The 133,150-nt window shown below is 31.1% G+C and overlaps 1 protein-coding gene and 1 pseudogene across 1 annotated transcript; both read left to right on the top strand.

Annotated features, from left to right (window-relative positions):
* The first annotated feature begins 12,734 nt into the window (after positions 1-12,734).
* On the top strand, positions 12,735-54,177 carry LOC134684344 (vinculin-like; annotated as a pseudogene).
* A 4,376-nt stretch (positions 54,178-58,553) lies between these two features.
* LOC134684343 (vinculin-like) lies at positions 58,554-81,021 on the top strand. Its single transcript, XM_063543631.1, has 9 exons — positions 58,554-58,746; positions 60,926-61,051; positions 64,126-64,173; positions 68,476-68,594; positions 69,077-69,192; positions 72,575-72,698; positions 73,201-73,291; positions 73,924-73,962; positions 78,312-81,021. Exons 1-9 carry the CDS (start codon positions 58,554-58,556, stop codon positions 78,485-78,487), a joined length of 1,032 nt encoding a protein of 343 aa, XP_063399701.1. The 3' UTR covers positions 78,488-81,021.
* Positions 81,022-133,150: the final 52,129 nt, after the last annotated feature.

The raw sequence follows: 133,150 nt of genomic DNA, 5'->3' as shown, positions 1-133,150 counted from the left end.
ACAAACGAAAGCCCACTATTACATACAGTTCAGTTTAAAACTGTAATTTCTGTATTAACAATTCCTCTTTTCCTTATGTTAAGTTTCCTTGTTTGAAATGGCCAGTGTTATATAATAGTTAAGTTTTCTCTTATATTTGAGTTCGAATTCACATACTATAAGACGTGTCACCGTACTTTTCTATCCCAAATTCATGCATTTGGTTTTGATGTTATATTTGTTATTCTCATCGGATTTTGTCTAATGCTTATTTCGTTTCTGTGTGTGTTGCATTTTAATGTTGTGTCGTTAATCTCCTCTTATATTTAATGCGTTTCCATCAGTTTTAGTTTGTTACCTCGATTTTGTTTTTTGTCCATAGATTTACGAGTTTTGAACAGCGGTATACTACTGTTGCCTTTATTTGTCTTTTATTAATTCCAAGAGGATCAATAAACAAGGGTTTCACCTAAGATGGAGTAAGTTATTACTTTAAGGTCTTCAACTGTTTTGGTTTCGAGTACTTTAGATGGAGGAATCCAGTAAATCGCTTTTAATAAGTTAGATACACGAAATTTATAAATGTTTAAATATTTTCCAACACTATTAACTTTACAACCTTTTAAGAAGACAAACAGTTTCCCAGTAAGTTTAAAAACTTTGACACAACTATATTTAGAAACCAAATAATAAACAAAGACCGTTATAATTAAATTTTTAATCCTCTCCCATTGAACGTAACATTTACCTTTTTGATATTTGTCAATGGATCCACAAAATAAAATATTCATATTGTGACTGCTGTTATTTAGAAATGTTATCTACATATAATTTAGAAATGGTTTATTCGTGTAAAGAAGCTCGTGTCTGCATGTGCTTCTCTTATTGATTGTTCCTTATCAAGAAGAGATACACGTGGCAGAACTCATCTTCGTTATTCTGTTTGGATAGAAGGGCGGTATTTTATATTGTGAAGCAAATATTAACTTTAATTGTGCTATACCATAACAGTACTATTCTTTTATTCTACTATTTAGACTTTTATATAAGACTTTTAAATTAGTTGTCATCTAGATTGGAACTTTAAGCTTCGATTTAGTTTCCTTCCTTGGATTTAAGAAACTTGGATTTAAGTAAAGTTAACTTGGATATTTGTATTCCTTTTTCACACGTGATAACTTTTTATTGTAACATTATAATCAAGTTCCATTATCAACATTATGGCTACCAGAAAGTCGAAGAGACAACCGAAAAGAAAAATGCATTACGAACGTACGCCTGTAGACTCTAGCGAGGACCCATCCACGTGGAGTAAGACAAAACTCATCCAAGAATTAAAGGGGATGGATATAGAAATTATTTAATAGTAATATCAAATCCAAACGAAAGGAGGCAACCGTAATTGAAAATGTATCAGAAGTAAATGTTATTAGTTTTTCGAGATATCGGAACTCAACAATTCCCCCGGAGCAACACCCAATCATCAATCCAGATCCGGAGGCTATTCCGATGAGCAACATATGTAATGCTTTCGTCTCTATGTCCCAATGCTTTACGGGTTACCGTTACCCAACTTATTTTTTTACCCAACGGCAAAGATATTTGTAATAACTTTAATAGATTCAGAGGGTGTCAAAAACGCACCTGTTCTTTCTTACATGTTTGCACCAAATGCCGTTCGCCAGGACATTTACAGGCTCTATGTGGAAAACGTCCATCACCAACTTTTTCATCCAATCAGACACCTCAGATTGACAAAGAAACTCCTTAGACATCTCGTAAAATGCGACTAACTAAATTTGATATGCACGGTACAACCTCGGTCAATGTCAAACAGTTTGAAAATCAACTAATGAATTATCTCGACAAAGATTTCGTTGATTATTTATGTAATGGGTTACAATATGGCTTTGATACTATGAATAAATATGATAACATTAAAACAAAAGGATGTAGAAATGATTTAAGCGCTAGGTCACAGAAAAATACAGTTTCAGATCTTATTAACAAAGAACTATGTAACGGTTTCGTTTATGGTCCGTTTGAAAAACTACCTTTTGATGATTATCGAGCAAGTCCGTTAGGAGTTGCAGAGGGTAAATATTCTTTCAAAAAGCGACTGATTTTAGACTTGTCCGCACCGCACAACGATACACACGTTAGCATCAACAATCTTATAGACAAAGATTTGTGCTCTTTGTCGTATGTTAAGATAGATGACGCAATTCGTCTCATTACTAAATACAGGGAAAGGGACAAAACTCTGTAAGTTCGACATTAAAAATGCATTTAAAATATGTCCAGTGCTCCCGAATCAATGGCCATTTTTTTGTTTTAAATGGGAATCTCTATTATTTTTATGTGCGATTGTCATTCTGATGCTGAAGTAGCCCAAAATGTTTTGATAATATCTCTACAGCGATTTGTTTTAAAGCAGAACATAATAACAAAGTTAAACATATTCTACATTTACTGGATGACTTCATTACTGTTGACCCTTCAGAGTTCGACCATGCTATTTATCCGATTAAATGTTCTACCTGCAAAACAAAGTTGAAAGAATTTGCAATTATAATTTCCATAATTCAAAAGACTACATGTCCGAAAAGAGAATTACTTAAACATTTAGGCCATTTAAACTTTGCATCACGTGTTGACAGGTAAATCTTTTGTTTCCTATCTTATAAAATTATCCACGAAGGAAAAAGAATTTCATTTCTATGTCAATTTGCGCAAGGAATTTCGAGTTGACCTAGAATTTTGGCACCGATTTCTACACAATTGGAACGGAATAAACATGTTAGAATTATACACTTCTAATTTCGATTTGGAACTATAAACTGCATGATGCCATTTCTACAATTGTGTACGGAGGTTATTATCAAGAAAAATGGTTTTGCTCGACATGGCCAAAAGAATTACCTTCTTTAATAAACGATAATGTGACAATGAGGCGACTGTAGCAATTGTTAAAAAAGGGAAGATCAAAATGTATCAAAATTATGAAGCTTATGCGACAGTTAACGTGGTGAGCATGTGTAAACAACTTCCAGGTAACTGCAAAACATATTGAGGGTCGTAAAAATTACATTAGTGACGCTTTATCTCGTTTGCTTCGCTCCACATGCAGAAAAGCTGCCACACAACTGCCCGAGTGTTTACGAAGTGGTGTTGAATGAAACAGTCAAACAATTATGGACACATGCTGTTGCTAACTCAACAAGACCTTTGTATAATATAGGGTTTTCTCACTTTGTCAGATTTTTGTTGCTAAATGGTATTACATGTAATTCACACGATCTACCTCTTATATCAGAGGACGTTCTCCTCTTTTTTTTTTATAGAACATTGCTTTAAAGTTTTGAAACTCAAACACACTACTATAAAAATTTACTCATGTGGTATAAGACATGCTTATTCGAAGTCAGGATATCATGATCCTTTAGAAACGCCTCATGGCGAATTTTTACCAAGACTCACTCTGATTTTAAAATCTGTTAAACGCATACAAAATGGAAAACAACACGTTTTATAATTTATTGCGTCCGAAGCGCTTTTCTGGATTTACCTTCATCAGGAACGCTCAAAGCCAAACATTTGAAATCCGAAGATGTATAAGAACCGAAAATCGTTGAAGAGCTATATGTTAAAAATACCAAAAAAAAAAAAAGCCAAATTAGTCTAAAGCCAACAAGGCTCACAAACTAGAATAAGGTTGCCGAATACTTTTCCAATTTTACAGGCAATCTGCTTCAGAATGAGAAGAGGCGTGTTTGATAAATATATTGATTGTTTGATAGAAACAACATGGAAAGTTGCGTTTTTTGCCTTTTTGAGATGTGGAGAATTTACCGTCATGAATGTTGATAAGTTTGACCCTCTAACTAGCTTGTGCATATCTGATATTATTTTAAAGATTGATTATGCTATTCTGAGACTTAAAGAATCTAAAACTGATCCATTCCGAAAGGGAATAGATATGAAGCTTTTTAAAATAAATAACTCTATCTGCCCTTTTTGGCTATAAAGAGATATATATTTAGGCATTCTGAATTTGGAATTCCATCTGATCCGCTTTTCATAACAGGTAAAAGGGAAGCTTTAACAAGACAATTTTTTTCTAGTGAAATTGAAGAATATTTTAGACCTTTGCAGTTATGAACCAAACTTGTATAATGGTCATTCGTTCAGATCTAGTTCCGCAACTATTGCATGGAAAGCACGCGAAGAAGATCATATGATCAAAGTACTTGGTCGATGAAAATCAGATATTTATCGTAGATATATCAAAATTCCCCCAACTTCTATCAAATATGCTCAACAAAGTTAAACTGAGTCGTAAATTTATTTTTATATTTGTATATACTCATTGTGTTATATAGGATTGTTTCCTTATGTATATTAATACACTTTATTTTTAGCTTACGCGGTTAATTTTTACTTGTCTTTGAAACATGTTAATTATCGTTGATATATTGAAGGCTTTACCACATCTCATCATCCTTTCGGGCACTCAGTTGATTCTCATCTGAGTTTTTGGATATTAATGAAAATTTATTGTCTGGATCTATAAACCAAATTTCATTTATTTGCCCAAGAATTCAGTTGTCTCATCACCACCGTCAGTTTAACTCGTTCGGCAGCCATGCTGCGCTGTCTAAAGCAGTAGGGAGCCACGCTGTGCTCCCTCGGAACAATGATGTGTTCATTCGAACTAACGGGTGTGTCACTGCCTTTAAAAATTGCTTCTCATGAATGCAAATAAACTTTTAAGACAGGGACGGGTTACAATCTATACATAGCTGAGATGATTCCCAAGGGCCAAAAATAATTGTATAATCATAAACTTATGTAAATATATTGAATAAAATTTGGTAGTCTGTATTCTCAATTTTATGTTTAGAAGTACTTGATTTTCCAATGGGTGATGTTGACCGCAAATCGCCAATGAGACATATTTATTACTCTCACGGTCTTTATAAATGATCTAGATATTTATTTGTTTTACAGTTTGACTCACACACATATTATGTTCTCTACAGATGTCTTTACTTTTGCGGTCAGTCAAAACTTTGATGTATCACTATTTAATTAGTATTTGATAGGCACGTGCATAGTATGAAAGAGATATTCCGGACATTAAGCTGTTCTTCATCTAATTATAGAGTTTCGAATGTACATGGGATCTTGGGTCATTTAAATCTTACTATCAATTTATATAAAGACTTAAAAAATCTGAGAGAATCTCGTTTAGTCTTTGTTTTCTCCTTGGTTTTCATTGTTAATGTCTAGTGAGACACAGAATAATTGTCCGTTTGTTAGTCACCAATTTTGTTATGTCTATCGTAGAATTAGTGCGTCGATTTCAGAAGAACTCTTTCATATTTCTTTCAGGAGCATACACGTGTTAATAAAGTCAATAAAAAGAGACACGAGATGTACAAATAAGCATGGAATGATTAAAAGATAGAACATTCTAAAATGCACGAGGTCAACAATGTGTTTTTTGTTTCAGTTGAAAAAATAATTTTACACTTTGAAGTTACACATGTAGATAGTCATAAAACTGATTTTCATAGGATACATTCTTATTTTTCAGTTCAAAGGAGTAAATATGTTGACATGGTTAATGTATACCACATTCAAACAACGTGTGATTCTAATTGTCTGGCATGCTACACAAATCTTACTAACTGTAAAAATCAAAATGAAGTGTCAGTTTAGTTATTAAGAAATTTATAACATGGAATCACAAGGTAATAGGATTAAAATTGATTTGAACAAGGTGTTATGATCATACTCGTTAAAGTCTTAAGAAACCTCAAATTAAAAAAAAAATATGCATATGTTTTTTTTATAACTAAATGGATAGTTTTCATTATACAACTTATGTACATATACTTTTTTTCTGAGGAAAATTCTTTAATTTGTCCACATTTAGAAGAAGTTTACTTATTTTTAATTGCTTGCTTCCAGCAAGCAATTCGCCGACATATTTTCCGTATGCATAGTGACCCGAGCGTAACCCTCCTCGTAAAAATCCGGTGACCACAATACGCATGGATCTTTCATTGAAATAAACAAATATCTGATTATACATGTTAAACACGTGCTCAATACCCATGCTTTTTGTGATTTGTTTACTATAAGGTTACAATCGGTAAAATTCGGCTTCAAAACACGGCTTTTAATGAGCAGCCATATTAGTTAAATCATAACAAACAGAGAGAAAAAAAATTGACTATTATATGATATATTTGCGAAAATAATGATAAAATCGTGCACAGAGGACTAAGTTTCTGATGCACACATGCATTGGTTCAGGAATTGGACAAACATTACTTTTCACCACTCACTCGTGACTTTATTAAAGTCCGTATTGGACACGAGACACACAATAATGTGTGAAAATATCTAAATTATATTCGGTCAACAATGTGACTTATATTAACAGTAAGATAATTGAATTTACCCTTTGAAGAAAAACGTACTTATAAAACTACTTTCATGTAATAAAGTATGCACTTAAAGTCACAAACGAGCAAATATGCTCAGTTATATTACATCACAAAAGAGTGATTCTTATTCTCTCTCTCTTGTAATTAAAATTTTGCTAACTGTTAGTTTTATAATAAAAAAGACTAAATATGCAAAATATCGAGAACTTCTTGGAAATAAGAAAAATAATTTAAATCTGTCAAATTGTTTTGAACTACATGACAAAGTTTGAATTAAGTGGTGCAAATAAATTGCAAAATTTGCATTTCTTAATAATACCTTTATCAAATAACTTGTGTGAGAAAAACGATGTTACTGATGTTGATTTAATAATTCCTTTTGTAAGAAAAGATTTTTGGGTTTAGTAATTGTTGTAAATATTTCTTCTTTCAAGTTTCAAAATCATTATGAGATATTCATTTTGGGATTTATTCACCTTTGTAATGTAAATAGAATTCCAGTATATTGGCCACCGTGTAGCAATCTTATTAATGCAAAAGCAGACATTTTTTTCAGGAATCATGGAACGGTTTTCTCACTTTGTCAGATTTTTGTTGCTAAATGGTATTACATTAATTCACACGATCTACCTCTTATATCAGAGGACGTTCTCCTCTTTTTTTTTATAGAACATTGCTTTAAAGTTTTGAAACTCAAACACACTACTATAAAAATTTACTCATGTGGTATAAAAAATGCTTATTCGAAGTCAGGATATCATGATCCTTTAGAAACGCCTCATGGCGAATTTTTACCAAGACTCACTCTGATTTTAAAATCTGTTAAACGCATACAAGGCTCACAAACTAGAATAAGGTTGCCGAATACTTTTCCAATTTTACAGGCAATCTGCTTCAGAATGAGAAGAGGCGTGTTTGATAACTATATTGATTGTGTGATAGAAACAACATGGAAAGTTGCGTTTTTTGCCTTTTTGAGATGTGGAGAATTTACCGTCATGAATGTTGATAAGTTTGACCCTCTAACTAGCTTGTGCATATCTGATATTATTTTAAAGATTGATTATGCTATTCTGAGACTTAAAGAATCTAAAACTGATCCATTCCGAAAGGGAATAGATATGAAGCTTTTTAAAATAAATAACTCTATCTGCCCTTTTTGGCTATAAAGAGATATATATTTAGGCATTCTGAATTTGGAATTCCATCTGATCCGCTTTTCATAACAGGTAAAAGGGAAGCTTTAACAAGACAATTTTTTTCTAGTGAAATAGAAGAATATTTTAGACCTTTGCAGTTATGAACCAAACTTGTATAATGGTCATTCGTTCAGATCTAGTTCCGCAACTATTGCATGGAAAGCACGCGAAGAAGATCATATGATCAAAGTACTTGGTCGATGAAAATCAGATATTTATCGTAGATATATCAAAATTCCCCCAACTTCTATCAAATATGCTCAACAAAGTTAAACTGAGTCGTAAATTTATTTTTATATTTGTATATACTCATTGTGTTATATAGGATTGTTTCCTTATGTATATTAATACACTTTATTTTTAGCTTACGCGGTTAATTTTTACTTGTCTTTGAAACATGTTAATTATCGTTGATATATTGAAGGCTTAACCACATCTCATCATCCTTTCGGGCACTCAGTTGATTCTCATCTGAGTTTTTGGATATTAATGAAAATTTATTGTCTGGATCTATAAACCAAATTTCATTTATTTGCCCAAGAATTCAGTTGTCTCATCAACACCGTCAGTTTAACTCGTTCGGCAGCCATGCTGCGCTGTCTAAAGCAGTAGGGAGCCACGCTGTGCTCCCTCGGAACAATGATGTGTTCATTCGAACTAACGGGTGTGTCACTGCCTTTAAAAATTGCTTCTCATGAATGCAAATAAACTTTTAAGACAGGGACGGGTTACAATCTATACATAGCTGAGATGATTCCCAAGGGCCAAAAATAATTGTATAATCATAAACTTATGTAAATATATTGAATAAAATTTGGTAGTCTGTATTCTCAATTTTATGTTTAGAAGTACTTGATTTTCCAATGGGTGATGTTGATCGCAAATCGCCAATGAGACATATTTATTACTCTCACGGTCTTTATAAATGATCTAAATATTTATTTGTTTTACAGTTTGACTAACACACATATTATGTTCTCTACAGATGTCTTTACTTTTGCGGTCAGTCAAAACTTTGATGTATCACTATTTAATTAGTATTTGATAGGCACTTGCATAGTATGAAAGAGATATTCCGGACATTAAGCTGTTCTTCATCTAATTATAGAGTTTCGAATGTACATGGAATCTTGGGTCATTTAAATCTTACTATCAATTTATATAAAGACTTAAAAAATCTGAGAGAATCTCGTTTAGTCTTTGTTTTCTCCTTGGTTTTCATTGTTAATGTCTAGTGAGACACAGAATAATTGTCCGTTTGTTAGTCACCAATTTTGTTATGTCTATCGTAGAATTAGTGCGTCGATTTCAGAAGAACTCTTTCATATTTCTTTCAGGAGCATACACGTGTTAATAAAGTCAATAAAAAGAGACACGAGATGTACAAATAAGCATGGAATGATTAAAAGATAGAACATTCTAAAATGCACGAGGTCAACAATGTGTTTTTTGTTTCAGTTGAAAAAATAATTTTACACTTTGAAGTTACACATGTAGATAGTCATAAAACTGATTTTCATAGGATACATTCTTATTTTTCAGTTCAAAGGAGTAAATATGTTGACATGGTTAATGTATACCACATTCAAACAACGTGTGATTCTAATTGTCTGGCATGCTACACAAATCTTACTAACTGTAAAAATCAAAATGAAGTGTCAGTTTAGTTATTAAGAAATTTATAACATGGAATCACAAGGTAATAGGATTAAAATTGATTTGAACAAGGTGTTATGATCATACTCGTTAAAGTCTTAAGAAACCTCAAATTAAAAAAAAATATATGCATATGTTTTTTTTATAACTAAATGGATAGTTTTCATTATACAACTTATGTACATATACTTTTTTTCTGAGGAAAATTCTTTAATTTGTCCACATTTAGAAGAAGTTTACTTATTTTTAATTGCTTGCTTCCAGCAAGCAATTCGCCGACATATTTTCCGTATGCATAGTGACCCGAGCGTAACCCTCCTCGTAAAAATCCGGTGACCACAATACGCATGGATCTTTCATTGAAATAAACAAATATCTGATTATACATGTTAAACACGTGCTCAATACCCATGCTTTTTGTGATTTGTTTACTATAAGGTTACAATCGGTAAAATTCGGCTTCAAAACACGGCTTTTAATGAGCAGCCATATTAGTTAAATCATAACAAACAGAGAGAAAAAAAATTGACTATTATATGATATATTTGCGAAAATAATGATAAAATCGTGCACAGAGGACTAAGTTTATGATGCACACATGCATTGGTTCAGGAATTGGACAAACATTACTTTTCACCACTCACTCGTTTCATATGACTTTAATAAAGTCCGTATTGGACACGAGACACACAATAATGTGTGAAAATATCTAAATTATATTCGGTCAACAATGTGACTTATATTAACAGTAAGATAATTGAATTTACCCTTTCAAGAAAAACGTACTTATAAAACTACTTTCATGTAATAAAGTATGCACTTAAAGTCACAAACGAGCAAATATGCTCAGTTATATTACATCACAAAAGAGTGATTCTTATTCTCTCTCTTGTAATTAAAATTTTGCTAACTGTTAGTTTTATAAGAAAAATAAATAAATATGCAAAATATAAAGAACTTCTTGGCAATATGAAAATTAATTTAAATCTGTCAAATTGTTTTGAACAACATGACAAGGTTTGAATTAAGTGGTGCAAATAAATTTCAAAATTTGCATTTCTTATTAATACCTTTATCAAATAACTTGTGTGAGAAAAACGATGTTACTGATTTTGATTTAATAATTCCTTTTGTAAGAAAAGATTTTTGGGTTTAGTAATTGTTGTAAATATTTCTTCTTTCAAGTTTCAAAATCATTATGAGATATTCATTTTGGGATTTATTCACCTTTTTAATGTAAATAGAATTCCAGTATATTGGCCACCGTGTAGCAATCTTATTAATGCAAAAGCAGACATTTTTTTCAGGAATCATGGGACAAAGAGTATAAAAATGTTGAATGATTGAAAGAATTTAAAGAAAATTATGACAATTATCTTGAGGCCAACAAGTTTTTGTTTGTTTGATACCTGGCACAAATGTTTAGTCTTATATATATCCGATGACATCTTTTTAAGTGAAAAAAAGCTCATTCAAAGTGTTATATTTTACACTGAAATCTTTATTTTCGACTTTTTGTCCTTTTGATATATTTCGCCTCTCTGTATGAATACTCTAGAATTGTAAAAATCAAATTTACTGTTTAGTGTTCTATATATTGATATACAATAGCAAAGTACTAAAACCGTTGAAGCAACACTAACATTTATATTTGTCAATATTTTTTTACTAAGGTATCGCTTTTTTTCCACTTAGCTGTTTTCAGAATACTTGTCGTTATTATTTCAATGATCTCTTACTATGCAAAAAAAAAGAAAAGAAACTAGAATTACCATTGCAAACAATAGCGGATGTCACCCTTCCCCAATCGCCACTAAGTGGCAGGCATTTCAGGAGAAATTGACAGTGAATGCACACATATGCATGATTATACATCTTTCTGTAATTTTTTTAGTTCATTTAGAGCATTTAAAAACAAATCACATTTCTGCCGTTTCCATTTTCAAAGTCATAAGTCTCATTTATACTTGCCAGTTAACACTAATATTAAGTTTCATAAAGTTCAAAGCATTTGGATTTTTTTTTACATTTTTGCAGTTTCCATGGCAACAATGATCTTTTAAAAAAAAAATCCAACATCAAAAGCCTCATTCATACTTACCATTCTACAATCATATAAAGTTTCATCAATTTTGGAGCATTTTGAAATTTTTGAATTTTTTTACATTTGTGATGGTGTCTATGACAACAGAGACCTGTCCCAAAATTAAAATGGTATATACCACATTAGTACACGGGAGGCACCATACCATCGAAGTTTCGATCAATTTGACATACCATTTTTAAGAAAGTAAATGCCACTTTAAGGTTGTTGAATCATTTTGACCTGTTTTGCATTGTTTCCATTGTAACGGCAGACATTTTCGAAATTTCGACGCCAAATTCCACATCTACCAATGTTGCTCATCGTTACTATAAAGTTTCAACAAATTTGGGCATTTTAATATTTTTGAAATTTTTGGTGTAGTTTCTGGATTTTCATTATAGTTAACTTTCATTAAGATTGGTACCATTGGCTCCGAGGAAAACTGCCGGACAAAATAGGTGGAAGAAAAATAATAATACAGAAAGAGAAACAGAGAAAAAGCAATATGTCACCCGACATTGTCGATCGGGTGACATAAAAAAGATATAAGAAAATAGATACTCTCATGCGTTTTCCATTATTAAATCTTGATCTTTACAAAATGAACTTTAATCAAATATAAATGTCATTTTATCCTGATATTTTGTTACAGTGGTTTTTTATTTCAGATTTTGCTTATTGGCTTTCATGAAATTTATATATTGTCAAATGTTAAATAAGATCCAAAATCAGCTATGAATTATATAGTTTAATCTTAGAATTCAATAAAATGCAATTTTACCATTGTAGTCATTCATGCATAGTAACTTAGTACGCGAAAAAGTAAGTTCTATGAAAATAAGAAGTTTATGAAACTAGATTGTATAAGTGAGTTAATATACTTATCAAAGATACCTGACTTAAGATTTAGTACACCAGACGAGCGCACCAATACCTGCTAAGGGGTCAATAACACACCCACCAGTGTTGAACACGAGTCACACAATAAAGTGTGAAAAATTCTAAATTGTACTAGGTTAACAATGTCTGTTTTTGTAATAGTATGCAAATTAAATTTACACTTAGAAGTGAGACAAACTATTTTCCCGTGATAAAATCTGCTCTCCAAGTTCTAATAAACCAAAACGCACAGTTATTAAACATTTAGAAGTGTGATTTCATCGCTTAAAATTCTTGCTAACGCACTGTTTGGTTTAATGTTAAAGACGCTTATAAAATATGCATCAGCAAAATATCAAAACGTGGAGGTACTTTTGAATTTAAATCAATTTTCGAGTATGAAATCATAGTCATTGATTCTTCACCTTGTTTATAGAAATATTTATGTTCATGTAATGATAAATTGATTAATTTAGAATGAAACTTATTATACATGAATATCAGAAACAGTTAGATTTTCCACCTGCACAAAAGGACGTCAAACCTGTCACGGTCAACCAAATAGTATAGGCTCCCGGCATTTTGTTTATGAACATGTCAGGGACTGAATTTTCGGCTCTCCCTTGACACCATTTGCGAGTATGGTCTTGATGAAACGATGATAGTCCGTATCTCCCCATCCAATGTTAATTTTCATAGGAAATTAGAAATGCTGATTTTGAGTTTTACTCAAGTTAGATTTTATGGGATTTTTGCTTTGTATATAAAGGGCATAATGATATAGATTAACTAAAACATTTTCTGTTGCAATTAGTTTGAGGTTAAATCTTAGTTTGACTTGACTACATAGTATTTGAATTTTGAGGGTCTGATTACCAATGAGCTGACTATCACACAAGTTTATTTGATTGATGAATGTCATAATAAATATACCAACACAGTGTACTGTATTCAGTCTGTGAGTAGAACAATCAAGTCCTTCTACATGTAGTAGCTTCTCTATCCATATGTCTGTCCTTTACAAATACCTATGTTGTATGATAACTAAATGTATTTTGACTGATTGATAATTAATTGACTAAGGCTGAAGTGACCCTTTATGATGCCTCATTTTGCTTCTTTTTAAGTACTTCAGACACCAAAAGCTTGCAACAAGAGAAGTTAGAGAAGATGTCACTTATTCTTCTGGCATTGGCTTGGAAGACAACCTTTCAGATGACATTGAAGAAATTCCAAGTCCATCACTGCAACCTGCATATCAAAGTATTGAATGGTCCACTACAGTGAAAAACATTTTCTTTGACATTGAAGCAACAGGCTTAGGTATAATTGCAGTAAAAAGATTTATCTCCACTATAGAAATTTTGAGTTGACATAGGTTTTTAGAATTGGTTTGATATGGTCATGTGTTGAAATTTCAACCCTATTTTTCATAAAAAAAAATTGAAACTTTATACATGTGTCTAAATTACCAGACAAATTCATTATAAAATTGATCAACTACAAAAATGATGAACCACACTAAAACATAAATTATATTCAGGTACTCTAAAAGGGTGAGATGTTTGTGCTATATATTATACTTGTATGCCTCCAAGATATTGTGTATTTAAAAAAATATGTGGTATGTTTGCCACTGAAACAACTCTTCACAAAGGACCAAATAGCATAGAAATTAACAACAATAGGTCACTGAATTCCCTTCAACAATGAGCAAAGCCCATACTTCATAGTAAGCTATAAAGAGTCCGAAAATATGTATGGCTTCTTTGCTCAAAGAACAATGTATGGTCAAATATTAGGTCTCAAATTTACAAACTAAGTTTATTCTCAAAATGGACTGTTCAGTACCCAGGTTATGTTATAGTCGTTGATTTGACAATTTTAGCTTCAGTTTACTACTTTCTTGAAAACAAAAACGGGGATCAATGAGCATTCAAATAGTATAGATAATATGAGTGACCGGCTTCAAAAGCTTGGGCTTGTAAAGTTTAAAAATTTTCTAGTAAATGCATTTTTCAATTCTTATTGGCATGATTCTGTTGGCTAGTAGTACTTGTTCAACATATGCCTATCATGAAAGTAATTTACCATTGTTATGCCTTTTATATTTCAGCAAGAAACTCTCACATAACACAGATTTCTGCAACATCTTACAAAGGTTCTATCAACACATATGTACTTCCAAAGAAACCAATAACACCTAAGGCACAGGAAATAACAGGGATCAAAGTTGAAGGGAGCAAGATGTTTTGCCATGACAAGGAAGTGAAATCTGTTGGCATCAAAGAGGCTTTAAATATGTTTATATTATTTTTAGCACAATTGTCTTAGACATACATTTATATAGAGTTGGGAGTATGATGTTTTTTTACACTCCAACGTGTTGAAGTCGAAATCACCATTCGAAAATGTTACGGACATAATCACGAATTGTATGACCATTATAGAATATATGTTTCATTCACATATGACGATGAACATTTTCAAATACTTGACTTACAGCATTCCTTGTGAATGTTTATTTGGAAAAGCGCTTCGAAAACATAGAATAAAACCACTTTCATTTTCATTTTTTGTGACCTATTTTGTTTTGTTTACATCGGTAATTCAATGTGTGATAAGATTTTAGACAATACTATTGAAATAATCAAATTTTATTTTAACCATAGTATTTTAGGAAATATATTTGTTTAGCCCTTTTAACATTTTTTATTCGAGCGTAACTGATTAGTCTATTGTTGACGAAACGCGCGTCCTACGAAGATATAAAATTTCGGTCCTGGTATCTATGATGAGTTTATTTGATTTGTATCTGTAAATTAATTTATGATAGATAATCGCTTTAATAAAGTACACTTGCTGTTTAGAGTAAGAAAAACTTCATATTTATCACGTCGATGCCTTGTATAGCCGACTAAAAAGTAAATGTTTTTTTTCTCATTGATAGACCGTATAATTAGATTTAATTGTTTAAGATCCTTTTTTTTTCTTTTATGTTGAATCTCTCCATTTTGACTTTGGTGGATACTTGTCTACTGTGCAATCATATCACATCTATTTATTTGTTTATTAAATGTTCAACTCGGAAATTAATTGAACCCTAGAACATGAAACAGGACGACTTCATGCTATGCTATATCGGAAAAATGTTCGATATTCCAGGTTTAAAAAAAAAAACATTTTCGTATTACATAAATGTTAATATCAATAGGATAGCGAAAAATTTCAGAAATGGGAGAAACTATACAAATAAAGTTAAAAGTTTCAAGAAAACATTAAAATTATTTTATCATTGTTTATTCAAGGTCAGAATGCTTTTATGATTTAAATTAATATTAATATATAACAAATGTTTCTTACGTTTTTGAATGTTTAAAGTATCTTGTAAGTGTGTTTTGTACACTGTGTTTGTTTGTCTTATTTTATGCTAGTCATGGTGTTGTCAGTTCATTTTCGTTTTATGCATGTTTACTAGTTATTGTTTTCTCTCTCTCTCTCTATCTCTCTCTATCTATCTCTCTCTCTCTCTCTCTCTCTCTTTTAATTTGATAAAATTGAAACAGTAATAACAACTTTCGGTCAAACATCCTGTCGATACAATATATCTGTAATATTTTGGATGGATTAAGGTTATGATTTTTCAGACGGATTATGCCGTCTTTACACTTACTCCTTTGGATCTGAACTGTTTGGTATAGTCTGGGAAAATATTGTTTATGTCTTTTGTGAATTGTTTTAGATAAATTAAAGAACACCAAGGTTATTCAAAAAGGGAAAGTCCATAACAATTGACCAGATTAAACGTCATGAACCAATGGAATGAGTATTCTTTCAGTTTATGTTCTACTTCAACGTGGTGTAATTAAAAGAGCCATTCGTTTACATTGTTTTAAATGTTGTCATATCGGGCCCTCTATATATAATAGGCTGATCTTGTCGGAGCTCATTTTCCATATGATTTTTTATTTTGCAATGACAGTAGGGGAGTGTAACATGTATTGCCCAACAACCAAGTACATGCTTGCTAACATAATGATCTACCAGTTTTTTTTTAATTTTTAACCAAGTTTTCGTATTTTTACATCATAACTAATCGCATTATTCAGAAATGTACTAAAGTTTACGAATCTTTTTATTTTATCTTTTAAAAAAGGTTGAAGTTTGATGAAAAACATTAATCATATTTAACGCTTGTCTTCCCAAGATAATAATGTTGTTCTGTTTTTAATTGAACACAAGCAAAAGTAGTAAATACATGCAATGGACAAACATTACCAATATGACTATTTGTATTTCTGACCATAAACAGTACGTTGGATACTGGATTTTTGTAACTTATGACTAAGAGACTATCATATTGATTTTGAATGGGATCATTAATCAAATTAGTTCCAACAACATGCGGAACAACATCGCGTTGATCAATTCATGGTGATTTGTACCATTTTTAATTATTACACCACTGTCCTGTGTATAAGAATGTAGGGTTGAAAGCCCAAAAACATGTCTATTTATTACTATCAGCATGTCCCAAATCATCACCCTATATTACAGTGAATGTAAATGATTTCAATATGTCAAATTTGTTTTGTAATAAATAAGGCCGTTCTTTATAAAAGAGGGGACAAGATAAATAATAGTACACAAGACACAACCGAGAAAATTAAAGACTAAGCAACACGAACCCAACAAAGAACTGGGGGTGGTATCAGGGGCTTCGGACGGGTAAGCAGACCCTGACCCACAATTGGTCACCGTCGTATTGCTTATTTTATTACAAGCTCAGTAAATAGTCAAATTCGTTAGGTCACATCTATTTAATTTTTTCAAATCATTTTATGTCAGAACCTTAAGCTTTCATGGCTGAACGTGTAAGAGCTTATGTCCTATTTGATCTTTCAAGCGTCACTGATGAGTATTTTGTACACGAAACGCGTGTTAAGTGAACACCTTGTTAATCACGGTACTTATTGATTAAGGTGGTACCCAACACCTTGACTAAAATTTATTTGGCTCGTTTAATTTTCATAAAATTTTTACAAAATACTTACTTTGACCCTTTGACAAAAATATAAAAATTTCAAAAAATTTGAACCAACCGTTTTATCAGAAAAATTACACTGGTTATATAGCAGTTTGACAAACACTAATTTTGATCATTGAGAAGCTTAATATTGCTTTAACAACACAACGTAATTAAAACGTTTAGCTGATTTTATAGAGTTATCTCCCTGTAGTGTTAGGTACCACCTTAAACGTGTATTATTATGTACATTAACGACGACTTACGATCAAACATCCTGTTTAGAAATTTGTTTCATATTTTGGCATTATATAAAATCATGATTTTTCTAGACGACTTTTAACGGGTTTACAGGTACTTATTTAAATCTGTACTGTTTGATCATTTTTGTCTAGGAGAAAACGATTGTATGTAGGTGATATTGGCCTTGAAACAAAATACTATTAAACCCTAAGGTAAATTCATTAGGGGGTTTATTCCACATACACTGATGAGATAAATCGTTAACCACCAACGGAAAGTGTACCCTTAGATTTGTACTTAGTATCCTTCGACCTTTCTTAGTTATTTAATTTTTGTTTTGCACTATTTGCAACTGATTTGGTATAATTGTTTTCTTATTGTATACATGTCGCAAGCAACAAACTTGTAATCATGTGCATGTCCTTGGTTGTGTGTGGCATTTTGTTTCGATTATTGTGTTATTACTTTTATTTGAGTTCTCTGTTTTGCAATGCATGTTTGGGATTGGTAATTTTCTACCAACGAAGGTCATGGTAAACAACTTAACTATTCTTTTTTTACCTTCATATTGTCTTGTTTTGTCTGCATTCTAATATTATTAACTTATTCTTCCATAATAAATGTATTTTTTTTTATAATGCATTTCTTTTTTATTTGCACACGAACATTTGAAGATGTACACACTTTTATGCACAATAGTTATATACAATAAACAGAAGATATACAATGTATTTGATAGACACAGCTGTTATAATTTAGTACATTTCAAAATATGATTGCAAGACAAAGGCTGTTTGGATATGAAATATATATTCAATATATGTGGTGATTATTGCTTTTTTTGTGTTTGCTTTTATGACAGTACAGACATCTAGGGGTTCCAGCAATTCTCTGCCCTACTGAGCATTTTTATAAAATACATTTTTTTTCTATTAGTAACCTTTTTTTAAAATATATTTTTAGTGCTATCATTTTGATTTTTACCATTTATAATTTGCTTCTATAAATGTAGAATTTTTATAACAGAAGTATTAACATTTTTATGTCAGTTTTATCTGTTTTTGTTGGAATACCAAATAAAACCAAATCAATATTTAAAATTAGTTTTATTTCTGTCCTCTCAAATATCCAAGAGTTAAGGTCTTCTCATAATTTTGATATATATGGATAAGTCCAGAATATATTTTTTTTTATTGTTTCGACTCCTCCGCACCCAAATATTTATCAAACCCCATATTTCAGGCAGTATTGCAGCTCATATATGTCAGTAACCTAGAAATGAAAGATTCAACAGATACTAGAAGGTCTGCTTCTAACCTTGATCTTTTCCTTAATACTGGCAAATGAACTGGTAAATAGTCTAATTCGGTAGGTCAAATTCATGAAAGGGAAGGGGATTGTAGTTACGACGTAAGGAACATACCCGATATCATTTGTGAAACGGTTATTCCATAACGGTCAACCAACTCGTGATGGTGTCCGTAAAATTTACGGAGGGATGATTTCAACTTCACCATTTGGAACTCTTGATTTAATAGCTTCCTTGTGAGCAGTAACCCTCTATCAAGAAAATCATGATAGGAAATGCAAGAACGGGAATATCGTATCAATTGAGAGATATATACCCCGTATGCAGGTGCTGCTGGAATGTTGCTACTTAGAAATGGAAAGTTCACAATTGGAAAGCTGAAATCATCTCTTTTGTCGTAAAGTTTTGTCTTCAACTGACCCTCATTGTCAATTTCTAGATGTAAGTCAAGATATGAAGCTGACTTAACTGTATCTGTAGTATCCTTTATCTCCAATTCGATGGGATAGATGCGTTCCACATAGTCACCAAATTTTGAATTGTTTAGTGAAAGAACGTCATCTATATAGCGGAAAGTAGAGTTAAAGGATATTGCTAACTTCTTATTTTTCTTCCTAAGAAGTTCCTGCATGAAGTCAGCCTCATAATAATAAAGAAACAAGTCAGCAAGTAGAGGGGCACAGTTTGTTCCCATTGGGATGCCGACAGTCTGTTGAAAAACACGTCCTCCGAACGTAACAAATATATTGTCAATCAAGAAATCAAGCATCTTGATAATATCGGTTTCAGAGAATTTTTTGTTTGAATCAGAGTGATTCTTTACAAAGTAGGATTTATCCCTCCCTAAGACAAGATACTTGTATCTACGTTGGCCATTCTTTTTTATGAAGCAAAGTAATACCAACTCTTTTAATTTGTCTTTAAGTTTGGAATGTGGAATACTTGTGTAAAGAGTAGAGAAGTCAAATGTTTTAATACTGTTACAAGATGAAAGAGAGTTAGATTGTATGTACTCTAAAAGATCTTTGGAATTTTTAAGTATCCACATCTGATTCACGCCTCCTCTAGAATAGGAAGTTTCACAATAGCTTTGAAGCCCGTCTTTGATTGCTGATAAAATGGATGTTAATAATTTAGAAAGAGGTTTTGTGGAGCACTTGGAAGACCCAGCAATATACCGCTGTTTGTAAGGACACTTATGTAGTTTAGGTATCCAATACAGTGATGGAAGATCCAGTTCTTCATCTTTGGTTGAAATACCAAAGGGACAAAGAACAGACCTATGATTATCCAGGATTTCCTCTTTGGTAAGTGTCGTGAGGGTATATGTTGAGTTTCCAAGTGAATTGTCTATACCTAATTCGTGTTTCAAGCAATTAATGTAATGACTTTTACAGACAAAAACGATGTTATTTGGGGCTTTGTCTGCGGGGACAACAACATATTTATCATGGAGGTCGGATAGGTGTTTAGCAACATTTGGGTCTTTAAAGATTGACGTAGCATGGGCATTGATGGACCCATTCAGTTTCTTAATTCTGATTTGTATTAAGGACCTCACTGCCTTTATCCATTCGGATAGAGTGTCTACGTCTTCCTTCTCGCGCTTAGCCCATTGCCTGGCATAATCTTCGACTGAATCCATCAAAATTTTAAAGTTGTATTTCCAATTGATGGATTTAGGCTCACGATATTTCGGACCTTTCGATAACACGGACTTAATTTTTTTCTGCGGGGAAACAAAACATTCACTCTGTGGTTAATGTTTTTAGAATTTTAATAACTTTCTCCAACTATCCTGGGTTTGTACCAAACTTGGACAGAAGCTTGTTTATGATCATAAGATAGTATCCAGAAGTAAATTTTGTAAAAATAAAATTCAATTTTTTCCCGTATTTTACTTATAAATGGACTTAGTTTTTCTGCGGGGAACCATAACATTCATTCTGTGGTTAAAGTTTTTAAATTTTTATAACTTTCTTAAACTATCCTGGGTTTGTACCAAACTTGGACAGAAGCTTGTTTGTGATTATAAGATTGTATCCAGAAATAAAGTTTGTAAAAAGATTACTCCGTTTTTTCTGTAATTTACTTTTAAATGGACTTAGATTTTCTTACAATCATAAAATAGTAACAAGAGGAATATTTTTATTCATTTTTTTTCTCATTGTTGTTGAGCCTGCGATTTACAGCAAAAATAGACGAGACACTGGGTTCCGCGGAACCGTTACAATTTTTTTCTAATATTGGAAATTCTGCTTAAAGAAGTAACCATTCATGAATATGACCTTATAGATTGTGAAATATATGCTTCATTGATAAAATTAGTAAGGATTCCCTGGAACCCAGTGTCTCACCTACTTTATGAATCTTATAAATTTTTAAAGAAATTTAACTGCAGACTGTATGTAATTTTTACTGGAAGTCCATATATAAGTTACATACTGAAAAACAGGAAATATATTTTTACAAAATTTTCTTCTAGAGACTAGCTTTTAATCATAAACAAGTTTGATAGAAATCCAGAATAGTTTAAGAAAGTTATTCTAATTTTAAAACTTTAACCACAAAGTGAATGTAATGCTAACTGGCAGAAAGTCCATTTATAAGTAAAATACAATTAGACTGGTGTTTTTATACCCCACGCAACGAGTTGCGGAGGGTATAATGTTTTTGACCCGTCTGTCCGTCCGTCCGTCAGTCCGTCCGTCAGTCCTGTTTCTTGTCATCGCAACTCCTCTCAAACCACACAACAGAATTTCACAAAAACCTTTTCAGATAATAAGGGCATACTATGTAGTTGTGCATATCGACGGGAAATTGCGATTCCATTTTTTTTCTAGGAGTTCGCCCCTTTGAACTTATTTACTTTAATGTACTACTGCAACAGTTTGTCATCGCAACTCCTCTCAAACCACACAACAGAATTTCACGAAACCTTTTCAGATAATAAGGACATACTATGTACTTGTGCATATCGACGGGAAATTGCGATTCAATTATTTTTCTAGGAGTTATGCCCCTTTGAACTTATTTACTTTAATGTACTACTGCAACAGTTTGTCATCGCAACTTCTCTCAAACCACACAACAGAATTTCACGAAACCTTTTCAGATAATAAGGACATACTATGTAGTTGTGCATATCGACGGGAACTTGCGATTCAATTTTTTTTCTAGGAGTTACACCCCTTTGAACTTATTTGCTTCAATGTACTTCTGCAACAGTTTGTCATCTCAACTCCTCTGAAACCACACAACAGAATTTCATGAAATTTTGTAGATAATAAGGACATACTATTTAGATGTGCATATTGGCAGGAAATTAATTTTTCTTATACAATTTTTTTTTCTTTCACTTATTTAATTTCTCCAATGACAATGTGGGGACGTGGGGTATGTGAGCGTGCTCACTAAGGTTCTTTATTTTTTACAAAATTTATTTCTGGATACTATCTTATGATCATACACAAGCTCCTGTCCAAGTTTGGTAGAAGTCCATGGCCAGGACAGTTTAAGAAAGTTATTTAAATTTCAAAAACTTTAACCACAGAGTGAATATTTTTGGACGCCGTCAACAACTACAACGATCCTGACGACAGAATGAAGCATTGCTTAGTCTTGCTTTTTTGACAAAATTGGAAGGCTCTACAACTGTCACATAAGTTTTTAGGTCTTATCTAGGATTATTTCTTATGAATGCTTGAGTGTATTTGATATTTCATCTTTTTAAAAGATTCAAATATAAATCAAAGATTATTATAATTAATGAATATTTATATTTAGAATGCAATAGAACAAAAGATGAAGCCAGCATTTGATTGGTTAGCTGATCCAGCAGCTTTGGTTGGTAGCTCAGGTATGGAAAACATATATGCTTAGGTTCTTCTTAGGGTTATTCCAGTGGGTGGTGTTTATAAAAAGTGTAGTTCCCTACCATACATTTTCCCCTGAAATAGCGCCATCAGAAATGGTTCTACTTTTGGTGCATAGTGCAAGCTTTATATGACCATTGTTTATTAAGCACTGTATAAGTTGAGATTGATAAAGTGTAGAAACTTTGATAAAAATAAGAAACAAACTTAAAAACTAACTTACCTATCTGCCTGTCATCTCAATTATTTCAACATGGCAGTGGAAACACATTTTTTTAGCTGATTAATAAACATAGAAATTGTTTTGTTATCTTGCCCAAGAAATTTTTGTCGAGCCTGCAACTGTTGTTTCAGAAAGCTCGACATAGGGATAGTGATCCGGCGCCGGCGGCGGTGTTAGCTCACTTCTTAAAAGCTTTATATTTTAGAAGGTGGAAGACCTGGATGCTTCATACTTTGTATATAGATGCCTCATGTTACGAAGTTTCCGTCAGTCACATGTCCAATGTCCTTGACCTCATTTTTATGGTTCAGTGACCACTTGAAAAAAAAGTTAAGATTTTTTGTAATGTTGAATTCTCTCTTATTATAAGTATAAGGATTACTATATTTGGTATGTGCATACCTTGCAAGGTCCTCATGCCCGTCAGACAGTTTTCACTTGACCTCGACCTCATTTCATGGCTCAGTGAACAAGGTTAAGTTTTGGTGGTCAAGTCCATATCTCAGATACTATAAGCAATAGGGCTAGTATATTCGGTGTATGGAAGGACTGTAAGGAGTACATGTCCAACTAGCAGGTGTCATCTGACCTTGACCTCATTTTCATGGTTCAGTGGTTATAGTTAAGTTTTTGTGTTTTGGTCTGTTTTTCTCATATTTTATGCAATAGGTCTTCTATATTTGTTGTATGGAATGATTGTAAGGTGAACATGTCTAGCGGACAGATGTCATCTGACCTTGACCTCATTTTCATGGTTCAGTGGTCAAAGTTAAGTTTTTCAGTTTGGTCTTTTTATCTGATACTCAATGCCATAGGTCAACTATTTTAAGTGTATGGAAATATTTTATGATCTATATATTAGTGGCACAGGTTTTATTTGACCTTGACCTTATTTTCACGGTTCATTGCTCAGTGTTAAGTTTTTGTGTTTTGGTCTATTTTTCTTTAACTATAAGTATTAGGTCAACTATATTTGTTTTATTGAAGCATTGTTAGCTGTACATGTCAGCCTGGCATGGTTCATCTGACCTTGACCTCATTTTCAAGGTTCATTGGACTTTGTTTAGTTATCTTATGGTTAATGTAATTTTTATGTACAGTTGTAATAAAGCTTTATACTGAGGACTACCAAAATAATATCATTGATTAGTAAAGAAGGCGAGACATTTCAGTGTGTGCACTCTTGTTTAACATCTGTTCAGACCTTTTTGAAAACCTGAACATTTCAATCTTTTAAATAGGTGACAAAGCTCTGAGTCAGATTTTAGAAGATGCTCGTAAAGTTGCAGAGAGATGTACAGACCCAGCTGATAGGGACAGAATTCTTATAACTGTAGGAGACATTGATTCTATGAAAAATGCCTTGTCAGAACTGAGAGTTCAAGGAAAGGTAAGAAAATATATTAATGTAATTTTCAAGTTGTCATACTCTATCCACTATGTACAGTTTTAATATTATGAAAATAAAGTCATATGTATTCCTTTTATATATTTCAAAATTAGGCAGACATTTGAATAATTTGGTGTGTATGTGTCTCTTTTATGAAAAATGAATTAAAGTAAGATGTGGGGTTATAGTTAATAATACATAAACACAACAACATAAGTGGTCAATCTATGGTCTTTAACATTCTATACAAATATGTAAAGTGTAGTTCCAAATCTCATTTCATATCCATATTTTTTTTATAATTTTATTTATTTTAAACATTTTCTTTCACTTTTGCATATAACTTTAAACTTACTATGTGACTTCTATCAAAAAATTTGCTTAGTATGAAGTTAATCATTTTTCAAAATTTATTTTGCTTATAGGGAAGTAGTCCTCAAGCCATGTCCCTTGCCAGAGAAATACAAAACAAATTGAAGGATCTTCAGAATTTTAACACAAGCAGGAACCATGAAAACAGAAAGGTCTGGCATTCGTTAACCTGCACCAACAGTAGAAGGCAAGGTAGAACAGGCAAGGTAATGGTTGGAAAATCCTGCCTTGGATGATAGAGGTCTAGGTTAGTTTACTTTTTAAATATTGGCCAATTACTGGTCAGTTATCATATGGCTCACCAAGGTAAGACTAGGAGCTTTATTAAAAAACCTCTATTAAAACAAAATCATTATTAAATGCCAATAAGGAATTTGGTTCAGGTCTTAAATCAATTTTAGAATTAAATGTTGAAAATTATTACTTTTATAAAACGGTTTCATGGGTTGTAAAGCAATCAATGACAATAAAGACATTGAAATAATATTTTTTTTTCACAGGTGAACAAGCAACTAAACTAGTTGTAGCTGAAGGTCGTAAGGTTGCTGACTCCTGTACTGGGCCCCAGAGATCTGAGTTATTGAGACTTTGTGATGAGACAGAGATACTGACTAATCAGCTATCAGATCTTATCAGAAGAGGACAGGTATTTTACTGATGAGCTTTGCCTTACAACTATTAGAGATATAGCTCTTGTCTAGATAAAACCTTTCTGCACAAAGCAATCATCAGTAAAGTCAGTGTTTATTGACCTGAACCTTCCATTGATTGATTTTAAAGTTGTCAATTTTTGTTTATCAAAAATTTGGCAGAAAATTTCAGCACAAAGAGTATTTCCACAAAACATGGAATTCAAACTATTTATCTCGAGTGGTATTCTTTATGACCGTAATTCATTGGTAAAATGTAGCGAAGGTAAATTGAGGTTAGAGTGTCACCTTTCAAGGTACTTGCTGTCATAATTTTTCTTTAACTAATTACATACATACTATTTTCGTGCATGCATATTAGCAAGGATAATATACCTTGCTTATAGTTTCTTCTTCAGTATTGTGAAACACCTTTAAATTGAAAGTTTTCTTTGAAATAGGTAACACACCTTATTACTATTTTTATATCATTTATAATTATGTATATAAGTAATAGTATGCTTACGTTATAAAGTGTTGAACAATAATATCTTTAAATAGAAATGTTTGATGTAATAAGTAATGTATAATTGTTTTCAGGGTGACTCTCCTCAAGCTAAAGCCATAGCTAGACAACTTACTGAGAAACTTCACAACCTACAGGCTAAAATACAGGAGGCACTTGTTAATCAGGTATGGAGAAATTTTTCTCTAATGTAAATTGGAATTGACAGAAACATTGTGAAAAAAAGCAAAGCAGAACAATTTTGTGATATTAAAGGTCCGGACTGGTGCAGGATTTTACTATTGCTATTTTATGCCCCATCTTTGATAGTAGAGAGGCATTATGGTCAGTGGGTCTGTTCATCCATTTGTCTGTCTGTCCCTCTCCAGGTTAAAGAGTTTGGTCAAGGTAGTTTTTTTTTTATGAAATTGAAGTCCAAGCAACTTGCAACATAGTACAGATGCTCCCTATGATAGGATCTTTCTAATTTTGATGCCAAATTGGAGTTTTAAAATTAATTTCACGTCCATTGAACATAGAAAATATTTGACTTAAAGTTCTTTAAAATAATTTATAAATATAAGACTTTTTACACAGAAACATATAATGATACAGCCTGTATTTATCCTGACAGGTTGCAGAAGACTTTATAGATATAACAGGACCACTCAAACAACTTCATGATGCTTCTCTGACACCACTAGGTAAGATTTGGTGATAATAATCAAAATATGCTTGGACAAAGACATTACTCATTAGAGGCTGTTCAAGTAGTAAATATGTATGAGGGTTGAATATAAAATTATTTTTTTTTGGTTGAGGGAAAAAAGGATGGAAGCAAATGAAATTTTGTTACAAATGAATATAAGAATTATGGACAATAGTTTATACAAAAAAATGTTTCCTTGTACTTTTTTCCAGGAAAAGGCCTTGTTTAGTATATATATTTAAAGGATAAACGAAAGTTTGGATTTCTTAACCAAATAATAGTTCTTTGTTGCACTTCTTCATATTCATTTGCTTAATGTATGTGGAGACTTATAAACAAATATCAGGTATAACGAAAAAGTAGACATTTTACAAATCACAACAACCGCCAACACTTGAGTCCAGCAAGAATATATAGAGACATACAAACATAAACGACAAGAAAACATCTCATTGTCCTGATAGTCTGACTTTGTACATGCACAAAATGAGGAAGGGTTTAGTCTGACTTTGTACATGCACAAAATGAGGAAGGGTTTTAATGCAAAATAAATATGTCGCTTTAATTAGATACTTTCAAATTGAACCAACCAGTGTAAGGACTATGGTTGACCGTTGTTTGATTTTTGGATGTAATCAGAACCTTTACTTGTGTTTTCAGGTGTTCCAGGAAGGGAGGAGAAATTTGATGATAGAGCCAGGAACTTTGAATCTCATGCTTCTAAACTGGCTGACACTGCCAACATGGTTGCCACAGCTGGTGGCTGTAATAACAAGCATACAGTCCAGGAAATCTTCAAAACTTCTAATCAGGTACGGTAAACTGGTTTTAAGTTAACACTACAAATAGTCATTGCTGTAATTCATTATTTTTTACATGGCCATTAGATGTAAAATAAACTTTTGAAATAATTCAGGTAACCATTTTTTGAAATTTATGAAATGACACATAATATTCACTATTTACCTAACCAGATAGTAAAATAAACTTGAAATTCACATTTTTATGTCCCATTTATGGGCATTATGTTTTCTGGTCTGTGCGTCCATTCGTTCAGCTTCAGGTTAAAGTTTTTGGTCAAGGTAGTATTTGATAAAGTTGAAGTCCAATCCACTTGAAACCTAGTACACATGTTCCTTATGGTATGATCTTTCTAATATTAATGCCAAATTAGAGATTCTACCCCATTTTCACGGTCCACTGAACATAGAAATGATTATGCGGATTGGGCATGTTGTACTTAGGACACATTGTTGTTATTAGTATCTTTACCAACATATCATTCAATATAAGTACTGGAATTTAACAAGATTTCAGAGCCATATAGAATTATAAATGAAAACTGATGGTTTTGTTTCAACAAACCTAAAAGCATTTTTCATTACAATAATTCCATAATTTTGAACTGAATATTTCTTACTATTGTTATAGGTTAATGATCTGACACCACAAGTAATTACTGCAGCCAGAGTACTATTTGCTAATCCTAACAATCAGGCTGCTATAGAACATTTTGATCAGATGAAGAATCGCTGGGCTGGTAACGTTGAGAGACTCAGAGCACTTGTTGATGAAGCTGTGGATACTCCTGCACTCATTAAGGCTGAAGGTATGTTATATATATCTAATCAGGGGCGGATCCAGCCATTTTAAAAGGGGGTTCCAACTACTGTGGATTCATTTATTTTCGTGGGTACCAATTTTCGTGGATTATGGAAAACTTGCAAGTTCGTGGATATTTAATTTCGTGGTTTTGTCGAAGTCTACATACAAGCCTATAGAAAATCTGTTATTCGTTGAATACTTAATTTCGTGGTTCGCCAGACCCCACGAAAGCCACGAAAATTGGTATTCCTCGAATAATAATGAATCCACAGTACATGTCCCCATTTAAATGCATTAATCTTCCAAAAAAAAAAGGAAGGGTTCCAACCATGTCTTGTAGAAATAATTGATGGTGAATTTGGGTCATATCTTTGTTTATTTTTTATCTTTGAAAGTAGTCAAAGTGTTATTGTAATTTAGAACTTTTCAATAATGTGGTTTCATCTAAATTAGTTGATATCCATTTTTGTGGATTGATGATAAATTCTATTTTTGTGGATTTTAATTTCATTGATTTACAATATGTACTTCATTATGCATATAAATTTTCATAACTAATAATGAATCCAGCAATATGTTTTTAATATCATCTTAATTTTAAAACATAAATTTCATCCAAAATGAAAACAATGTATCTGTTATTAGGACATTGTATAATTTTGTTTTACAGAGGAAGGTATTTTAAGAGACACTGATCGGGTTGAAGAAGGTATTCGAGGAAAAGATCCACCAAAGATTGTGGCAAATGCTTCAAACATTGCCCGACGAGCCTACAGAGTATTACAAGTAGGAGAAAAGGAAGTAGAAAATAGTGAAGATCCTGCCTACATTGACAGGGTCAGAGACTCTGCAAATACACTCAGAGATAGTAAGTTTTATTTGCCTACATTGACAGGGTTAGAGACTCTGCAAATACACTGAAAGATAGTAAGTTTTATCACATTATATTCAAACATTAAGTTTGAGTGGATATGACTAAGTTAACTTGGCACAGTTATATCTGAATGCTTGTAAAAGATAGCTTTTTATGAACAGGTTTTGTTACCTGAACAGTTGGATTTCATGCTAAAGACAGGTCTGTTACTATAACAGTTGTATTTCATGCTAAAGACAGGTCCAGTTACCTGATCAGTTGGATTTTATGTTATAGACAGATTAACTTACCTGATTCCATTTTTAAGACTGGTAAAATAAGTAATTGTCATTGCAGTATGCTTACAACACTCCTACAAATATTTAAATCACTGTTGAATAGTATAAAATTGAGCTTTTTAAAATGTTTTCAGCCATAACACCAATGGTACAACATGCCAAGAACTTGTCCATGAACCCTGGGGATAGTAATGCTGCCACAAACTGGAGGAAAGCTAACCAAGCTGTGAGTTGTAGTTATTTTGTATATCATATGATATGGAGATCAGACAGAGGAAGTGGGGAAATATAAAAAACGTTATATTTATAAATTCAGCATGATTTGAAAATATATTTGGATAAGTTTTTCAAATAGGAAATTGTACATGTGAAGTACTCTTAGTATGTTCAATTCCCTTTGTAGTTAAATGAAATTAAACTTTTAAGAAATTAAATAAAAAAGTAAAATGAAATTAAACGTATTAAGTAAAAAAAGGTCACACAAGCAATATCTACAAATATTTTAAAATTGGCAGAAATTGATTTGTTATTATTTTAGAGTCATATCCCAACAAATCTGATGGCAAATTCCATTATATAGACAAGAAACATTGGCTAATGTGTAACTATCTTGTAAATGAGAAATATCAGAAAGACAACTTTCCAGAAATCATGTGTCACACAGTTAAATAATGTCAAATGATGTAAAGGCTAGCAAGTTTGAAAATTTTCATAAGGTCAGCAAAATTTCTTGTTTGACACCCAGTGAAACTTTGAAGTGATAATATCATGAAAATGTTAATTCAATTCGTGATATCTTGACACCAGAATCTTGTAAACTGTCAAAATCAAATTTTCAGTTGGGGTAAGGAGATATTTGATTTACATAAGAAAGTAGTCAACACTTTAAAAGTAATAAGAACAGAAAATAAACATCTGGCAGATTGTTTGGAATAAGGTGTTAAGAATTTGAACTAAATTATTCTGAAATTTTTGAAAATACTCCCACTTCTCATTAATGCCTAAATTTAATTTACTTGTATAAAGAAGAAATGATTTTCTCTTATCCTTGTGCAACATAACAATATTACAGTATTGATGATGATTTAATATGCAGTATATATAATGACTTTTGTATATACCATTTTACTGTCTGTTGGTCTGTTCACAAGTTGTAAACATGGTAAAGAATATTGGTTGAAGAAAGATTCCATTTGATATTGAACTTTTATTTAAGGTGGTCATTCAAGAGTTGTGTGATTTTAACTGTTAGAAAATGTGCTTTATTTTTTGCAGTCAAATTTATTTGTAAATGTTATAAGTGTAGCATGTATGGATCATTTAGGATCTTGCTTGTCAATACAGGAAGATGCAAGAATTAAAAAAGAGATTAAGAATTGTATAACTCACTTTTCCTTTCAGTTGATAAATGGTGTTGCTGGTGTTAGGGATGCAGTGACTGTGAGTAGGGGAGAAGATATGTTCCCTCCCCCACCCCCTCCAGATATGTCTCAACTCAATATCAATGGTAAGTCTAAATTAAGTATTACAAGTCCCTTTTCATCATCAAATCTTCTCTCAACTCAATTACTCAATATCAATGGTGAGTTTAAATTAAGTATAACAAATCCCTCCTAACATAAAGTCTTCTCTCACTAATTATCAATGGTAAGTCTAAATTAGGTATAAGACCCTTCCTTTTCATCCATGATTTTCTCAACACATTCAGCGAGGTATGTCTGTATCTTCTATAATTTCCAACTCAATATATTTCAATGGTAAGTCTAAATTCAGTATTTGAAATCCCTTTTTTCTTCCATCCTTTTATCAACCTGTTTAATGTTTTGTGGCTGAATCCTCTATAATCTATCAACTCAATAGCAGTGTTGAGTCAAGAAAGTATCAACTTTCAATAAATTCAGATACAAAGAAATGGTTAGTCTATAATATTGGTCACACATTGAAATTAGCTACATCGCTTTATGAGTTTAAATGGAGTTTGCCCAATTATTAGCACAATTAGATGTTGTAAAAAGTTGAAACATTTCAATTCTGTATGAAAAGTAAAATACACTCAATGTGTTCAATAAGTTTTATGTTCACCTCAAATCCAACACCTTTTAACTTGAATGGATGATTTTCACAATTAGATTTTTATGAATATGGTCCAATTAACAATGAATTACTTCTAAAATCGTTAATTGATGTATTCCGAATCAACAAAAAATGTATCTGATGTAAACAAGAAAAACTTTTGTTATCTAAAATTTGTCTTCTAAATATTTATTGAAATGGGGAAATCATCCTTATCACTGAAAATCTAGATAATAACTAAAAATGGCTATACTGTGAAATGGACACATGAATTTTAGATATTAACTTGGGAACTTTCAATCCATCTAACTGCTAGAAACATTTATATTTCCCTGTAACAATATTTGAATGTTGTCATCCTGTTTAAGTAATGGATTTAAAATTGTTGTGAAACATGATCAGAAAGCTTGACAAAATGTACCGTCTTTTGTTGTAAATCTGTATGTATTCATATTAATATTATTGCTCATAGATGGCTTTACAGGAACAGGGAGGAGGACAATTTCTCCAATTTCTATTTCCGGTAATAATACTATAACTTTTTTTATTGCACAAATTACTTATTGGGCAGCTGTATAAATCCTGCTGAAATATTCAATATTTTGCCTTCCCAGAATTCTTTGCAGTTTTCAGCCATTGATGTATATTTTTATGTATTTAAATATTTTAGTTTTATGTATAGTTTATTATATATTTTATGTATAAATGTAGATAGTTATTTTGTTTTGATGTTGTAAACGTAGACTTGCAAGAATTTGGTGACATATGGAACGGCCAGAAACCAGTACAAGCTTCAGCAGTGCCTAGCACAGCATATAGTCCAAAACCCCCACCAGTAGCCCCTAAATCACCGAGGGTGATAGCTAGAGGTAGAATCCAAGCATGTGTACACTGAGTGCCACACCCCTTTTTTGTCTTAACAAACCACATTGTGTTCTTTAATTTATATGTTGTTCACAGTATAAGACATATTGTCCACATTGTAATTTTCTGTACATACATGTATACATATATGTTAGAGTCAAATCTATGTCTGGTCTTAAAATGGTTTCCTATCCTCAGATCTGTGTCATGTGACTTTACGACAATCAAATCTATAGCCTTTTGTTTTTTGCAATCCTTTTTAGCTCACCTGGCCCGAAGGGCCAAGTGAGCTTTTCTCATCACTTGGCGTCCGGCGTCCGTCGTTGTCGTCGTCGTCGTCCGTCGTCGTTAACTTTTAGAAAAATCTTCTCCTCTGAAACTACTGGGCCAAATGAAACCACACTTGGCCACAATCATCATTGGGGTATCTAGTTTAAAAAATGTGTGGCGTGACCCGCCAAACCAACCAAGATGGCCGCCATGGCTAAAAATAGAACATATGGGGTAAAACGCAGTTTTTACCTTATAACTCAAAAACCAAAACATTTAGAGCAAATCTGACACGGGTTAAATTGTTCATCAGGTCAAGTCCTATCTGCCCTGAAATTTTCAGATGAATCAGAGAACCGGTTGTTGGGTTGCTGTCCCTGAATTGGTAATTTTAAGAAAATTTTGTTGTTTTTGTTTATTATCTTGAATATTATTATAGATAGAGTTAATCTGTAAACAGCAAAAATGTTCAGCATAGTAAGATTTACAAATAAGTCAAACATGACCAAAATGGTCAATTGACCCCCTAAGGAGTTATTGTCCTTTACAGTCAATTTTTAACAATTTTCATAAAACTTGTAGATTTTTACTACCGGTTACATTTTCCACAGAAACTACTGGACTAAGTTTATTATAGATAGTGATAATTGTAAGCAGCAAGAATGTTCAGTAAAGTAAGATGTACAAACATATCACCATCACCAAAAACATAATTTTGTCATGAATCCATCTGCTTCCTATGTTTAATATTCACATAGACCAAGGTGAGCGACACAGGCTCTTTAGAGCCTCTAGTTCTTTATAAAGAAGATTTTTTGTGACATGACTTGACCTTGAACAAGCAAATATAGAATGTCTTAGGGTTAAAAAACTCAATCCTACTATACTCTGGCACTGTTGTTTAACAACACATTATTACAAACTGTTAAAAACCAATTGGAAAGAGCTAAACCCATCAAATGGACATAAAGCACACAATTAAATTAAGAAAAAAAAAAAAAAATGAAAGACAAAACTATTTTTACTGTTCGGCCTTGAAGATGTTATTGACAAAACTCATTTCCTGAAGACGTCGACACGCAAGACTGCATGACTTGATAAAATGGACACAGATTTGAGAAAAGATAGGACATAGATTTGTGATATCTATGACGCAATGTAGACTAGAAAAAAAAGAAGACAAATGTTACTTTTACTGTTTGGCCTTCAAGATGTTATTGACAAATCATATTTCCTGAAAGATGGTTTGAAAATTGTGACCTCAGCAAAAAATACAGTGCATGACTTGTTGAAGAGGATATATATAGTTTTGTGACGTCTTTAACACAAAATAGAAATGAAAAAAAAAAAAAAAGAAAGAGACAAATTTATTTCACTGTTTGACCTTGAAGATGTTATTGACAAATATTTTTTTTGGGAGATGTTTTGAACATTGTGACTTCAACACATTATACAGTACATGACTTGTTGAAAAGGATATAGATTTGAGAAAAAAAAGGACATAGATTTGTGACGTCTATGACGTAATGAAATCAGACACAGATTTAAGACTTACATAGATCTGAGGCTAACATATACATGTGAAGTGTATTACTTTGTAATTTAATTTCATATTAATATTCATGAATGACAAACTGATTTGCTAAGAAAATTTAAAAAAAGTTATTTGTTTATCATACATTAAGATACATATGAATTTTATTTCACTTTTTTTTTTACATGTTATTTGAATGTCATTTCAACAATGAGTTAATATTGAAACAATATAAATTCTGTTTTCTATCAAAATGAAGATCAGTAAACATATCCTATTTCGTCCAGGAGATGATATTCTACATTAAAGCATTGTGTGATGGCATGCCTTTATTTTTCATTAGGTGTTTTTGCATGTTTCTGTTGTCTATTTAAAAAGACAGAAAGTTAGATTTAAATCTATCACTGTTTCTGCCTTCAGGTGTAAACAGTATCAATATTACGATTATATTCTTAGCTATACTTATAGATTGTTGTTGATCATCTAAAAGAGATTGCTTTTCCCACTTGAGCCAGTACGGCGAAAGTGAGAAAAGCTATCGAGTAGAGATGACCAATGATAATCTGTTTATCGCTATTTTACGTATGACGACGTTGATAATTTCATTGACAACTGGCATGTGCTTCCTTAGTTTCTAGTGATAATTTTTCACTTAACTGTGCTGAGAAAGGAAATTATCAGTCAGTAAGATTAAAGGAAATTTTGTAAAATAGCGATAATAAGCTATACATTCTGTTATATGTTGTAAATTTATATCCTTGTACATCAGATTTCATTACATTTTATTTTGTTGAATTTCCCTCACAAAGATTGAGTGATTTTTTCAAACCTTTCTTTTCAAATTTGATTATTAAGTACTTTGTAATTGTCATATATCTTTAAATGTATTGATTTATTTCAGCATAATATTTTTTTTGCATGTGTATTTTTTTAGAATTTTTTTTTCCACATATGTGGGAAATAATGCTTTAATCCAAAGTTTTATGATTTCTCAGACAGGAGTAGATCCAGTTTGCCATAAACATTGTTAAACTATTTCAGACTCAATCACAAATAACCTTTCATAAGTTACAACACAAGGTCTCACAATAGAAACAGATTGAATCTGAATTTAAGCTGACCAATTTAGTTACAACTTCTGATATTTTTGTAGACAGTTCTTGATCAAGATTAAAATGAATTGGACTGGTCTTGAAAATTTGATTATCAGATGATTGCTTTATGATGAAACAAGCTTTGAACTGAAATAACATTATACGCAACCTGACCCATTCCATATTTCCATAACCATAACAGATTTTGATATGCAAAAGTGTTGCAGAACTTTTTATTTTACATTTTAAACCTTAAATTCCATGCAGAATTAGACTCATTAAGATTTGATAATTATACACAATCTTTCTTGGCAATGCAAAAGGATAGATGCAAGATTTGATAAAAGTACCGGATATAGTGTGAATCAAGATAGCCTTAAGGATGTACCTAATTGTAATTAAATAAATCAAGAATCTAAAATTTAGACAAAATAGTTTACCCTGTATTGTATGGAAAAACACCAAGGAGTCAGAATATCAGACATAAATTCCAAAACCTCACCATAGTACATACAGAGTAATAGGTAGTTTCATTTTTGATACTGACTATTTATCATGTGGAATATCTAGACGAGCCCATTAGGGCGAGTTAAGATATCCCACATGATATAGTCAGTATCAAAAACGAAACTACCTATTATTCTGTTTATCGGTAATTATGACATCACACAGTGTATTGCCTAATATTTTCAGTGATACAGCCAGTACATAGATACTTGAAAATATTACGCAGTAAAATCAAAGGGAAAATATACGAATTACCGATAAATCCTTCAACTAGAAAAAATATGCATGTATCAGTTCCTTCTTGGTTCAATGCAGTGTTAATGTTTTTTTGTTTTTATGACTGTCATATAACCAATCACAGTAAACAAAGCCAATTGTAATTTGTTTTGTAAATGCACATTGAGAACTCAGTATTGTTAATTGTTGTGTTTCATTGTATAATCATTTCATGTTTACATCACACAGTTCCAGATCAGTTTGCCGATAGCCATTACACCATGGTTCCTCCAGAAGGTATTACATCCATTTATAGACACCCATTTATTTAGGTTCAGCTTCTTGATACAATTTATATCAAGTTACACATATATTTTCCATATTTTAGTTTCACATTATTTTAGTTTATAACATTTAGGTTTATTTATATGTAACATCAGCATGAAACTTATTTTAATTTCATTTTTAGCTCACCTGGCCCGAAGGGCCAAGTGAGCTTTTCTCATCACTTGGCGTCCGGCGTCCGTCGTCGTCCGTCGGCGTCCGTCGTCGTCCGTCGGCGTCCGTCGTCGTCCGTCGTCGTCCGTCGGCGTCCGTCGTCGTCCGTCGGCGTCCGTCGTCCTGCGTCCGTCGTCGTTAACTTTTACAAAAATCTTCTCCTCTGAAACTGCTGGGCCAAATTAATCCAAACTTGGCCATAATCATCATTGGGGTATCTAGTTTAAAAATTGTGTCCAATGACCCCGCCAACCGACCAAGATGGCCGCCACGGCTAAAAATAGAACATAGGGGTAAAATGCAGTTTTTGGCTTATAACTAAAAAACCAAAGCATTTAGAGCAAATCTGACATGGGGTAAAAATGTTCATCAGGTCAAGATCTAACTGCCCTGAAATTTTCAGATGAATCGGACAACCTGTTGTTGGGTTGCTGCCCCTGAATTGGTAATTTTAGGGAAATTTTGCTGTTTTTTGTTATTATCTTGAATATTATTCTAGATAGAGATAAACTGTAAACAGCAATAATGTTCAGCAAAGTAAAATCTACAAATAAGTCAACATAACCAAAATGGTCAGTTGACCACTTTAGGAGTTATTGTCCTTTATAGTCAATTTTTAACCATTTTTCGTAAATCTTGGTAATCTTTTACAAAAATCTTCTCCTCTGAAACTACCAGGCCAAATTTAAACAAACTTGGCCGCAATCATCATTGGGGTATCTAGTTTAAAAATTGTGTGGCGTGACCCGGCCAACCAACAAAGATGGCCGCCATGGCTAAAAATAGAACATAGGGGTAAAATGCAGTTTTTTGCTTATAACTCAAAAACCAAAGCATTTAGAGCAAATCTAACAGGGAGTAACATGGTTAATCAGGTCAAGATCTATTTGCCATGAAATTTTCAGATGGATTGGACAAACTGCTGTTAGGTTGCTGCCCCTGAATTAGTCATTTTAAGGAAATTTTGCCGTTTTTTGTTATTATCTTGAATATTATTATAGATAGAGATAAACTGTAAAGGGAAACAATGTACAGCAAAGTAACACCTAAAAATAAGTCAACATGACCTAAATGGTCAATTGACCCCATAAGGAGTTATTGCCCTTTATAGTCAATTTTTAACAATTTTCATAAAATTTGTAAATTTTAACTAACATTTTCCACTGAAGCTCTTAGGCCAAGTTCAATATAGATAGAATGATTGTAAGCAGCAATAATGTTCAGTAAAGTAAGATATTCAAACACATCACCATCACCAAAACACAATTTTGTCATGAATTCAAATGTGTCCTTTGTTTAATATTCACATAGACCAAGGTGAGCGACACAGGCTCTTTGGAGCCTCTAGTTATTTATTTTAAGAAAAATAAGATTTTTGTTTAGTTCGCCAAGTCCAGTTTTAATTTTTTTATTTGAATATTTTTGCATGTCAGATTATTAACAAGTCAGTAACAGCAACAACGTTATTAATTTAGCCATTTTAGAAATGAAATACTTCAGTAAATTAATTGAATTTTAATGACTAAATGACACTTAATAATAGCTAAGCACATACATATTGTATTGTAAAACTTGTACAAAAAGTGAATTGTCTTAGTACATTAAATAGATTATTATAGTTCAGCTTTATATATGGAATCATTTATTTATATTGTAACTTGTCCAAATTTTTTTGTAGAGCATTGTATTTGTTTTAAAATGCACAACTCCATGTAATTATATGTTAAATAATATTGAATTGTTTCTAGGCAACTTATACTGCTTTCAATGTAAAGATTAGCACAATGTAATTGTATGTGTGTATTGTCAATTTTTTGCAGCTACAATGAGGCAAGAGAAGGGATATCAGGGGCAACATGCTGCCCCTCCTGTCCCCCCACCACCAGTTCCCCCACCCCCAAGGGATCCATATTATGGCTATTATGATGGTAGATATGGTTTTAGAGTAGGTCATCTTGTGCATCTTGACCTTTTAACATTCCCATGTTCAAGAATTGTTTGTTATTCCACTAATAATGAAATTCCCTTTGAATTGTATAAATTATGTTGCAAGGAGTCAGTTGTAAAAATGGTTGTTACCAATTGAACACAATTTTAAAAATGATATGTTTTTGTTATTTTTGACATTGATATTTGTTTAAAAGTGCAATTACAAAAGTAAACTTGTTATTTATCTAAAGGTTATAAAGAGTTTTACGGTGAGAGTATGTGGGAAGATTTACGGTGAGAGTATGTGCGATGTTTTACGGTGAGAGTCACTGAGTATGTAGGATGTTTTATATAATACTATAGGTGACAAAAAAATAGGTTAGCTTGTTAAATCTTTCTATAAACAATGTCATTTAAAGAAAAAACAAGAGCTAGAAAATCCTTTTTTGGTAGACAGAACACTCTGATTTGATTTTTTTACCTGATTTAATCATTATCCAGGGACCTCAATGGTTCAATAAAGTTGAATCAATATTTATTTAGATGAAAAGATACTAATTTTATAACTATAAATATTATATAACAGTAGTTTGTCAATAGACTTCATAGGTTATAAATGGCTGAAACACGAACTACAATAATAAAAAAAGGGATTCTATAAGTTAAGGAACAAAAAATGTAAACATATGTTTAAATTTGATCTACTATTGTAAATGGTTAAGGGTTAGGACCTGATACTGTACTGTCTTAAAAGCAAATTCTAGGCTTCCTATACAATAGTTAAGCACTTAAATTCTAGCTACAATTAGTCAATTATTATTTTTACATGAGCAGGTACTGACCAATTGTTGACCCCACGAATAAAACTTGTTTATACTTAAACCTCATGTGCTGTTACTCAGTTAGTAAAAAAATGTATGTTTTTCTGAGTTCCATTCATAAATATAATTTATAAATTGTGCATTATATAATTATCTGGTGGGTGAACATTTTTGTTTTTCTACCCGTGTTAATTTGTGTTAATTTATAGGCGTTGAAAATCTTTGAAATTTTATGAATTGGCTAATTATGTGAGAAATTGTAGGTGATGTGACAATTGATTTATTTTGAAAGTGTTCAATAATACTGTTGCTGAGATTGCAGAAAATGTCTGTTATACAACGATATCATTGAAGCCCAATAACTGCTACTTTTGAATGACTTAATAAGGATGATTTAGCATGCCATTGATTTGTGACTTTATTGTTGTTGTTTTTTGAGAGAAACTTCTTTAAACTATTTTGTTATATATTGGGTTTGAAGATTTTAATTCAATTCAAAGAATAAACTTTAATACAAATGTAGAAGAAAAAATCTGAGTTATCAAATCACAATGAAATTTTTTTGAAGAATGATGCAGTTGTTTCTTCTGAAAATTCATCATATTTTGTAATTTAATCTACTGTCTGGTCCAGTATATAGACAATAACTGTTTAAATCTAGTGTGTTTAGGTATCAGCTGTTTTTGTATGAGGCTACAAAAAGGTGTAATGACTAATGTTAGCTTCAGTGAGCTATTATGTCTGTTTTAAGCCTAGTACAAATACAGCTAATATTTAGAGACACTAAAAAGTAATTGACTCTATCCTGCAATCAAATTTGTACATTTTTTTCCATCCATCCCAATCTTTGAATTGGTTTTTGAAAAAAATTTACATGACTTTATCATGGGCCGTAATGAGGACCCCAAATTGAAATGTGAAATATACAGTAATTTGACATTATGGTTCGCTTGCAACAGAAGCAGCATACCACAAATCTTTGTTAGTAAGGATGAAAGGTTGATTGCAGTATAAATGTGTAAATAACTATAAGTTTCTCTCAAAAGCATGGCATGTTATTTGGGCTTTTTAATGTAAACATAACTGGGACCAAGGGCAGAAATTATCCAGATTGTTCAATTAAAATAGCATTTCCTTATCCATAATGAAGTGAAGCTAGAAATACACATGATTTTGTGGTTTTGCCAAAGTCTGTGTTCAAGCCTGTACAAAATTTGCCATTTGTTAAACATTTAAATTTGTGGTAAACCTGTGTTCATGTAACTCACAAAAATTGGTATCTAACAAATAATAATATATTATGTTTTATATACACCAATATCAACAAACTATGTAGTCTCATAATTGGGTGCGCTTGAGTGGAGGATGTCCTGGGTTTAAACTTGCTGCTTCTTGATGTATGTTGTTCATAGCAACTTTGCATGATGTTTAAAGAAAGGTATTTGGTTGAAATTAATTTTTGTTTAAATTATGTGAATGTTTCGTTTTATACTTGAAGGCAAATATTGACACTTACTTAGTATTTTTAACAGTAGAACATGTTGTAGTGCATATAATGAATTCTTCCTTTCTCCCTCCCAAATCATAAATCTTCCATACTGCTAACTTTTCAGTTACTAGACAATATATTAGTAAATTAGTTTATACAGAGGAGTCAAAAACGTAACATAATATTATAAGGAAAATGATTGGTGGAGCATTACATTTTATAGTATGAGATACAACATTACCTTTATAACAGTTGAAGGTTCAGCACATGTGTTTCTGCTATCCTTTTCATGAAGGGGAAATCAGATGAATAATTCTAACATGCTACATATTGTAGGGACAGTAAAGAAAACTAAGTCCATATGCCTTCAGCACCTTCAATGGGCATTGGCTGTTAAATTCATGCCCATCTAAGAGATTCAAAATCAAATTTGATTTGCTGTAAATTAAGAAGTATCGAATGATAAGTACCCTCATTCTGATTATTGAAATATAGACCTGTTTGCACTTTGTTTAGAAATCACAATAATAAAACTGGCATTTTTTTCTATTCTTGAAAACTCCTAATAATAAATGCAAGCAATAATTTCTGAATTTACAGTATTCAGTACTTCAAAAGTTACATAAAAACAATACCACAATATATGGAATCTTATGCAACTTTTGTATGTATATCTGTCTTCTAATTAACAAATGACATTGCCCATGAAAACTTGATGGACATTTGCCCTGTTATAATGATATACAGACAGGTAGGCAAATACAACAAGTCAATTAGACAATAAGAAGTTCTGTTTGATCTCATTTCATAGAGGACTTGCAACCTGTCAAATTAATGGTTGCATGCATATCACCCAAATGAATTATTATTGGGTAAGACAGTAATATATGAGGGAAGAGTACATATAGTTTTAAAATTTAAACAAATTGGCTGCTAATAGCGATTTATTATTTTCAACTATATTTATTTTCATGTCAAGTTTTATTTGATGTTAATTTCTGTGAATTTTAGAATTATATTGGAGTATATTATATTTTAAACATGTACGGTATGTGATAGTAGTGAAATTGATAGTTTTGACAAAAAAAATGCTCCGTAATTATTTTTGTTTTGTATTTATTTCTATTATGATTGGTGATAAGTCCTGGCTTATTATACCTTATCAGCCAGGGAATATTTTTTTAAATGTTATTATTTAACTAAAATGGACTGAAGTTGAACAGCATTTAATTGACAAATGATTGTTCATTTAATGTTAATTTCAGATGGGGATATACCACCTCGTCCACCACTGCCTCATGAGACTGCCCCTGCCAGACCCCCACCTCCTGATACAGATGATGAAGAAGATTTCCCTGTCCCACAGGCTAATCAACCCATCATGGTGAGTATTGCATATTACCTTACCTCCTATACATTTATAGGAATATCATTGGTTGAGAGTGACCATGTGGAGACTATATTTTATACGAGGTTAGTAGGCAGGGTTTATTTCAAAACAAGGTTAGTAACAGTGTTATGTCCCTTTATAAAAACAAAAGGATGTTGAGGAAATATCTGAAAGGACGTTTCACCCTGACCACAGTCAAAGAAATTGAACGATTGAAATACATGCAGAAAACACATGATTTAAAAGCTAACAAGTTGTTATTATTGGCATTTGTTTTGTATAGGCCAATGGCTGAACATATGTTGTCACTGACGGCCTTCTCAATATATATTGTTTCTTTTACAAAAATCACATTTACAAATTTTCAATTTTGAAAAAAACACAGCTATTTCACAAGACCTAAAATTTCAGATTAAAAAAAACCCAGAAAGATCATGAAACTTCTTTAATCATTATGTAATGATCATATATTGTTTTATGTTGTAGATGGCAGCACATGCCCTCCATATGGAGACAAAGCAGTGGTCAAGTAAAGATAATGAGATAATAGCTGCAGCCAAAAGAATGGCTCTCCTTATGGCCAAACTTAGTCAGTTGGTCAGGTAATACTTTATAGATCATGATTCAGGGATGAAGGGTTAAGGGTGTACCTTGGGGCATTGCATAATTATACTGTATGTATATATTGGTCTTATCAAAACAGAAAAAGTTTAAGTTAAAAGTAAAAGTTAAGGTTAGAAGTAGAGTTGATTTCAAAATGTGTTTCATTAAGTAAAGAAGATTTATTTTGAGGTGTTTAAGACCTACACAACATTTTTAAATGCTCTGAGTTGAAAAGTAGGAACAAAGTTTTAATATCAGAAACTATGAATGAATATGCTCAGATGACATTGAAAATTCAGTACAAATTCAGGTGTAAGAGGAGATACTGGATATTGGGGCTCTCACATTCAAAAACAATTGCTAGACTGATATTTAATAATTATCTATAATTTATATCACACCATTTTAGTATGTACATGTACTTATACTCAAATATATATATAATTTTCAGTTGGGAAAGGTAAAGGTTAAATTGATAGTCTTTAGCCTTCTTCAGTTCAGGCATTTATCTACTATTAACATTTGAAATGACTCATATAACATATATGCATTGAAACATCATAATTTCTTTGTTTCTTAGCTGTGGCACACATATCTTCTTCACTCAGATGAAAAATCATGATGCTTATCAAAGCCTGTTGTACTTCTATCGGTAAAACAAGAGTTAAAACCCAGACTGTTTGATCCTTCCAAACAAAGAACCTACAGATTTGCTACAAATTTAGCATTCACTTTGTGCCATTTCTACTGATAAAATCAGTATGCAGTGATTTGTTTACTTTTATATTCAAGAATCAATAATTTCGATGGGTCATCTCAGAATATTGAATAAAGATTGTTTAAATTCCATATAAATACCGGGTAATTCAGGTTGTAAGAAAATTTAAAATTCAAAATTACTATATGTAGATATTAAATCCAGGAAAGAGATTTGGACTCACAAAATTTATCAAAGTGTTAATATATTTTTTTTAATAAGAAATCAGCAAATGCAAATATTGATGATAACAATACATTGATTCAGTATTGGTTAAATAGTTTTTGGGATACCCTGGTAAGGTAATCTATACATACAGTTTGTAATATTCTGTGTTGCGTTTAAGAAATTAAAAAGATCACCTGACCTTTCAACTTTCAGGTAGACAGAAGTTTTGATTATTAAAAAAGGTGTTTTTCTCTTAGTCTTTCCCTTTGATTATGATTTTCCTTCCAATCACAAACATTTTACCAGGAAACAGCACAAGTTGATACTCCTTATGAGCATGAAAACAAATACCCTGTAATTTTATATTTTCTGAAGGCAATATTTTAAACAGTATATATCTTGATTAGTGTAAACGATGTATACAAGGCACACACCAATAGCATTGTGTAAAATCAGGTGCACAATCAGTATTTATATCTTACATGATAATATCTTTGTATGATAACTCAAACAAATATGGTATACACCTGTCAACAGTTCTGGACCACAAATCTGAAAAGTAATTTCATCAACTATTAAATAATGCAGCAAAAATAACAAGTCATTTGTACACTTCAATGCAAAGACTCAACATTCTATCATCTTACTAATGCATGAAACACAATACTTGTTAAAACCTTAAATCAATTGATCTGAGGGTCTGTGGTTCTGTGGTTCTGTAAATAACTAAATACATGAAAAATGTAAACAAAATCTAAGCATGCTTGAGATGCAGAAAAAGTGTGTCAAATCTTAAAAATATTCAAATATATTCTTGTTAATTATGTAAAGACATTTTACATGCTTTAAAATGAATGGCAGAATGAAAATCTTTCATCTTAATACGTTGTATCGATTATTATATGATTGGCCATTTTCTTGAAATGTATATTAAACTTTCTTTCTGTCTTAGTCTGTTCTCAACTCTGGCTTTGCATAAAATGAAATTACAGTTAAAACATGCTAAAACATTAAGGCTATGAGAAGAAATTACTGTCATTTGAAATATAGAAATCTTAGAATGCATTTACTTTTAAAAAAAATAATGTCACAGAAAAAATATTTAAAGAAGAAAAAGATTCATAAAGCTTTTCATGATGGAAATGTCCACTTTTATATTTGTACATTATATTTTATTTGAATTATATATCAAAGGGTACCACTATATTTGTTTTTAATCTTGTATCAGAGTGTAGCACATATCATTATTCCAATGTGAAATGTATCCTTTTATTACTTGTAATGATTATTATTGAAATAGTAAACTATCTATTGGAAGTATTGCATTCTACAATAATTGACTGTATTTCTGTAGAGGTGAAGGTGGTTCTAAGAAGGATCTGATAGCCACAGCTAAGAATATAGCCGAGTCATCAACAGAGGTGGCCAAACTGGCACAGAAGTTAGCTGCTGAGTGTACTGATAAAAGGATGAGACTGGTAATATTATATATGCTACTGATGGTGCAAGGGCTTTATAGCCAGTCAAGGTTGTTAAAAACTTCCATCATCATTTTCTATGTAAAAGCACAATCATATGTCATGGTCGTTAATCTAACAAATTGTGTGAAATGACATTACTTCTTTTACTTATGAATCATAAAAGAGCAACATGTCAAGATTTTTATGAAATTTTGCATGCAACTAGCGATTGTTGATTTCATCTTAATATTGATGAGGGAGGAGCTAGATAAGGCCATCTTTTCTGTACCTTATTGTCAATTTGAATTTCAAAATGAAAGTATTTTAGATAAATTAAATAACATCCTTTGTTTAAGTTTGCAATACCATTACATTATTTAAAACCTAAATCCCAGAAGAATCTCTCAGTTTAGTAAATTTTGCTGGTGATTAGTTAATCAATGTTTTTGATATCAGTAATGGCATTTAGACCTGTTTTAAACTTTGATAAATATTTAAATAGATTTTTCCTTTTAACAGAACTTATTGCAAGTTTGTGAGAGAATTCCTACAATTGGTACCCAGCTAAAGATTTTATCAACAGTGAAGGCAACCATGTTGGGAGCACAAGGTATACACTTATTTATCATCAGCCTACCTTCATTTTTAATATTTTTACATTAATTTTAAATCTTTGCAAAGTTTTTATATACATACTGTAGTGCAAATTGATAATTGTTTTATCAATATTGGTTATACATTAGAAGTTTAACATTTGTTTTGCTGCTAACTTTCTTTTGACCAGGGCAGTGTAGGTATTGTTAAGTTAAGCTGTGAATTGACCATGTTCTATATATTGTAGGTATAGATGATGTTCCCATAAAATTCTGTGTGTCAGGTAACATAGTATATCTAGAAAATAAAAAAGACAGGAATAAGATATTTTGAAAATTGTATGGATTCAGCTATTAATTTAACCATATAAACTTATAACCAAGATAGAAAAAATAATCATCAGAATTTTGTTTTTGTAAATAACACGTTTTAGAGTAATGAATCAGTCACCTTTAGTATACTTTTAATGAAAAAAAATAAGTAAACCCAGTGATATTTAAGAGAGTTATGTGAGATTTAAGCATTGCAAGTAAGGAGCAGGCATATCCAAATACAACATTAGGTCCTTTACTGTATTTCAAGGAAACATTTACAGCTGTCGATCCCATGAAAATGTCATAATGATTTATTTCTACCATAGAACCTGTACCAGCCCCAGATGGTGGTGAAATATCTTGCGGTAAATTTAATTTAGCATGGGATGACCCTGACTTGTAGTTAATGACTAATAATTGAGATTTTTCCTAAAGTTTGTCAGTAGTGATGATTTAGATTTGACCAATGAATGCAGTTTTTACCAGTGAATTTCCTCCCAGCACGTTATAATGACCACCACTAACCCTTGTGATGTGATGTTTTCAAATATGTTCCTACTGTTCAAATTTTGTATTTATATGATATGTTGACCTAATTATTGCTATGATCTGATCAAACTATAGACCACAGTAAACATGGTACCCTTTGTTGTTATTCTTTCTGGAATACCTTCAGTATCATTCCTATCAGTAAAGTATTGGAGCACTTGGCATTTTCTTTTCAAAGCTATGAAATTTATTTGAATTTTTAAAACTACAAAAAAATTTCAGGTAGGACCATGGTAAATGTAAGGTAAATTTACCAGAATTATTCTGCTTCATTCCAGTAATATTGATTCTAATACCTTACAAATGTTTGAATAGCTTAAGTTCAGTTGATAAACAAAATAGTGAATAATAAATGAGGTTTAGGTTAATACAAATAGTCCTATGTTTAAAGTTGTTCTGAAGTTTTGATGCTGGCTTTTGATATGACCTTTAATTATTTGTTTTCCTATGAAGAAGTCTTAAAACAAATAAATCTTGTGGGTGTCATTTCCTATTACATCATCTCCCCTCTTCCAAGTTTTACAAAGACAATAGGGGATAAGGAAAACAACTAAGTTGTGTGATTTCTCCTTCATATTTAGCTAATTTGATATTCACATGATTTGACTCCAGATTGATGTGATAGCACTGATTAAATTATTATAATCAATATGAGTAAGGAATTGACATACAAAAGAACCAACTATTCCATACAAATATAAAATCCCAACTTCCTGAGTTTCATATGTATTTTTGTCCCTGTAAAATTTAAAAAATATGATCCTTTTGAGTAGATAAAAAATCATCCTTATCAGGAATGTTCAGATCCAATATTGTCAGAGCAAAAGATGTATAATACGAAAATGCATGGGTTAAAATGTTTTGGATTAAAAAGCTTTGATAAGCTTTCTTGGTTCCACTTTCAAATATATTATATTGAACAAACCGTGGATGGTAGTATAAACCATAAAGAGGTAAGAATGTTGAGTACCATAAAAGTTTTCATAAAGTAAATCTTAATGGTATAACTTTTGCTGGATATTGAAAATATTTGTAAATAGTTATCAAAATAAACATTTTGTGTGAATCAAAAAAATTATGAACTGACCATTTTATGTGTTGGTTCTTAGTGTTAGGTCTTTGTGGAGTAATTGTCTATTTGGCCATTATTCCATATCATATTCTTATTTGTATATAATAAGTAATATTTTATGTCTTTTATTTATGAACAGAACAGGAGTGTATGAATTTTATATTTTAATGCTTTTTAATTCTTTACTGAAATCCTCTGACCCGAATGTTGACCCAGGACAATACAAATGTTACTAACCAACATTGCATATTAAGCATCATGATGACTACTTTCTTTCAATAAGCTCTACAATTTTAATGACACAATGCCTTTGCTTTCTTAAATGCATGATGAATATTTTGCCAATTCTTTTAATGATAAACCTACTGTCAAGACTTAATGCAAATTGTTTTTTCATTGTTGAATTATATATTTTTGAACTAAAAAAATTATCAGTCCATTCACATGAATTTAAAAAAAAAATTAAGCAAATTTTTATTTTTTAATGAGATCAAAATTTTACATACAAGTTTTAATAAATGCAATACTTATTCCATTGCATTTATTAGATTAATTTAAATTTTGTCTATTTTGAAATAGTAAAATTATTGAAATTTTATTCAAGTATTTCAGAATTTAAAAACAGAAACTAAATACAGCAGGGTTTATCATTAAAGTACATAGCTTTGTATTGATTGACAACTAATATATGCTTTTTTGTTTTGTTTTTATTTCTGCCTGCTTCTGTAACCTGTTGCCATGGAAACAGAATCCAGTAAGTTTAAGCCACAAGTGATGTATTTAATATTAGACAAAGGAGAATATCGGAAACTCAGGCTTCTACAATAACTTGACTAATTTTACTTATTGCTGCTTGTTGGGATAAGAGAATAACATATTTCATTAATCAAATGCATTCTTATCATTTAAAAAAAACTTACTTCATATTTCATGCAAATACTTTTATGACAGTGTAGGACTTTTATACAATTAAATTTTGCAAAGTTATGCAGGAAAATGGGAGTTAAATTTCTTGATGTTACGGTTTGTAGTTAATGTTTCACACACTAAATAATTAAATTTTCTGCCAAAAGAAATAAAAATAATGACTAGATAATGATATGTATATTGTAGAACCCTGAATAATTATCATTACTTATTGTGGTTATGGTTTATATGTGTCTCTATTGTCTGCAGAGCATGTTGATTATTTTTAAAATTATGCTGTGGATTGATTTATTTTACGTGGGTACCAATTTTAGTGGATTTAGGAAAATTTACAATTTCTAAAATATTTGATTTCATGGTTTTACAAAAATTTGCATACAAGCCTATAGAAGTTTGTAATTTGTTGATTATTTAGATTCCTGGTTCACCTGTACCCACAAAATCCACAAAATTGGTATCCAGCAAATAATTTCAAACAAATTAAGTGCTGATAAAACCAATTGAAGATCTCTAGCAGGGACATATAATATGTTTAAAACTGCAGCTGCTAGGCACAGCATGATTTGTCTTTTGTCTTGTTGTTGAGAGTGATGCAGTGTGTTTTGACTTGGACGTGGTACTTTAATATTTCTATACTTTGACTAACAAAAATAAGTCTTCATCAAGATTATACATGCATTGTTTGATTTGAATGATTAAAAAATGCCCATTTCTGCATCTTCATCTTCATATGAGTATGTTTTAAACAATTTCATATAAGAATGAGTATTATATAGATTGGGCTTGGTGAATAATGGTATAATGATTGCAAATATGGTACAATTTTGCAAGTGGTTTATTATTTAAGTCAGTGTATGTATGTGAAAAGCTTTAAATTTTCAATTGTAAAAAATGCTTATTTGGATCAAAAGGATATAGATCTTTATCTTTGAATTATTGTTTTTACTTTGATGCACATATTATTCAGCTTTGTATAATATAAAGTAAAAAAAAATCACATTTTGTATTGTGAAACCAAGTCCTTATAAAAGAAATTCCTTAACAGTAGGTTTCGGCTTTTCTGTGGTGAAAAAAAGTGAAGAGTTTCAAAGTTAATGTTTTACTTTCAGTACACAATCCTTACACCTAAACAGAACCAAGCTTTTATATGAAATTAATCTTAGACATGTAGTTGATTACAACCTATTAGAAACTCAAATGGAAAATTCTGAAGCAGTTTTAAGTTTATCAATTTATATTAAAGGTTTCTTAGATTCAAATGCTTTGATATTTTCTTGATTCAATAAATATAAAAAACAAAAAAATCAGGAATATCAAAATTCAAAATTTCCATTATGAAAACCATCCTTTTGCAAGTGAAATAAAAGAACCATGTACCCCTATGTTGCTCTAATTTCATTTGTCCAAGGGGAATAGTTTAGAAAAAAACAGATTTTCAAACTTGTTTAATCAATTGCTGATATAAACCTTTGATATAAGTTTGATTTAAATTTAACAATAATTATACACATGTGAGTGCTAACAACACAAAATTCCATATTTCTTATTTCCAAGGGATATAACTTTTTTCAAAATAGTTGATCAGCACTGGTTTTCCAGCATATCAAAGACTTGTAATTCAGTGGTTGTCGTTTGTTTATGCGTTACATATTTGTTTTTTGATAATTTTGTCATATAAATAAGGCTGTTACTCTTCTCGTTTGAATTGTTTTACATTGTTATCGGGGCTTTTCATAGCTGACTATGCGATATGGGCTTTGCTCATTATTGAAGGCCATGCGGTGACCTATAGTTGTTAATTTCTGTGTCATTTTGGTCTCTTGTGGACCTTTGTCTCATTGGCAATCATAGCACATCTTTTTTTTATATTTACTGATATAAACCTCTGATATAAGTTTGATAAAAAATCTTGCAAGAATTTAACATGTGATAGTGCTTACAAGACTAAACAGACAGACAGATGAAAGCCTGGTATTTCTAAGTCTTTTGCTTTGCATTGCTTTGGGGACAATAAATACTTCTATAGAAGTTGATAAATTTTCATGAAGACAATTTTAGATCAATTGTTTTAACAAAATATAAATAATAGCATATACATATTGATTTCTTTTCGTTTTTCAAAATACTGTTGTGCAAAAATTAACTTCAAGTATAGGAATGTCCAGTTTAAATACGTCAGAATTAATCTTATAAGTTATTTCACCTGGATTAATTTATTTTTTCAGTCGTGAATTTATCAGTAATTTTAGTTAAATTTCTTATATATATCATTTAGAAGTTTTAGTTAGTGCATTTCCAAGAAAATTATGAATAATTCTCAGTTATATTTAATCATACCTGCCAACTTTTCAAAATGCCCATGGGGGTTTTGCATGCAAGATTGCTGTCATAGTCCTAAAAAACCTTCAAGGGGGCCTTCAAATACATTTTAAAGTTGTTTTTGGCTTCTTCATACTTTTATAAGCCTGGAAACATTGTAAAATTAAGTGTTTTGTTTAAAATTGTGGACAAAATTGCTCTTTCAAAATTTCAATTTGGTAGCCTCCATGGGAGATATCCCCCACAAATAGTGACAGTTGGCAGGTATGTTTAATGTTGGCCACCTTGAAGAACATGTGATAAATTCTTATAGACAAGCAACACCTCTTTGATGTCAGTCAGTGAGTGGTCTTAGATTATCGCTTGGAGATTGTTTATCAGCTATAGAACAGGGGTATTTAACTGTCGTTTTCTCACATTTTTCATGAAGTGTTAGACTTAAGCACTTTTAAACTTGAAACACTAAAGCAGTACAATTTGACCTTAAAAAATCTATTAATTATAATTGACCAATTTTTGTAAATAGGAAATTGCCTCTATGTAGAAAACTTTGGAAAAAACCCCACTCTTGTTTCTAAACTTTAAAACAAGTTTTCTTTGATCATAGGTTCTGAAGAGGATCAAGAAGCCACTGAAATGTTGGTTGGTAATGCCCAAAATCTGATGCAAGCTGTGAAGGAAACAGTTCGCGCTGCTGAAGCTGCCTCCATCAAGATCCGTGTAGACTCTGGGTACCAGATTCGTTGGCATCGTAGAAGACCATGGTACACCACCACTTCTTAAGAAAACCAATGCTAGGATTTTTAAATTGATAGACAATACAAATGAAGATCAGATATATTTACAATCATTTTTAACGTATTCTTAGAAGAACCATTAAAGATACTGTTTTAGATATGTTAACAGAAAAAAGTGGAATATACAATGAAAAATGTTTTTTTTTTGTAAAGCATTTTAATTATATTTGTAGTAATGAAAAAAAATGATAAATGTAATCATGGAATAATACATCTAATTTGATGTAAAATTAGTGCTTTTTTTTTTAGATATAGCAAAATATGCACACCTAGTGACTGCTGATATTTTTTCCACATTTTTTAGATGTGTAAATGTTTTGCATGGTACATATACTGTATATTTATTCACACTTTTCATTCATTATTTTAATATAACACATGTATGTGGGTTTATTGTCAGCATTAATTTACAGCTATCTGTTGGGATTTCTTTATGAAATATTAACTTTAACACCAAATGTTCATTTAAATGTTGCTTATTGAATAACTACGATATGTTGGAGAACGTGACTATGAGCCTGTTTAAATATTGCTTATTGAATAACTACGATATGCTGGATATCGTGACTATGAACCTGGTACCATGTTTAAATATTGCTTATTGTATAACTGCAATATGTTGGGTAACGTGACTACTAGTCTAGTACCATGAGGCTAAACTTTGCTTTCAATCGTGTGAACAAATAGGTTTTTACCAAACTGATCTACACCCTAAAGTTGTTTTCAGTTGTTGAACTAGATTTCTGAAGAAAAAATTTGATATAATTATCATTCCTTTTTATAAGACAAAGTACTTAAAGTATTTTTCAAATAGTGCCTGTGAAGTAAAAACAAGATAAGTGAATTAATTCTCTTGATAGAGCAATTTACCATCGTTCATATTAATTACCAATTTGTTTAAAATGTCAGTCCACCTGTGAAATAGCTTCATTTTGATATTTGAACACGCTTTATTTTGGAAAGTTTGGTATGTTTATTTAATAGTATATAGAGTTTTTAGTTCATTTAAACATGTGAAAATAAATGGTGCTATGTATATAGAATATGCAAATAAATATGTAGTTTTACATAGATTTCTATCAATATCAAATTTGATGCATTTTATACATTAATGAGAATGAATGATGATACATGTCTGTAAAATGATTATGATAAAATCAGCCATTTTGTGTAAATTCTTACAGAAATCTTTGTATGTCATGAATTACTTTAAATTTAAGTTACAAGTATGATATTTGTTTTAAGGTGATACAAATCCTAACAGCTTTTGAAAATTAATGTCTATTCTATCTGAAATGGCTAATTTATTAGAAATACATAAAAACTTTTCCTCTTCTTGAGGTTTGGATATTTAAAAAAAAGTCTTAATCTGCATTGATAATGTAAGGTTTGTTGGTATGAGTTGTATTACTGAGATAAAGTGTACATTTTGAGAGAAAGCATGTTGAGATGTTATTATTTTTAGTTTTATTTAATATATTGCTTGTTTGGTTTTATTATTAATTATAATTTGTTTTTGTTTTTGATTAAATATATCTTGATAGGATTTTTTTTACTATATAAAAGATATTATGAACTTTCTTTTTTTGCTAAATAATTGAAAAAATGAACTGTCATGGTATCAAGAATCTGACTGCAGAATAGAACATTGGTTTTTTTTTGTGTTCAGAAAATTCTTTTCTAACCAATATCAATTAAAAAACTTGATTCCTGCATAACTTTGTACTTAAATTTGAAAATATCTAAAGTTCTCTTTTAGGTTTTATTCATGTAATGTGTTGACCAGTAAACAACGATTTAAAGAAAGGATTAAAAAAATTAATGGAAATAATAGTAGATTGAATAAAAGATTGCATTTTTAAGGGTATTTCAAATAAAATAGTGTGTGTGGCAGTTATAAAAAAAATTATGATTCAATTATAATGGGGATACCCCCTGGATGTGCCTTTTTTAATTGTGTTTACCTCTTCTGATCCATTTGATATTATTGCAGACTTGAGGAAAGAAAGAGTTTACATTTAAGAAGTTTTTTTATGTGTTGATAAAGCTAGAATATATACATCATAATGAAGAAAAATATTCTCATATAGTCAGTTGTTTGTTTTGGTATTAAAAATCTTTGATAAAGAAAGCAATTCTCACTTTAAAAAAAAGTGTTCATTTGTAAATTTATGAGTTGTTTTAGATAAAGTTTGACCTATTGTTTCACAAAAGCAAATTTAGTGGCACAATTTAATTTTAAAATACAAATAGAGTGTTTTGGAATATATTAAAATATCATATATTAAGCATATGTAGATGCTAGTACTACCTAACCATGATGTTGTTTACCTTAGCTAAGCGAAAAGAAATTCTTCCTTGATGTTACATTTGATATGTGTTATCCTCCAGTCAACATTTTTTTTTAATTTGAATTTAATGTGATTCCATAAGCAATCTGTTGGTTTTTTAAAGTTGAAAAAAAACACACAACTTAATTTTGTCTAAATTGTCAATCATAAATTTTACACTAGCAACGACTTGCAATACCATAGATAGTCTTTCATATTTACCCAGTTGTTAGTTTATATATAGCTATTGGCTGATTTGTACAAGATATACAACTTTACAACCAATAAACATTTTATAGAAATAGAATGCTAACATTTTCATGTTTTAATAGTACCCATCACCCTTACGACTAGATGATATAATACTGATGACTTGTATGCCCCATGTGCATATAGAATCTACCACTGTATTGAGTGTAAATAAAGGCAACAGTAGTATATTGCTGTTCAAAAGTCAAAAGTTGATTAAGAGAAAACAAATTGGTTTAATTAAGAGAAAACAAATTGGTTTAATAAACCAAAACCGAGGGAAACTCATCAACTGTAAGAGGAAAACTATAAAACAAAACACTTTAGTGCAACAAAAAACAAACAAGAATGCAACATACATTGAAATTAACTATTAGATAAAAACTGCCATTATATGATATTTATCCATTTGAGACATTTAAATTCTCGAAAATTAACCAACAGGTCAGTAAAGGATAAAAAAGAATTAGTGAAAATGTAACAATAGCTTTTACTTCAAAGTGCAATGATACATCACTTTTTGCTGTCAATAAGACAATTGGTACATCAATCCACCATTTTCTACATTAGAAAATGCCTGTACCAAGTCAGGAATATGACAGATGTTATCCATTCGTTTGATGTGTTTGGACTTTTGATTTTGCCTTTTGATTTTGGACTTTCCTTTTTGAATTTTCCTCGGAGTTCAGTTTTTTTGTGTTTTTACTTTTTAGACTACATGTTCAGTTAATCTCCTCAAATAAAGCTATAGAGATTTTTAAATGTGAAAAATTCAATCAACAAAATGCTTCTTGATAGTGTGAAGAATATTGGTAATATAAAAATCACACATTTAAGGAATGTGAAGGATTGGTACTAGCAAACAGTTTTGGTCTCTACTATAAAATTTATGACCAAGTTATGGTTCCAATATTGAAAGTCTAATCAAATGAATTAGCATCAGTCTTCATTATACACAATATCCAAATAACATACTTGGTATTTACAAACCAAATTTTGTTTGAATTTTTCTTTGTCTGATAAAGATTACTCCAGTTTTGCTTCACAATTAACATCATTCATTTAGCAATTAAAAACCATTCTTCAGTTATTGAGAAACTGCCCAGGGAAGTGTGAATGAGATGCATACATCCTTAAAAATACATAAATGACAAAGTTTTTTTTATACCAGTTTGTTTAATCCTGTTACCGACTGACATTTTGAATGAGTGATAATTTGCATGACGATTGATGTTTAAATGGTAGGAAATGCTGGTCATATTGACGATACCAGGCCTGCTATTTTTGGAGTCTATGCGAGTCCCTCAGTGTTTTTTTGTTATCTAGATTTGTCACTTTCCAATAGATTTACAAGATTTACATAGGTAAACACCTGTCAATTTCATTTAATGAAAAGATACTCCTAAACGACTGTGATACAAGTGAGAGGTTTAGCTAGCTATAAAACCAAGTTTAATCCACTATTTTCTTCATAAAAAACATGCCAAGTCTGGAATATGACAGTTGTCCATTCGTTTGATGTGTGTGAGGTTTTGTTTTTGACATTTCATTTAGGACTTTCCTTTTGGGATTTTACTCGGAGTTCAGTATTTTTGTAATTTTACTTTTTGCCTTTGTCTTTGATAAGTTCAACTTGTTTTATTATAGCAGTTACTCTTATTCTCTTTACAATTAAACGGAGGGAACAAGTGATCTTTTGAACTCACAATTTGTTGCATCGAAATTCTGGTACTATTGGTCATGGTTACTGTTTTCGCTTTTTGCCTGTCTTTCCTTTTAGTGCCCAAAATAATAGGTATACTTATATTTGACACTCAAATGAAAATGGTAATTTAGAATTTTGAATGTGTTTTATAGTTGTCACGCCTGCGTCCGACGGAAATCGCAGTATGCGAGACACAGATATTACTATCTGTTGGCGTGGCGTAAACAATTTGTGTAAAGCTTTATATATCAGAAAGAAAAATACATGGATGCTTCATACCTTGTATGCATATACCTCATTCGACGAAGTTTCCGGCTGCTCATTGTACTTAACCTCATTTCACGGTTCAGTCTTTTTTTTTGTAAGTGAATTTCTCACTTCTTTGAGTTGTTGTATTACTATATTTTGTATATAAGTTCCTTGCAACTTCAACATGTCTGTCTTGTCGGTATCATCGGACCTTGACCTCACTAATGATTCATTAGACAATTTTAGGTTTTTATTGTTTTTATTTATTTACCAAATATTTATACCAATAGTCCAGCTTTGTTTGGTGTAAGGGATAATGCGTGCAATTTAGATGCTCCTCATAACAGAATCTTTGTTCCTTTATAGGTTGGTCCAAACCCATTTTTCCATGATTCAATATCGATTTAAAACTAAATTTGTAGAACTGTATAGTACAGAAGGATGCATCTATAAAAAACGTAAATTAGAAACTTGTCTATTTATCGAATAATTATAAGTGGAAATATCACAAGTTTAATTTTGTACCCTGAAGGTCCTACGTTGAATGTGAAGATAGGTGTTGACCAAAAAAAAATGTTGAAGCTAAGTTTTATTGAATAGATAATTGTTATAACAGTTAATAAATAAGTATAAAAACAAATGTAGAATGTCTTATAGATATAGGAGGATATGGTGTGAGTGCCAATGAGACAACTCTCCATCCAAATAACAATTTATTAAAGTAAACCATTATAAATTTGCATAACAGTTCTAAGGAACTTCACAACAATCAACGCCAATCAATCTTTTTAAATTATAGAAAGTACGTCGGCAATGGACGAAGATCGTTGCATCAGTGATGGAAATGACGGCGGACGTTGAATAACTGTGGAGATGGATCGTCCTCTTCGCTGATTGGTGTCTACAAAAGATACTTGCATCCCCGGTATCGGAATAGTTCCCTGTATGCTAGAAATATCTGAGAATGACCCCAAAAAACTTGTTTCAGATTGGTAGCTGATAATGCTCATATCGGTTGATTGCTTCTTTTTAATGTATCTTTTTAAAGAATATGCCATTGGAGTACCATTCTTCATGTTAATATCTGTAAAATATTGTCTACCTTGATACTGTCGTTTAATATCTCTCCCCTGTATTTTAGTATCTGTCACCATGGTGGTAACATCCAATGGTAGTTCAGTTGATTGTGCCAAGTTACTTGCTATCTCAGGGAGTTGAATCGTTCTGCAATTCCACTGTCCTGGTGTTTCTCCTACATTTTGTGTATTTCTTCTCTCAGTAGACACATATGTAACGCCTTCAGAAGATTTTCTCACACAAAACAGTTCTAAAAGGTAGCCTCTCCTTGGTTCTGCGAGAATTCCAAATGCGCAAGGCGTAAACAACACACGCAATATCTCGGAAAATGAATATAACGCATTGGAGTCTGTCTTCAAAGCCCAATTAAGATTTATAAATTCAGATGTGATGCGTAAGATACCAGGAACAATGTAAAAAATGGCTTGAAAAATCAACGATAACATGAATTGTCGTAGTAAAATAGAACTCTTTGGGTCATTTGGAAATGTTGATGTCCTGGCTAAAGGGCTGATTGAATTATATCTCCTACTTCGGACTTTGTATAAACCAGCAATTGTAACGATGTTTAAAATGATAGATATCATAAAAGCGGCGTCTTTGCCTAGTAAGTTTAAGACCCGAATTATAGTATTTGTCGAATCAGAAAATTTGTTTACCCATAGATTCACAGCATATGCAATGGAGAAAACACTCATGATTACTATTGAAAAAAGGAGGTTAATTTTGGAAGAGTTCTTGTCATTCGTTTGATCATTAGATGAAGTGAGTTTTTCCAATAGCTTGTAACGATATACATTTAGTATCAAAATACTCCACGTGTGTATGCCATCGAAAAAGAAATTCGCTGTCTCTGAAATAGAAAAAAATACAAATGTTTTAAATAGAAGTCATATAAATTTGTAAACAAATTCTTCTACAGTATACAATTATATTTGTGATTTTATTTATTGTATGACCATGCAAATATCTAGGATTTTGCTATACACATATTAATATAACTAATGAAGAAATTAATATACTATTTGATGTCTTGATTATTATTATGATACTTATATTCATTAATTAAGTATACAATATATTGTCTTTTATTCTTCCTTTTATTATTTTCATTTCCATATTCTGTCCGCATGACCTTTTTTCACCCCTATAAATTTCCTGATAGCTCTCCTTTCCCCTAAATCACATTCTATGATGCAAACATGTTCTGAATAATGAGTTATACAAATTGTAAAAACAATTACATACAAAACAAGTTTCTGCTTAAAATTTCTCCTTTACATGTTTGTTTTACGTTGTTTGTTCGCGAGTTAGTAAATTTATTTCCATGCTTACCTGTGCCGTTGAGGAAATCTATATTGTTCGATACATCTTTATGTTGTCTAATAACAGAAGAGACAAGGATGCAGAAGCCTTTCAATGGGTTTGCTAAACAAGCAACAACAATGGTTAAATCAGTCAACTTGCGACGTGCTGAATTTTTTGTTGAGATCCACAGAAATATGCTGTTAAATAGTGTTCCTAGGAAAAGAAAGGTAAAGTTAACCCAGAAGAATACCGGATTATCAAAAGGGATATACATTATTGAAAAGTTAGGTAAAATCTAATAGAGATTTATTTCCTCGCGACTTTATATCAGCAAGGCGATAATTGATGCTGTAAAGTTTGTTATCAGTGGTAGTTGGTGTAGCAAAAGGTCAATAAGAAAATGTGTAGGCAACAACTTTATGAATGATTTTACCAAACTTGTCTGCAACAGTACATACTTCATATTGACATTTGAATACATTCCCACGCAAGTTTGAAGTAAAAATAACAATATAAATTTGTTGCATCTGTAGCAATTTTTCTGTTGTTAAGCAGGATACGTACAAAAAACCTAAATTCACTAGGGTCAAGAATGAAAAGCCAAATCCACATAAGGTCAAATTAACCTACCGGAGTTTTGACCTTAGTTTCTTATTGTTTTTAAAACTTGCTTATAAACTGAGATAATAAGAATGGTATGTTGTAAATCATGATAGTACCGAAGCACTGCCACTGAACTTATGATACTATTCGGTTTTGATGTTATATTTGTTATTCTCATCGGATTTTGTCTAATGCTTTGTCCGTTTCTGTGTGTGTTACATTTTAATGTTGTGTCGTTGTTCTCCTCTTATATTTAATGCGTTTCCCAAAGTTTTAGTTTGTTACCCCGATTTTGTTTTTTTGTCATTAGATTTACGAGTTTTGAACAGCGGTATACTACTGTCAAGAGGATTAATAAACCAAGGTGTCGCCTAAGATGGAGTAAGTTATTACTTTAAGGTCCTTTTTGTTCGTATAGCTCTTCAAATTCTTAAGCATTTTTTTATTTTAAAGTTTTTTTGTTTCGAGTACTTTTGATAAAGAAGATAGATATAGGAAGATGTGGTGTGAGTGCCAATGAGACAACTCTCCATCCAAATAACAATTTAAAAATTAAACCATTATAGGTTAAAGTACGGCCTTCAACACGGAGCCTTGGCTCACACAGAACAACAAGCTATAAAGGGCCCCAAAATTACTAGTGTAAAACCATTCAAACGGGAAAACCAACGGTCTAATCTATATAAACAAAACGAGAAACGAGAAACACGTATATATTACATAAACAAACGACAACTACTGTACATCAGATTCCTGACTTAGGACAGGTGCAAACATTTGCAGCGGGATTAAACGTTTTAATGGGCCCAAACCTTCTCCCTTTTTCTGAAACAATAGCATAACATCACAACATATAAAAACATACGATAAAATATCAATTAGCAGACTTAACTCAATCAAAAAACGTATGATTACACAAAGAACGAATAAATTTGATCTGCGAAAGAATCCAGTAAAGCACTTTAGTTAGATACACGAATTTTATAAATGTTTAAATATTTTACAACACTTTTAAATTGACAACCTTTTGAGAAGACAAACAGTTTCCCAGTAAATTTAAAAACTTTGACACAACTATAAAATTGAGAATGGAAATGGGGAATGTGTCGAAGAGACAACAACCCGACCAAATAAAAAACAACAGCAGAAGGTCACCCGAATGGATGATTTTCACAATTAGATTTTTATGAATATGGACCAATTAACAATTAATTACTTCTAAAATCGTTAATTGATGTATTCTGATTCAACAAAAAATGTATCTGATGTAAACAAGAAAAACTTTTGTTATCTAAAATTTGTCTTCTATATATTTATTGAAATGGGGAAATCCTTATCACTGAAAATCAAGATAATAACTAAAAATGGCAATACTGTGAAATGGACACATGAGTTTTAGATATTAACTTGGGAACTTTCAATCCATTTAACTGCTACAAACATTTATATTTCCCTGTAACAATATTTGAATGTTGTCATCCTGTTTAAGTAATGGATTTAAAATTGTTGTGAAACATGATCAGAAAGCTTAACAAAATGTACCGTCTTATGTTGTAAATCTGTATGTATTCATATTAATATTATTGCTCATAGATGGCTTTACAGGAACAGGGAGGAGGAAAATTTCTCCAATTTCTATTTCCGGTAATAATACTATAACTTTTTTTATTGCACAAATTACTTATTGGGCAGCTGTATAAATCCTGCTGAAATATTCAATATTTTGCCTTCCCAGAATTCTTTGCAGTTTTCAGCCATTGATGTATATTTTTATGTATTTAAATATTTTAGTTTTATGTATAGTTTATTATATATTTTATGTATAAATGTAGATAGTTATTTTGTTTTGATGTTGTAAACGTAGACTTGCAAGAATTTGGTGACATATGGAACGGCCAGAAACCAGTACAAGCTTCAGCAGTGCCTAGCACAGCATATAGTCCAAAACCCCCACCAGTAGCCCCCAAATCACCGAGGGTGATAGCTAGAGGTAGAATCCAAGCATGTGTACACTGAGTGCCACACCCCTTTTTGTCTTAACAAACCACATTGTGTTCTTTAATTTATATGTTGTTCACAGTATAAGACATATTGTCCACATTGTAATTTCTGTACATACATATGTATATTTATGAGAGAGTCAAATCTATGTCTGGTCTCATATCAGTTTCCTTTCCTTAGATCTGTGTCATGTGACATCATGACAATCAAATCTATAGCCTTTTGTTTTTTCCAATCCTCTTCCTTTATAAAGAAGATTTTTTGTAATGTGACCTGACCTTGAACAGGCAAATAGAATGTCTTAGGGCTAAAAAGCTCAATCCTACTATGATATCGCACTGTTGTTTAATAACACATTATTACAAACTGTTAAAAACCAATTGGAAAGAGCTAAATTCATCAAATAGACATAAAGCACACAATTTAATTAAGAAACAAAAACAAAAAAATGAAAGACAAAACTATTTTTACTGTTTGGCCTTGAAGATGTTATAATAAAACTCATTTCCTGGAAGATGTTTTGACGTCTTCTGACGTCAACACACAAGACAGTTCATGACTTGATGAAATGGACACAGATTTGAGAAAAGAAAAGACATAGATTTGTGATATCTATGATAAAATGTAGACTATAAAGAGAAAAAAAAGACAAATTTTACTTTTACTGTTTGTCCTTCAAGATGCTATTGACATATCATATTTCCTGGAAGATGTTTTGAAATTGTGACCTCAGCAAAAAATACAGTGCATGACTTGTTAAAGAGGATATATACAGTTTTGTGACGTCTTTAACACAAAAAAAAAAGAAAAAAAAAAAAAAAAGAAAGAGACAAATTTATTTCATTGTTTGACCTTGAAGATGTTATTGACAAATATTTTTTTTTTGGAGATGTTTTGAACATTGTGACTTCAACACATTATACAGTACATGACTTGTTGAAAAGGATATAGATTTGAGAAAAAAAAGACATAGATTTGTGACATCTATGACGTAATGAAATCAGACACAGATTTAAGACTTACATAGATCTGAGGCTAACATATACATGTGAAGTGTATTACTTTGTCATTTAATTTCATATTAATATTCATGAATGACAAATTGATTTGCTAAGAAAATTTAAAAAAGTTATTTGTTTATCATACATTAAGATCCATATGAATTTTATTTCACTTTTTTTTTTACATGTTATTTGAATGTCATTTCAACAATGAGTTAATATTGAAACAATATAAATTCTGTTTTCTATCAAAATGAAGATCAGTATTACATATCCTATTTCGTCCAGGAGATTATATTCTACATTAAAGCATTGTGTGATGGCATGCCTTTATTTTTCATAAGGTGTTTTTGCATGTTTATGTTTTCTATTTAAAAAGACAGAAAGTTATATTTAAATCTATCACTGTTTCTGACTACAGGTGTAAACAGTATCAATATTACGATTATATTCTTAGCTATACTTATAGATTGTTGTTGATCATCTAAAAGAGATTGCTTTTCTCGCTTGAGCCAGTACGGCGAAAGTGAGAAAAGCTATAGAGTAGAGATGACCAATGATAATCTGTTTATCGCTATTTTACGTATGACGACGTTGATAATTTCATTGACAACTGGCATGTGCTTCCTTAGTTACTAGCGATAATTTTTCATATCACTTAACTGTGCTGAGAAAGGAAATTATCAGTCAGTAAGATTAAAGGAAATTTTGTAAAATAGCGATAATAAGCTATACATTCTGTTATATGTTGTAAATTTATATCCTTGTACATCAGATTTCATTACATTTTATTTTGTTGAATTTCCCTCACAAAGATTGAGTGATTTTTTCAAACCTTTCTTTTCAAATTTGATTATTAAGTACTTTGTAATTGTCATATATCTTTAAATGTATTGATTTATTTCAGCATAATATTTTTTTTGCATGTGTATTTTTTTAGAATTTTTTTTTTCACATATGTGGGAAATAATGCTTTAATCCAAAGTTTTATGATTTCTCAGACAGGAGTAGATCCAGTTTGCCATAAACATTGTTAAACTATTTCAGACTCAATCACAAATAACCTTTCATAAGTTACAACACAAGGTCTCACAATAGAAACAGATTGAATCTGAATTTAAGCTGACCAATTTAGTTACAACTTCTGATATTTTTGTAGACAGTTCTTGATCAAGATTAAAATGAATTGGACTGATCTTGAAATTTGATTATCAGATGATTGCTTTATGATGAAAAAAGCTTTTAACTGAAATATTCTACCTGACCCATTCCATATTTCCATAATCATAACAGATTTTGAAATGCAAAAGCGTTGCAGAACTTATTATTTTACATTTTAAACCTTAAATTCCATGCAGAATTAGACTCATTAAGATTTGATAATTATACACAATCTTTCTTGGCAATGCAAAAGGATAGATGCAAGATTTGATAAAAGTACCGGATATAGTGTGGATCAAGATAGCCTTAAGGATGTACCTAATTGTAATTAAATAAATCAAGAATCTAAAATTTAGACAAAATAGTTTACCCTGTATTGTATGGAAAAACACCAAGGAGTCAGAATATCAGACATAAATTCCAAAACCTCACCATAGTACATACAGAGTAATAGGTAGTTTCATTTTTGATACTGACTATTTATCATGTGGAATATCTAGACGAGCCCATTAGGGCGAGTTAAGATATCCCACATGATATAGTCAGTATCAAAAACGAAACTACCTATTATTCTGTTTATCGGTAATTATGACATCACACAGTGTATTGCCTAATATTTTCAGTGATACAGCCAGTACATAGATACTCGAAAATATTACGCAGTAAAATCAAAGGGAAAATATACGAATTACCGATAAATCCTTCAACTAGAAAAATATGCATGTATCAGTTCCTTCTTGGTTCAATGCAGTGTTAATGTTTTTTTGTTTTGATGACTGTCATATAACCAATCACAGTAAACAAAGCCAATTGTAATTTGTTTTGTAAATGCACATTGAGAACTCAGTATTGTTAATTGTTGTGTTTCATTGTATAATCATTTCATGTTTACATCACACAGTTCCAGATCAGTTTGCCGATAGCCATTACACCATGGTTCCTCCAGAAGGTATTACATCCATTTATAGACACCCATTTATTTAGGTTCAGCTTCTTGATACAATTTATATCAAGTTACACATATATTTTCCATATTTTAGTTTCACATTATTTTAGTTTATAACATTTAGGTTTATTTATATGTAACATCAGCATGAAACTTATTTTAATTTCATTTTTATTTATTTTAAGAAAAATAAGATTTTTGTTTAGTTCGCCAAGTCCAGTTTTAATTTTTTTATTTGAATATTTTTGCATGTCAGATTATTAACAAGTCAGTAACAGCAACAACGTTATTAATTTAGCCATTTTAGAAATGAAAAACTTCAGTAAATTAATTGAATTTTAATGACTAAATGACACTTAATAATAGCTAAGCACATACATATTGTATTGTAAAACTTGTACAAAAAGTGAATTGTCTTAGTACATTAAATAGATTATTATAGTTCAGCTTTATATATGGAATCATTTATTTATATTGTAACTTGTCCAAATTTTTTGTAGAGCATTGTATTTGTTTTAAAATGCACAACTCCATGTAATTATATGTTAAATAATATTGAATTGTTTCTAGGCAACTTATACTGCTTTCAATGTAAAGATTAGCACAATGTAATTGTATGTGTGTATTGTCAATTTTTTGCAGCTACAATGAGGCAAGAGAAGGGATATCAGGGGCAACATGCTGCCCCTCCTGTCCCCCCACCACCAGTTCCCCCACCCCAAGGGATCCATATTATGGCTATTATGATGGTAGATATGGTTTTAGAGTAGGTCATCTTGACCTTTTAACATTCCCAGGTTCAAGAATTGTTTGTTATTCCACTAATAATGAAATTCCCTTTGAATTGTATAAATTATGTTGCAAAGAGTCAGTTGTAAAAATGGTTGTTACCAATTGAACACAATTTTAAAAATGATATGTTTTTGTTATTTTTGACATTGATATTTGTTTAAAAGTGCAATTACAAAAGTAAACTTGTTATTTATCTAAAGGTTATAAAGAGTTTTACGGTGAGAGTATGTGGGAAGATTTACGGTGAGAGTATGTGCGATGTTTTACGGTGAGAGTCACTGAGTATGTAGGATGTTTTATATAATACTATAGGTGACAAAAAAATAGGTTAGCTTGTTTAATCTTTCTATAAACAATGTCATTTAAAGAAAAAACAAGAGCTAGAAAATCCTTTTTTGGTAGACAGAACGCTCTGATTTGATTTTTTTACCTGATTTAATCATTATCCAGGGACCTCAATGGTTCAATAAAGTTGAATCAATATTTATTTAGATGAAAAGATACTAATTTTATAACTATAAATATTATATAACAGTAGTTTGTCAATAGACTTTAATAAGTTATAAATGGTCGAAACACGAACTACAATAATAAAAAAAGGGATTCTATAAGTTAAGGAACAAAAAATGTAAACATATGTTTAAATTTGATCTACTATTGTAAATGGTTAAGGGTTAGGACCTGATACTGTACTGTCTTAAAAGCAAATTCTAGGCTTCCTATACAATAGTTAAGCACTTAAATTCTAGCTACAATTAGTCAATTATTATTTTTACATGAGCAGGTACTGACCAATTGTTGACTCCACGAATAAAACTTGTTTATACTTAAACCTCATGTGCTGTTACTCAGTTAGTAAAAAAATGTATGTTTTTCTGAGTTCCATTCATAAATATATTTATAAATTGTGCATTATATAATTATCTGGTGGGTGAACATTTTTGTTTTTCTACCCGTGTTAATTTGTGTTAATTTATAGGCGTTGAAAATCTTTGAAATTTTATGAATTGGCTAATTATGTGAGAAATTGTAGGTGATGTGACAAATGATTTATTTTGAAAGTGTTCAATAATACTGTTGCTGAGATTGCAGAAAATGTCTGTTATACAACGATATCAATGAAGCCCAATAACTGCTACTTTTGAATGACTTAATAAGGATGATTTAGCATGCCATTGATTTGTGACTTTATTGTTGTTGTTTTTTGAGAGAAACTTCTTTAAACTATTTTGTTATATATTGGGTTTGAAGATTTTAATTCAATTCAAAGAATAAACTTTAATACAAATGTAGAAGAAAAAATCTGAGCTATCAAATTACAATGAAGAATGATGCAGTTGTTTCTTCTGAAAATTCATCATATTTTGTAATTTAATCTACTGTCTGGTCCAGTATATAGACAATAACTGTTTAAATCTAGTGTGTTTAGGTATCAGCTGTTTTTGTATGAGGCTACAAAAAGGTGTAATGACTAATGTTAGCTTCAGTGAGCTATTATGTCTATTTCAAGCCAAGTACAAATACAGCTAATATTTAGAGACACTAAAAAGTAATTGACTCTATCCTGCAATCAAATTTTTACATTTTTTTCCATCCATCCCAATCTTTGAATTTGTTTTTGAAAAAAATTTACATGACTTTATCATGGGCCGTAATGAGGACCCCAAATTGAAATGTGAAATATACAGTAATTTGACATTATGGTTCGCTTGCAACAGAAGCAGCATACCACAAATCTTTGTTAGTAAGGATGAAAGGTTGATTGCAGTATAAATGTGTAAATAACTATAAGTTTCTCTCAAAAGCATGGCATGTTATTTGGGCTTTTTAATGTAAACATAACTGGGACCAAGGGCAGAAATTATCCAGATTGTTCAATTAAAATAGCATTTCCTTATCCATAATGAAGTGAAGTTAGAAATACACATGATTTTGTGGTTTTGCCAAAGTCCGTGTTCAAGCCTGTACAAAATTTGCGATTTGTTAAACATTTAAATTTGTGGTAAACCTGTGTTCATGTAACTCACAAAAATTGGTATCTAACAAATAATAATATATTATGTTTTATATACACCAATATCAACAAACTATGTAGTCTCATAATTGGGTGCGCTTGAGTGGAGGATGTCCTGGGTTTAAACTTGCTGCTTCTTGATGTATGTTGTTCATAACAACTTTGCATGATGTTTAAAGAAAGGTGTTTGGTTGAAATTAATTTTTGTTTAAATTTTGTGAATGTTTCGTTTTATACTTGAAGGCAAATATTGACACTTACTTAGTATTTTTAACAGTAGAACATGTTGAAGTGCATATAATGAATTCTTCCTTTCTCCCTCCCAGATCATAAATCTTCCATACTGCTAACTTTTCAGTTACTAGACAATATATTAGTAAATTAGTTTATACAGAGGAGTCAAAAACGTAACATAATATTATAAGGAAAATGACTGGTGGACCTTTACATCATATATAGTATGAGATACAACATTACCTTTATAACAGTTGAAGGTTCATCACATGCGTTTCTGTTATCCTTTTCATGAAAGGATAAATCAGATGAATAATTCTAACATGCTACATATTGTAGGGACAGTAAAGAAAACTAAGTCCATATGCCTTCAGCACCTTCAATGGGCATTGGCTGTTAAATTCATGCCCATCTAAGAGATTCAAAATCAAATTTGATTTGCTGTAAATTAAGAAGTATCGAATGATAAGTACCCTCATTCTGATTATTGAAATATAGACCTGTTTGCACTTTGTTTAGAAATCACAATAATAAAACTGGCATTTTTTTCTATTCTTGAAAACTCCTAATAATAAATGCAAGCAATAATTTCTGAATTTACAGTATTCAGTACTTCAAAAGTTACATAAAAACAATACCACAATATATGGAATCTTATGCAACTTTTGTATGTATATCTGTCTTCTAATTAACAAATGACATTGCCCATGAAAACTTGATGGACATTTGCCCTGTTATAATGATATACAGACAGGTAGGCAAATACAACAAGTCAATTAGACAATAAGAAGTTCTGTTTGATCTCATTTCATAGAGGACTTGCAACCTGTCAAATTAATGGTTGCATGCATATCACCCAAATGAATTATTATTGGGCAAGACAGTAATATATGAGGGAAGAGTACATATAGTTTTAAAATTTAAACAAATTGGCTGCTAATAGCGATTTATTATTTTCAACTATATTTATTTTCATGTCAAGTTTTATTTGATGTTAATTTCTGTGAATTTTAGAATTATATTGGAGTATATTATGTTTTAAACATGTACGGTATGTGATAGTAGTAGAATTGATAGTTTTGACCAAAAAAATGCTCCGTAATTATTTTTGTTTTGTATTTATATTATGATTGGTGATAAGTCCTGGCTTATAATACCCTATCAGCCAGGGAATATTTTTTTAAATTTTATTAATTGACTAAAATGGACTGAAGTTGAACCAGCATTTAATTGACAAATGATTGTTCATTTAATGTTAATTTCAGATGGGGATATACCACCTCGTCCACCACTGCCTCATGAGACTGCCCCTGCCAGACCCCCACCTCCTGATACAGATGATGAAGAAGATTTCCCTGTCCCACAGGCTAATCAACCCATCATTGTGAGTATTGCATATAACCTTACCTCCTATACATTTATAGGAATATCATTTGTTGAAAGTGACCACGTGGAGACTATATTTGATATGAGGTTAGTAGGCAGTGTTTATTTCAAAACATGGTTAGTAACGGTGTTATGTCCCTTTATAAAAACAGAAGGATGTTGAGGAAATATCTCAAAGGATATTTCACCCTGACAAAGAAATTGAACGATTGAAATACATGCAGAAAACACAATAAAAGCTAACAATTTGTTAATGTTGGCATTTGTTTTGTATAGGCCAATGTCTGAACATATGTTGTCACTGACGACCTTCTAAATATATATTGTTTCTTTTACAAAAATCACATTTACAAATTGTCAATTTTGAAAAAAACACAGCTATTTCACAAGATCTAAAATTTCAGATTAAAAAAAACACCAGAAAGATCATAAAATTTCTTTAATCTTTATGTAATGATCATATATTGTTTTATGTTGTAGATGGCAGCACATGCCCTCCATATGGAGACAAAGCAGTGGTCAAGTAAAGATAATGAGATAATAGCTGCAGCCAAAAGAATGGCTCTCCTTATGGCCAAACTCAGTCAGTTGGTCAGGTAATACTTCATAAATCATGATTCAGGGATGAAGGGTTAAGGGTGTACCTTGAGATATTTAAATTCATTGCCTTTTATCATTATACTGTATGTAATATTGATTATATCAAATCGATGCCAAAAAAAAAAGTTTATGATGTTAAAAGTTCAGGTTAAAAATAGATTTAATTTCAAAAATACATATAAAGTGAAGAAGATTTAGTTTTAGGTGATTAACGACCTACACACTAACTTTTAAGGCTCTAAGTAGTACAGCATCAAAGAAGTTTCTACTGAAGCATACTAATGTATATGCTCAGATGACATTGAAAATTCATGTTCAGTACAAATTCAAGTGAAAGAGGAAATACTGGATATTGGGGCTTTCACATTCAAAAACAATTGCTAGACTGATATTTAATAATTATCTATAATTTATATCACACCATTTTAGTATGTACATGTACTTATACTCCAATATATATATAATTTTCAGTTGGGAAAGGTAAAGGTTAAATTGATAGTCTTTAGCCTTCTTCAGTTCAGACATTTATCTACTATTAACATTTCTATTTGAAATGTCTCGTTTAACATATATGCATTGAAACATCATAATTTCTTTGTTTCTTAGCTGTGGCACACATATCTTCTTCACTCAGATGAAAAATCATGATGCTTATCAAAGCCTGTTGTACTTCTATCGGTAAAACAAGAGTTAAAACCCAGACTGTTTGATCCTTCCAAACAAAGATCCTACAGATTTGCTACAAATTTAGCATTCACTTTGTGCCATTTCTACTGATAAAATCAGTATGCAGTGATTTGTTTACTTTTATATTCAAGAATCAATAATTTCGATGGGTTATCTCAGAATAATGAATAAAGATTGTTTAAATTCCATATAAATACCGAGTAATTCAGGTCAAGAAAATTTAAAATTCAATATTACTATTAGTAGATATTAAATCCAGAAAAGAGCTTTGGACTCACAAATTATCAAAGTGTTAATATAATTTTTGTCGAGCCTTCGACTTTAGTCGAAAAAGCGAGACTAAGCGATCCTACATTCCGTCGTCGGCTTCGTCGTCGGCGGCGTCCACAAATATTTACTCTGTGGTTAAAGTTTTTGAAATTTTTATAACTTTCTTAAACTATACTGGATTTCTACCAAACTTGGATAGAAGATTGTTTATGATCATAAGATAGTATCCAGAAGTAAATTTTGTAAAAATAAAATTCCATTTATTCCGAATTTTACTTATAAATGGACTTAATTTTTCTGCAGGAAAAAATAACATTCACTCTGTGGTTAAAGTTTTTAGAATTTTAATAACTTTCTTAAACTATCCTGGGTTTGTACCAAACTTTGACAGAAGCTTGTTTATGATCATAAGATAGTACCCAGAAGTAAATTTTGTAAAAAAATAAATCCATTTTTTCCATATTTTACTTTTAAATGGACTTAGTTTTTCTGCAGGGAAACATTGCATTCACCCTGTGGTTAAAGTTTTTAAAATTTTGATAACTTTTCTTAAACTATCTGGGTTTGTACCAAACTTGGACAGAAGCTTAATTATGATCATAAAATAGTATCCAAAAGTAAATTTTGTAAAAAAATAAATCCATTTTATCCGTATTTTATTTTTAAATGGACTTAGATTTTCTTCCAGTTAACCATACATACATGTACAGTCTACAGTTGTTTTTAAAACATTTATTAGATTCATATACTATCCTGGATTTTAACCAAACTTGGAAAGAAGCTTCTTACAATCAGAAAATTGGATCAAGAGGAAGATTTTTATTGAGTTTTTTCTTCATTTTTGTTGAGCCTGCGATTTACAGCAAAAGTAGGCGAGACACTGGGTTCCGCGGAACCCTTGCAAATTTTTTCAATAAGAAATCAGCAAATGCATATATTGATGATAAAAGTACATTGATTCAGTATTGGTTAAATAGTTTTTGGGATACCCTGGTAAGGTAATCTATAAATACAGTTTGTAATATTCTGTGTTGCGTTTAAGGAATTAAAAAAATCACCGCCTTTCAACTTTCAGGTAGACAGAAGTTTTGATTATTAAAAAAGGTGTTTTTCTCTTAGTCTTTCCCTTTGATTATGATTTTCCTTCCAGTCACAAACATTTTACCAGGAAACAGCACACAAGTTGATACTCCTTATGAGCATGAAAACAAATACCCTGTAATTTATATTTTCTGAAGGCAATATTTTAGACAGTATATATCTTGATTAGTGTAAACGATGTATATAAGGCACACAATAATATCACCGTGTAAAATCAGGTTTACATTCAGTATTTATATCTTACGGTACATGATAATGTCTTTGTATGATAACTCAATCAATAGTGGTAGACACCTGTCAACAGTTCTGGACCACAAATCTGAAAAGTAATTTCATCAACTATTAAATAATGCAGCAAAAATAACAAGTCATTTGTACACTTCAATGCAAAGACTCAACATTCTATCATCTTACTAATGCATGAAACACAATACTTGTTAAAACCTTAAATCAATTGATCTGAGGTTCTGTGGTTCTGTAAATAACTAAATACATGAAAAATGTAAACAAAATCTAAGCATGCTTGAGATGCAGAAAAAGTCTGTCAAATCTTAAAAATATTCAAATATATTCTTGTTAATTATGTAAAGACATTTTACATGCTTTAAAATGAATGGCAGAATGAAAATCTTTCATCTTAATACGTTGTATTGATTATTATATGATTGGCCATTTTCTTGAAATGTATATTAAACTTTCTTTCTGTCTTAGTCTGTTCTCAACTCTGGCTTTGCATAAAATGAAATTACACTTAAAACATGCTAAAAAATTAAGGCTATGAGAAGAAATTACTGTCATTTGAAATATAGAAATCTTAGAATGCATTTACTTCTAAAAAAATAATGTCACAGAAAAAATATTTGAAGAAGAAAAAGATTCATAAAGCTTTTCATGATGGAAATGTCCACTTTTATATTTGTACATTATATTTTATTTGAATTATATATCATAGGGTACCACTATATTTGTTTTTAATCATGTATCAGAGTGTAGCACATATCATTATTCCAATGTGAAATGTATCCTTTTATTACTTGTAATGATTATTATTGAAATAGTAAACTACTGTAAATTCAGAAATTGTTGCGAGGTTTTTATTATTGCGAATAATATGCCTGAGTTGTAAACGCAATAATTAAAACTCGCATTTTGTAATATTTTAACTGAATTAAGCATGACTTTTCTCAAAATCGTAAAAATTAAAATCGCATTCAAGTGTAAAATGACAAAATCGCAATAATAAATGCACGCAATAATTTCTGAATTTACACTATCTATTGGAAGTATTGCATTATACAATAATTGACTGTATTTGTGTAGAGGTGAAGGTGGTTCTAAGAAGGATCTGATAGCCACAGCTAAGAATATAGCTGAGTCATCAACAGAGGTGGCCAAACTGGCACAGAAGTTAGCTGCTGAGTGTACTGATAAAAGGATGAGACTGGTAATATTATATATGCTACTGATGGTGCAAGGGCTTTATAGCCAGTCAAGGTTGTTAAAAACTTCCATCATCATTTTCTATGTAAAAGCACAATCATATATCATGGTCGTTAATCTAAGAAATTGTGTGAAATGACATTACTTCTTTTACTTATGAATCATAAAAGAGCAATATGTTAAGATCTTTATGAAATTTTGCATGCAACTAGCGATTGTTGAATTTCATCTTAATATTGATGAGGGAGGAGCTAGATAAGGCCATCTTTTCTGTACCTTATTGTCAATTTGAATTTCAAAATGAAAGTATTTTAGATAAATTAAATAACATCCTTTGTTTAAGTTTGTAATACCATTACATTATTTAAAACCTAAATCCCAGAAGAATCTCTCAGTTTAGTAAATTTTGCTGGTGATTAGTTAATCAATGTTTTTGATATCAGTAATGGCATTTAGACCTGTTTTAAACTTTGATAAATATTTAAATAGATTTTTCCTTTTAACAGAACTTATTGCAAGTTTGTGAGAGAATTCCTACAATTGGTACCCAGCTAAAGATTTTATCAACAGTGAAGGCAACCATGTTGGGAGCACAAGGTATAGGCTTATTTATCATCAGCCTACCTTCATTTTTAATATTTTTACATTAATTTTAAATCTTTGCAAAGTTTTTATATACATACTGTAGTGCAAATTGATAATTGTTTTATCAATATTGGTTATACATTAGAAGTTTAACATTTGTTTTGCTGCTAACTTTCTTTTGACCAGGGCAGTGTAGGTATTGTTAAGTTAAGCTGTGATCTGACCATGTTCTATATATTGTAAGTATAGATGATGCTCCCAAAAAATTCTGTGTGTCAGGTAACATAGTATATCTAGAAAATAAAAAAGACAGGAATAAGATATTTTAAAAATTGTATGGATTCAGCTATTAATTTAACCATATAAACATGATAAACTTATAACCAAGATAGAAAAAAAAATATCAGAATTTTGTTTTTGTAAATAACACGTTTTAGAGTAATGACTCAGTCTCCTTTAGTATACTTTTAATGAAAGAAAATAATAAAACCAAGTGGTATTTAAGAGAGTTCTGTGGGATTTAAGGAGTGTAAGTATGGAGCAGGCATATCCAAATACAACATTAGGTCCTTTACTGTATTTCAAGCAAACGTTTAAAGCTGTTGATCCTATGAAAATGTCATAATGATTTATTTCTACCATAGAACCTGTACCAGCCCCAGATGGTGGTGAAATATCTTGCGGTAAAGTTAATTTAGCATGGGATTTGACTACATATTGATGTGATAGCACTGATTAAATTATTATAATCAATATGAGTTAGGAATTGACATACAAAAGAACCAACTATTCCATACAAATATACCATCCAAACTTCCTGAGTTTCATATATATTTTTTTCCCTGTAAAATTTGAAAAATATGATCCTTTTGAGTAGATAAAAAATCATCCTTATCAGGAATGTTCAGATCCAATATTGTCAGAGCAAAATACGAAAATGCATGGGTTAAAATGTTTTGGATTAAAAAGCTTTGATAAGCTTTCGTGGTTCCACTTTCTATATATATTGTATTGAACAAACCGTGGATGGTAGTATAAATCATAAAGAGGTAAGAATGTTGAGTACCATAAAAGTTTTCATAAAGTAAATCTTAATGGTATAACTTTTGCTGGATATTGAAAATATTTGTAAATAGTTATCAAAATAAACATTTTGTGTGAATCAAAAAAATTATGAACTGACCATTTCATGTGTTGGTTCTTAGTGTTAGGTCTTTGTGGAGTAATTGTCTATTTGGCCATTATTCCCTATCATATTCTTATTTGTATATAATAAGTAATATTTTATGTCTTTTATTTATGAACAGAACAGGAGTGTATGAATTTTATATTTTAATGCTTTTTAATTCTTTACTGAAATCCTCTGACCCGAATGTTGACCCAGGACAATACAAATGTTACTAACCAACATTGCATATTAAGTATCATGATGACTACTTTCTTTCAATAAGCTCTACAATTTTAATGACACAATGCCTTTGCTTTCTTAAATGCATGATGAATATTTTGCCAATTCTTTTAATGATAAACCTACTACCAAGACTTAATGCAAATTGTTTTTTCATTGTTAAATTATATATTGTTGAACTAAAAAATTTATCAGTCCATTCACATGAGTTTCAAAAAAAAATTAAGCAAATTTTTATTTTTTAATGAGATCAAAATTTTACATACAAGTTTTAATAAATGCAATACTTATTCCATTGCATTTATTAGATTAATTTAAATTTTGTCTTTTTTGAAATAGTAAAATTATTGAAATTTAAGTATTTCAGAATTTAAAAACAGAAACTAAATACAGCTGGGTTTATCATTAAAGTACATAGCTTTGTATTGATTGACAACTAATATATGCTTTTTTGTTTTGTTTTTATTTCTGCCTGCTTCTGTAACCTGTTGCCATGGAAACAGAATCCAGTAAGTTTAAGCCACAAGTGATGTATTTAATATTAGACAAAGGAGAATATCGAGAACTCAGGCTTCTACAATAACTTGACTAATTTTACTTATTGCTGCATGTTGGGATAAGAGAATAACATATTTCATTAATGAAATGCATTCTTATCATTTAAAAAAAACTTACTTCATATTTCATGCAAATACTTTTATGACAGTGTAGGACGTTTATACAATTAAATTTTGCAAATGTATGCAGGAAAATTGGAGTTAAATTTCTTGATATTACGGTTTGTAGTAAATGTTTTACACTTTAAATAATGCAATTTTCTGCCAAAAGAAATAAAAGTAATGACTAGATATTGATATGTTTATTGTAGAACCCTGAATAATTATCATTACTTATTGTGGTTATGGTTTATATGTGTCTCTATTGTCTGCAGAGCATGTTGATTATTTTTTAAATTATGCTGTGGATTGATTTATTTTACGTGGGTACCAATTTTAGTGGATTTAGTAAAATTTACAATTTCTAAAATATTTGATTTCATGGTTTTACCAAAATTTGCATACAAGCCTATAGAAGTTTGTAATTTGTTGATTATTTAGATTCCTGGTTCACCTGTACCCACAAAATCCACAAAATTGGTATCCAGCAAATAATGATGAATCAACAATATTTCAAACAAATTAAGTGCTGATAAAACCAATTGAAGATCTCTAGCAGGGACATATAATATGTTTAAAACTGCAGCTGCTAGGCACAGCATGATTTGTCTTTTGTCTTGTTGTTGAGCATGATGCAGTGTGTTTTGACTTGGACGTGGTACTTTAATATTTCTATACTTTGACTAACAAAAATAAGTCTTCATCAAGATTATACATGCATTGTTTGATTTGAATGATTAAAAAATGCCCATTTCTGCATCTGCATCTTCATATGAGTATGTTTTAAACAATTTCATATAAGAATGAGTATTATATAGATTGGGCTTGGTGAATAATGGTATAATGATTGCAAATATGGTACAATTTTGCAAGTGGTTTATTATTTAAGTCAGTGTATGTATGTGAAAAGCTTTAAATTTTCAATTGTAAAAAATGCTTATTTGGATCAAAAGGATATAGATCTTTATCTTTGAATTATTGTTTTTACTTTGATGCACATATTATTCAGCTTTGTATAATATAAAGTAAAAAAAAATCACATTTTGTATTGTGAAACCAAGTCCTTATAAAAGAAATTCCTTAACAGTAGGTTTTGGCTTTTCTGTGGTGAAAAAAAGTGAAGAGTTTCAAAGTTAATGTTTTACTTTCAGTACACAATCCTTACACCTAAACAGAAGCTTTTATATAAAATTAATCTTAGACATGTAGTTTATTACAACCTATAAGAAACTAAAATGGAAAATTCTGAAGCAGTTTCAAGTTTATCAATTTATATTAAAGGTTTCTTAGATTCAAATGCTTTGATATTTTCTTGATTCAATAAATATAAAAAACAAAAAATTCAGGAATATCAAAATTCAAAAATTCCATTATGAAAACCATCCTTTTGCAAGTGAAATAAAAGAACCATGTACCCCTATGTTGCTCTAATTTCACTTGTCCAAGGGGAATAGTTTAGAAAAAAACAGATTTTCAAACTTGTTTAATCAATTGCTGATATAAACCTTTGATATAAGTTTGATTTAAATTTAACAATAATTATACACATGTGAGTGCTAACAACACAAAATTCCATATTTTATATTTCCAAGGGATATAACTTTTTTCAAAATAGTTGATCAGCACTGGTTTTCCAGCATATCAAAGACTTGTAATTCAGTGGTTGTCGTTTGTTTATGCGTTACATATTTGTTTTTTGATAGTTTTGTCATATAAATAAGGCTGTTAGTCTTCTCGTTTGAATTGTTTTACATTGTTATCGGGGCCTTTCATAGCTGACTATGCGATATGGGCTTTGCTCATTATTGAAGGCCATGCGGTGACCTATAGTTGTTAATTTCTGTGTCATTTTGGTCTCTTGTGGACCTTTGTCTCATTGGCAATCATAGCACATCTTTTTTTTTTTATATTTACTGATATAAACCTCTGATATAAGTTTGATAAAAAATCTTGCAAGAATTTAACATGTGATAGTGCTTACAAGACTAAACAGACAGACAGATGAAAGCCTGGTATTTCTAAGTCTTTTGCTTTGCATTGCTTTGGGGACAATAAATACTTCTATAGAAGTTGATAAATTTTCATGAAGACAATTTTAGATCAATTGTTTTAACAAAATATAAATAATAGCATATACATATTGATTTCTTTTCGTTTTTCAAAATACTGTTGTGCAAAAATTAACTTCAAGTATAGGAATGTCCAGTTTAAATACGTCAGAATTAATCTTATAAGTTATTTCACCTGGATTAATTTATTTTTTCAGTCGTGAATTTATCAGTAATTTTAGTTAAATTTCTTATATATATCATTTAGAAGTTTTAGTTAGTGCATTTCCAAGAAAATTATAAATAATTCTCAGTTATATTTAATCATACCTGCCAACTTTTCAAAATGCCCCTGGGGGTTTTGCATGCAAGATTGCTGTCATAGTCCTAAAAAACCCTTCAAGGAGGCCTTCAAATACATTTTAAAGTTGTTTTTGGCTTCTTCATACTTTTATAAGCCTGGAAACATTGTAAAATTAAGTGTTTTGTTTAAAATTGTGGACAAAATTGCTCTTTCAAAATTTCAATTTGGTAGCCTCCATGGGGGATATCCCCCACAAATAGTGACAGTTGGCAGGTATGTTTAATGTTGGCCACCTTGAAGAACATGTGATAAATTCTTATAGACAAGCAACACCTCTTTGATGTCAGTCAGTGAGTGGTCTTAGATTATCGCATGGAGATTGTTTATCAGCTATAGAACAGGTGTATTTTACTGTTGTTTTCTCACATTTTGCATGAAGTGTTAGACTTAAGCACTTTTAAACTTGAAACACTAAAGCAATACAATTTGACCTTAAAAAATCTATTAATTATAATTGACCAATTTTTGTAAATAGGAAATTGCCTCTATGTAGAAAACTTTGGAAAAAAACCCACTCTTGTTTCTAAACTTTAAAACAAGTTTTCTTTGATCGTAGGTTCTGAAGAGGATCAAGAAGCCACTGAAATGTTGGTTGGTAATGCCCAAAATCTGATGCAAGCTGTGAAGGAAACAGTTCGTGCTGCTGAAGCTGCCTCCATCAAGATCCGTGTAGACTCTGGGTACCAGATTCGTTGGCATCGTAGAAGACCATGGTACACCACCACTTCTTAAGAAAACCAATGCTAGGATTTTTAAATTGATAGACAATACAAATGAAGATCAGATATATTTACAATCATTTTTATCGTATTCTTAGAAGAACAATTAAAGATACTGTTTTAGATATGTTAACAGAAAAAAGATGGGTTTTTTTTGTAAAGCATTTTTGTTATATTTGTAGTAATGAAAAAATTTGATAAATGTAATCATGGAATAATACATCTAATTTGATGTAAAATTAGTGCTTTTTTTAGATATAGCAAAATATGCACACCTAGTGACTGCTGATATCTTTTCCACATTTTTTAGATGTGTAAATGTTTTGCATGGTACATATACTGTATATTTGTTCACACTTTTCATTCATTATTTTAATATAACACATGTATGTGGGTTTATTGTCAGCATTAATTTACAGCTATCTGTTGGAATTTCTTTATGAAATATTAACTTTAACACCAAATGTTCATTTAAATATTGCTTATTGAATAACTACAATATGTTGAGTAACGTGACTATGAGCCTGGTACCATGTTTTAATATTGCTTATTGTATAACTGCAATATGTTGGGTAACGTGACTTTGAGTCTAGTAACATGAGGCGAAAGTTTGTTTTCAATCGTGTGAACAAATAGGTTTTTACCAAATTGATCTACACCCTAAAGTTGTTTTCAGTTGTTGAACTAGATTTCTGAAGAAAAAATTTGATATAATTATCATTCCTTTTTATAAGACAAAGTACTTAAACTATTTTTCAAATAGTGCCTGTGAAGTAAAAACAAGATAAGTGAATTAATTCTCTTGATAGAGCAATTTACCATCGTTCATATTAATTACCAATTTGTTTTAAATGTCAGTCCACCTGTGAAATAGCTTCATTTTGATATTTGAACACGCTTTATTTTGGAAAGTTTGGTATGTTTATTTAATAGTATATAGAGTTTTTAGTTCATTTAAACATGTGAAAATAAATGGTGCTATGTATATAGAATATGCAAATAAATATGTAGTTTTACATAGATTTCTATCAATATCAAATTTGATGCATTTTATACATTAATGAGAATGAATGATGATACATGTCTGTAAAATGATTATGATAAAATCAGCCATTTTGTGTAAATTCTTACAGAAATCTTTGTATGTCATGAATTACTTTAAATTTAAGTTACAAGTATGGTATTTGTTTTAAGGTGATACAAATCCTAACAGCTTTTGAAAATTAATGTCTATTCTATCTGAAATGGCTAATTTATTAGAAATACATAAAAACTTTTCCTCTTCTTGAGGTTTGGATATTTAAAAAAAAGTCTTAATCTGCATTGATAATGTAAGGTTTGTTGGTATGAGTTGTATTACTGAGATAAAGTGTACATTTTTAGACAAAGCATGTTGAGATGTTATTATTTTTAGTTTTATTTAATATATTGCTTGTTTGGTTTTATTATTAATTAGGATTTGTTTTTGTTTTTGATTAAATATATCTTGATAGGATTTTTTTTACTATATAAAAGATATTATGAACTTTCTTTTTTTGCTAAATAATTGAAGTAATGAACTGTCATGGTATCAAGAATATGACTGCAGAATAGAACATTGTTTTTTTTTGGTGTTCAGAAAATTCTTTTCTAAGCAATATCAATTAAAAAACTTGATTCCTGCATAACTTTGTACTTTATAATTTGAAAATATCTAAAGTTCTCTTGTAGGTTTTATTCATATAATGTGTTGACCATTAAACGACGATTTAAAGAAAAGATTTAAAAACTTAATGGAAATAATAGTAGATTGAATAAAAGATTGCATTTTCAAATAAAATAGCGTGTGTGGCAGTAATAATAAAAATATGTTTCAATTATAATGGGGATACCCCCTGGATGTGCCTTTTTTAATTGTGTTTACCTCTTCTGATCCATTTGATATTATTGCAGACTTGAGGAAAGAAAGAGTTTACATTTAAGAAGTTTTTTTATGTGTTGATAAAGCTAGAATATATACATCATAATGAAGAAAAATATTCTCATATAGTCACTTGTTTGTTTGGGTATTAAAAATCTTTGATAAAGAACGTAATTCTCAGTTTAAAAAAAAGTGTTCATTTGTAAATTTATGAGTTGTTTTAGATATAGTTTGACCTACTGTTTCACAAAAGCAAATTTAGTGGCACAATTTAATTTTGAAATACATATAGAGTGTTTTGGAATATATTTAAATATCATATATTAAGCATATGTAGATGCTATTACCACCTGATGTTGTTTACCTTACCAAACCAAAAAGAAATTCTCCTTTCATGTTACATTTGATATGTGTTATCCTCCTTTCAATATTTTTTTTAATTTGTTGGTTTTTTAAAGTTGAAAAAAACCCCACACAACTTAATTTTGTCTAAATTGTCAATCATAAATTTTACACTAGCAACGACTTGCAATACCATAGATAGTCTTTCATATTTACCCAGTTGTTAGTTTATATATAGCTATTGGCTTATTTGTACAAGATATACAACTTTACAACCAATAAACATTTTATAGAAATAGAATGCCTACATTTTTATGTTTTAATAGTACCCACCGCCCTTACGACTAGATGATATAATACTGATGACTAGTATGCCCCATGTGCATATAGAATCTACCACTGTATTGAGTGTAAATAAAGGCAACAGTAGTATATTGCTGTTCAAAAGTCAAAAGTTGATTAAGAGAAAACAAATTGGTTTAATAAACCAAAACCGAGGGAAACTCATCAACTGTAAGAGGAAAACTATAAAACAAAACACTTTAGTGCAACAAAAAACAAACGAGAATGCAACATACATAGAAATTAACTATCAGATAAAAACTGCCATTATATGATATTTATCCATTTGAGACATTTAAATTCTCGAAAATTAACCAACAGGTCAGTAAAGGATAAAAAAGAATTAGTGAAAATGTAACAATAGCTTTTACTTCAAAGTCCAATGATACTTCACTTTTTGCTGTCAATAAGACAATTGGTACATCAATCCACCATTTTTTGCATTAGAAAATGCCTGTATCAAGTCAGGAATATGACAGATGTTATCCATTTGTTTGATGTGTTTGGACTTTTGATTTTGCCTTTTAATTTTGGACTTTCCTTGATGAATTTTCCTCGGAGTTCAGTATTTTTGTGTTTTTACTTTTTAGACTACATGTTCAGTTAATCTCCTCAAATAAAGCTATCGAGAATTTTAAATGTGAAAAATTCAGTCAACAATATGTCTTCTTGCTTCTTGATAGTGTGAAGAATATTGGTAATATAACAATCACACATTTAAGGAATGTGAAGGATTGGTACTAGCAAACAGTTTTGGTCTCTACTATAAAATTAATGACCAAGTTATGGTTCCAATATTGAAAGTCTAATCAAATGAATTAGCATCAGTCTTCATTATACACAATATCCGAATAACATACTTGGTATTTACAAACCAAATTTTGTTTGAATTTTTCATTGTCTGATAAAGATTACTCCAGTTTTGCTTCACAATTACCAGCATTCATTTAGCAATTAAAAACAATACTTCAGTTAATGAGAAACTGCCCAGGGAAGTGTGAATGAGATGCATACATCCTTAAAAATACATAAATGACATCAAAGTTTTTTTTATACCAGTTTGTTAAATCCTTTTACCGACTGACATTTTGAATGAGTGAGAATTTGCTTGACGATTGATGATTAAATGACAGGAAATGCTGGTCTTATCAACAATACCGGGCCTGATATTTTTTGAGTATATGTGAGTCCCTCAGTGTTTTTTTGTTATCTAGATTTGTAACTTTCCAATAGATTTAGTAGATTTGGACATAGATAAACACCTGTCAATTTCATTTAATGAAAAGATACTCCTAAACGACTGTCATACAAGTGAGAGGTTTAGCTAGCTATAAAACCAAGGTTAATTCACTATTTTCTTCATAAAAACATGTCTATGCCAAGTCTGGAATATGACAGTTGTCCATTCGTTTGATGTGTGTGAGGTTTTGTTTTTGTCATTTCATTTGGGACTTTCCTTTTTAGCTCACCTGGCCCGAAGGGCCAAGTGAGCTTTTCTCATCACTTGGCGTCCGGCGTCCGTCGTCGTCCGTCGTCGTCGTCCGTCGTCGTCGTCCGTCGTCGTCCTGCGTTAACTTTTACAAAAATCTTCTCCTCTGAAACTACTAGGCCAAATTTAACCAAACTTGGCCACAATCATCATTGGGGTATCTAGTTTAAAAATTGTGTTCGGTGACCCCGCCAACTAACCAAGATGGCCGCCATGGCTATAAATAGAACATAGGGGTAAAATGCAGTTTTTGGCTTATAACTCAAAAACCAAAGCATTTAGGGCAAATCTGACATGGGGTCATATTGTTAATCAGGTTAAGATCTATCTGCCCTGAAATTTTCAGATGAATCTGACATTCCGTTGTTAGGTTGCTGCCACTGAATTGGTAATTTTAAGGAAATTTTGTTGTTTTTGGTTATTATCTTGAATATTATTTTAGATAGAGATAAACTGTAAACAGCAATAATGTTCAGCAAAGTAAGATCTACAAAAAAGTCAACATGACCAAAATGATCAGTTGACCACTTTAGGAGTTATTGCCCTTTATAGTCAATTTTTAACCATTTTTCGTAAATCTTAGTAATCTTTTAGAAAAATCTTCTCCCCTGAAACTGCTGGGCCAAATTATTTGAAACTTGGCCACAATCATCATTGGGGTATTTAGTTTAAAAATTGTGTCCGGTGACCTGGCCATCAAACCAAGATGGCCGCCACGGCTAAAAATAGAACATAGGGGTAAAATGCAGTTTTTGGCTTATAACTCAAAAACCAAATAATTTAGAGAAAATCTGACATGAAGTAAAATTGTTAATCAGGTCAAGATCTATCTGCCCTGAAATTTTCAGATGAATTGGATAACCTGTTTTTGGGTTGCGGCCCCTGAATTGGTAATTTTAAGGAAATTTTGCTGTTTTTGGTTATTATATTGAATATTATTATAGATATAGGTAAACTGTAAACAGCAATAATGTTCAGCAAAGTAAGATCAAATAAGTCAACATGAACGAAATGGTCAATTGACCCCTGTAGGAGTTATTGACCTTTGTAGTCAATTTTCAATCTGCTTCCTTTGTTTAATATTCACATAGACAAGGTGAGCGACACAGGCTCTTTAGAGCCTCTAGTTGAATTTCCTCGGAGTTCAGTATTTTTGTGATTTTACTTTTTATACGACCGCAAATTTTGAAAAAATTTTCGTCGTATATTGCTATCACGTTGGCGTCGTCGTCTGCGTCGTCGTCGTCGTCGTCCGAATACTTTTAGTTTTCGCACTCTAACTTTAGTAAAAGTGAATAGAAATCTATGAAATTTTAACACAAGGTTTATGACTATAAAAGGAAGGTTGGTATTGATTTTGGGAGTTTTGGTCCCAACATTTTAGGAATTAGGGGCCAAAAAGGGCCCAAATAAGCATTTTCTTAGTTTTCGCACTATAACTTTAGTTTAAGTTAATAGAAATCTATGAAATTTTGACACAAGGTTGATGACCACAAAAGAAAGGTTGGGATTGATTTTGGGAGTTTTGGTTTCAACAGTTTAGGAATTAGGGGCCAAAAAAGGGCCCAAATAAGCATTATTCTTGTTTTTCGCACAATAACTTAAGTTTAAGTAAATAGAAATCAATGAAATTTATACATAATGTTTATGACCACAAAAGGAAGATTGGTATTGATTTTGGGAGTTCAGGTCCCAACAGTTTAGGAATTAGGGGCCAAAAAGGGACCCAAATAAGCATTTTTCTTGGTTTTCGCACCATAACGTTAGTATAAGTAAATAGAAATCTATGAAATTTAAACACAAGGTTAATGACCATAAAAGGAAGGTTGGTATTGATTTTGGGAGTTTTGGTCCCATAAGTTTAGGAAAAAGGGACCAAAAGGGTCCAAAATTAAACTTTGTTTGATTTCATCAAAATTGAATAATTCAGGTTCTTTGATATGCCGAATCTAACTGTCTATGTAGATTCTTAACTTTTGGTCATGTTTTCAAATTGGTCTACATTAAGGTCCAAAGGGTCCAAAATTAAACTTAGTTTGATTTTGACAAAAAATGAATCGGTTGGGTTCTTTGATATGTTGAATCTAAAAATGTACTTAGATTCTTGATTATTGGCCCAGTTTTTAAGTTGGTCCAAATCTGGGTCCAAAATTAAACTTTTTTGATTTCATCAAAAATTGAATAAATGGGGTTCTTTGATATGCCAAATCTAACTGTGTATGTAGATTCTTCATTTTTTGTCCCGTTTTCAAATTGGCCTACATTAAGGTCCAAAGGGTCCAAAATTAAACTAAGTTTGATTTTAACAAAAATTAAATTCTTGGGCCTCTTTGATATGCTGAATCTAAACATGTACTTAGATTTTTGATTATGGGCCCAGTTTTCAAGTTGGTCCAAATCAGGATCTAAAATTATTATATTAAGTATTGTGCAATAGCAAGTCTTTTCAATTGCACAGTATTGTGCAATGGCAAGAAATATCTAATTTCACAATATTGTGAAATAGCAAATTTTTTTTTAATTAGAGTTATCTTTCTTTGTCCAAAATAGTAAGCAAGAAATATCTTTTTGCAAATTTTTTTTTTTAATTGGAGTTATCTTTCTTTGTCCAGAATCAACTTAAATCTTTGTTATATACAATATACAATGTATATTCACTTTTTACTACCAACTGATAAATTTAAATAATCTTTACCATTCAGTGATAACAAGCATTTTTTTTTACATCTTAATATTTTATGATGTATTTAAATGAGTAGTTATTGTTGCAAACTCCATTAGAATATTTTAATTGAGATTAGTTTTGGAATAAGGGAAAGGGGGATGTGATTAAAAAATTGGGTTCAATTTTTCTCATATGAAATTTCATAAATAAAAAGAAAATTTCTTCAAACATTTTTTTGAGAGGATTAATATTGAACAGCATAGTGAATTGCTCTAAGAGAAAACAAAAATTTTAAGTTCATTAGAACACATTCATTCTGTGTCAGAAACCTATGCTGTGTCAACTATTTAATCACAATCCAAATTTAGAGCTGAATCCAGCTTGAATGTTGTGTCCATACTTGCCCCAACCGTTCAGGGTTCAACCTCTGCGGTCGTATAAAGCTACGCCCTGCGAAGCATCTGGTTGCCTTTGTTTTTGATAAGTTCAACTTGTTTTATTATAGCAGTTACTCTTATTCTCTTTATAATTAAACGGAGGGAACAAGTGATCTTTTAAACCCACAATTTGTTGCATCAAAATTCTGGTACCATTGGTCATGGTTACTGTTTTCGCTTTTTGCCTGTCTTTCCTTTGAGCTGAGACTACTATAACACATAGTTATAGTAGTCTCAGCTTTGAGTGCCCAAAATAATAGGTATACTTATATTTTGACACTAAAATGAAAATGGTAATTTAGAATTTTGAATGTGTTTTATAGTTGTTGGCACGCCTGCGCCCGACGGAAATCGCAGTATGCGAGACACATATATTACTATATGTTGGCGTAGCGTAAACCATTTGTGTAAAGCTTTATATCTCAGAAGGAAAAACATGGATGCTTCATACCTTGTATGCATATACCTTATTCGACGAAGTTTCCGGCTGCTCATTATACTTGACCTCATATCACGGTTCAGCCTTTTTTTGTTATGTGAATTTCTCACTTCTTTGAGTTGTTGTATTACTATGTTTTATATATAAGTTCCTTGCAACTTCAACATGTCTGTCTTGTCGGTATCATCGGACCTTGACCTCACTGTAATGATTCATTAGACAATTTTAGGTTTTTATTGTTTTGATTTGTTTACCAAATACTTATACCAATAGTTCAGCTTTGTTTGGTGTAAGGGATTATGCGTGCAATTTAGATGCTCCTCATAACAGAATCTTTGTTCCCTTATAGGTTGGTCCAAACCCGTTTTTCCATGCATGATTCAATATCGATTTAAAACTAAATTTGTAGAACTGTATAGTACAGAAGGATGCATCTATAAAAAACATTAATTAGAAATTTGTCTATTTATCGAATAATTATAAGTGGAAATATCACAACAAGTTTAATTTTGTACCCTGAAGGTCCAACGTTGAATGTGAAGATAGGTGTTGACAAAAAAAAAAGTTAAATCTAAGTTTTATTGAATAGATAATTGTTATAACAGTTAATAGACAATAATAGACAATACTTTATTAATAAACCTCAGACACATAGGTGTACAAGAGGACATCATATATACACGTATACACATGTTTGTACTCAATACATTCACACTAAACATAATAATGCTACATACATGAGAAAATATAGCAAATGTCAATTTACAAACTACCATAACTTTCAACTAAAAACCAACATAAATCACAAGTATCGTGTAAGAATTTTTAAAAATATTGCTAAGTTTTTGTAAAGTTCTACATGACAAAATGTTAAAAGCTGTTTCAATTTGTACTCCGTTGGATTTGCAGTATAATATTGTGGAATATATTTATTTCTAAGCAGTTTTATTTCCTGTTTTTGACATTTAAAAAGTTAATGAAATTCATCCCCTATTCCATTTCCACAAAGATGACAAATTCGTGCATTTTTTGGTATTCCGGACCATCTTCCCGTTTCTACAGGAATTTTTAAATTTGAACATCTGAGTTTTGCCATATAAATCCTGTCACACAGCTTCAACTTTATCAAATAGGTTTCCAAACGAAATTCCTCTTTATAAAATGAATAAAATGCACCTCTTGAAGAGTTATTCATTTGTGAAAACCAATGTTGGATGAATTGATCATTCAGTTTTTGTGAAATAATGTTCTTTAATCCCAGTTTATCCAATGGAAGTTGATTTTGCCAAATAAAACTAATTCCATTTTCGTCAAATATGGATTTAACGTACGTAATCCATTTAAATTTTGTGGGGTTTTGAAAATGTAATTTGAGCATTAATTTATACATAATGGAAGATAACTTGTTATTTTCCGATAACAAGTTATTCCAAAACAACACCATTTTACGTTTAATAATGGTTTCCAAAGGGAATCTTCCGAGTTCCCCATACACCATATAATTTGGTGTACTGCTTCTTAATTTCAAAATGTTTTTGCAAAATTGAAGGTGTATTTTCTCAATGCTTTCTTTATTTTCAAATCCCCATACCTCTGAAGCATATAATAAAACAGGACTAACCAATGAGTCAAAAAGTTTAAGCTGCAAATCGACGGGAATACACATATTTTTTATTTTTCGGTATAGAGCATACAAAGACTTCTGTGCTTGAACAAGAAGTTTTTTTCGTGCTGTACAAAAGCTACCGTTGTAATTGAAAAGTACACCAAGGTAGCAGTAGGAATCAACTATTTCAATTTTTTCACCATATATCATAAAATTCTGATTTCGTTTTACTTTCCTTTTACTAAAAATCACTGCTTTGGTTTTGCTTGTGTTAATCTTAAGCTTCCATTTTTTACAATATTCTTCAAAACATACAAGGGTTTTTTGTAATCCTTCTGCACTTTCAGACAATAGCGCAGTATCATCTGCGTACAGTATAATAAACAATTTAACATACATTTCCAATGATTCCAAGCACAGCTTTGAAATATTATTTAGACTTTCTATATTATTTTCCACAAAATAACTTTCTAAATCATTTAGAAACAAAGATAATAAAAAAGGTGATAGATTTTCACCTTGTTTTACTCCTGTATGAGATATAAAAAATTCGGAAAATTCATTTCCTTTCTTGACACATGTTTTTATATTTTGATACATATTATAGATCACATTAAATAGTTTACCTTTAATGTTTGATTTTTGCATTTTTTGCCACAATCCTGACCTCCATACAGTGTCAAAAGCGCTTTTAAAGTCTATAAAAGTGCAAAATAGCTTCTTACCAAATGAAAAATATATAGTAATTAAAGAATACAATACAAATATATTGTCAACAGTAGAGAATCCTCTACGAAAACCTGCTTGTGACTTTGAAATCAGGTCTACGTGATCTGCATAATTATTTAACCTGTAATTCAACATAGCAGAAAAAGTTTTACTAAAGCAAGAATTCAAAGTGATTCCACTGTACATTTCGGGATCAGATCTTGATCCTTTATTTTTAAATATAGTAATCATGATTCCATTAGACCAACTGTCTGGAACAATTCCAGTATCTAAAATCAAATTGAATAGCTTAACATAAATTGGCTTTAAATCGTCAATTGTATTCTTTATATACTCATTTAAAATTTCATCACTACCTGAAGCTTTGCCATTTTTTAAGTTTGAAACAACTTTTTTAATTTCATCTTCTGTTACTGGACTGTTTAAAAATAACTCAACATCGTCTGATAGAGTATCAAATTCCAAATCTTGTTCGAAATCATTTTCTGTCTCAACAGTTTCATTTAGTATTTTAAAATGATCATACAATGCTTTTAGAGATATATCGTCATTGTTATCTTTTTTTTTACTATCATTTAGATTATTAAGGATTTTCCATAGAGCTTTTGTGTCCTTTTTAGAAATGTTACGCAACTCATCAGCAGCTCTCTGTTGATAGTTTGCAAAAGATTTATTTAATGTTATTTTATGTTCTTTACTAGCTTGTCTCATTTTACTTCTGTTTTCAGCATTTTTCAAAAAACTATATCTCTTTCGAGCTTTATGAAAAATTTTTCTACTCATCGAGCATTTTCTATTAAACCAAGGTTATGAATTTTCATGTTTGTAAAAATGTTTATGTTTATTTACCTTCCCAAACGTTTCTGCTGCCGCATCTTTAAAATTTTTGCTGATATCTAAAACTATATTGTTTATATCATTTTGAGTTGCATCATTATTTACGGACAATTCGTCCAGTTTATTCATAACAGTGGTCAAAATACCTTCAGGATCATTGTGAATTCGATCAACGTATTCAGATTTCTGTTCACTTTTCCACCTGACAAAAGTTTTATCATTTCTATTGTTGATAACAATTGAATCTGATTTACTAAATGTGGCCTGAAGTCTAAAATTTATAAAAGAATGACAATCAGAATATAACGGTATAAAGTCAGCAATTTCAAAATAAACAATCAAAGGGAAGAGCATTGATGAAATAATTAAATAATCAACAACACTTGAATCGTTACATGTTTTCTCCCCAATATCTTTATCTGATCCAACTCTTGAATTTGCAATACATAAATTATTTTTTCTACACAACTCTAACAGTCTATGACCATACTAATTAGGTCTACATGTACACTGAGACACTCTTTGTAAGGTGATTTTGTTTCGAGTCAGATTCTCATAATCATACAAATAATCTAATATATCAGCATCACAATCTAAATCAAACATACTAACAACTGACTCATCAGGTATAATATAATCGGGTAAAGACCCAGTTTTTGAGTTAAAATCGCCGACTAAGGCAATATAACTATTTTCAGTGTTTGTAAGGATATTCAATTCATTTTCCAATTCTTCAAAAGCTTCTATAGTAGAATACTTAGAATTTTCAGGTGGTACATAAACACAACCAAAAACTACATCTGAATTAAGTGACAAAATTGATTTCGAAAGTTTAAACCATAAAACAAATTGACTCTCAGTATTATAGAAATTCAACTCTTTTTCTAAACTCTTCCTATAAATAACAACTATTCCACCTGATGCTTTTTTAATTTTTTTTCCATTTTTTGTGACATAAATAAAATCGTCTGGTAAGTTTAAATTATCTAAATCAGTTAACATCGTTTCAACAAAAATACAGATATCATGTTCAAGCAAAATGTCAATGAAATCAGGAGACAATAGTCTTTTCTTAAGTCCACAAACATTTAAAAAACAAATATTTAAACTATCATTGTTAATTGTATATTTCTTAATAAATAAGTATAAAAACAAATGTAGAATGTCTTATAGATATAGGAGGATATGGTGTGAGTGCCAATGAGACAACTCTCCATCCAAATAACAATTTATTAAAGTAAACCATTATAAATTCTAATGCAATTATTTTGTAACAATTGTTCTGATTGGATGACAGCAAGCGTAAAATTCTCTATCTCCTTGTCTGTAACTAAGGAAGCCGACATTTTGAATTTCGGAATATATTGACATGTTATTTCTACAATAATAAACAAAAAACTCAATTGTTGCGTCTAAAAATCTTCTTTTTATCAAATTTTATTGCATTCTGAAGCGGCACAGAAGCCAGAAAACGCCCGGTGTTTATGTTTGACGACGGAAGCATACCTATGACGTGTAGGGACCAAAGAAGATAACATCTTTTCGCGGAATTTTCTTTTATGAAGATTTTACACCGAAATAATGATAGAAATTTAATTATAAACTTGTTTTGCATTAGAATAGAGATAACTGTATTGTATTTGAAGCTTTTCGGACGTCCATTGGTAGTTATACTGTCGCAAATACCCGTTTACCTGTCTCCGCTCCGCGTCGCCAGGTAAACTAAATTTGCGACAGTAAAACTACCGATGGACGTCCTTAAAGCTTCAAATGCAATACAGTTATCTCTTAATTTGCACAACAGTTCTAAGGAACTTCACAGCAATCAACGCCAATCAATCTTTTTAAATTATAGAAAGTACGTCGGCCACGGACGAAGGTCGTTGCATCAGTGATGGAAATGACGGTGGACGTTGAATAACTGTGGAGATGGATCGTCCTCTTCGCTGATTGGTGTCTACAAAAGATACTTGCATCCCCGGTATCGGAATAGTTCCCTGTATTCTAGAAATATCTGAGAATGACCCAAAAAAACTTGTTTCAGATTGGTCACCGATAATGCTCATATCGGTTGATTGCTTCTTTTTAATGTATCTTTTTAAAGAATATGCCATTGGAGTACCATTCTTCATGTTAATATCTGTTAAATATTGTCTACCTTGATACTGTCGTTTAATATCTCTCCCCTGTATTTTAGTATCTGTCACCATGGTGGTAACATCCAATGGTAGTTCAGTTGATTGTGCCAAGTTACTTGCTATCTCAGGGAGTTGAATCGTTCTGCAATTCCACTGTCCTGGTGTTTCTCCTACATTTTGTGTATTTCTTCTCTCAGTAGACACATAAGTAACGCCTTCAGAAGATTTTCTCACACAAAACAGTTCTAAAAGGTAGCCTCTCCTTGGTTCTGCGAGAATTCCAAATGCGCAAGGCGTAAACAACACAAGCAATATCTCGGAAAATGAATATAACGCATTGGAGTCTGTCTTCAAAGCCCAATTAAGATTTATAAATTCAGATGTGATGCGTAAGATACCAGGAACAATGTAAAAAAAGGCTTGAAAAATCAACGATAACATGAATTGTCGTAGTAAAATAGAACTCTTTGGGTCATTTGGAAATGTTGATGTCCTGGCTAAAGGGCTGATTGAATTATATCTCCTACTTCGGACTTTGTATAAACCAGCAATTGTAACGATGTTTAAAATGATAGATATCATAAAAGCGGCGTCTTTGCCTAGTAAGTTTAAGACCCGAATTATAGTATTTGTCGAATCAGAAAATTTGTTTACCCATAGATTCACAGCATATGCAATGGAGAAAACACTCATGATTACTATTGAAAAAAGGAGGCTAATTTTGGAAGAGTTCTTGTCATTCGTTTGATCATTAGATGAAGTGAGTTTTTCCAATAGCTTGTAACGATATACATTTAGTATCAAAATACTCCACGTGTGTATGCCATCGAAAAAGAAATTCGCTGTCTCTGAAATAGAAAAAACTGGTTTTACTTATTGTATGACCATGCAAATATCTAGGATTTTGCTATACACATATTAATATAGCTAGTGAAGAAATTAATATACTATTTGATGTCTTGATTATTATTATGATACTTATATTCATTAATTAAGTATACAATAGATTGTCTTTTATTCTTCCTTTTATAATTTTCATTTCCATATTCTGTCCGCAAACATGTTCTGAATAATTAGTTATACAAATTGTAAAAACAATTACATACAAAACAAGTTTCTGCTTAAAATTTCTCCTTTACATGTTTGTTTTACGTTATTTGTTCGCGAGTCAGTAAATTTATTTCCATGCTTACCTGTGCCGTTGAGGAAATCTATATTGTTCGATATATGTTGTCCAATAACAGAAGAAACAAGGATGCAGATGCCCTTCAATGTGTTTGCTAAACAAGCAACAACAATGGTTAAATCAGTCAACTTGCGACGTGCTGAATTTTTTGTTGAGATCCTCAGAAAAATGCTGTTAAATAGTGTTCCTACGAAAAGTAAGGTAAATTTAACCCAGAAGTATACCGGATTATCAAAAGGGATATACATTATTGAAAAGTTAGGTATAATCTAATAGAGATTTATTTCCTCGCGACTTTATATCAGCAAGGCGATAATTTATGCTGTGAATTTTGTTTTCAGTTGTAGTTGGTGTAGCAAAAGGTCAATAAGAAATTGTGTAAGCAACAACTTTATGAATGATTTTACCAAACTTGTCTGTAACAGTACATCCTTCATATTGACATTTGAATACATTCCCACGCAAGTTTGAAGTAAGAATAACAATATAAATTTGTTGCATTTGTAGCAATTTTCTGTTCTTAAGCAGGATATGTACAAAAACCTAAATACACTAGGGTCAAGAATGAAAAGCCAAATCCACATAAGGTCGAATTAACCTACTAGAGATTTGACCTTAGTTTCTGTTTGTTTTTAGAACTTGTTTATAAACTGAGATAATAAGAATGGTATGTTGCAAATCATGAAAGTACCAAAGCACTGCCCACTGAACTTATGATACTCTTTCAGATAAGCTGTCTATCAGCAGCAATATCGACAGAGTACTGTTATATAGAAATAATAGGAAGTATACTCTTCTGAGAGTTATTCATGTTTAACTCCGCCAAATTATGTATATATGGGCCTGTCCCAAGTCAGTAGCCTGTAATTCAGTGGTTGTCGTTTGTTTATGTGTTACATATCTGTTTTTCGTTCATTTTTTGTACATAAGTTAGGTCGTTTCCTCGATTGACTTGTTTTACATTTTCATTTCGGAACATTTTATTACTGACTATGTGGTATGAGCTTAGATCATTGTTGAAGGCCGTACAGTAACCTATATTTGTTAATTTCTGTATTATTTAGTCTCTTGTGGAGAGTTTTCACATGGTCAATCCTGCCACATCTTCCTTTTTTTAAATAAATATCTCCAAATGTTGTATTCCAATAGTGCCATACTTGAACTATCTCAAAAACCATGACTTGCTTTTTGACCTAATATTGCCTAATTATAAAAAAAAGATGTGGTGCAAATGAGACAACTCTCCACAATAATGCATAAGATAATGATTGGATCTGTATATCTTTATAACGACCACTAGCAAATACTAAAAAAAAAAAACGATTTCACTTATGCTCAAGATTGTAGGCACATTTGTTTTTTAACAGCGGTATGCTACTTTTGCCTTTATTATTTGAAGTACTGCATTATTGTATGCACTATCACCTACACTCAGATTGCTATTCAGATTCAAAATTAACCAACATGTTGATGGCGTCTGTATCAAATTTATTTGTGTTTGTATGAAATTTTAAACAGTGGTGGTGTATAAAATTGAGAATGGAAATAGGGAATGTGTCAAAGAGACAACAACCCGACCACAAAACAGACAACGACAGAGGTCACCAACAGGTCTTCAATGCAGCGAGAAATTCCGGCACCCGGAGGCGTCCTTCAGCTGGCCCCATAACAAATATATACTAATGATAATGGACGCCATCCTAAACTCCAAATTGTACACAGGAAACTAAAATTAAAAATAATACAAGACTAACAAAGCCTAGAGGCTCCTGACTTGGGACAGGCACAAAAATGCGGCGGGGTTAAACAGGTTAATGAAAAAAAGTGAACGCATAACAATATGCACATTACAATTCAGTTCAAGAGAAATCCGAGTCTGATGTCAGAAGATGTAACCAAAGAAAATAAACAAATGACAATAATACATTAATAACAACAGACTACTAGCATTTAACTGATATGCCAGCTATCAGACTTCAATTAAAATGATTGAAAGATTATGTCTCCATCATATGAATACCAGGCCCAATTCTTCCCGTTAGGGGTTTAGTATCATACCATCATTACATATATGAGAAGAACGTAACCCGTGACATGCCAACAACTGGTTTTTAAATAATGTGTTTAGTATGTTTGTTATGTATGTTTACACAGTTTTAGCTGCTGGGTCCTAAGTATAAGTTACATTATCCAATTATGTCTGCATGAGTTGCTCGCCCAATTTTTGTCAATATACGAACAACTTGCATGCAAGTCGGAGGTTGAAGTAATGATAAAATCTGGTTAACCCGTCATTTTCTCCAGAAAAAGGCTGAACCATGTCAGCATTATGATAGTTGTCTTCCATGCATCCGTTGGTTTATATTAAGTAACGTTTGAATATGTCAGGGTTTATAGACGCCTGCCTTTTTGAATTTCCCTAGGATTTCGATTTTGTTTGTACAATCAATTTCATGGATTTAAAGAATCACAGGAATGCAACTTTGAATACTATTACAGAGAACCATATTATGAGTAACATCAGCTCTTACACAATCAGGTTGACAACAGCACATACAGACAACCATGATGACAACCGCACATGCAGACAACCATGATGACAACAGCACATACAGACAACCATGATGACAACCGCACATGCAGACAACCATGATGACAACAGCACATACAGACAACCATGGTGACAACAGCACATACAGACAACCATGATGTCAACAGCACATACAGACAACCATGATGTCAACAGCACATACAGACAACCATGATGACAACAGCACATACAGACAACCATGATGACAACAGCACATACATACAACCATGATGAAAACAACACATACAGACAACCATGATGACAACAGCACATACAGACAACCATGATGACAAAAGCACATGCAGACAACCATGATGACAACAGCACATACAGACAACCATGATGACAACAGCACATACAGACAACCATGATGACAATAGCACATACAGACAACCATGATGACAACAGCACATACAGACAACCATGTTGACAACAGCACATACAGACAACCATGATGACAACAGCACATACAGACAACCATGATGTCAACAGCACATACAGACAACCATGATGACAACAGCACATACAGACAACCATGATGACAACATCACATACAGAAAACCATGATGACAACCGCACATACAGACAACCATGATGACAACAGCACATACGGGCAACCATGATGTCAACAGCACATACAGACAACCATGATGACAACAGCACATACAGACAACCATGATGACAACAGCACATACAGACAACCATGATGACAACAGCACATACAGACAACCATGATGACAACAGCACATACAGACAACCATGATGACAACAGCACATACAGACAACCATGATGACAACAGCACATATAGACAACCATGATGACAACAGCACATATAGACAACCATGATGACAACAGCACATACGGGCAACCAGGATAACAACAGCACATACACACAAAAAGGATGACAACAGCACATAGAGACAACCAGGAGTAGATTTAGGTTCACACTCAAAACAACAAATCAAGAGCTACTAGTGTTACAGGCAAACTCCAGAAAAACGTTAAATATTGTTTCATCCTTTCTAGTAAGTGATATTTTTTTCCTTTTAAGTTTCTTAAACACTTGTAGAACTAATCATAAAACTTTGTAGTAAAACATATAAAAATCATGGAATCATTTTCATTGTTTGGAGATTATAAAAAGCGCCTTTGATGTTTTCGATAGATTATGTGTTTTTAATGATTTTGTTCAATTCGGTTGAATGTGATGGATTTTTAAGGCAACTTTGAAAGGGACACACATATGAATACACAAAACTTGTTGATGTAAAATAAATTTAATCAACAAGCTGCAGGTTTTAAAATGCAAATCAGTCGAATAATAAAACAAACGAAAGCCCACTATTACATACAGTTCAGTTTAAAACTGAAATTTCTGTATTAACAATTCCTCTTTTCCTTATGTTAAGTTTCCTTGTTTGAAATGGCCAGTGTTATATGATAGTTAAGTTTTCTCTTATATTTGAGTTCGAATTCACATACTATAAGACGTGTCACCGTACTTTTCTATCCCAAATTCATGCATTTGGTTTTGATGTTATATTTGTTATTCTCATCGGATTTTGTCTAATGCTTATTTCGTTTCTGTGTGTGTTGCATTTTAATGTTGTGTCGTTAATCTCCTCTTATATTTAATGCGTTTCCATCAGTTTTAGTTTGTTACCTCGATTTTGTTTTTTGTCCATAGATTTACGAGTTTTGAACAGCGGTATACTACTGTTGCCTTTATTTGTCTTTTATCAATTCCAAGAGGATCAAAAAACAAGGGTTTCACCTAAGATGGAGTAAGTTATTACTTTAAGGTCTTCAACTGTTTTGGTTTCGAGTACTTTAGATGGAGGAATCCAGTAAATCGCTTTTAATAAGTTAGATACACGAAATTTATAAATGTTTAAATATTTTCCAACACTATTAACTTTACAACCTTTTAAAAAGACAAACAGTTTCCCAGTAAGTTTAAAAACTTTGACACAACTATATTTAGAAACCAAATAATAAACAAAGACCGTTATAATTAAATTTTTAATCCTCTCCCATTGAACGTAACATTTACCTTTTTGACATTTGTCAATGGATCCACAAAATAAAATATTCATATTGTGACTGCTGTTATTTAGAAATGTTATCTACATATAATTTAGAAATGGTTTATTCGTGTAAAGAAGCTCGTGTCTGCATGTGCTTCTCTTATTGGTTGTTCCTTATCAAGAAGAGATACACGTGGCAGAACTCATCTTCGTTATTCTGTTTGGATAGAAGGGCGGTATTTTATATTGTGAAGCAAATATTAACTTTAATTGTGCTATACCATAACAGTACTATTCTTTTATTCTACTATTTAGACTTTTATATAAGACTTTTAAATTAGTTGTCATCTAGATTGGAACTTTAAGCTTCGATTTAGTTTCCTTCCTTGGATTTAAGAAACTTGGATTTAAGTCAAGTTAACTTGGATATTTGTATTCCTTTTTCACACGTGATAACTTTTTATTGTAACATTATAATCAAGTTCCATTATCAACATTATGGCTACCAGAAAGTCGAAGAGACAACCGAAAAGAAAAATGCATTACGAACGTACGCCTGTAGACTCTAGCGAGGACCCATCCACGTGGAGTAAGACAAAACTCATCCAATAATTAAAGGGGATGGATATAGAAATTATTTAATAGTAATATCAAATCCAAACGAAAGGAGGCAACCGTAATTGAAAATGTATCAGAAGTAAATGTTATTAGTTTTTCGAGATATCGGAACTCAACAATTCCCCCGGAGCAACACCCAATCATCAATCCAGATCCGGATGCTATTCCGATGAGCAACATATGTAATGCTTTCGTGTCTATGTCTCAATGCTTTACGAGTTACTGTTACCCAACTTATTTGTTTACCCAACGGCAAAGAGATTTGTAATAACTTTAATAGATTCAGAGGGTGTCAAAAACGCACCTGTTCTTTCTTACATGTTTGCACCAAATGCCGTTCGCCAGGACATTTACAGGCTCTATGTGGAAAACGTCCATCAACAACTTTTTCATCCAATCAGACACCTCCGATTGACAAAGAAACTCCTTAGACATCTCGTAAAATGCGACTAACTAAATTTGATATGCACGGTACAACCTCGGTCAATGTCAAACAGTTTGAAAATCAACTAATGAATTATCTCGACAAACATTTCGTTGATTATTTATGTAATGGGTTACAATATGGCTTTGATACTATGAATAAATATGATAACATTAAAACAAAATGATGTAGAAATGATTTAAGCGCTAGGTCACAGAAAGATACAGTTTCAGATCTTATTAACAAAGAACTATGTAACGGTTTCGTTTATGGTCCGTTTGAAAAACTACCTTTTGATGATTATCGAGCAAGTCCGTTAGGAGTTGCAGAGGGTAAATATTCTTTCAAAAAGCGACTGATTTTAGACTTGTCCGCACCGCACAACGATACACACGTTAGCATCAACAATCTTATAGACAAAGATTTGTGCTCTTTGTCGTATGTTAAGATAGATGACGCAATTCGTCTCATTACTAAATACAGGGAAAGGGAAAGTTCGACATTAAAAATGCATTTAAAATATATCCAGTGCTCCCGAATCAATGACCATTATTTTGTTTTAAATGGGAATCTCTATTATTTTTATGTGCGATTGTCATTCTGATGCTGAAGTAGCTCAAAATGTTTTGATAATATCTCTACAGCGATTTGTTTTAAAGCAGAACATAATAACAAAGTTAAACATATTCTACATTTACTAGATGACTTCCTTACTGCTGACCCTTCAGAGTTCGACCATGCTATTTATCCGATTAAATGTTCTACCTGCAAACAAAGTTGAAAGAATTTGCAATTATAATTTCCATAATTCAAAAGACTACATGTACGAAAAGAGAATTACTTCAACATTTAGGCCATTTAAACTTTGCATCACGTGTTGACAGGTAAATCTTTTGTTTCCAATCTTATAAAATTATCCACGAAGGAAAAAGAATTTCATTTCTATGTCAATTTGCGCAAGGAATTTCGAGTTGACCTAGAATTTTGGCACCGATTTCTACACAATTGGAACGGAATAAACATGTTAGAATTATACACTTCTAATTTCGATTTGGAACTATAAACTGCATGATGCCTCTTCTACAATTGTGTACGGAGGTTATTATCAAGAAAAATGGTTTTGCTCGACATGGCCAAAAGAATTACCTTCTTTAATAAACGATAATGTGACAATGAGGCGACTGTAGCAATTGTTAAAAAAGGGAAGATCAAAATGTATCAAAATTATGAAGCTTATGCGACAGTTAACGTGGTGAGCATGTGTAAACAACTTCCAGGTAACTGCAAAACATATTGAGGGTCGTAAAAATAACATTAGTGACGCTTTATTTCGTTTGCTTCGCTCCACATGCAAAAAAGCTGCCACACAACTGCCAGAGTGTTTACGAAGTGGTGTTGAATGAAACAGTCAAACAATTATGGACACATGCTGTTTCTAACTCAACAAGACCTTTGTATAATATAGGGTTTTCTCACTTTGTCAGATTTTTGTTGCTAAATGGTATTACATGTAATTCACACGATCTACCTCTTATATCAGAGGACGTTCTCCTCTTTTTTTTTTTTATAAAACATTGCTTTAAAGTTTTGAAACTCAAACACACTACTATAAAAATTTACTCATGTGGTATAAAACATGCTTATTCGAAGTCAGGATATCATGATCCTTTAGAAACGCCTCATGGCGAATGTTTACCAAGACTCACTCTGATTTTAAAATCTGTTAAACGCATACAAGGCTCACAAACTAGAATAAGGTTGCCGAATACTTTTCCAATTTTACAGGCAATCTGCTTCAGAATGAGAAGAGGCGTGTTTGATAAATATATTGATTGTTTGATAGAAACAACATGGACAGTTGCGTTTTTTGCCTTTTTGAGATGTGGAGAATTTACCGTCATGAATGTTGATAAGTTTGACCCTCTAACTAGCTTGTGCATATCTGATATTATTTTAAAGATTGATTATGCTATTCTGAGACTTAAAGAATCTAAAACTGATCCATTCCGAAAGGGAATAGATATGAAGCTTTTTAAAATAAATAACTCTATCTGCCCTTTTTGGCTATAAAGAGATATATATTTAGGCATTCTGAATTTGGAATTCCATCTGATCCGCTTTTTATAACAGGTAAAAGGGAAGCTTTAACAAGACAATTTTTTTCTAGTGAAATTGAAGAATATTTTAGACCTTTGCAGTTATGAACCAAACTTGTATAATGGTCATTCGTTCAGATCTAGTTCCGCAACTATTGCATGGAAAGCACGCGAAGAAGATCATATGATCAAAGTACTTGGTCGATGAAAATCAGATATTTATCGTAGATATATCAAAATTCCCCCAAATTCTATCAAATATGCTCAACAAAGTTAAACTGAGTCGTAAATTTATTTTTATATTTGTATATACTCATTGTGTTATATAGGATTGTTTCCTTATGTATATTAATACACTTTATTTTTAGCTTACGCGGTTAATTTTTACTTGTCTTTGAAACATGTTAATTATCGTTGATATATTGAAGGCTTAACCACATCACATCATCCTTTCGGGCACTCAGTTGATTCTCATCTGAGGTTTTGGACATTAATGAAAATTTATTGTCTGGATCTATAAACCAAATTTCATTTATTCGCCCAAGAATTCAGTTGTCTCATCACCACCGTCAGTTTAACTCGATCGGCAGCCATGCTGCGCTGTCTAAAGCAGTAGGGAGCCACGCTGTGCTCCCTCGGAACAATGATGTGTTCATTCGAACTAACGGGTGTGTCACTGCCTTTAAAAATTGCTTCTCATGAATGCAAATAAACTTTTAAGACAGGGACGGGTCACAATCTATACATAGCTGAGATGATTCCCAAGGGCCAAAAATAATTGTATAATCATAAACTTATGTAAATATATTGAATAAAATTTGGTAGTCTGTATTCTCAATTTTATGTTTAGAAGTACTTGATTTTCCAATGGGTGATGTTGACCGCAAATCGCCAATGAGACATATTCATTACTCTCACGGTCTTTATAAATGATCTAAATATTTATTTATTTTACAGTTTGACTCACACACATATTATGTTCTCTACAGATGTCTTTACTTTTGCGGTCAGTCAAAACTTTGATGTATCACTATTTAATTAGTATTTGATAGGCACGTGCATAGTATGAAAGAGATATTCCGGACATTAAGCTGTTCTTCGTCTTATTATAGAGTTTCGAATGTACATGGAATCTTGGGTCATTTAAATCTTACTATCAATTTATATAAAGACTTAAAAAATCTGAGGGAATCTCGTTTAGTCTTTGTTTTCTCCTTGGTTTTCATTGTTAATGTCTAGTGAGACACAGAATAATTGTCCGTTTGTTAGTCACCAATTTTGTTATGTCTATCGTAGAATTAGTGCGTCGATTTCAGAAGAACTCTTTCATATTTCTGTCAGGAGCATACACGTGTTAATAAAGTCAATAAAAAGAGACACGAGATGTACAAATAAGCATGGAATGATTAAAAGATAGAACATTCTAAAATGCACGAGGTCAACAATGTGTTTTTTGTTTCAGTTGAAAAAATAATTTTACACTTTGAGGTTACACATGTAGATAGTCATAAAACTGATTTTCATGTGATACATTCTTGTTTTTCAGTTCAAACGAGTAAATATGTTAACATGGTTAATGTATACCACATTCAAACAACGTGTGATTCTAATTGTCTGGCATGCTACACAAATCTTACTAACTGTAAAAATCAAAATGAAGTGTCAGTTTAGTTATTAAGAAATTTATAACATGGAATCACAAGGTAATAGGATTAAAATTGATTTGAACAAGGTGTCATGATCATACTCGTTAAAGTCTTAAGAAACCTCAAATTAAAAAAAAAATATGCATATGTTTTTTTTATAACTAAATGGATAGTTTTCATTATACAACTTATGTACATATACTTTTTCTGAGGAAAATTCTTTAATTTGTCCACATTTAGAAGAAGTTTACTTATTTTTAATTGCTTGCTTCCAGCAAGCAATTCGCCGACATATTTTCCGTATGCATAGTGACCCGAGCGTAACCCTCCTCGTAAAAATCCGGTGACCACAATACGCATGGATCTTTCATTGAAATAAACAAATATTTGATTATACATGTTAAACACGTGCTCAATACCCATGCTTTTTGTGATTTGTTTACTATAAGGTTACAATCGGTAAAATTCGGCTTCAAAACACGGCTTTTAATGAGCAGCCATATTAGTTAAATCATAACAAACAGAGAGAAAAAAAATTGACTATTATATGATATATTTGCGAAAATAATGATAAAATCGTGCACAGAGGACTAAGTTTCTGATGCACACATGCATTGGTTCAGGAATTGGACAAACATTATTTTTCACCACTCACTCGTGACTTTATTAAAGTCCGTATTGGACACGAGACACACAATAATGTGTGAAAATATCTAAATTATATTCGGTCAACAATGTGACTTATATTAACAGTAAGATAATTGAATTTACCCTTTGAAGAAAAACGTACTTATAAAACTACTTTCATGTAATAAAGTATGCACTTAAAGTCACAAACGAGCAAATATGCTCAGTTATATTACATCACAAAAGAGTGATTCTTATTCTCTCTCTCTTGTAATTAAATTTTTGCTAACTGTTAGTTTTATAGTAAAAAAAACTAAATATGCAAAATATCGAAAACTTCTTGGAAATAAGAAAAATAATTTAAATCTGTCAAATTGTTTTGAACAACATGACAAAGTTTGAATTAAGTGGTGCAAATAAATTGAAAAATTTGCATTTCTTATTAATACCTTTATTAAATAACTTGTGTGAGAAAAACGATGTTACTGATGTTGATTTAATAATTCCTTTTGTAAGAAAAGATTTTTGGGTTTAGTAATTGTTGTAAATATTTCTTCTTTCAAGTTTCAAAATCATTATGAGATATTCATTTTGGGATTTATTCACCTTTGTAATGTAAATAGAATTCCAGTATATTGGCCACCGTGTAGCAATCTTATTAATGCAAAAGCAGACATTTTTTTCAGGAATCATGGAACGGTTTTCTCACTTTGTCAGATTTTTGTTGCTAAATGGTATTACATGTAATTCACAGGATCTACCTCTTATATCAGAGGACGTTCTCCTCTTTTTTTTTTATAGAACATTGTTTTAAAGTTTTGAAACTCAAACACACTACTATAAAAATTTACTCATGTGGTATAAAACATGCTTATTCGAAGTCAGGATATCATGATCCTTTAGAAACGCCTCATGGCGAATTTTTACCAAGACTCACTCTGATTTTAAAATCTGTTAAACGCATACAAGGCTCACAAACTAGAATAAGGTTGCCGAATACTTTTCCAATTTTACAGGCAATCTGCTTCAGAATGAGAAGAGGCGTGTTTGATAAATATATTGATTGTTTGATAGAAACAACATGGAAAGTTGCGTTTTTTGCCTTTTTGAGATGTGGAGAATTTACCGTCATGAATGTTGATAAGTTTGACCCTCTAACTAGCTTGTGCATATCTGATATTATTTTAAAGATTGATTATGCTATTCTGAGACTTAAAGAATCTAAAACTGATCCATTCCGAAAGGGAATAGATATGAAGCTTTTTAAAATAAATAACTCTATCTGCCCTTTTTGGCTATAAAGAGATATATATTTAGGCATTCTGAATTTGGAATTCCATCTGATCCGCTTTTTATAACAGGTAAAAGGGAAGCTTTAACAAGACAATTTTTTTCTAGTGAAATTGAAGAATATTTTAGACCTTTGCAGTTATGAACCAAACTTGTATAATGGTCATTCGTTCAGATCTAGTTCCGCAACTATTGCATGGAAAGCACGCGAAGAAGATCATATGATCAAAGTACTTGGTCGATGAAAATCAGATATTTATCGTAGATATATCAAAATTCCCCCAACTTCTATCAAATATGCTCAACAAAGTTAAACTGAGTCGTAAATTTATTTTTATATTTGTATATACTCATTGTGTTATATAGGATTGTTTCCTTATGTATATTAATACACTTTATTTTTAGCTTACGCGGTTAATTTTTACTTGTCTTTGAAACATGTTAATTATCGTTGATATATTGAAGGCTTAACCACATCTCATCATCCTTTCGGGCACTCAGTTGATTCTCATCTGAGTTTTTGGATATTAATGAAAATTTATTGTCTGGATCTATAAACCAAATTTCATTTATTTGCCCAAGAATTCAGTTGTCTCATCACCACCGTCAGTTTAACTCGTTCGGCAGCCATGCTGCGCTGTCTAAAGCAGTAGGGAGCCACGCTGTGCTCCCTCGGAACAATGATGTGTTCATTCGAACTAACGGGTGTGTCACTGCCTTTAAAAATTGCTTCTCATGAATGCAAATAAACTTTTAAGACAGCTGGGACGGGTCACAATCTATACATAGCTGAGATGATTCCCAAGGGCCAAAAATAATTGTATAATCATAAACTTATGTAAATATATTGAATAAAATTTGGCAGTCTGTATTCTCAATTTTATGTTCAGAAGTACTTGATTTTCCAATGGGTGATGTTGATCGCAAATCGCCAATGAGACATATTTATTACTCTCACGGTCTTTATAAATGATCTAAATATTTATTTGTTTTACAGTTTGACTAACACACATATTATGTTCTCTACAGATGTCTTTACTTTTGCGGTCAGTCAAAACTTTGATGTATCACTATTTAATTAGTATTTGATAGGCACTTGCATAGTATGAAAGAGATATTCCGGACATTAAGCTGTTCTTCATCTAATTATAGAGTTTCGAATGTACATGGAATCTTGGGTCATTTAAATCTTACTATCAATTTATATAAAGACTTAAAAAATCTGAGAGAATCTCGTTTAGTCTTTGTTTTCTCCTTGGTTTTCATTGTTAATGTCTAGTGAGACACAGAATAATTGTCCGTTTGTTAGTCACCAATTTTGTTATGTCTATCGTAGAATTAGTGCGTCGATTTCAGAAGAACTCTTTCATATTTCTGTCAGGAGCATACACGTGTTAATAAAGTCAATAAAAAGAGACATGAGATGTACAAATAAGCATGGAATGATTAAAAGATAGAACATTCTAAAATGCACGAGGTCAACAATGTGTTTTTTGTTTCAGTTGAAAAAATAATTTTACACTTTGAGGTTACACATGTAGATAGTCATAAAACTGATTTTCATGTGATACATTCTTGTTTTTCAGTTCAAACGAGTAAATATGTTAACATGGTTAATGTATACCACATTCAAACAACGTGTGATTCTAATTGTCTGGCATGCTACACAAATCTTACTAACTGTAAAAATCAAAATGAAGTGTCAGTTTAGTTATTAAGAAATTTATAACATGGAATCACAAGGTAATAGGATTAAAATTGATTTGAACAAGGTGTCATGATCATACTCGTTAAAGTCTTAAGAAACCTCAAATTAAAAAAAAAATATGCATATGTTTTTTTTATAACTAAATGGATAGTTTTCATTATACAACTTATGTACATATACTTTTTTCTGAGGAAAATTCTTTAATTTGTCCACATTTAGAAGAAGTTTACTTATTTTTAATTGCTTGCTTCCAGCAAGCAATTCGCCGACATATTTTCCGTATGCATAGTGACCCGAGCGTAACCCTCCTCGTAAAAATCCGGTGACCACAATACGCATGGATCTTTCATTGAAATAAACAAATATCTGATTATACATGTTAAACACGTGCTCAATACCCATGCTTTTTGTGATTTGTTTACTATAAGGTTACAATCGGTAAAATTCGGCTTCAAAACACGGCTTTTTAATGAGCAGCCATATTAGTTAAATCATAACAAACAGAGAGAAAAAAAATTGACTATTATATGATATATTTGCGAAAATAATGATAAAATCTTGCACAGAGGACTAAGTTTCTGATGCACACATGCATTGGTTCAGGAATTGGACAAACATTATTTTTCACCACTCACTCGTGACTTTATTAAAGTCCGTATTGGACACGAGACACACAATAATGTGTGAAAATATCTAAATTATATTCGGTCAACAATGTGACTTATATTAACAGTAAGATAATTGAATTTACCCTTTGAAGAAAAACGTACTTATAAAACTACTTTCATGTAATAAAGTATGCACTTAAAGTCACAAACGAGCAAATATGCTCAGTTATATTACATCACAAAAGAGTGATTCTTATTCTCTCTCTCTTGTAATTAAAATTTTGCTAACTGTTAGTTTTATAGTAAAAAAAACTAAATATGCAAAATATCGAGAACTTCTTGGAAATAAGAAAAATAATTTAAATCTGTCAAATTGTTTTGAACAACATGACAAAGTTTGAATTAAGTGGTGCAAATAAATTGAAAAATTTGCATTTCTTATTAATACCTTTATTAAATAACTTGTGTGAGAAAAACGATGTTACTGATGTTGATTTAATAATTCCTTTTGTAAGAAAAGATTTTTGGGTTTAGTAATTGTTGTAAATATTTCTTCTTTCAAGTTTCAAAATCATTATGAGATATTCATTTTGGGATTTATTCACCTTTGTAATGTAAATAGAATTCCAGTATATTGGCCACCGTGTAGCAATCTTATTAATGCAAAAGCAGACATTTTTTTCAGGAATCACGGAACGGTTTTCTCACTTTGTCAGATTTTTGTTGCTAAATGGTATTACATGTAATTCACACGATCTACCTCTTATATCAGAGGACGTTCTCCTCTTTTTTTTTTATAAAACATTGCTTTAAAGTTTTGAAACTCAAACACACTACTATAAAAATTTACTCATGTGGTATAAAACATGCTTATTCGAAGTCAGGATATCATGATCCTTTAGAAACGCCTCATGGCGAATTTTTACCAAGACTCACTCTGATTTTAAAATCTGTTAAACGCATACAAGGCTCACAAACTAGAATAAGGTTGCCGAATACTTTTCCAATTTTACAGGCAATCTGCTTCAGAATGAGAAGAGGCGTGTTTGATAAATATATTGATTGTTTGATAGAAACAACATGGAAAGTTGCGTTTTTTGCCTTTTTGAGATGTGGAGAATTTACCGTCATGAATGTTGATAAGTTTGACCCTCTAACTAGCTTGTGCATATCTGATATTATTTTAAAGATTGATTATGCTATTCTGAGACTTAAAGAATCTAAAACTGATCCATTCCGAAAGGGAATAGATATGAAGCTTTTTAAAATAAATAACTCTATCTGCCCTTTTTGGCTATAAAGAGATATATATTTAGGCATTCTGAATTTGGAATTCCATCTGATCCGCTTTTTATAACAGGTAAAAGGGAAGCTTTAACAAGACAATTTTTTTCTAGTGAAATTGAAGAATATTTTAGACCTTTGCAGTTATGAACCAAACTTGTATAATGGTCATTCGTTCAGATCTAGTTCCGCAACTATTGCATGGAAAGCACGCGAAGAAGATCATATGATCAAAGTACTTGGTCGATGAAAATCAGATATTTATCGTAGATATATCAAAATTCCCCCAACTTCTATCAAATATGCTCAACAAAGTTAAACTGAGTCGTAAATTTATTTTTATATTTGTATATACTCATTGTGTTATATAGGATTGTTTCCTTATGTATATTAATACACTTTATTTTTAGCTTACGCGGTTAATTTTTACTTGTCTTTGAAACATGTTAATTATCGTTGATATATTGAAGGCTTAACCACATCTCATCATCCTTTCGGGCACTCAGTTGATTCTCATCTGAGTTTTTGGATATTAATGAAAATTTATTGTCTGGATCTATAAACCAAATTTCATTTATTTGCCCAAGAATTCAGTTGTCTCATCACCACCGTCAGTTTAACTCGTTCGGCAGCCATGCTGCGCTGTCTAAAGCAGTAGGGAGCCACGCTGTGCTCCCTCGGAACAATGATGTGTTCATTCGAACTAACGGGTGTGTCACTGCCTTTAAAAATTGCTTCTCATGAATGCAAATAAACTTTTAAGACAGGGACGGGTCACAATCTATACATAGCTGATATGATTCCCAAGGGCCAAAAATAATTGTATAATCATAAACTTATGTAAATATATTGAATAAAATTTGGTAGTCTGTATTCTCAATTTTATGTTTAGAAGTACTTGATTTTCCAATGGGTGATGTTGATCGCAAATCGCCAATGAGACATATTTATTACTCTCACGGTCTTTATAAATGATCTAAATATTTATTTGTTTTACAGTTTGACTAACACACATATTATGTTCTCTACAGATGTCTTTACTTTTGCGGTCAGTCAAAACTTTGATGCATCACTATTTAATTAGTATTTGATAGGCACTTGCATAGTATGAAAGAGATATTCCGTACATTAAGCTGTTCTTCATCTAATTATAGAGTTTCGAATGTACATGGAATCTTGGGTCATTTAAATCTTACTATCAATTTATATAAAGACTTAAAAAATCTGAGAGAATCTCGTTTAGTCTTTGTTTTCTCCTTGGTTTTCATTGTTAATGTCTAGTGAGACACAGAATAATTGTCCGTTTGTTAGTCACCAATTTTGTTATGTCTATCGCAGAATTAGTGCGTCGATTTCAGAAGAACTCTTTCATATTTCTGTCAGGAGCATACACGTGTTAATAAAGTCAATAAAAAGAGACACGAGATGTACAAATAAGCATGGAATGATTAAAAGATAGAACATTCTAAAATGCACGAGGTCAACAATGTGTTTTTTGTTTCAGTTGAAAGTATAATTTTACACTTTGAAGTTACACATGTAGATAGTCATAAAACTGATTTTCATAGGATACATTCTTATTTTTCAGTTCAAACGAGTAAATATGTTAACATGGTTAATGTATACCACATTCAAACAACGTGTGATTCTAATTGTCTGGCATGCTACACAAATCTTACTAACTGTAAAAATCAAAATGAAGTGTCAGTTTAGTTATTAAGAAATTTATAACATGGAATCACAAGGTAATAGGATTAAAATTGATTTGAACAAGGTGTCATGATCATACTCGTTAAAGTCTTAAGAAACCTCAAATTAAAAAAAAAATATGCATATGTTTTTTTTATAACTAAATGGATAGTTTTCATTATACAACTTATGTACATATACTTTTTTTCTGAGGAAAATTCTTTAATTTGTCCACATTTAGAAGAAGTTTACTTATTTTTAATTGCTTGCTTCCAGCAAGCAATTCGCCGACATATTTTCCGTATGCATAGTGACCCGAGCGTAACCCTCCTCGTAAAAATCCGGTGACCACAATACGCATGGATCTTTCATTGAAATAAACAAATATCTGATTATACATGTTAAACACGTGCTCAATACCCATGCTTTTTGTGATTTGTTTACTATAAGGTTACAATCGGTAAAATTCGGCTTCAAAACACGGCTTTTAATGAGCAGCCATATTAGTTAAATCATAACAAACAGAGAGAAAAAAAATTGACTATTATATGATATATTTGCGAAAATAATGATAAAATCGTGCACAGAGGACTAAGTTTATGATGCACACATGCATTGGTTCAGGAATTGGACAAACATTACTTTTCACCACTCACTCGTTTCATATGACTTTAATAAAGTCCGTATTGGACACGAGACACACAATAATGTGTGAAAATATCTAAATTATATTCGGTCAACAATGTGACTTATATTAACAGTAAGATAATTGAATTTACCCTTTGAAGAAAAACGTACTTATAAAACTACTTTCATGTAATAAAGTATGCACTTAAAGTCACAAACGAGCAAATATGCTCAGTTATATTACATCACAAAAGAGTGATTCTTATTCTCTCTCTTGTAATTAAATTTTTGCTAACTGTTAGTTTTATAATAAAAATAAATAAATATGCAAAATATAAAGAACTTCTTGGCAATAAGAAAATTAATTTAAATCTGTCAAATTGTTTTGAACAACATGACAAGGTTTGAATTAAGTGGTGCAAATAAATTGAAAAATTTGCATTTCTTATTAATACCTTTATCAAATAACTTGTGTGAGAAAAACGATGTTACTGATTTTGATTTAATAATTCCTTTTGTAAGAAAAGATTTTTGGGTTTAGTAATTGTTGTAAATATTTCTTCTTTCAAGTTTCAAAATCATTATGAGATATTCATTTTGGGATTTATTCACCTTTTTAATGTAAATAGAATTCCAGTATATTGGCCACCGTGTAGCAATCTTATTAATGCAAAAGCAGACATTTTTTTCAGGAATCATGGGACAAAGAGTATAAAAATGTTGAATGATTGAAAGAATTTAAAGAAAATTATGACAATTATCCTGAGGCCAACAAGTTTTTGTTTGTTTGATACCTGGCACAAATGTTTAGTCTTATATATATCCGATGACATCTTTTTAAGTGAAAAAAAGCTCATTCAAAGTGTTATATTTTACACTGAAATCTTTATTTTCGACTTTTTGTCCTTTTGATATATTTCGCCTCTCTGTATGAATACTCTAGAATTGTAAAAATCAAATTTACTGTTTAGTGTTCTATATATTGATATACAATAGCAAAGTACTAAAACCGTTGAAGCAACACTAAAATTTATATTTGTCAATATTTTTTTACTAAGGTATCGCTTTTTTTCCACTTAGCTGTTTTCGGAATACTTGTCGTTATTATTTCAATGATCTCTTACTATGCAAAAAAAAAGAAAAGAAACTAGAATTACCATTGCAAACAATAGCGGATGTCACCCTTCCCCAATCGCCACTAAGTGGCAGGCATTTCAGGAGAAATTGACAGTGAATGCACACATATGCATGATTATACATCTTTCTGTAATTTTTTTAGTTCATTTAGAGCATTTAAAAACAAATCACATTTCTGCCGTTCCATTTTCAAAGTCATAAGTCTCATTTATACTTGCCAGTTAACACTAATATTAAGTTTCATAAAGTTCAAAGCATTTGGATTTTTTTTTACATTTTTGCAGTTTCCATGGCAACAATGATCTTTTAAAAAAAAAATCCAACATCAAAAGCCTCATTCATACTTACCATTCTACAATCATATAAAGTTTCATCAATTTTGGAGCATTTTGAAATTTTTGAAATTTTTTACATTTGTGATGGTGTCTATGACAACAGAGACCTGTCCCAAAATTAAAATGGTATATACCACATTAGTACACGGGAGGCACCATACCATCGAAGTTTCGATCAATTTGACGTACCATTTTTAAGAAAGTAAATGCCACTTTAAGGTTGTTGAATCATTTTGACCTGTTTTGCATTGTTTCCATTGTAACGGCAGACATTTTCGAAATTTCGACGCCAAATTCCACATCTACCAATGTTGCTCATCGTTACTATAAAGTTTCAACAAATTTGGGCATTTTAATATTTTTGAAATTTTTGGTGTAGTTTCTGGATTTTCATTATAGTTAACTTTCATTAAGATTGGTACCATTGGCTCCGAGGAAAACTGCCGGACAAAATAGGTGGAAGAAAAATAATAATACAGAAAGAGAAACAGAGAAAAAGCAATATGTCACCCGACATTGTCGATCGGGTGACATAAAAAAGACAATAAGAAAATAGATACTCTCATGTGTTTTCCATTATTAAATCTTGATCTTTACAAAATGAACTTTAATCAAATATAAATGTCATTTTATCCTGATATTTTGTTACAGTGGTTTTTTATTTCAGAATTTGCTTATTGGCTTTCATGAAATTTATATATTGTCAAATGTTAAATAAGATCCAAAATCAGCTATGAATTATATAGTTTAATCTTAGAATTCAATAAAATGCAATTTTACCATTGTAGTCATTCATGCATAGTAACTTAGTACGCGAAAAAGTAAGTTCTATGAAAATAAGAAGTTTATGAAACTAGATTGTATAAGTGAGTTAATATACTTATCAAAGATACCTGACTTAAGATTTAGTACACCAGACGAGCGCACCAATACCTGCTAAGGGGTCAATCAATAACACACCCACCAGTGTTGAACACGAGTCACACAATAAAGTGTGAAAAATTCTAAATTGTACTAGGTTAACAATGTCTGTTTTTGTAATAGTATGCAAATTAAATTTACACTTAGAAGTGAGACAAACTATTTTCCCGTGATAAAATCTGCTCTCCAAGTTCTAATAAACCAAAACGCACAGTTATTAAACATTTAGAAGTGTGATTTCATCGCTTAAAATTCTTGCTAACGCACTGTTTGGTTTAATGTTAAAGACGCTTATAAAATATGCATCAGCAAAATATCAAAACGTGGAGGTACTTTTGAATTTAAATAAATTTTCGAGTATGAAATCATAGTCATTGATTCTTCACCTTGTTTATAGAAATATTTATGTTCATGTAATGATAAATTGATTAATTTAGAATAAAACTTATTATACATGAATATCAGAAACAGTTAGATTTTCCACCTGCACAAAAGGACGTCAAACCTGTCACGGTCAACCAAATAGTATAGGCTCCCGGCATTTTGTTTATGAAAATGTCAGGGACTGAATTTTCGGCTCTCCCTTGACACCATTTGCGAGTATGGTCTTGATGAAACGATGATAGTCCGTATCTCCCCATCCAATGTTAATTTTCATAGGAAATTAGAAATGCTGATTTTGAGATTTACTCAAGTTAGATTTTATGGGATTTTTGCTGTGTATATAAAGGGCATAATGATATAGATTAACTAAAACATTTTCTGTTGCAATTAGTTTGAGGTTAAATCTTAGTTTGACTTGACTACATAGTATTTGAATTTTGAGGGTCTGATTACCAATGAGCTGACTATCACATAAGTTTATTTGATTGATGAAGGTCATAATAAATATACCAACACAATGTACTGTATTCAGTCTGTGAGTAGAACAATCAAGTCCTTCTACATGTAGTAGCGTCTCTATCCATATGTCTGTCCTTCACAAATACCTATGTTGTATGATAACTAAATGTATTTTGACTGATTGATAATTAATTGACTAAGGCTGAAGTGACCCTTTATGATGCCTCATTTTGCTTCTTTTTAAGTACTTCAGACACCAAAAGCTTGCAACAAGAGAAGTTAGAGAAGGTGTCACTTATTCTTCTGGCATTGGCTTGGAAGACAACCTTTCAGATGACATTGAAGAAATTCCAAGTCCATCACTGCAACCTGCATATCAAAGTATTGAATGGTCCACTACAGTGAATAACATTTTCTTTGACATTGAAGCAACAGGCTTAGGTATAATTGCAGTAAAAAGATTTATCTCCACTATAGAAATTTTGAGTTGACATAGGTTTTTAGAATTGGTTTGATATGGTCATGTGTTGAAATTTCAACCCTATTTTTCATTAAAAAAAATTGAAACTTTATACATGTGTCTAAATTACCAGACAAATTCATTATATAATTGATCAACTACAAAAATGATGAACCACACTAAAACATAAATTCTATTCAGGTACTCTAAAAGGGTGAGATGTTTGTGCTATATATTATACTTGTATGCCTCCAAGATATTGTGTATTTAAAAAAATATGTGGTATGTTTGCCACTGAAACAACTTTTCACAAAGGATCAAATAGCATAGAAATTAACAACAATAGGTCACTGAATTCCCTTCAACAATGAGCAAAGCCCATACTTCATAGTAAGCTATAAAGAGTCCGAAAATATGTATGGCTTCTCTGCTCAAAGAACAATGTATGGTCAAATATTAGGTCTCACATTTACAAACTAAGTTTATTCTCAAAATGGACTGTTCAGTACCCAGTTTATGTTATAGTCGTTGATTTGACAATTTTAGCTTCAGTTTACTACTTTCTTGAAAACAAAAACGGGGATCAATGAGCATTCAAATAGTATAGATAATATGAATGACCGGCTTCAAAAGCTAGCTTGGGCTTGTAAAGTTTAAAAAAATTCTAGTAAATGCATTTTTCAATTCTTATTGGCATGATTCTGTTGGCTAGTAGTACTTGTTCAACATATGCCTATCATGAAAGTAATTTACCATTGTTATGCCTTTTATATTTCAGCAAGAAACTCTCACATAACACAGATTTCTGCAACATCTTACAAAGGTTCTATCAACACATATGTACTTCCAAAGAAACCAATAACACCTAAGGCACAGGAAATAACAGGGATCAAAGTTGAAGGGAGCAAGATGTTTTGCCATGACAAGGAAGTGAAATCTGTTGGCATCAAAGAGGCTTTAAATATGTTTATATTATTTTTAGCACAATTCAAGAAAAATGTAATTATTGGTCATAACATCAAGTCATATGACTTACCAGTGCTGTTTTGTGCTGTAAATAACTGTTCCATTATAAATGAATTTTCATGTACCATTCTTGGATTTTTAGACACGCTACAACTATTCAAATCTTTGTTACCTGGATTAACCTCATATTCACAATCAAATTTGTACAATACAGTATTAAATGAAACATATGACGGTCATGATTCAATGGAGGACGTTGTTGCTTTAAGTCGTCTTTTTCATCACTTGTCTCCATCAACAGAAGCAAAACAATTGTCATCTTTTTCCTTTGATTCAGCTGCAAGGAGATATGACCACAACCAGAAAACTAAACTACTTCTCCCTACTTTGACACCTCTTACAGAGAAGAAAGTTATCACACTAAGAACTTCAAATGTAATAGCAGCAAGTGGCATGTCTTTTTCTCACCTACGCATTTCATATGCAAGAGATGGCCGCCAAGGAATAGAAGATGTTCTGAAAGAGGAGGATGTAAATGGAAAAGTGCGTGTCACCAAATCAAAGAAGATAGTGGATGCCATATCAGACTTTTTCAAAAGTTTAAAACCAGATCTGAGTGATGTACTATAACATGTACCTTTCATATTTGTATATCCGAATTTGAACTGAATTCCAATTTTGCTTTTGGTTATTTCATCTTCAAAATTTTTAATATAGAATATGGTCTTCAGAGTGTAAATTTGTTTTCTTTAAAACTAATTGGCATGTAAATTAATGTTCAGGTATTTTTTTGTCATTGAGAATGTTAATTTTTCTATCCATTTATTATCTGAAGCATGCAATTCTGGTCTAAGCAAAAGTGGAGAGTCATCTAATTCTATTGATATTTTGGAAAATACTTTATTTCAAATTGATCATAGGGACTGTATTGAGCAAGAATTTATGTGATAATTAAAAAATATATCAGCTATTACAAATGATTGATTCTGAAAAAAATAAAGGGTATAATTTTGAGTATTGTCATGGACTTCTTGCTGCACTTATCAATATTTACATTGTAAGGGAACGTTGGTATCTGTATGGTGCCTTACATGTAATTGTTTTAATTCCCTTTGAATTTCAAGGTATAGCAACAATTGTATTATATTATGGTATGCATGATAAGTTTGTTAATTTTTCCAGTTATGATGTTAAAGGGTTAAAATTTTACAAAATTCTGGATTTTTAAACCTGGCTATTTACAAGAAACTTCCTGTGATGGTCAACATATGATTAAGTGTTACAGATTGAAAAAAAGGAAAAAGTTGGAAAACTATGTTTACTAGCTAACATCACATGATCATTTGCTCTATAATGGTATACTTTAATTTTTGTTTATGAAGTTTTTAAAGTAAAATGAGGCAGTAATACTACTGAAATTGAACAAAATATGGGCAAAACCACAGTTTTTGGAAAATTCAAATTCAGTTTATTTTCTAATTCCAACATGGATTTTTTTCTTGTATCAGTTTTCAAAATCATAATACCTTCCTTATTAACTATTAATTATCAAAATATGGTTCTGATTACATTTTTCTTTTTTTACCCCATAAAGGTGGTAGAAAGTCTGGATTTTGAGTAAAATCTAGTGTTTGAAAATCTCAATTATGCTTATAAATTTTCTGTTTTTAAGATCATTAGATCTTTCTTTTTTACCCTTTATCTTTGAAATGTGGTTTTGATTACAATTTCCTATTTTGTATGTCCTTAAAGGTTGTAAAAAGTGTAGATTTTGGGCACAATCCAGTTTTTGAAAATTGAAATGAAGATTTTTTTCTAATTCCAACATGCATTTTTTTCTTGTATCAGTTTTTAAGATCATAAGACCTTCCTTTTTAACTATTAATTATTGAAATTTGGTTCTAATTACAATTTCCTATTTTTTACTACCTAAAAGGTTGTAGGAAGTGTGGATTTTTTGAAAAATCCATGTTATAGGTGGTGCTGAAATTTATTATCATTATGCAAAACAAGTATTAATTTCTTTGCAATTTGACAAGTATTTATACTAAATATTATGAATTGTAATTGATTTATTGTTTTCTATTTTAATTATATGAGATTTTTTTTATTTAAAGGTAAAGGTATTTTTTCTATTGAAAATGTGAAGAATTACCTCCCTTTTCTGATTGTGTGATAAAAAAAATTGTTGACATAGATTTCTTAATTAAACATGAAAACATGTTAAAAAGTGTTATATCTTTATTTTCTATGCCATTTTGAAGCATTCTAATTACATCAACCTGAGCAGCATACTCCCTTAAGAGAGAGCTATATCTCTTGCACGTTAAAGACACCCTTGTAGATTTTGAAAAAGAGCAGGCTAATGCCGCTACAAGGCAGCACTCGCACCACAAAGTGGAAAGTGATCAATAGAAGTTGCAAAACTTGTTTCCCAATCCATTATAAATAAATAAAGCAAAGACTGGGAATCACGAGCCACAAATTGGAATTGTCCAAAGGTGAACATAGAAACCACATAATCGGCATAATATTTCACTCAACAGCTAATGAGAGAGTTAAAGATTCTGAAGGTTATCTTGCCAACGGAAATTCAAGCTAAAATGGGACAATCAAAACAAAACAGACATACAAGATTTTGTCCTATTCTGACAACAAAAGCATCGTTCCAGAGACAGGTATGTACGAATCACATAAAGTTTAACTTAGGGCGAAGAGATGAGTATGCGAGTTAATTTGCACCATTTATTCTATCTTTTATTCTTAAATCATATGGTCGCTTACAATCGATTCTCTACAAATAAAGAATAATTTCACATAAGTAAAAATACATAAATTATAATAAGATACACATTGAACTAAACAAACAATGAAAACCAAGTTCTCTCGTAAGTTAAATTACGTTTAAAATAATAATTAAAAGTTACGCATATTTCTAATAAATAGTATACAATGTTTTCTCTATTTAAATAAGTTTTGATGTAATAAAAAGAAAGTATACATAAAAAGTTTCTTACCAACTATAATCTGTCTAATAAAAAACAATGTGCATCCGTATGTTATCAAATAAGTCTTGACGACGAAGCGCACGTCAAAGGCGTAACGTCATAAAACAGAAACGGGAAAATGTGTTGTTCAAAAGAGCGCAACGTTACATTAGCGCTTTCATAAATACATAGTAAAAACTGTGTTTCGTATTCTTACAAGAATAAATGAATACGTTAGTTAAACAATTAATAGATAATAAACTTATAATTAAAATTTGAATTTTTCAAATCTTACAGTATGCAAGAAAATATTTTCGAAACACTATTTCATCCAAATAAGATTTGGAATTGAGCATGTGGAAAATTCCAACAATCCAGATTAAGAATGGCAATTCAAGTGACAACATTAATTATTGCCGACCATCGCCATGTGTGATATTTCTACGGCCTACACCAGTGTCCAACCCTAGATGGATGGAGTTGCAAGTGCAAGTGAGAATCCTGATTCACAACAGAGCATGCTATTCTAAACTTAGTATAAATATACACAACAAAGGAGTAACACAGGATATTGTTTTTGGAATAGTAGAAAAAGTAACCGCCATTTTGATCTAGTAAGCGTTCATATCCTGGTCTAAATGAAACAAAAATTTAACCCGAAAAAAATGTTTTCTGTCTGACTTAAAACAGAAAAATAATAAAGAAGTTGCAGCCGGACTTTTTTGCAGTTAAAAGAATTCATTTAATAAAAACAACACACAAATACAGAGTACTATTTCAATAAATGGATTGACATATGTCTTCATCATATAATGATTTTAAGAGAGAACATTGCTTAATAATTAAAAGAAATCATAAAACATGCATTAAGTACGGTAAGCATTCACTGGAGAACAAAGTTTAGGATGGTCGATATATTATGCGCAAATCAGCCAGTGCAAACTAAATACACCCAATTGTCTTAGACATACATTTATACTGCAATCAGCTAGTTTACTGTACAGATAAAGCTATACGTATAAACGTTAGCTTTATACGTCAATGACCCCAACTGACCTATAAGCCCCGCCTCCTTATTGTATTTCATCAACAACATCACGTCACGACCATGACAACGTAAAGTAACAATGGTCAAACTTTTTTCAATTTAAACTTTTATGTCTTCAAATTGGTTATTTATATATCATGTTTATCAAATGTTATTAATTAAGTTCATTTCCCTTTCTAATTCCTTAATACGCCAATGTCTTACCACCTTGACTACGCTCATAGGGAAATACCCTAAAATGGTACCTCAAGAGGGAAATTCCAAAAACTTTTTTTAACAATTTTTGTAAGATGTTTTTTTCATTTTTCATTTTTTTTTTCGATTTCAGTATAAAAACAATATACGTATAGTGTCTTGAAATATGAAATTTATTTGTATTCGGCACGAAACGGGAAAATGCTCGGTAGAACCTCGCATTTTCCCGTTTCTAAGCCTCATACAAATAAATTTCATATTTCAAGACACTATACGTATATTGTCTAATTATATAGAGTTGGGAGTATGATGTTTTTTTATACTCCAACGTGTTGAAGTCGAAATCACCATTCGAAAATGTTACGGACATAATCACGAATTGTATGACCATTAAAGAATATATGTTTCATTCACATATGACGATGAACATTTTCAAATACTTGACTTACAGCATTCCTTGTGAATGTTAATTTGGAAAAGCGCTTCGAAAACATAGAATAAAACCACTTTCATTTTCATTTTTTGTGACCTATTTTGTTATGTTTACATCGGTAATTCAATGTGTGATAAGATTTTAGACAATACTATTGAAATAATCAAATTTTATTTTAACCATAGTATTTTAGGAAATATATTTGTTTAGCCCTTTTAACATTTTTTATTCGAGCGTAACTGATTAGTCTATTGTTGACGAAACGCGCGTCCTACGAAGATATAAAATTTCGGTCCTGGTATCTATGATGAGTTTATTTGATTTGTATCTGTAAATTAATTTATGATAGATAATCGCTTTAATAAAGTACACTTGCTGTTTAGAGTAAGAAAAACTTCATATTTATCACGTCGATGCCTTGTATAGCCGACTAAAAAGTAAATGTTTTTTTTCTCATTGATAGACCGTATAATTAGATTTAATTGTTTAAGATCCTTTTTTTTTCTTTTATGTTGAATCTCTCCATTTTGACTTTGGTGGATACTTGTCTACTGTGCAATCATATCACATCTATTTATTTGTTTATTAAATGTTCAACTCGGAAATTAATTGAACCCTAGAACATGAAACAGGACGACTTCATGCTATGTTATATCGGAAAAATGTTCGATATTCCAGGTTTAAAAAAAAAACATTTTCGTATTACATAAATGTTAATATCAATAGGATAGCGAAAAATTTCAGAAATGGGAGAAACTATACAAATAAAGTTAAAAGTTTCAAGAAAACATTAAAATTATTTTATCATTGTTTATTCAAGGTCAGAATGCTTTTATGATTTAAATTAATATTAATATATAACAAATGTTTCTTACGTTTTTGAATGTTTAAAGTATCTTGTAAGTGTGTTTTGTACACTGTGTTTGTTTGTCTTATTTTATGCTAGTCATGGTGTTGTCAGTTCATTTTCGTTTTATGAATGTTTACTAGTTGTTGTTTTATCTCTCTCTCTCTCTCTCTCTCTCTCTCTCTCTCTCTCTCTCTCTCTCTCTCTCTCTCTCTCTCTCTCTCTCTTTTCATAGTCTGAAAATATTGATGTTTTAATGTGATAAAATTGAAACAGTTATAACACCTTTTGGTCAAACATCCTGTCGATACAATATATCTGTAATATTTTGGATGGATTAAGGTTATGATTTTTCAGACGGATTATGACGTCTTTACACTCACTCCTTTGGATCTGAACTATTTGGTATAGTCTGGAAAAATATTATTTGTTTATGTCTTTTGTGAATTGTTTTAGATAAATTACAGAAAACCAAGGTTATTCAAAAAGGGAAAGTCCATAACAATTGACCAGTTTAAACGTCATGAACCAATGGAATGAGTATTCTTTCAGTTTATGTTCTACTTCAACGTGATGTAATTAAAGGAGCCATTCGTTTACATTGTTTAAAATTTTGTCATATCGGGCCCTCTATATATAATAGGCTGATCTTGTCGGAGCTCATTTTCCATTTATTTATTTTTTATTTTGCAATGACAGTAGGGGATTGTAACATGTATTGCCCAGCAACCAAGTACATGCTGCTAACAATGATCTACCAGTTTTTTTTTATTTTTAACCAAGTTTTCGTATTTTTACATCATAACTAATCGCATTATTCAGAAATGTACTAAAGTTTACGAATCTTTTTATTTTATCTTTTAAAAAAGGTTGAAGTTTGATGAAAAACATTAATCATATTTAACGCTTGTCTTTTCAAGATAATAATGTTGTTCTGTTTTTAATTGAACACAAGCAAAAGCAGTAAATATATGCAATGGACAAACATTACCAATATGACTATAAGAATTTCTGACCATCAACAGTACGTTGGATACTGGATTCTTGTAACTTATGACTTAGAGACTATCATATTGATTTTGAATGGGATCATTAATCAAATTAGCCCCAACAACATGCGGAACAACATCGCGTTGATACAATTCATTGTGATTTGTACCATTTTTAATTATAGCACCACTGTCCTGTGTATAAGAATGTAGGGTTGAAATCCCACAAACATGTCTATTTATTACTATCAACATGTCCCAAATCATCACCCTATATTACAGTGAATGTAAATGGTTTCAATCTGTCAAATTTATTTTGTAATTAATAAGGCCGATCTTTATAAAAGAGGGGACAAGATAAATAATAGTACACAAGACACAACCGAGAAAATTTAAGACTAAGCAACACGAACCCAACAAAGAAATGGGGGTGGTCTCAGGGGCTTCAGACGGGTAAGCAAAACCTGACCCACAATTGGTCACCGTCGTGTTGCTTATGTTTTACAAGCTCGGTAAATAGTCTTATTCGGTAGTTCACATTCATTTATTTTTTTCAAATAATTTTATGTCAGGACCTTTCATTACTGAACGTGTAAGAGCTTATGTCCTATTTGATTTCTCAAGTTTGTAAAAACTAAAAGGATATTATTATTTATTGCCTTCCAACCTAGCACTTATTTGCCAAAATAATGATTTATGACTTTTTGCAAAGTTTGATAAAAACAAATATAAGGATAATTTTGAACCAAAAAAGTAAAAAAAAAAATGTTAAGGCCGGATTCGTATAACTCATCAAATGTCTTGAGACACTGTAATTTTGATTTTTATTTGGAAAAATCAAGACAAGCATATCTTTTTTGTTTGGGGCGTCACTAGACGGGTTTATAGGTACTTATTCAAATCTGTACTGTTTGGTTTTTGTCTGGGAGAACATGATTGTATGTTGGTGATATTGGCCTTGAAACAAAATATTATCAAACCCTAAGGTAAACTCATAAGGGGGTTTATTCCACATAAACTAATGAGATAAATCGTTAACCACCAACGAAAAGTGTATCCTTAGATTTGTACTTAGTATACTTTGATCTTTCTTAGTTATTAGATTTTTGTTTTGCACTATTTGCAACTGATTTGGTATAGTTGTTTTCTTATTGTATACATGTCGAAAGCAACAAACTTGTAATCATGTGCATGTCTTTGGTTGTGTGTGGCATTTTGTTTCGATTATTGTTGTGTTATTACTTTTGTTTGAGTTCTCTGTTGTGCAATGCATGTTTGGGATTGGTAATGTACTACCAAACGAAGGTCATGGTAAACAAATTAACTATTTGACAGTTTTTACCTTCATATCGTCTTGTTTTGTCTGCATTCTAATTTCATATTATGACCTTATTCTTCCATAATAAATGTTTTTTTTATAATGCATTTCTTTTTTATTTGCACACGAACATTAGAAGATGTACACACTTTTATGCACAATAGTTATATACAATAAACAGAAGATATATAATATATTTGATAGACACAGCTGTTATAATTTAGTACATTTCAAAATATGATTGCAAGACAAAGGCTGTTTGGATATGAAATATATATTCAATATATGTGGTGTCTATTGTTTTTTTGTGTTTGCTTTATGACAGTAAAGAAATCTAGGGGTTCCAGTAATTCTCTGCCCTACTGAGCATTTTTATAAAATACATTTTTTTCTATTAGTAACTTTTCTTTTAAATATATTTGATAACAGAAGTATTAATATTTTTATGTCAGTTTTATCTGTTTTTGTTGGAATACCAAATAAAACCAAATCAATATTTAAAATTAGTTTTATTTCTGTCTACTCATATATCCAAGAGTTAAGGTTTTCTCACAATTTTGATATATATGAATGAATGAATGAATGAATGAATACTTTATTTGCAAGAAGCATATACATGCTATGGCAAACGAGAATATATACAATATATGACAAACAAAAGACAGCAGAGAACAGTAGTTACAGAGTATACAATAATATTATGACAATATATGCGATCTAATTTTCCAAGCTGCATTTAAATAGTTACATAGTTTTACTGTCAGAGATTTAGAATGAGCTTGTAATAAATTATCTAACTTGTGCCGATTTGGCCAAGAACAGTAGAATAAAGGTAAACATTATATACGTACAGATCTATACGCTGGACATGATAAAACAAAATGATACTCGTCCTCTAAAACATTCATATTACAACACATACAAATTCTGTTTTCTCTTTGAGTATTTCTATAACGACCAACTTCAACATTTAATTTAAGTGTGCCGCTACGTAGTTTTGTTAATATAGATACATTACAATGAAAATCTAAGTATTTTTCAAAACCAAATTCTAGTTTATATCGTTTATAAATACAAAGTTTACTACATTCTTCTAAAGCTGTATTCCAGCTTTGTAAAAATTGATCTTTAATACGTGTTTTTATACAATCAAATGATAATTTACTACTATCTTTTGAAATCCATACATCATAAAATCCAAGGTTACATAACATTTTTTTTACGTTAGACGCCCAATTAATTTTACCATTATTTGCATCTTTGTACAAAAGTTTATAAACTTCATATACAATATGAGGTTTATTAGTTACAATATGAATCCAATATTTCAGGATTTTATATTTTCTCAAAATATGCAATGGCAAGTGCCCAAGTTCACCATATAAAAAATTTGTAGGGACTTTTTTACCAAGTTTCAAAATAAATCTACAAAATCTATTATATATAAGCTCTATATCACCAGCACGATGAAAACCCCATATTTCAGACCCATAACTTAAAACGGATCCAACCATACTATCGAATAGGAAAATTTGTTGTTCAGTAGTCACATATATTTGTTTCAATGAATTTATTAGTGAAGATAAAGCTCTTGATCCTTGTTGAGATAAACGCTTTTGAGTTTGTAAAAATGTTCCATTATAGTGGAGCAATACACCGAGGTATACATAGGAGTTCACAATTTCTAATTCTCTGTCGTTGTAATAAAAACGGTTTACCACAGGCCTCCATCCATTTCGGAAAACAACAACTTTTGTCTTCTCCGTGTTTACTTCTATGTTCCATTTATTACAATATAGTAGTAATTTATTCAGTAAATGTTGCAACACATTCGTTGATTTTCCAAAAAGTACGGTATCATCAACAAATAAGATCAAATATATTAAAAATCCATTTAGAGACACGATGTCTTTATCTGTTTCAACGGAAATATCTTGAATAATGTCGTTAATAAAAAACAAAAACAGCAAAGGCGATAAAGGTTCCCCTTGTTTTACACCAAGAAAATTGTCAAATGCATCTGACAGCACTCCTCCAGATCGTACACGAAGACGCACTGATGAATATAAAGTTCTAATAATAGAAACAAATTTGTTACTAATGCCATTCTTTAGCAGTTTGTATATCAAAATTCTTCTGTGTAGTTTATCAAAAGCCTCGCGAAAGTCCACGAAGGCACAAAAAAGCTGAAGCTTTTGTACTAAAACATGTGATATATATGGATAAGGCCAGAATATATATTTTTTTTATTGTTACGACTCCTCCGCATCCAAATATTCATCAAAAGTTCCAGGATTATAATTTAATATGTCAGACGCGCGTTTCCTCTACATAAGACTCATCAGTGACGCTAAGAACAAAATAGGTATAAAGCCAAAGAAGTACAAAGTTAAAGAGCATTGAGGACCCTAAATTCCCAAAAGTTGTGCCAAATAAGCCAAAGGTAATATATTCCTGGGATAAAAAAATCCTTAATTTTTCGAAAAATTCAAAGTTTTGTAACAGGAAATTTATAAAAGTGACCAAAAAAAGTACTTAATTAAATTTCCCACATACATCACTGATTTACAAACAAAAATTATGATTTCTTTATAGAACCTTGTTTTCGAAACAATATTTTACCCATTAACATTAATAATAGCAAAACTCTTGAATTCAACATAAACCACCCATCTGAACAGATCCCAAATCTCATTTTTTTTTTAATTAGAGTAATTTTTTTTCTATTTTTTATTCAGCACAGCAGATTATTAATACAATCAGACTTTAAAACGGCTTCTGCAAAGGAAAACAACTCAGTAAAGTTGTAATGATTATAATTTAGGACACTTGACGCGCGTTTCGTCTACATAAGACTCATTACGCTCATATCAAATTTTTTATAAAGCCAAACAAGTACAAAGTTAAAGAGCATTGAGAATAAAACATTCAAAGAGTTGTGCCTAATAAGGCTAAGATAACATATGCCTGGGATAAAAAATTCCTTAGTTTTTTCGAAAAAAATCAAATTTTGTAAACAGGAAATTTATGAAAAATTACCACATTATTGATATCCATGTCAACACCGAAGTATTGACTACAAAGCTAGTGATACCCTCGGGGACGAAACGTCCACCAGCAGTGTCATCGACCCAGTGTTGTAAATAGTTATCAAAGGTACCAGGATAATAATTGAGTTCGCCAGACGCGCGTTTCGTCTACATAAGACTCATCAGTGACGCTCATATCAAAATATTTATAAAGCGAAACAAGTACAAAGTTGAAAAGCATTGAGGATCCAAAATTCCAATAAATTTGATGTTCTTTTTGTAATTTGTCAAGCTTTAAATCTTTATTCACAAACCAAAGAGTTTGCAATTGTTTCGAATAATCCAGTTAGGCATAAGAGAAAGGAGAGACGCCAAAGATTCAACAAAATGGCATTTGTTTGCAAATAAATAAAAACGTTTAATCAACCAACAAAATGGAAAGCAACATTTTCTTTCAGCATAAACAAAAAAGTTCAAGATTTCAATGAACTTCTGCTATGAGCTAAATCTTGAATATTATAAAAAGATGCAAAAAGATACACCCAGAATAATTCAAATAATATTATTTTAAGCAGGACCAATGAGGCATTACAACATGTTTTGTTAACATTTTGATAGAAAAAACAAGAAAAATCAAAATTATTCAGTTTCAAGGGAAATTTTAAACAGAAAAGTTCTTCATAAACGGCTAAATTAAAACCATAGTTTGACAGTCGCATTAATTTCAATGATATTAACGACAATGTGTGAACAAAAAACAAACATTATAGGAAAAACGTCAAAAATTAGGGTACAGCAATCATCATTGTAATATCATCTTAATCGAATCACTTTGAAAAACCTAACTGCTCCACTAAAAACAACACAAAATGGCTGAAAGACGAAATACAGAAGCAAAAATGACAGACAATAATTAAAAGTTACCACAGTAACACAATGGCGGGTCGTTTCAGTACCGATTCCCGTCATTTGTATATAATCAAAAATGTACTAGACAGTAAAGGTTAAAATATACAAGGACAAGCCAATCAATCTTTAACACGTCATTCAGAAACAAAAACAACGTCATTCAGAAACAAAAACAACGTCAATACCCAGAATCTATACTTCAAGACCTAGTATTATTTGTCAAATAATATGGAATAATTATCAACTATTGGTAACTTTCAATGAATAATTTTAGAAAAAGGACGAGACGTTCTTTGACATAACCTTGACTCAACAATTTTCTGGCCAGACTTAGTGACGTTCTATAAAATCTGAGTAGCAGCTGCATCCTGTTATCTTTGATTAGTTTATTTGAATACCGAAGACGTGGGGAAATGTATAACCCATGTCCAGGTGAAATTATGAATCGTCATGATGGATTGTAACAATAAAATAGAAACAATGGAATAACTATAAACCAATATTATAATCTTAACTATACATATATGACAGTTAGTTTATTTTATAAATGCTTTACAGTGCCTTTTAATTCCACTGTAGATTATTTACAACAAAGAGTTATATATGACAGAATGGAGGAAACTGGAATGCATTTAACCTAATAATATGGCGTTTCCACACATACTAAGAGTGGTGCTCGAACACGTACAGGTGAGTACTCTCATCTTATGTACCAGGATTGAAATTAAATATATAGAAAGTAAGTTGAAGAGCATTGAGGTCTAAATGAGGTTTTGCTCAATACAGCTAATATGATAATCTATTCTTGAGGATGGAAAACGTAAGCATTTCAAAATTTCAAAATTTTGTAGAAAGTTAGTTTATAATACGACCATCTCAATGATATTCCATTTCAACACAAAAATTATGACTAATGGTCATAATTTATCGGTGAAGGTTAAATTTAATACAAAACAGGATGAACCTTTAACATTTCCGAATGTCAAACTATATCAATTTATCCTTTATCTTGTTCATTAACATAATTCGTTTTGAATCTTAACCTTCATTATATTAAATCGTATCTTCGTCAATCGAATACGAAATGATGCTCGCCTTCTTGGCTAAAATTAGTCCTCAATCGGAATCCTAGCAATGAGAACAATGATACCACATAATCGACAAATTCAAAAAGGAAGTAATATGTCTAAATGGTCTGCCATCGGCATAATTAAAGGAATGTTCAAACTAAAAACTTGAAGTTTGAACTGAAAAATCCATAAAAAAACCGAAAAACTACGAAGAAACTACAAAATAATATTAGTAAAAGACTTGGAAACAATAAAATGAAGAACACAGTGGATAATCTCTCTTGCTTTGAAATGTTGATCAGATCCTAGTGAAGGAAATGTTGAACAGAGACACCAATATAAAACGACAGATCCAATGCTGATTGCTGATAATCTAAAATGCAATGTAGTTTTGTAATCATCAACAGAAACTCAAATGTTTCCAACTTCATCGTTCCAAAGATTTTTCTTGTAATGTAAAAAATAAACATTTACTTCTTTCTATCATTTTACATAATTATTGAATTGTTCACATGTTAAAAGCTATCAATATTGATGTGAAAGAGAAAGGACTCAAGCAATTTTGACTTTCAATATGTGTTTTTTCCTTGAATGTAATAAAGAATAAAGGAATATGTACAGAAAAGTGAATCACAAAAATGTTAGTATTGCGACGAAGGTAAAATGGCATAAGACATTAAATATGTTTGGCATAAACTGAAAACAACCCACCTCACTCTGTCTGCACAAGATACACAAGAAACCAAAACGCATGTGCTGCTTCAATATATAATGATCCTTAGAATAATGGAAAACTACACATTCATCAGATAAAGGTAATTATAGTATAAGTACATTCTGGAAAAAGATGCAGGGGGCTTTTGTAGTGGATCTGCTTATGATAGGCAGTCTCTGTGCACTAAACAATTAGATTTTGAATAACAATCATAAACTGCCGTTGAATATTAAGATCATTTTATATGTAATTTGATAAAAATAAATTTAAACAAGATTTATTCAATTAAGAGTATTCTGCTTACTCTTTTAAAATTTACTTGTAAATTTGAGTGCTTGAATAAACATGCAAAGGAACAAGATAAATTTCGCCTCACTTTTGTATTGTTTACAGGGTGGCATGTATCGGCTCTTTTTGGAGGATAGATCATTAATAGCAAAACATAAAAAATTGCATTGATAATGTAATAACTTAAAGGTTCTTCTAGATCAGTTCATCAGAAAACGTTCTTTTATAAAGTTGTGTTAAATGTGATGATTTATTCTTACAAAACAACAGAAAGTTAACCTTTGTTTCTGAAACACTACAGTCTTATTTTATGTACACTTAATGTTTTGTCATTTTTAATAATTCGATTTATTCCATATTGAACAGTGTTTTTTTTAAAATGAATCGGATTTTGTATAAATAAGCATATTCACATGCAAACATTATATATCCACCTTGCATAATGTTGCAAGTTTTTACGTTTTCAATTATTTTAAAATCGTTTGTTGTGCAGTTAGTTTTGATAAATAATTTCTAAAGGCAGATGTAAATTCGAAAACAAATAAAAAACACCAAAAGTATATTTGTAAAATGTCCTCTAATCCGGATGTTTCACACGAACCTTAAAAATATCCGAGTATTCATACAGAAGAAATAAAAAAAATATTTCCATTTTCCCGTTTAGGAAAATATCAAAATTTGAAAAATTTTAATGAAATATTTTTTTTGTTTTTCGTTGTTTCAAATGGTACATCTACTTTTAGAAACGTCTTGAATATGATTACCATATGATTTAGCAGGAGCAGATCTCTGATCATGCATTCTATAGGGTTAGAACGAAGCATTTCTTCATGGAGTTAGTTATTGGGATTTTTTTTATAGAAATAATTATGTCAGAACAATCTAGCGTAAGAACTGTCATTGTACGTCGTCACTATGTTTTGCCAGAGCACAAAGGAAGTATACGCTTAGATAAAAAAAAATGCTCTAAAACTATAAATAAGTAAGAAAGTAAAAGTAAGTTAGTAAGTAAAAAGTAAGTAATATGCAAGTAAGTATGTATTTTTGGAATTTTACTTTTGGTTATCGACATCATCCTGATTCTTACTCATTCCAGTTTAATGTTACATTTACGTGAATATCTGTAATAAGTCAACCTTAGAAACGCATAAGAACAATGGGACTAGTAGCAGCGACCAATATAAGTATCAATCAGTATACCGATATAATTTTAGTTATTATAAATTAAGAAATGTATCTCCCTCATGCAAAGCTCTGATTCCTTTCACGGATTTGGCGATACTTTTTTGACCTTTTAGATTATAGCTCTACATCTGTTATATAAGCTTTGGATTTGAAATATTTTCAAGCATCACTAAAGAGACATGTATTGTCGCAATGTGCATCTGGTACAGGAAAATTGGTACCGACAGTACTTTTGCTAAACTCAAAGTGCATTCTTTATGTTTGAATGATTCAAACTTGATATTTCAAACTGTCTTATTATCATTGTGTCAAAAGATTTGTTTTTTGTGTTCAGACTAAAGTTTTCTATGTTGTATTTTTTTTTACAATCGTTTGTCTTTTTGTCTTTTTGTCTTTTTTCGTATTATGTTTTTTGTCATGACATTGTAGTTTGTTTTAAATTTTACTAATCTTTCCTTTTTGGTCTTTCTCAGAGCTCAGTAATTTTGTAACCTTCTTTTTTCGCCTCAAGTCTACTTTTTTTAAAATTAATATAAATGAATGTCTTATTATTTTATTGTACAATGCATAAACTGCTAATGACCTTGTTCAAATTAAATTTGAAGATCTAAGTTTATTTCAGCTAAATAACATTCACAAATATATAAAACAAAACATATGTTGTTTTAAAAAACAGTAAAGCATTTAAAGCCATTCACATTATCGAAAGAACATCAGAAATTGATGTATCTCTTTGCAACAACGTTGTAATTGGTGTTTTGCGTTGTATAATAGTCGAAATGGATCGTCCCCTTTGCTGATTAATTTCTATAAAACATTCTTGCCTCTCCTGTCTTGAAATTGGTCTTTGTATGCTGCAAATATCTGAAAACGATCCAAAGACGCTTGTATCGGATTCACAACTGATGTTGCTCAATTCGGTTGATTTTTTCGGTTTGATGTAACGTTGTATAGAATATGTCTTTGGGGTACCATTTTTAATGGTTAAATCAGTAAAGTACTGCCTACTTGGAGAATGTTTTTCAAAATCTGTTTTAATATCTTTTTCCTGTATTTTAGTTTCAGCCACAATGCTGGTCACATTCATTGGCAATTCATTTGAATGTGTAAAGTTAATAGATGAATCAGGAACATGTTTCGTCCTGTTATCGCGCTGAATGGTTGATTCTGTTCTTCCTTGTGTATTGTTTCTATCGGAAGTCAATTTAGACATATCGTGTTCTGAAGATTTTCTCAAACAAAGAAATTCTAGAAGGAAGCCTCTTCTTGGTTCAGCTAGTATTCCGAATGCGCAGGGCGTTAATAGTACAAGCGTCATTTCTCCAATGTAATGCAATTCTTTATGCGTAATGAATTCAGATACGTGGAGTAAAATGCATGGAATTACGTAAAAAACAATCTGAAAAATCAATGCTAACATAAATTGTCGAAGTAAAATAGAACTTCTTTGGGCATCATGCCACGCCGAGGGTCTAGAAGAAGGTCTAATAGAATTGATTCGCCCACTACGTACTTTATAAACACCAGCGATTGTTATGATGTTCAAAAGAGTTGAAATCATAAAAGCGGCGTCTTTTACAAAAACATCTAACACCCGAATTATAATCTTTTTAGAAGTAATAGATTTGTTAAACTGTAGATTAACACAATACCCAGCCGAAACCAGACTTAAAACTGACGTTAAGATTATAATGCACTTTTTAGAGGTTTTCTTTTGACAGGTTTGATCTTGAGAAGAATTCAACTTTCCCAGAAGTTGGTAACGAAATATGTTAAGTATCAACACACTCCAGGTGTACATGCCATCCAGAAAAAAGTTTGTTGTATCTGAAATAATGATATAAATACTTTAGTTTATAAAGATAGATACACAATATAAATTCTAAGCAGAAAACTGAAAGTTCTACCTTGATTTACCAAATCAAATATTTAGAGCGATTGCATGGCCTAAATTGATCTTTTTTCATTTAAATTGTTCATATTTGTTTGAATTGTTCTGAAAGATCCACACGTAAGTTCTTACTAGGATATGTTGTCATTGTTTAATAATATGAAGTGAACTTAAAAACATCCATAATTTTTACTTTTTCTTGAATACTTATAGTAAAATAATAATAAGAAGAAGTTACTGTATTGGCAAACTTTTTATTTCTAAAGATGATGTTAAATAAAGGCAACAGTAGTATACCGCTGTTCAAAACTCATAAATCCATGGACAAAAAACAAAATCGGGGTAACAAACCAAATCAAATCATTACGCAGTGAACATGTAAGCATTTTTCTTTTTGAAGATCATAAGTGAATGATACCTCTCTATGTTCGTTCCGTATACATATGTGTTTTATCATTGTATTTCTATACAAGACTTCTCCTTTTATATGTGTTGAATAATTATTAATGAGTCATTTACAAACTTAAATAATATCATGTGAGTATTGATTTTTAATTTTAACTGTTTCAAATTTAGTGTTTGTACCAAAACAGTTTTTGATTAAAAAGAAAATGAATTTATGCTTACCCGTGCCGTTGAAGACATCTTTATTGCTTGTCGTATCTTCATGTTGTTCAACTAAAAAGTTAACAATGAGACTGAAGCCCTTAAGCGTACTTGCTGTACAAGCAACACTGATGGTAGAATCAGTCAACTTGCGACGTGTTGAACTTTTGGTTGAGATCCATAGAAAAATGCTGTTAAATAATATACCAAGAAATAGTAAAGCAAAACTAACCCAGAAATATCCCGGATAATGAAAATGGATATACATTATTCAAACGATAGGAAAACTGTAACTAAATTTTATTTCAACAACAATTTTAAACAGCAATGTGATAATTGATTCCGTAGAACCTGTTTTGTGTGAAAGTTATTTGAGTCAAATTTTATCTACGCAAAGGTTGAATAAAATTGAATAATACCACGGATTTTCTTAAAATGGATCTGACGTTTCAAATCTACGTAGAATATAGGCGAAAGTTAAAGGTATATACAATTTTAAAAAAAAGTCTAAAATTAACTGACAACGCCTGGCAAAAAAGATGAAAAAGGAAAAAAACAAACAAAGACCAGTATACAAAAAAAACATAGAAAACTCAAGACTGAGCAACACAAAATGTGGAACCGGTGTTGCTCGTGTAAGTACAAACCCGACGTTCGTTGTCATTCGGTAAGTCTTATTAGAGAAAAAGGTAGAACGGATTTTGGTAACGGCAATTGAAACATATCCGTAAAAGTTTATGAAAAACAATCCCAATATTGCGTAGCAGTAATACTAAAATGGTAATGGAAGTGCCTAATTAGTGATAATCCAGGTCGAAGTGCTAAAAAGATTTTTGCGTAAATCAATGTATTTGCAAAAAATCAGGACAAATACAGTGATCAGTTTTGTCATCCAAACATTTTTAAAAATTATAAATAATTGTCGAGTTCTGTGCTTGTATAAATTTGGAAAATATCAGTAAAATTTGTTTTTAATTATTTTTACTCTCCTTTTTTAATTCAGTAATTATCACAAATAAAACTGCTCCGGTGTTTAAAGCTTTCAATTTTTTTTTTTTTAACAAATTCATTTTATAAATTAATTTCAGGCATTTTGTAAAATACCTTTCAAGTTTTTTCAGGCATTTGTACAATGCCTAGAAAAACTAGTCATTATGTA

This window comes from Mytilus trossulus, chromosome 9, assembly GCF_036588685.1.
Source record: "Mytilus trossulus isolate FHL-02 chromosome 9, PNRI_Mtr1.1.1.hap1, whole genome shotgun sequence".
Classification (NCBI taxonomy): Eukaryota; Metazoa; Mollusca; class Bivalvia; order Mytilida; family Mytilidae; genus Mytilus; species Mytilus trossulus.
The sequence above is the reverse complement of the archived record's forward strand: the minus strand, read 5'-3'. Positions and strand labels throughout refer to the sequence as shown.

Coding starts and splice junctions, on each gene's coding strand:
- LOC134684343 (XM_063543631.1), top strand. CDS start 58,554: ATGCAGAAGCCTTTCAATGGGTTTGCTAAACAAGCAACAACAATGGTT. Junction 72,699..73,200: donor CTGATAAAAGGATGAGACTG/GTAATATTATAT, acceptor TCCTTTTAACAG/AACTTATTGCAAGTTTGTGA. Junction 73,963..78,311: donor TGGTGGTGAAATATCTTGCG/GTAAAGTTAATT, acceptor CTTTGATCGTAG/GTTCTGAAGAGGATCAAGAA.